The sequence below is a fragment of the Adiantum capillus-veneris genome, chromosome 12 (genome assembly GCF_014529385.1).
Source record: "Adiantum capillus-veneris isolate H3 chromosome 12, ASM1452938v2, whole genome shotgun sequence".
Taxonomy (NCBI): domain Eukaryota; kingdom Viridiplantae; phylum Streptophyta; class Polypodiopsida; order Polypodiales; family Pteridaceae; genus Adiantum; species Adiantum capillus-veneris.
In genome coordinates, this window is record NC_140942.1 from 27,766,237 (window position 1) to 27,910,415 (window position 144,179).

At 43.3% G+C, this 144,179-nt stretch overlaps 2 protein-coding genes and 1 long non-coding RNA gene across 4 annotated transcripts; 1 reads left to right on the plus strand and 2 right to left on the minus strand.

Annotated features, from left to right (window-relative positions):
- Positions 1-28,888: 28,888 nt before the first annotated feature.
- On the plus strand, positions 28,889-75,907 carry LOC147445494 (small ribosomal subunit protein eS7-like). The gene is made up of 5 exons (XM_086525005.1): positions 28,889-29,042; positions 74,987-75,060; positions 75,138-75,261; positions 75,375-75,557; positions 75,626-75,907. Exons 1-5 carry the CDS (start codon positions 28,968-28,970, stop codon positions 75,746-75,748), a joined length of 579 nt encoding a protein of 192 aa, XP_086381131.1. The 5' UTR covers positions 28,889-28,967; the 3' UTR covers positions 75,749-75,907.
- A 17,645-nt stretch (positions 75,908-93,552) lies between these two features.
- LOC147445495 (uncharacterized) lies at positions 93,553-96,495 on the minus strand. The gene is made up of 2 exons (XM_086526046.1): positions 94,950-96,495; positions 93,553-94,693 (listed from the first exon to the last, which is right to left on the minus strand). The coding sequence occupies exons 1-2, from the start codon at positions 96,376-96,378 to the stop codon at positions 94,083-94,085; spliced, it is 2,040 nt and encodes a 679-aa protein (XP_086382172.1). The 5' UTR covers positions 96,379-96,495; the 3' UTR covers positions 93,553-94,082.
- Positions 96,496-130,896: 34,401 nt separating this feature from the next.
- On the minus strand, positions 130,897-133,824 carry LOC147445496 (uncharacterized). Of its 2 annotated transcripts, none has more exons than XR_015189916.1 (3): positions 133,582-133,822; positions 133,393-133,486; positions 130,897-131,891 (listed from the first exon to the last, which is right to left on the minus strand). It is a non-coding gene; the product is annotated as an uncharacterized LOC147445496 (long non-coding RNA). The 2 variants fall into 2 exon arrangements; XR_015189917.1 differs by lacking the exon at positions 130,897-131,891 and adding an exon at positions 132,870-133,165 and having other exon boundaries at positions 133,582-133,824.
- Between the last annotated feature and the right edge of the window lie 10,355 nt (positions 133,825-144,179).

Here is a 144,179-nt window from a genome sequence, read left to right on the forward strand (position 1 = left end):
TGTGTAGATGCCCCCGTGTCATATGTGACACACCTCCAAGAACTGTGAGCCGTCCTTCGATGTGTAGACAGCCACAAATCAACACTCTGGGAGTGCCAATATCCTCAGCACCTACAATCGTAGGCCGAAACCCTAAATTTGCAGAGTCGGATCTGCACCCGCCAAGACCACGTAGTCGAAAATGGCCTCCGCAGAACTTTGTCGAAGCCGAACGGAGACCGAGATAACCTCAGAATGAAATTCTGAGAACACCTAGCCCTTTGGGCTTCCCCACAAGATTTGGGACTGTGTCTTCGCCTGTCGAATCTCACCCCAATCTGAGCGGGTGACTCTGGCTACCTGCAAATGCTGCCCCGAGCCTCGATCTGAGCTCTGATACCAGCTGAAGGAGGACGAGCGGAAGTGCAACGCGAGAGAGAGTGCGAGAAGAAGAGCACCAAGATATGGTGAACTCGCTCTACTGTAATGTGTAGAGCATAGTGAGTTCTTATCAGGTTTTTACAAAAGAATATGTGTACATACCTGGCGGCCCGCCCACGTATCTGGGCGACCACATTGGGCTTTATACCCCAACAATACTCCCCCCCTCGATTGGAACGGAGGGTGCCCATAGTATATTTTGAGACATTTTCGGCCATAGCCAGAAATTGTTTGAAGCACATAAAAATTTTGGACTTCGCTTTAAGCGGAAATACCCTTGCATGCTTGGAGTAATCATCAATGAAAGTCACGAAGTAAAGGTAATTGCCCAAGGACGGAGTTTACATGGGCCCACAAACATCACTATGCACAAGCTGCAACCTGCATGTGTCCCGAACTGAACCATCCTTTGGAAACTTAGAACGCTGCATCTTACCCGAAATACAGTCTTCACAAACATGTTTGACAGGTGCTTCAAGAGGCGGCAAAGAAGCAACCATATCAGATTTCTGCAAACACAGCAAACTGGCAAAATTCAGATGACCAAAACGTGCATGCCAAAGTTTTGCATCTGAAATAGCCCTTGAATTTGCAACAACAGTTGCAAAATTTTGTCCACACTTGTCATACAAAGTGAGCTTATACAGCCCACGACACAAAAGGCCAGATGCAACAATTTCATCACCAAAACTGAGATCATGAAATGTACATCTATCATCCACAAATTTGACTACAAGTCCAAGCCTAGCAAGTGCGGATACAGACAAAAGATTCTTCTCGATCCCATGTACATAAAGTGCATCAACAAGTGTGAAGGAACTGCCATTTGCAGCAGTAAGCACAATCTTTCCAACTTCATGAACCGGATAAGAGGCATTGTTGGCACAAGTGACTGAATTCCCATGAGGGACAGACTCGAGAGAGGTAAACAATTCACGATGTGAGGTAATGTGCTTTGTAGCACCACTGTCAAAATACCACACATGTGAATTTCCAGCAACTAACAAGCATGCATCATGGACAACAGGATTGTAAGTGCACTCTGCGCTAAAAGCCCATTCTACATCAACATCAGCAACACAGTCTCCTTTCACAAAAGACTCAACAATGGCTGCATTTGTAGTGGAACCAGCATTTGCAGTGGAACCACCCTCTTTCTTCTTAGCCTCTTTGGCCTTCACCTTAGGACACGACTTGATCAAGTGATCATTAGCTTTACAATAATGGCAACGCATCTTCTTTTTGCCCTTATCACCAGAATTGCCAAACAAAGTGCTGCCAGTAGAAGCATTGGGAACAGAAGTTTTTCCAGCATAGCAGAACCATAAGAAGTGGCTGCATTGCTGTTACCACCCTTTTTTGAGCAGCAATAAAAGCCTGTTCAACTGCACGCTGTCTAGTCCTTTTTTTTGTTGGAAAGTGACTCTTGCAACAACAATGTGCATAATGCATCAAACTTGACAACTTCTGGATTTCCTTGGGTCATAAGTCTCCAAGTACTAGCAAAAGTCTAGTAGGAATCTAGTAAGGCATCAAGAACAGTCTGCACAAGGGAATTGTCTGAAATGATTTCACCTACAGAAATAAGTTGCTCATTGATATCCTTGACACTAGTAAGAAAAGTGTCCATATCATCTTCCTCATGCATAATCTTCGACTCCAACTCTTTACGCAGCAAAGCAATTTTAGCCTCATTGCGACTTGCATAAAGACCAGCCAAAATATCCCAAGCCTGTTTTGCACATTTTGTTGAACGGATGTGAGGAACAATGGTGCGCTTCACAGACAACGCAATAAATGCATGAGCCTGTGCATCCTTTACATCCCAACGAGCTTGTTCTACCGTAGGCAAAACAACTCTAATAGCAGCAATCCTTGTAGCAAGACATGCAACATCCTCAACATCGCCTACATCCTCAGAACCAGGACGTACATCAATGCCCTGCACAATATTCCAGATGCCCTTTGACACAAGAACGTGTTGCATCATATAAGCCCACATAGGGTAATTGTCCCTATCCACAACCTGTCCTTAGCAGCAAACATTTTGAACACATCTGTGTTGTTGTTTGTCAGCCATGGTAAATGCTACACCTGATGTGAAAACTGTCCGAAAATAGGAGAAACGGAGCGGGAACAACACGTGCTATATAGCACAAACCGTAGAAGACTGTAAGGCACGTGTTATGCAGAAAACTCTGCACAAAATGACGAAATAGCCTGTGCAACACTGCCTGTAGTGGAAACGGAGGCCGAAATGAGCCCGAATAAAAAATCTGAGCAGACCATTCTCTACGAGCTTCCCCAAAATATTTGTCGACCTGCAAACGCTCGCCAAAGCTCACTGAAATCGGAGAAAGTGAGCAGGCGTGTGCTAGAGCAGCTGGTGACTAAGCCCGGGAGGACACAACCTGCTCTGATACCAATTGTTAGAATTAGGGTTGCAGAGAAACACACATAGCTTGGAGAAGACGAAGGAAGCTCAAGGCACACAATAGAGAGTGTGTTACTTAGTATGCAATGGAAAGATAGATAGCCCTAGAGTGATGGGCGTATATACAATGCTCGGGGAAAAAAACCTCCTAAAGAGGGAAAAAATGCCCCGGCGGTCCTAGTGTGTTCACACACATCACTACCACATGTATATGATGATATAGAAACAACCTTCCGTTAAGGTGGTTTCACAACACTTGTAATCGTAACAAGTCTATACTTAGTACCCGACAATTTTTGGCCACTGAAATTGTTCCTGATATCGTGTGATGTTAATGGTCCAATGAACGAATGAGACCAGCACGTAGGGACTTTGTCATGACACATCATTAGGAATTAGGCTCCAGTGTCAGTTCCAGAGACTCATATTCTCCACATGTGGAATATGTCTCAAATAAGGATGTCAGGAAAAATGACATCCATCAAGTATGAGATGTACCTGTGTGTGGAGGTAACTGCAAACACTCTGCGACGTGAGTGAGAGGAACCCTCATTATCATTGCTCCACACTGGCTAAACTGAACTCCTTGAGTTCCTAGACCATTTTGTATCCCATGTGACAACATGTTCCAAACAAAACAATACCATGCAGGTCTGTAATTGTTTCAACAAGAGTCAAACCCATCACGGTATCTTGATAAACAGGGAAGAGAGAAAATGACACTGTTTTCTCAAAATGCTATGCTCTTACATGACCTTGTCACGTGGCTAAAGAGCAAGCTAGATGAAAGCCTTCTAGCTCAAACATCCCTTTGATAGAACTTAACCAAACTTAATTGGACACGAAAATAAACCCAAAGAGCATATACTTACAATGAGGTGGAAAATACCTGATACTTACCCGGAGGTGAAGTACATCCCTCAACCTATAAGCATATTGTGTCAAAATACATTGAAATTTGTCCCACGGCTAGTCCTTGGCCTAGTGATGCTGGCTATATGATTTTTGAATCTTTTAAAGCTTTTAGGACATACAAAAGTCGATTTTAGGGTTTATTTCAATGGTTTTTTCCTTGATTTGATTTTTGCCCCCGTTTGCCCTCTTTTTGAATTTTTTTGATAAGGGAGCTGATCACACAAGGTATGGTGATGTTGTTCCCCAAGTCTTTTTGGATCTGATTAGTTTTTTCCAAGTGAAAAGAAAGATTTTGTGTCTGTTTTGCGGTTTTTTGCAAACAACTCCTTTTTTGGTATTTTGACCAATTTTTTTCACTTTTTGTCTATGGCAAAGTTGTTCAACTAGTAATCAAGAATACACTGATCAAATCATACTGTCAGATGTCTACCTGGAACATGGATCGCGATCCATGTTGAGAAGCATCTGGACATGAAATTTGGTTCTGTTGATTCCCTGCTTCTAGTTGATCCCAATTCTCATCCCTTTTTGAATTTGGACAAGTAAAAGTTCAGTTTTTCCTTGTTTTCCCCTTTTTTCAACGTTTTACTCTGCTCACCCCAATCTTTTGATTTTTATGATCTTCTAGCACTCTATTTCTGACCAAACTTAAGGTTCTGATGCCTGAGAGCCTGTTCTAAGAAAAGGAAATAGTTTTAGCACATTTTGCCAAAAAGGTACATGAATCGCAATCCATGTTGGACAGGCAATTTGATTTTTTTTTTGCACAGTCTTTTTCAATAAGTGTTTTTATCCCCTTCTTGAAGGTTTTGTTGGGTTTGGTCCAATTCTAAAGCTCTGACCATCACTTCTTCAATTTTCAAACTTATGGTCTTCAACACCAAAGTAAGGTTTTTGACAGTTTTTCCCTCGATCCTTTGGCCCCAAATGATGGTGTAATTTGTTTCCTAACCTACTCCTATAAACTGAAATGAATTTGCAAACATAAATGAACTTAACAGTATGAAAATAACAACAAAGTGTGTGGTGGAACAGCCCTTTCCAAGCATGTGAAAATCAAAGAACGAAATACTATCTTGTACTTCACTCACAACTTTCTTTGCTCTTAAGGAATAACACTGGCTAGTTTCGGACTCCAATCTCTACCAAGCACTAAACCTACGTCTAGCTGCTTCATTGTTTATGTGTAAGCGGGACGGGTATCAAAAGCTTGAAGGGAGATTTTTGCTTTTGTACACTGAGTCGCTCACCACCTAAGGATCGGTTTCCCCGGCAACGGCGCCAATGTTAGCGGGTCGCCAAGACAGACGTTTGCAACATAGCTCTTTTGTACTAACATAATGTCAATATGCAAGGAAGCAACTCGGGATGGGGCACGGAAACTTAATGAGAGTGTCAATCTCACCAAAGTGAACTCAGGGGACTACTCGTTCTACTACAAAAGCAAATCAACCACTTCCTAGTCAGACAATCAGTATGCGTCCAATCTCACCACTCTAGATCATCACGCCTTTTCGGCATCCAAACAATTCTGGAATGCAACGAAACTTAAGGAGAGGTATCACAACACTTAAGGGCTCAATCCTACCAAGTCATGTCACCATCTGGGAAGGTACATGAATCACGATCCATCACAAAAAATGTGCAAAAAACTGAAACAGAAGTACTCGGAAAGGTCCTCCTTAAGCATAGAAACACTTATCCATGGTCAAAAAATAAGGAACGATCATTTTAACCTCCAAATCAATGCATTTAGCTCACAAACAATGCGTCGCGAACCACAACAGAATTGAAAATGATCACACTTAGATTGTAGAGCAAGAGACAAGGAATGCAATGTGCTATTCGGAAATGAATTCTGATTACTAGTTCATGAGAAAAGAAGATTACAATTTGTAGCAGTAAGAGGCCTCCACAGTGCACATTTTTTATTCTTCAAGCTAATGATAATTCTCCTCTCAAAACTAAGGGTTTTGACTTTAAAAGTTAAGGGGGCTTTCTCACGGCCATCCGGCCTCTTATAAGGGTGTAGACTTAGAGAAGTAAAGAGGGTATTGTCTAATTACATCACAGTTACAACTCATCCTACGCTGAATTACATGGCTTTCTTCGAAAAATAGAGTGTTTAGAGGGTTTGGTGTGCATACGCCTGTATATGCCTGTATCCAGCAAACAAGAACCCAGGAGCTGCATACTGAGATTCTCCACCCAACCCCCCATTATATAGCCCTTGGCCACTATGAATAGAATCTCCCTGTCCACATTTAGCAGCCGGCCCTTCGCCTGAGTCCTACTCGCTTGGGTTTTCCCTTGGCATGCCAATATATCACAAAATGGTGCCATCAAACTTGCAGCATTAGCAGGAGAGGAAATGCCTAATTGGATAAGTGGATACATGTTAAAAAAACACCTTTTTTCTGTGACGCTAGAAGAGTTAGCAAGGATGAGAAAACGACAAATTATTGCTATTCAATCTCACAAGAAAAAACAGGAGGCCAAACCGTGAATATTAAACCGCAAAGAATAGGACAACTACAAAGCATCAAGGATGCATCCTCCTCCAATTGCATCCCTTCAAATGGACCCTACATGGTTAGGTGGCATAGATCTACAAATTTTTCTTCAACTTCATGATGGTTCCACCGAGTGCGCATTAGTGGAGAATGGAGCACAAGCAAATGTCGTCAACTAAAAATTTTTCAAAATGACAAGGGAACCTCTAACACCAAATACTATAGGGTTCAAGGTGGCCAATCAAGGAACAATGAACAGCCTGGGTTACATCAATTTATCAATAACTATTGATGGAAATGCTTATCCTCATCAATTTCATGTAGTCACGGATACCGACCTTAATGAGGCAGTGATTCTGGGAGTGCCGTGGATGCGCACATATAAAGCCACACCGAATTGGCAAGATGATACCTTACAACTCGTGTTAGATGACACATCCTTCGCCACCCCATTCGCACAAATAGGTCACCTATGGGAACCTCTTCTACCAACACCTGAACCTATACCACAATGTTCTACAAAGGCGATCAAGAAAATATGGGTTAACAAATCCATTATGCAAGCCTATCCAAAGAAAATATGGATACCCAAAATATGTTGTACTGAAATTCAACCCACGCCAATCCATACAACCCCAACAAACCCAAACCAAACTCGAACAAAAGAAGCTAAAACTTTTGTTAAGATTGCGAAGCCAATACAACCAAACCATCAACAACCCACAAAAGTCACTTGGAAATGGAGACCAAAACCAACTTGCCAGCCGAATAACTCACAGTCTTCAAAATCCACATCAAGGCATTTTCAGTGGCGTCCAAAAAAGCGCCTTTCATCGTCAAAAACATGGCATTGTCAGGAGTTTTTTGGATCAAGGGATTGCGCATATGTACATACACATGCATGGTGCATCAAATAAAGGATTGCCCATTTTCTAGAGCCAGGTGGTTACGTGGGGCCCACATGTGTACAAGTAGAACAAGGTGTACATAGTGTATCGATTTTCAATATTACCAGTACCAGTGTGTTTTTTCTACAATAAGGAGGAGTTGGTAGCGCGTAAAACTTCTCGAGGAAGCTATCCGCGGGCCGACGACATTAGGTAAGCAGGTGCGTCAGATGGCATCTAGTGGCGTCAGGAGGGCGAACGGGGTCAATATTTGCACGCGGATGAGGACGGACACAACGTGGGTATTTTCTTGTGAGAGTTATGCAGAAAGGTCATCATTAAGACCACTTTTTGGGGCCACTTCACGTGGTTGCGAGACGCATTATTGAAAAGAAATGAGTGCCAGGTGTGCGGATGATGCAAAAAGGTGACAACTATGCATTGCGAGGTCAGTTTTTGGCCTGTTCGGGGTCCGTTTGAGGTCATCTAAAAGGCCAAGGGTGCCCAATTAATAAAGCTAAGTGTGGGAACTGAAAAAACTGAGAGAAGACCAGAAAAAACGTGGAGAAGAGAGGAGGAACAGCCGCAAGTGTGTTTTTGCTGTTTTTGGAGCATTTTTTGGCCCTAAATTGCTCATCCGAGGTCAGATTTGAGCACTTTGACATTGTAGACTGGGGTTTTTGGGCGTTCCGGACGCAATGGAGCTGTCCATTTTTCCAAATTCCTCATAGATTTTCTACTGTTTTTCTGTGTAATCTTCTCCGGTGAGTGAAGCCTCTGCTTAACTTTGTGGTTGTATCTGGTATATTTCCTCAATACTGTGTAAACTATTTGCCCCATTGGTATTGGGTTGAGCTTCATTGAGTCTAAACAACAACAATTTGCCTCCTTTGAGCTGAATTGAGAGAGTGTGTGTGAGTGTGTATGTGTCTCTGTGTGGAGTGGGCAAGTGGATAGTCTCTCTCCTCTCACTCCATCGGTGTGTTCCATGTCTCGGCCAGGTGGGTTGTGTAAGCCGAGTGGTGCCCCATAGTGTGTGTGTGTGTGTGTGTGTGTATCTTCCCAAGAGTGTGTTTTGGGTTGTTATAGAGGCATTGTGTGTATTTCCATCCCGCTCACATTCTTTTGGCGCCCCCACGGAGGATCTTCTTCGAGTATCTTCTGCTTTGAGCTTCAAGCTTCGAGATTCGGGATTACAGGTTGCAGATTACAGGTTACAGGTTACAGGGACAGGTACAGGTACAGGTTATTCACACAAGTACAGGTAGCTGGAGTACAGTGATATACTAGCATTGGTGTCACTTGCAGTTGTTGTGGGTATGCATCACTTGGCGCCTGTTTGAGCGCATTGTCTGTTAGATTGTACGTTACTTATGGAAACTGCCATGGTACGCCTTTGTGGAGCCATATATGGTTTTATTTGGCAGTCCCAGCCATTTCTGAAACTTGGTCTGGAAGATAGTCATTTCTGAGACTTGACTATACGCAATTTGCATTAGCCTTCGTGTGAGGGTCGATAGCGTGAGGTTTTATTGAGCTGGGGGACTGATGAACCCATGCCAGCCATGATTATGATGTGGATAAAGTTATGTGTGATGATGAGTATGCTTATGATGATGAGAAGGGGTTTGGCATATATGAGTCCAATCTCAGCTATATGGATGCCTATGCTAGGAATATGTGTGTTGCGGGGATACTTTTGTGCTTTGGATATCAACAACTTTACCTTCACACAATGCTTTTAGCTACTTGGGTGCATGATTTGCAGGTTGTTGCTATGGCTGGTGAAGCCCCCGAGGGATTCACTATTAGTAATGGGGGGATGTCACCTGCGTGCATCAAAATTAGAAAACCCCCCCTATCTACGGTATCTTACTTGCTAACCTATCCCCCTACATACGGACAAGATACGGACGTTCTCGTAATGAGCCATCCCCCCTCATACGGATTTTATACGGAATGTAATGACCCACTATTTTATGTATACTAATAACATAACAATTTTAGAAGCAAATGCTTTTGCAAAAAATACATATTGAACTGCAAATGAACAAAAGTGTACATTGTAGTGTGTTTTCATTTGCAATAGATGTTAAAAGAACAAACCATGAAAAGCAACAAATATAATGAAAACTAAATTAAAATAAACCAATCGTTTCAATATAATTTGTCAAAAAACAAATAGCATTTACCTTGTAAACTGATTCAAATCTCAATTTCAAAACATATGATACTACCCACCACTTAGTAGGCTTCCCACATGGGATTTAAGACACACATATAAAATGGATTGTTCTCTAAATAACAAATAATGCATACTATGAAAAACTTCACTCATCAAATCAAAACACATTACAAAATAACCCATTGAAAGATTAATCTTTTTGAACAAAAACAATTATATGTGATATGAATGCACGTCTATGCTTAAGCAAATGCAACTTTTAAAAAAGAACCATCTGAATTTAATTTTGAGTTTGTACATAAAATAGAAATCTTAAAAATTTCGCCAGAGTCTCCTTTGTACGGAGACCTCTTTCTCAAAAAAAACCAGTATACCCTTTTCTTGGGCTCCCACATGGGATTTTCATCACATAATTTATTTTTTCCAAAAAAACTGTCCACCTCGTCTTGGGCTCCCACGTGGGATTTAAGGATTATCTTACATATTAAAATCAAACACATTTTCAATAGAGTCAAAGTAATCTAACTTCAAAGTGGTTATATGACCTGCATATCATAGTACATAGGAACCTCCAATCACAGTCTAATCACACGATTACCAAAAAGCCATGTCCACATCGATACGCGATCATGTACAAAACAAACACAAAATGAAAACATAAAAGTAGCTTACCAAATCTACTTAAGAACCCTCAAAACTAAAGTACATTCCAAGTGCTAGTATGTCATGCTTCTCATACTACACAATCAACAAAATGGCATGTCCATGTCATATGGTGGCCGTGTACATAAAATACATAAATCAAAACATCAAAATGAAATGTTTGAAGAGAGTTTCCTAAACCAAATGCGCACCCCTTAATCAACATTTCACTAGTCTACATGCCATGTTGGACAAACATCTTTCATACGGTACATCGTCTTTTTATGCAAATACTCCTATCTAAGTACTGAGCACAAATCTAAGTCAATATTTTCAAAGCGTAGTCATCCCTCATCTTTGCCACTTGCATCCAGCATAAGTATCAACCTGTAAGATTCAAAATAGTTACACTTAGAATTAGCAAATAAATATAGTTCTTTATTGTACAAACCAATTCTATGAACTTTTCTCTTGCACATACTTGAACCTAATTTACAAATGAAGTCAATTTACCTTTCACATACTCATTGAAGACCTTGTAGTCCTTAGCATCAAGCTGGTATTTCTTAGTCTCCAAATCATACGTCAAGTTTGCAAGTGAAATTATAGACTCCAAGGATACACATTGATTGTCCACAAGATCGTATGTATAGCTCCTTGCACCCTTAGCTTTTTGATACCATGCAAGATGTATCTCTACATTTGTAGGTCGGTCAAGAAGATCAAAAGGACCCCTGGTCTCTTTCATAGCAGCTCCCACTTTTCTTCTCATACACACAACTCTTCCAAGATACCATGTACCTTTATTTGCACCTTCGCTAGTGCTACAGATCTTTCCTTTTCTCTTGCACCTTGTGTCATCTTTGGAAGACAAACCCTCAAATAAAACAGCACAATCTGAGCCTACTACACGAGAAGTTCCTGTTTGAAACCTTATCTTTTTATCCATTGAAGAATAAATCCCACTTTTCACCCTTGTTAGTCTGTCCTTAGACAGAGTTGGATTTCCATTTAGCTGACTCACAAGAGTACTCTTACATATTTTCTTGCCATCTATCTCTACAAAAGAACAGAACTGGCTCTGAACTTTCTCCTCTTCATCAACTATCTCATCAAACACATGGCGTAACTCACATTCTGCGACTATCACGTCATCTTTGGCACATGTGCTCAACTCATTTGCACCTTCGTCTATCTCAAGAGGAAGGTCATCAACAACTCCATAATCCAAAATTTGGTCATCTGCATTGGCAACCATTATATCTTCAAGATCTCTCTCTTGCCATGTGTCATGGCACCAAGAGATATCGTGAATCCCTAGTATTTTGCACAGATCCTTCGCTTCACAAAAGCCCTCTCTTAAAGCTCGTACTATGTCCCCATCACAAGATACAGACATGTAGTCACCAAGATTGGCAAATGGAACGCCAGGTACATGATTCATTACAGTCCATATGCTTTCTTGCTTAGAGTGTGCTGCTGGAAAAACAAGCATGGAGCTTGATTGAATCTCGGCGATCCTGTTTAGCACACCAACATTGCTTAACAAATCAACTCCATCATAACTCCTCTCATTTCTAACCATACCGCCAACTTTGCTAAAGAAATTTTCACAAGTGTCTGACCCTGTTGCAGACAAAGGAACTTCTAGATGTGTATACTTTTCTCTGAATAGCTTGATTAGAAGAACTATAAAGTGGCAAGAGAGCTGAATATCAAGGAATGTTTCTTTGCTAATGAAATTCTCCTTGAGAGTGTATATCGCTTGTTTCATGATCCAAGTGCGCCACATCCTGAAAAAACAACGTTAGATATTTTTTACAAAATGAATAACTATTGTCTTATTTTAATGGCAAACATAAAGAATGACACTTTGTCTAAACACTGAGTACCTGAAAAAGAAGGAAACCTTACCGGAAGCTTTCACTCTCTCAAATAATGAGAGAGTTGGAGACAAAAAAATATCAATATATGAAGCTACTATTGAAAGGTACATTTCTGTTCCAAGTGTTCTTTGCTGAAATTGACTTCCAATGCGCAAATCCTTCAGACGCGCTTGCACCTTACGTCCTGCCAATCTTTGGGCTGATCTCCAGTTTTGCCTATCCTTTCTCTCCACATCACCCTCTTGCAATCCATGCTCATCAACCTTAAAATGTTGATATACAAGAGCAACATGATTCAATGTAGCGATATCCTTGCCAAGGACAAGTCTTCTAGAAGCATTATCTAAAGGGTTAACCAACTTTTTCCCATTATGAATGGAGTCCGAGTCATGCAATCCCAAGATACTTCCGTCATAATCTATGCTCGCTGTTAATGGCCACCCCTTCCAAGGAATAGAAAATCGAACACCCACTTGAGAAGTGTAGTCATCTCTCATGAGTTTCCTTCTTCGAGCATCCCCATCAGAAGCATGACCAATCAAAGGACCTACAATGTTTTTAAGATGACGATTCCAAAGCAATGCTACTGCATCCCACTGCGCTTTGATGAAATTCGAATTAAATCGATTACATGTCAGCTGGACCACCAAGACAAGCTTTGGTAGACAATGAATAAGTGGATTTGCAATAAGAACCCGTGCATAGTGAGCAATAATATTAGCGTGGAACGCCTCAACAACGTTGTTGTACCCAGCTTCACCCTAACCAACGACCACCACAAAATCTGGTACACAATTGTGTTCTTGTTTCCTTCCACAAAAGCCAACAAGTTCATGATCCCTTGCATTCCACCTGACCATCCTCTTTATAACAGTCTCATCTTCGGCAATAATAACATGAACGGTACCCATCGGGATGTTGTTTCTACCCATTTGATGCTTATAAACCTCAGCCACATGTTGAAATATATCCTCCCTGACCGCTGTTTTATAACATATGGACTTCCTTGTTGCCCTCATAGTGGTTGAAATATGAGGTCCCCCAAGGTTCAAAGAGAGAAAGTTGTGCATTCTTGTACCTCCCCACAATTTAACAGCTTCAAAGAGACTCTTTGTTGTGTCAGAGTATCTCTTGCCTCAAGGATCTCTTCCAATGTTTTGCGAGATATCCATGAGAAATATCCACAATGCTTGCTTTCCCTCAAACAAACCGAGGTTGCGCGCATTGATTATATCCATGCAAAACTTTTTCACATCTCCTCTTCCCAAAGCTTCAGAGACAGTATCATGAAGGTTCCTGACTCTTACACTTAATGCTGCTACTTTGGTTTTTGTGAACCAAAGTTTCTTCTTAAGTCTTCAAACTAGGATACACCTAGATCGTTCTATGCCAAGAATCTCTGAGTTAGTCATGTAATCGAGTCTTCTGCCGAAACCTGTATCTCTAAGCCCTCGACTATGTGTTGCCTGGGATTGGCGATAGACTCTCATCCGAAAATCTCGTTCCTTGGGAATGGAGGCACGGTTTGAACACATTAGCCCATCAAATGGCATTCCCAGTATGCTTACTCTGCTGCAATTTTTGTGACGAAAAGTTCCAGATATGTCAATGACGCATTGATCCTTATAAAACGTTGCTATGGTGTTTGGTTCACAAAACCAATTTTCCCCCCCTCTACTATCATCTAAAAATGGTTTTAGGTCAATTGTGTTTCCTCCAAATGTGAATGATTTTTGTCAAAATCCCCAACATAGTGTTGAATATATCTTTTCTTCTATTTGGAAAAAAAGGAAAACAAAGAACAACAAAAGTCTTTTTTATCAGAAACTGCTTCAAAAGTGGTACAAGAAAAAGACAGAGAGGTACTTAGAATGGCATACCTTCACCTTCATTTCTTTCTGGTGCACTCGATGACTTTCCGGAACATACTAGCAAGGACAACACACATTCATCAAGCTTGTCAACAAAAGATCTACGATACTAATAAAAATGTCAATAATGCAATTTACCTGAGATTGGTTTGAAAAATCCAGTCAACTTACTTGGACGACCAACCTTCTTTGTCCCTTCGTGCAAACTTGGAGCACTAGCCTGAATATGCACCTTTGACTTTGTGTGCTCTATCATGCATTGTTTGATAGACCCTGTCTTTGGAAATAGGGGGATCCATTTTCCATCAACATTGCACTTTATAAAGACTTTAGAGGTAGACTTATAGTCATAAATTGTCTCAAGCACCAATTCAAATTTTGATTTCCTCTCTTCTGCAAATGCATTGACCTCTTCCATTGCCTCAACCACCTTCTCTTTGTTTCTAGTAATAATCTGATCCTCTAGGCTTGCAATATGGGAGTCCGACCTTTTTGCTTCATGGAGACCCATGGATTGCATATGACTTATGGTCTTTAAGTGTGAATTCATAAAATTGTATATGGTATGTGGACCTCCCTGTCCATATGCGATCTCGCATTCTTTGCACCAGATTTGAAACAAAGCCCTCCCATCTTTATCCTTTGACATTAGAGTAAACCTATCAGAGTGCCCTTTGAATCGCAACTTCTCTTTGGCAGTCTTCACATATCGTTCCCACTTCTTGACTTGGGAGCGTGTAGCAAGAATGCTCTTCATACGAACTTCTCCTTCTCTCTCTTCCACAGAAGCATTGAGCGAGGAACTAAAGGGACATGTCTCACTTGTTGCTGCCTGATACATTGAGGATCTCCCATCCACCTCATTGGATGCACCACTAGAATCTACCCTAGGACGCTTTGCAGGGGATGCAGCACCAATTTTGTACTCTATTGTCACCTCATCACTGGTCACCTTCCATATCTCCTCTTGTTTTTCACTTATTGGTAACATACGTGAGCCTCCCAAAAATCTATAGTCATTTGAAGCTAAACCACGAGAGTCAATCTCTTCTCTAATCTCCCTATATGTAGCTCCCTCTCTCCCCATAACAAAACCAAGTGTGTTTGTTTGTCCTGTCCCTTCATTGAGGTTAATCACAATCTCTTTGATGGCCATACCCGAGTTTGCTTATCTGTAAAGACAAGTCCCATTCATAAACAAGAATACTTGCAAACAACTACATAATTTGTAACTACATCTGCACTCACAATGTCCATCTTTGCTACTTCAAAAAAACTTGAAAAGAAAGGAATCTTTGAGTCGTTGAAAGACAACTTACGGCTTAAGACTTAATGTAGATTCGTTATTGAGTTGATACAACACTACCACTCAAAATTTTGAATATAACCAAAAAAAAAGGATTGAAGCATATAAAACTCTTTGATACTCGAGCATATAAAACACTTTAAGCATATAAAACAAAGGGTTTACAAGCTCCAATAGAGGGCGTTTTCCAACTTTCTACAAAATCTTAGCTAGATTTCAAGCTTGCCTTGAAAAAGAATCAACAAAGATTAGTGTAATTACCGACAAAAGAAGTACATTTTTTATGACCAACCAAAAGAAAGTTACACTTTTGATGGCTAACATCTTGCTACAAGGCAAAAGAGTTTAACTCAATAAAAGGCTAGCATCATCTCTACCAATGGCCGTAGACATTTATTCCCATCCAAGTGCATGTGGGTTAAGTCTGCATACAATTCTTCAAATGATTTTCTATTCTTTTCTTGTAGAAGATACCCAGATTTTACAATCTCTTGAATATGATATGCGTCACTTGTTGAACGAGATGCTAGCCAATCGGTATTGTATTCCATAGACAACTCTCTACAAAACTTGACCATTTGATCAATAAGCCATGCTAATGCATAGACATCAACCTCTCTGGTATACACATGGTCATTATGTGTGTCCTTCAATAGCTCTGGAGCAATCCAAGGTTTATGCTTATGGGCTTTGCTTTGACAACAATTGAGTGATTGTCGTCTCTCTGATGCAGGCATGATTGCTGATCCCCAATCAATGATGCCAACTCGAGGATCTGAATCCCTAGTAAAATCCAGCATAACATTGAAAGGATGCAGGTCACAATGAACAACGCCCAATTGATGGGTATAGGCCATTGTGTGTGTCAAGGCAGCTATGATATTTGGTAGATTGTTCGCAAAGGCCATGACTCGAGTTAATTCTCCTTGATTCAGCTTCGTCATCTTACCTTTACTTGAACCTGTGCCAGCTTTCTCTTCCTTCTTCACAATTCGGCTAAAGGTACCTTTCTCAAAAGGTAAACTGTGCATCATTTTTCCAATGCTTCCTCCATTGAAGTAAGGAAAAATGGCTATCAAAGGCTCGTTGCATGTATGTGCAATACTACGCACAATCCCCCTGTGTCGAAGATCAAAGCTGACCTCATCCTTGAAAGACTTCAATTTCTGTCCAAGCATTCCTCGATACTGCTTCGCTACATACGTATTTTTGCTTGGAAGATACAAAATACCATCAATTCTTACTTGGAAGCATGTACCAAAGGAGCCGACACCCAAGTTCTGTAAGTAAGTGATAGTATCATGTGGTATGCCAAGTGTCAAAGTACACTCCGAGTTTCTCGCAGACCTTTGCAGAGAGTTTACAATTGGATGTCCATGGCATTCTATCTCTGACACCGTCTTCTCTTGGGCATGGTCGACTTGCTCCTTTCGTAGCTTTTTAGATAACACAAATTGTGTATCTATGTCTTTGGCACGCTTACTCTTCTCTCTTTCTGCACGCCAAGCCAAATCCCAAGCCTTGAGCTTTATCAACTAAACACCTTCGGGAAGAGCTTCATATAAATCATGAGCGCACTTTTCCATGTTACCAATGATACTATAAGCAGACTGGCGAGCTTTGTCTTTGCTTATAACAAAGGTTTCCTTGGAGACCGCACTTACGATTGCTTTTTCAAGCATTTTGTCTATGAGTGTCTCATTTTGCACAATACTTTGCACCTGCTTCTCCGGTAATTCACTAATCACCTTGCAGAGAGTTGACCTTAGAGACTGAAGAAATGCCTTCTTCTTACCCTCTGCCATAATGACTATAATGATATCCTATTAAAAAAAAGAAGCATTCAAGTCAACCTACATATATATAGATATTTTCGATTCTATTTCAAACTATTACATCAAGGCTCCTGCATTATCCGAATGTGACACATTGATATACCATATTTCACTTTCAAAGCTAGAAGAACTGAAGGTAAAAATCAATAGCTCAAGATGGCACACCCGGTCAAGCCATATAACCATGTGACAAATTGAGACTATATTTCTAACTATATACAAAATGAAGACATTGTGTATGTGTGACACATAGACCCAAGGTATGCTAAACATGTCTTGGCAAGAAACTATAGCTCAAGATAACACACCCGGTCAAGCCATATGACCATGTGGGAAATTGAGACTATAGAATTTGTAACTACATGTAAAAGGAAACTAACGATTTTAAAATCTTTAACGCTCTTTATAGTAAAAACAGGTACAACTACACATTTGGTAAGAATGGATAGCTCAAGATGGCACACCCGGTCAAGCCATATGACCATGTGACAAATTGAGACTATATTTCTAACTATATACAAAATGAAGACATTGTGTATGTGTGACACATAGACCCAAGGTATGCTAAACATGTCTTGGCAAGAAACTATAGCTCAAGATAACACACCCAGTCAAGCCATATGACCATGTGGGAAATTGAGACTATAGAATTTGTAACTACATGTAAAAGGAAACTAACTATCTTAAAATCTGTAACGCTCTTTATAGTTAAAACAGGCACAACTACACATTTGGTAAGCATGGATAGCTCAAGAGACCCGGTCAAGACATATGGATAGCTAGAAGAACTGAAGGTACAAATCGATAGCTCAAGATGGCACACCCGGTCAAGCCATATAACCATGTGACAAATTGAGACTATATTTCTAACTATATACAAAATGAAGACATTTTGTATGTGTGACACATAGATCCAAGTTATGCTAAACGTCTCTTGGCAAGAAACTATAGCTCAAGATAACACACCCGATCAAGCCATATGACCATGTGGGAAATTGAGACTATAGAATTTGTAACTACATGTAAAAGGAAACTAACGATTTTAAAATCTGTAACGCTCTTTATAGTAAAAACAGGTACAACTACACATTTGGTAAGAATGGATAGCTCAAGAGACCCGGCAAGACATATGGATAGCTAGAAGAACTGAAGGTAAAAATCGATAGCTCAAGATGGCACACCCGGTCAAGCCATATGACCATGTGACAAATTGAGACTATATTTCTAACTATATACAAAATGAAGACATTGTGTATGTGTGACACATAGACCCAAGGTATGCTAAACATGTCTTGGCAAGAAACTATAGCTCAAGATAACACACCCGGTCAAGCCATATGACCATGTGGGAAATTGAGACTATAGAATTTGTAACTACGTGTAAAAGGAAACTAACGATCTTAAAATCTGTAACGCTCTTTATAGTTAAAACAGGCACAACTACACATTTGGTAAGCATGGATAGCTCAAATAGACCCGGTCAAGACATATGGATAGCTAGAAGAATTGAAGGTAAAAATCAATAGCTCAAGATGGCACACCCGGTCAAGCCATATGACCATGTGACAAATTGAGACTATATTTCTAACTATATACAGAATGAAGACATTGTGTATGTGTGACACATAGATCCAAGTTATGCTAAACGTGTCTTGGCAAGAAACTATAGCTCAAGATAACACACCCGATCAAGCCATATGACCATGTGGGAAATTGAGACTATAGAATTTGTAACTACATGTAAAAGGAAACTAACAATTTTAAAATCTTTAACGCTCTTTATAGTAAAAAGTAAAAACAGGCACAACTACACATTTGGTAAGAATGGATAGCTCAAGAGACCCGGTCAAGACATATGGATAGCTAGAAGAACTGAAGGTACAAATCGATAGCTCAAGATGGCACACCCGGTCAAGCCATATGACCATGTGACAAATTGAGACTATAGAATTTGAGACTATAGAATTGTGTGCATGGCGTCCCTCCTTGCCAATTGTCTGAAGCCTGCGCCTCCTCGTGCCCCACCTCGCGTGAGGGTGCCTCGCCTTGCCTCCCCGTTTGTCACCTACTGCTTGCGAATAGTTAAAAAATACATTAATTAATATACAATTGATGCAGCAGAGTGGTGAACTCTAACATATCTGAAATGACCATAAACATAAGTATCAGAGGCTCAATTCTATGAGAAAACATCAACCATATGAGAGCATGAAGCTCCTACAACCAATCAACTGTGCATCATCAAATCAACCCCCAAGTGTGGCAAAGACTGGATGCAAAATCAGCCATAAAGTGGGCATTAATGCATATGCACAAAGCACATAACTTGAGTGTAGAAGGTCCGATAATTGAGCATAAAAGGCTGGCCATAAACAAGAGCAAAGCAGCCCACAATGAAGGCATAAACCGAGTGCAAATCAGCCCATAAGCAAGGGCACAATGGTCAGCTCAAAGTCCTCAAAGTTCATGCATGATCGCTCAAAGTCTTGAAAGCTCTAAATAAAGGCAAAACAGCCCCCAAATGTGCAGCTCGCGAGCATCAAAAGTCTGAATCATCGAAGTTTGAACAGTCATGTGCCACATGCGCGGATGGCTCCATTGCCACAAGTGTCTAGTAAAGGCATCCAATCATCCGGGCGGCAGTCAAGAGACACACAAAGCCCCCGTAGGTGATCTGAAATATTCTCTAAAGAAGCATACCTTGGCTGACTGGGAAAATGACCCTTAGGGCTTTGCTCAAGCCCGTGTTGCAATGTCAAAGTGGGCTCTACTAAGCCATCGTGTGATGCAATTGGGCCTAAAGTCCCAAGAAGGTGCATTCGACTGAACCATAAGTGTAGCATAAATATCATCAATGGCGACGGCTGATCCATCAACATGCCCGAAAGCTCATCATATGGGGACACAACTGGGCTCGGCAACAGTGTATATGGATGATCAATCAATGTTTGCAAAATCTCATTAGATAGGGCCATTATCTCGTCCAAAATCTCAATGTGATCACACAAAATATCGACATCGATATCACCATCCAAATTTCTCTCGGAGTCCAAGTCTAAGGAGTGTGCATCAGGATCAACATGTAGCGGCTTGTAAGGTGCAGCGGAAAGAATGTTGTATTTCTCAAGATTAGTGATCTTTACTGCTCAAGGTTCCTTTTAGTTCTTAGGGAAAGAGAGAGCTTTCCGTCTTATAGAGAGTGCTGTGATCACGAACAAAGTGAGTGGATCTTGTGCGTGCAAGTGAATGAGACTGAGAGAAGGAGAGAGAAGAGATACGACACTGAGAGGTTGTAAAACCCTCCTCCAAAGGCCCCACTCTCGTCGGCGAGAGTGGTCTACTTGATTGCACAAAGGTTGTACAATGCGTATACAATGGACTGATGCAATGGGACTATGCCGATGACGACGACGATGATGACGGCGACGACTTGGGCTGAAACTGTGGGTCTTCGATACGCTAAATTTCTTGGACTGTTTCGGGCTGAAATTGGATTGTTTTGGGGCTGGAAATGGGCTGTTTCTTGCGGGTGTAATGGCTGCAAATGACTGCTGAAGAAACGCTAGGTTCCGTGTATCCTTAGGCTGCGTTTTTGGGGGAGAATCTTGGCTTAGAAAACGCTGCCACAACAGAGCCCTTCTTGCTGAAATTGAACTGTTTTGCAAGTATCAATTTACCCTTACCGGCTGTGGATCGTCTGCTGCGACTGATGGTGAAAACGCTGCTACTACTGAGGGTTTTCCTTGCGTTTGTAATGCTGAATTGCTGCAGATCTGCCACTGATTGCTAGTGTTAGTAATTGTTGGGTACTGCTGCCAAGGGATAGCCAAAATGCCGAATCTTCAAGTTGTTGGCGATAGCTTCAAGGGGGGAAAGCGTCTCTCCAGATGCAATCACCTACGCATGCATCTTTTTTTATCGACGCCTTGCTTTTCACGCAGTGAGTTCAGAGCAGCGTGGACTCTTGGAATGCATTGATTGCAGCAGGGCAGAAAGCTGTACTTCAACTACAATCACCTATGCAGCATGGTGAAGGCATGTGGCTCTACACATGCATCTTGAAGGCATATGGTTCTACGCAAGGTGCTGATATTGGCACAGAAATTCATAATTATATTGTTACTCAGAGGCTGTTGAAAAAAGAAGCCGTGCTTGGCTTTGTCTTTGTTGATATGTGTACCACTCAGCAGATGCAAAGCGAGGGTCTCTCTCCAGATGCAATCACCTATGCAGGATGCTGAAGGCATGTGGCTCTACGCATGTCATGTGGCACATGATCGTTCGTTTGCTCATCTTTTTTATCGACGCCTCGCTTTCACGCAGTGATTTTAGAGCAGCGGCACATAGCGAAGCGAAGGGCTCTCTCCAGATGCAATCACCTACTGCCTTGGTCAATATGTATGTCAAATGTGATGCGCTTGAGAAAGCACAAACAGTGCTTGACGAGCTCCCTGTCCGGAATGCCACCACTTCCAATGAATGCAATGATTCCGGAATGTGCACAACAAGAGATGGGCGAGCGTCCATGTGACTGTCCTCTTTTTTAACGTTTGTCAGCTATGTGGGCACTCTCTTGGTCGATATGTATGCCAAATGTGGTGCGCTCGAGAGAGCACAAAAATTGCTTCAGGAGCTTCCTATCTGGAATGTCAGCATTGATTGCGGGATGTGCACAAGAAGAGCAGGGCCAGAAAGCTCTTGGCTGTCTTCACTAGATGCAAAGCGAGGGCCTCTCTCAAGATGGAATCACATAAGCGTGCATCTTTAATGCATGTGGCTACACGCAAGATGCTGATATGGGCTTACAAATTAACTCTGAAATTGTTAGTCAGGGGCTGTTGCAAAAAAATTTCGCAATGCCTTGGTCGATATGTATGACAAATGTGCTGCAGGATGTCGTCTTTTGGAACGCATTGATTGCACGATATGCCCGACAAGGGCCAGGCCAGGAAGCTTTGGGCTGTTTTCAACAGGTGCTTGAGGAGCTTACTATTCGAAACGACGTTAACTGGTTGTGGGATATGCACAATAGGAGCAGGGACAGAAACCTCTAGGCTATTTTCAGCGGATGCAAAGCGAGAGCCTCTGTCCAGATGCAATCACCTACACGTGCATCTTGAAGGCATGTGGCTCTATGCAAGATGTTAATATGGGCTTAAAAATTCACTTTGATATTGTTAGTCAGGGGCTGTTGCAAAAAATTGCATGTTTGGCAATGCTTAGGTCGATATGTATGCCAAATGTGGTGCGGGATGTCGTCTTTTGGAATGCACGAATTGTAGGATATGCCCAGCAAGGAAGCTCTGGGCTGTTTTCGACAGGTGCTCGAGGAGCTTACTACTTGGAACCGCGTGAAAACTGATTGCGGGCCACACACAACAAGAGCAGGGAAAGAAAGCTCTAGGCTGTTTTCAGCGGATGCAAAGCGAGGACCTCTGTCCAGATGCAATCACCTATGCGTGCATCTTGAAGGCATGTGGCTGCACGCAGACGCTGATATGGGCACAAAACTTCACAGTAAGTCAGAGACTGTTGAAAAAAGTGGTCGTGCTTGGCACTATCTTGCTCGATATGCATGCCAAATATGGTGCGCTTGGAAAAACACAAAAATTCACATCAGTTTTAGTGGTATCATGTGGCAAGGAAGCACTATCTTGCTCGATATGCATGGCAAATATGGTGCGCTTGAGAAAGCATAAAAAGTGCTTGAGGAGCTTGCTGTCCGGAATGTCGGCTCTTGTAAGGCACTGATTGTGGGAATATATTGTTAGTCGGAGGCTGTTGAAAAAAGATGTCGTGATTGGCACTGTCTTGGTTGATATGTATGCCAAATGTGGTGTGCTTGAGAAAGCACAAAAAGTGCAGGAGGAGCTTCCTATCCGGAATGTCACCTCCTCCAAGGACTGCACTAATTGCGGGATTGCGCAACAAGAGCAGGTCCAGAACTCTCAAAGTCCAATTACCTACACAAGCATCTTGAAGGCATGTCGCTCTACGCAAGATGCTGATATGGGCACAAAAATTACATTGTCAAAAAATATGCCGTGCTTGATACTGTCTTGGTCGATATGTATGCCTAATGTTGTGCGCTTGAGAAAGCAAAAAAATTGCTTCAGGAGCTTTGTGTTTGGAATGTTAGCACTGATCGTGGGAAGTGCGCAATGAAAGCTGGGCTTGAAAGCTCTAGGGTGTTTTCAGCAAATGCGAAGCGAGTGCCTCACACACAACAGGAGCAGGGTCAGAAAGCTCTCGGCTGTTTTCAGCGGACTCCAAGCGACGGCCTCTCTCCAACTACAATCACATATGCATGCATCTTGAAGGCCTGTGACTATACGCAAGATGCCAATATGGGCATCGAAGCACTCTAGTTTTCCCTTCGTATTCTGGTATGGGTGTTTTGATAATGCATAATGACAAATAACAACCTTTGCAATAGCACATAAATAACCTTTAAAAAAAGCGCAGATCTGCAAAGAGCGAAAAGACCACAGTGGATAATACCTGCTCTGAGGGGAGAGATGCCGCTTGCTACACTGCCGCTGAGATGGCGCTGCAGTTGGGAGCTCTTCTCGTGCAGATGTCGAAAGACCTGCCTCGCTGGAACTAATGTATCGAGTCTTCGAGTCTGCTTGAAATGGGAGTAAAGCTTTGAGAGGGGAATCAATGGTCGGCTTTGGAAGGAAAACACACACATAGGGAAGCGTGAACTTACGCGAGGTGCTGGAGATGCTTGAGCTGTTGACGTCGGAATTGCCCAAATGCAGACTGCTCGTAAAAAAAACCTAGCTTTCCAAATTTACCACTCAATCACTTCAAGTTAGCAAAAGTGGGTTTGAACCCTGGTGGCTGGGTGGGGGGAGGACATGCGTGCTCTAACCATCAAGTCAGGCCCTCTGGCAATGTGTAGAGGATCCTAGGCAGCTATGTGGCGATGGAACGAGAACTCTCTCTCTCTCTTTGGTACTAAGAAACCAATATGTGCACACATAGTGCATAGAAAAGACTAGAGACCAAGTCACCTTATTTCCCAATATGTTGGAGCTTTTACACCGCTAGGCATGTGTGCAACATAATAACCATTAAAAACGGGTTTCTCAAAATGTAGAGAAAATATTGGCCGCTAATGTTTTGCGAAAAGGAACTCGAATGTGGTCAAGTAGGTTCTCTTGAGGCCCCTTCTTTGTAACTGCTGCTTGCACATAGAAACCCAACCATGGTACCATGGCAAGAGCGCCCATTTTTTATCTTCTTCACCTTAAATTATTCAAGGGTAAGTGGATCCTCGATTAACCCCAAAGGATCAAACAGGAAACTCCCCGGATAGTTTATGCCACCCTGAAATAAGATTCCTAATGGCTCTAGGGTCTCGATACCACACTACCTTGTATATTCAGGTCCTACCATAAGAAGGAATTGGCACACAACAATCACCAAAATGCCTCGTCCTCCGGAAATGAACACCATATCAATACTAAAAAAAACAATGAGCAGGGCATGTCCGCAACAGAGGCATGTGCACTCCTCAACTGTCACGCCTCTCCTCTTGGCCTTGCACTCGCCACCTGCGCATGCCTGTGCACTCCTTTGCCGCCGCATCCTGGCTCTTGCAGCCACCTGCGTCCATCCTGCTATTCAACTGCATCTTTCGTGATTCGGCAAAATAACTCTTTTTTAAAATGTGTGCAACATACCTGCAAGCATTTCTCCCTCTCTCTCACACCATTTTCCTCTTGAATAAAAGGTCTTGAGTTCAACTCTCCTCGTCAAATAGATCTTTGAGATCTCTAGGGATAGTTTCCTACAACGTTAAAATACTCTTCTTCTTCTTCTCCTTCTCTTTCTCTCTCTCTCTCTCTCTCTCTCTCTCTCTCTCTCTCATCGAGACTTTGTCATTTCTACATTTCAACTAGCATAATAAATACCAACTTTAACATTATCCATACCTCTCTCTCTCTCTCTCTCTCTCTCTCTCTCTCTCTCTCTCTAGCCAATGTGTGGCATGACAGAGAGGAATTAGGATGTATTCTTGTTCTTCAATAATTGACATTTTGTTGATAACTACACTTATGTGTTATCTTTGTGGACATAATCGCTTGTTTTGTGAGGTAATATGTGAAAAATTACATGCTAACCACTCAAAATGCATCTCAATTGTCAAAAAGAAATAAAAATTAGAAAAGTTTGATCAATCCGATCAAAATAGATACATGGGTACTTTGGGAATTTTAAAAATTTGAAGGCTATTTTGGGAATTGTGACAAATTAGAGGGGTTTGAGCTTGGCTACGAGGAAATTTACATAAGTTTTAGTGTAATTACCGACAAAAGCTTCTAATTTTGACCAAGAAAACGAGAGAATTTCAAGTTTGCCCTTACTTTCACCACGACATGAAAGTATTCATCGATGTGTGTGTGTGTGTGTGAGAGAGAGAGAGAGAGAGAGAGAGAGAGAGAGAGATTAAATTTGTTATCCCCTCTTAGAGAACCATATATTGACACTTGATTAAATTATATCAAAGATAAAAGACAGTAGACAATAGCTGAGAGAGAGAGAGAGAGGCTTACTAATGTATTTAAGGTGGCTCAGGGTAGTTGAATGTAGCCCCAATGTGACCACCCTCCCCCCCCACATCCCCCCCCCCCCCCCCCTCCCTTATGTGTACGGTATGAGTATGAATTAATGAGGGGCTACCCCTATTGTATACGCTTATGTACAAAATCTAAAACCCCCCCTATTGTACACTCACGTGGTACCGTACAGAAAAACACAGTGAATCCCCCGGGGTGAAGCCAAGATGCCAGGTGATGAGTCACTTGAGTTGTCTCTATCGGTTGGGTTGAATGTGGCATGCAATATGTATGCTTTTGGAACTCCAGACAAGGTGGATGTGTTAGTTGGATATGCCTATGGTGCATTTTGGTTGATTGTTGACAAATGTAGGTGTGGTGTTATGATGCTTCTTGTGAATCATGCGATATGTATTTGGCCTTTTGATCCAGGTGGAATGAGCATCTACTAGTGCTGCTGCTGAGCATGAATGCTCTAGTAGGCTAGGGGGTGGGCAAATTATGTCAGGAGTTTTTTGGAGCAAGGGATTGCGCATATGTACGTACACATGCATGGTGCATCAAATAAAGGATTGCCCATTTTCTAGAGCCAGGTGGTTACGTGGGGCACACATGTGTACAGGCAGGACAAGGTGTACATAGTGCATCGATTTTCAATATTACCAGTACCAGTGTGTTTTTTCTACAATAAGGAGGAGTTGGTAGCGCGTAAAAATTCTTGAGGAAGCTATCCACGGGCCGACAACATGAGGTAAGCAGGTGCGTCAGATGGCATCTAGTGGCGTCAGGAGGGCGAACGGGGTCAATATTTGCATGCGGATGAGGACGGACACAACGTGGGTGTTTTCTTGTGAGAGTTATGCAAAAAGGTCATCATTAGGACCACTTTTTGGGGCCACTTCACGTGGTTGCGAGACACATTATTGAAAAGAAATGAGTGCCAGGTGTGCGGATGATGCAAAAAGGTGACAACTATGCATTGCGAGGTCAGTTTTTGGCCTGTTCGGGGTCCGTTTGAGGTCATCTAAAAGGCCAAGGGTGCCCAACTAATAAAGCTAAGTGTGGGAACTGAAAAAACTGAGAGAAGACCAGAAAAAACATGGAGAAGAGAGGAGGAACAGCCGCAAGTGTGTTTTTGCTGTTTTTAGAGCATTTTTTGGCCCTAAACTGCTCATCCGAGGTCGGATTTGAGCACTTTGACATTGAAGAGTGGGGTTTTTGGGCGTTCCGGACGCAATGGCGCTCTCCATTTTGCCAAATTCCTCACATATTTTCTGCTGTTTTTGTGTGTAATCTTCTTCGGTGAGTGAAGCCTCTGCTTAACTTTGTGGTTGTATCTGGTATATTTCCTCAATACTGTGTAAACTATTTGCCCCATTGGTGTTGGGTTGAGCTTCATTGAGTCTAAAAAACAACAATTTGCCTCCTTTGAGATGAATTGAGAGAGTGTGTGTGAGTGTGTATGTGTCTCTGTGTGGAGTGGGCAAGTGGATAGTCTCTCTCCTCTCACTCCATCGGTGTGTTCCCTATCTCGGCCAGGTGGGTTGTGTAAGCCGAGTGGTGCCCCATAGTGTGTGTGTGTGTATCTTCCCAAGAGTGTGTGTTGGGTTGTTATAGAGGCATTGTGTGTGTTTCCATCCCGCTCACAACGTATCTTCTTCAACTTCTTTTGTTTGGACTATGAAGCTTCAAACCAACCTCACCATCAACATCCCCTGAATATACAGTCCAAAAACCCACATCTTGCACCGCATTTTGTTACACCATGCCTATCTTCCTTGGCATCCTAGAGCCACAATATATGGCTATGCATAGACACTTACTTCGTACCCATGCACCTTGAAACATGTTCGTCCGGGACGACTCATGATGGGAAGGGGGGAGACGAGGAACAAGATGATCATCATTATGTATATAATATTTTCTTGTTTCTTTTAAACATACTTTTTTAGAGCTTTTTAGCTCTTAGAAGGCATAATAATGAGCCATGTTGACACCATTCATGAAAAATAAGATGCCAGGTTGAGAGTATGTATATATGAGGGATTATAATAATTTTGGCAAAAATTTTGGTCAATTAATAATAATTATGGATAATTTTCTTTTATTTTTAATAGATAAAAAACTAAAAAGGATAAATAAAAAAACTGATAGGTCGAGCCAGGAAAAACAAAATTGACTTTTGAAAGCAAACACTGAACCTTTGAAGCAAGGGCTTCAAACATGGCAAAATATGGCACCGGACGGATTTTGAGCCAACTTTTAAAAGGATCAAAATTGCAGATTAAAGGCCATTGGTCGATCAAACACCCAAATGAGAAACGGTTTGAAACGCAAGTGATATGAACATAAAGATATGAGCAATGTAGGTAAATATGAATGGGGCAAGTAAAGCTCATTTGCATTCACTGAGGGAGAGAGAGAGCTAGAGAAGTTTAGAGAGTTCTACAGTGTTTTTGCCTGCTACGATCACTATAGTAGCCCTTACTACACTAGATTTGACAGGTATGATCATTAACCCTACAAAAACATTTGTATATGCTCCACACTGCACCAAGAACACCAAAATAACAGATCAAAGGATGACTGGCCATGCAAGTTAGGCACAAAATGGATCATAAAATCATTAAAACCAAGTGATTTGGTACTTTAGTCTGCAAACGGTCATTTTTTATTTAACCAATGCTAAAATGATTCAACTTCCAAAAAACACTATGACATGGGGCTTGGGAAGGGAAAACGAAGCTAACCCACTAACTAGAGTAGCATTTGGAACTTCTAGTGGCTTCATCCAGAAGAAGTACAAGACAAAAGGGAATCAAATAGTGTGCAAAACCCAAGGATCAAGAGAAGTATCACTCAAGGTCTAGATAGTAGTAAACCTATAAGGTCATGAAAATTGCTTGCCTGAATGTCTCACTTCAGATGAATCCACAAAATGATGAAACTTGGTGGGAAGTTGGGAAACAAAGTAGTTCTCAGACACAAAACATTAGGAGTCAATGAACCAGCAAATATCAATCAAGGGCAATGCTAAAAAATGGATCCAAAAAATAGATATGGTCAAGACGGGACAAGCATATCCCCACCTCGTCATTTTTGCTATATGATTCTATGTTCACACCTCCATTTCAAGTCGCGCGCGATAGCTTAATCGGAGAGTCGCGGGGGCTCAACCGATCGATATGGGTTCGAGTCGGGGGGGCTCAACCGATCGGAATCTTTTATTCTTCAAAATAAACGGACGGTCCATATCGTTCGAAGATCGTGGACCGTTGATCCCACTTGACAAGAGGGGTGTCAAATAGTCGGGAGGCCGGACAGACTAGTAGTACTAGTTCTAGTAATTTTGTTGGAAAGATTTATACTATGTAAAGTCGTCGACTCGTCGATGCATACGAACGGTCAGGATTCTTCAAAAGAACCCTACACAAGGCCAAGTAGGATTGAATGATAACCTTGATCTGCTATTGCTACTGCGTTTAGACGGCAGCTTCATCGCCGCCATGTTCACCGCGCGGAGGAAAATCCACAAGGAGAAGGGCCTCGAGCCTGATGATTTCGAGGAGTCTGTAGCTCAGGTTAGATCTCTCTCTCTCTCTCTCTCTCTCTCTCTCTGTGTGTGTGTGTATGTGTGTGCGTGCGCGCGACGACTTCACAGGCATTGCATTACCGAGGTATTCGTGGCTCCCTTGATGGGGACTGCCATATGTTCTTTCTCTGATCGATGCATGAAAACTTATCAAGAGTTGTGGGAATCCTTATTATTGAAGACCACTAGTGGCCGCCTCAAGGATTGTAAAACGAATTGGATAACAACTAAATCTTAAGCTTTGTGTAGAGACGTCCACCTCACATCGTTGTGATAGGCTAGAAGGAAATTTGGTGAATGTTGCCTTATTGAACTGTACAAAAGGTGGAAAGGTGGTTGAAGATCGGACGTTTTTAGCTTTTATACCAGCTCCAAAAATTATTTCATAAGGCAAAATGATGAGGGACTTTACCAAAAATGAACATGGCTTGTTTTTCCAGATCATTCGCCTTGAAAGTAAGATGTCTTCCACATTGCAGCTGAATGTAACGTCGTGAAATTTGAGAGCTTGCAACCTTGAACCAGTGTGCATAAGTTGCTAGAGGGTGCCCTTTGTGGCTCGAGACTTGTATCTCATCATAGGTCGTATATGTATTAAACAAGGTGAGAAAATTAAATGTGCTTGATGTATTGCAGCTTCATAACAACTTGAGGAATGTTATCTATCCCCGCCAAGCACAATCCCCCTATACAGGAAACGTTCTAAATAGTCTAGAAAGGGCATACTAAAGCAAAATTAGTGATGTTAAGACTGAATAAAGATTGGAGGCACCAATTGGGCACCAAACATTCATATCCTAGTACTTAGGCATGCTATAGACAAGTTCATTAAGGATAATCAATCTCATAGGGTCGGGACTAAGTCATGAAGCATTCTCGGTCCCTTAGTTGATGAAATTGCAACACGTGCTCACAAGGAACCATCTTTGTTGTCAGTAGGTAATTGTGGAAGAAAGAGCTATTGCGATCTTCAAACAAAAGTAAATCAAGGCATAATGTGCCTTGAACCGTCCTTAGCTTCATGGTGGGAAGAACCTAAAGAGGTTTTAGGTCAAGAAAGATTGTTGACAAAGATGCTATTACTCGCGCTTTCTATAGAGAATCAAGGCATTGCGCACCTTCAACCACCCTCTATCGGCATTTCTGCTTCTTATTTATCTAGAGTTGTATTCGTCAGCTCATACATCTCTAGAATGTACTACTCCACTCTATCTAAATTTTGAAAAGTATCTGTGAACTCTTTTGCATATTCAACATCCACATACAACTTGTTGAAGAGCTAGCTTTTTTTGCTTCTTGTGGATATTGTTAAAGTAAAGCAAAGGGGGTGTGGATTGTCAAATTGAGTAGTGGAGGAGAAGACGCGTACATGCAAGAACGTAGAGGTGAAGTTGCATGGGTTCCCGTGGAGAATCTGATGAGATAACACCTCTCAGCGAGAAGGCAAAGAAAAGTTCAATCTTGGCGTGGGATTTGAAGAAAAGAATGAAGATTTTGGCAAATTTTTCGGCGGAGAAGTTTGCTAGAGCGAAGTACAAGTGTCAACTTCAGGTTGAGATGTGTGTGAAAAGATTGATCAAGTACTCGAGAGACCGCGAAATACTTGAAGAATTACTTAAGATTCACTCGAGATGGCGTGAGGCCATTGATTCTCCTCTCACGACGGGAGGAAAGTTAAAAGGACAGATGAGCGTAGAACAGCGGAAGCTTTACTCGCAGGAAGAGCCGGACAGAGCTCTTGACCAGAAGATGAACGATAGCGATACTGATGCGTTGACAATCTGGTTGTTTGTGTACAGATAATCGAAAATAGGAGCGAAGAACGTGCAACTGTATGCATTGGGAAGCATGGAGCTGGGCATCCACTCTTTTGCAACGAGGTGAGCCATCTCCTTAAAATTTTACCTATTTTGCAGGTGAAATTGAGGATGAGATGGTGAGGAATTTGCATATGAAGGCAATTGGGAGCGGCGACAGCTCAAGAATGAATCCGTCGATTCAAGATAAGAATGATGAATTTTGTTTTGAAATTGAATGATGATGATGGATGAGGAATGATGAATGATGAAATAAGATTCTAGTACATCAAAATTTCCATATGCATGAGATGACTGGATACTGCGGTGAGCGCATCAAGAGTTCCTGCGGAATGAGATGGCTATACAGTGATCTAGGTGTATCAAGACTTCTGGACGGATGAGATGACTATGGATTTTCATAAATTATGTTGGCAATTTTTGCAGCTTTGAGCGCTAGCTTTTGGAGAAAGTGCTTTTGAACTTGATTGCTTTTGGGGTTCTCTTTTTGGGCATCCCTTGTAAGTTCAAAAGAGCCCTCACTCTGCAGAGTATCTGAACGCAAAGTTTGAGAGCAAAGGACCCTCGGGAGTTGTACCTTGATGTGATCAATAATAAAGAAATACCGAAAGCGGCGCTAATCTTTAGGGCCAATGCTGCTGGGCGCGGAGCTTTCCCGTGCCGTGTCGACTCTATTAAAGTTCAGTGATTTTGAAGTTTCTGTTTGTGTGTTGCTATTGATTTCTCGCTTAGAGTGTCCAAGCTTATAGCAACCGATGATGTGGCAGTTTTCGGATTTTCCACTGACAGTTTTCGGATTTTTCGTTGACAGTGTTGATGTGGTAGATTTTTCCAAAACGCACTGACAGTGCGGACATGGCAGTTGTACGGAATTCCATGATTTACGCTCGCAGCTTTTTGGCATTGCTTTTGGACCAGAAGCTTTTGAGTTTGACGGCTTTTCATGTAAACTGCTTTTCATAAGCTAAGGGTCTATGTGCTAATGGCTCATTCTCTGGCATGCTTCCTGGAGAAGGTGCAGAGTATGGAGTATTGGCTTGTACTGTGTTGATGTAATATAAAGAAATATCGAAAGGGGCGCCAAGGTTTGGGGCCAATACTCTCTGGGATGGAATTCCGCCACTCCGTGTTGTTCAGGCTTAAAGTTATTTAGTCTGTTCTTTTTTATTGACACATGGTGTCCGTCTTGTGACAATGGTATCAGAGCATCAGTCGTGTGCTTTTCTGAAAGCATACCGGTCCTACCAAAGAGCAGACAAAGCAAACCAGAGACTAATGGAATTTTATTTGAAGTATCTTCGGGGCCCGCCGACCGCACTTATTAGCCTTAAAGCTATTCAGTCTGTTCTATTCTATTGGCATGTGGTGCCCGTCTTGTGACAATGGTATTAGAGCATCAGTCGTGTGCTTTTCTGAAAGCATACCGATCCTATTAAAGAGTAGACTGTCACAAAGTGATGACGTGGCGGACAGCAGAAACCCTAATTTCTGCCAGAAACCCTAAAATTCCTACAAACCCTAATTTTTGTCAAAAACCCTAGTTTCCAGAAATCGCGGAGGCTTTAAAATTTTTTTTTTAAAAAAAAGAGGAAAATGATGAGCGATGCGAATTTTGCTTTTTTTTTTTTATAAAAAAAAGAGAAAAAGACTCTCTAAGAGAGAGAGAGAACTGATGCTTTTTATTTTAAAAGCTTTTGGGGCTTTGCTTTTGGGCATCCCTTGTAACCTTTAAATTAGTGGTGAGGGCCTCACTTCTCAGAGCATCTGGACGCAGAGTCTGAGAGTGAAACCCTAACCGCTCTCTTGTACTTTGATTTGATTAATATAAAAAGAAATTCTGAAAGGGGCGCCAGTCTTTGGGGCCAATATCTCTAGGCACGGAACTCCGTCGGGCCAGCGTACATCTATTGTGATCTGTGATTTGTTTTGAAGTGGTTGTTTGGTGCTGTCGCGGTTGATTCTTGACTTGGAGTGTCCAAGTCTGTTACAGTTGTATCAGAGCACGGCCGATTTCTCTTCTACGGAAAATCCGATCCCCGAATTTTTTTCCGCGGCACCTATGGCTTCAGGCAATGATCAGTCGACTCCCTCTACATCTGGAGATGCGGGCTGGGATCACAACGAAGATTCTGGCAGAGAGTATGGCCCGTCTCGGCCTACTCAAGCGGAGCAAAGAGAGATGACGAGAGAGTTTGATACTTTTTCAGGATACTTGGATGCTTCGAAGGCTGTCTTTTTTCAGCAGTTTACATCACTTTCGCGGGAGGACGCTATTCAGAGCACTCCAAGATTCGGAGAGCTGCCTCTTACTATAAGGGGAATGCTCGTACTTGGTGGTCCACGCTTCTATTAAGCAAGACTGCACCAGTTACATGGCTGAAATTGAAGATGCTTTTTATTTCTTCTTGGCTGACGCAAGAGTATGAACGTGATATATGAGCTGCTTGGAACCATCTTCGGATGACCAAGAGGGATACAGTGGATGCTTATTGCGAGAGATTCTGGAGCTCTTTTCTACCCGCCTCTTCATTCAAGAAGATCTTGTTCAGAGAACAGATTGAGCGGTTTACCTTGGGTCTACCTACAGAGATCCGAGATCACTGCTTGGAACAGAAGTCAGCTTCTATTCAGGAGTTGATGAGTCATGCGAAGCGGGGCTTTGCCATTCACTCTGGCAGTTTGACCTACCCCACAGATAAGGCCATGACACAACGAGCCGAACAGACTTCTGGGAATGAAAGTAGAAAGAAAAAGAGCAACCCAGAGAAAAAAAGATGCACGACCCAAGCTTACTCCTGAGGAGAGAGCTCGCTTCATCAGAGAGGGGAAGTGCTTTGGATGCGGGGAACATGGATATATCTCCGCGAAGTGCCCTAAAAAGGCACAGAAAGAACAGAATGATAAAGATGACCACAGGTTTGAGAGTTAGAGAGCAGCTGAGGAATGTGGTAGAAAAGGCAGATAGAAAAGCAGAACTGGTACCACATGGCATGGGACTTGCAGCGAATCAAATGAATGAAAGTACAAACTTTGTCGCTTTTTGGGGCAAAGTGAAGGATCAGGAAGCTCTTTTGAAGGAGCCAAGGCCAACTTCTTTTCATTTGGAATTGGCGGCTCGATTTGGAATTACGCCCGACAGACTGACGCCACAGGCGGAGGTAGTTCGACTGGCACCCGGATGGGATGTTGCCACTACACCGAGCATTGGCAAACTTCGTTTGCAATGACAGGGGTGTTCAGGGCACGCGAGTGACGTTCTACTCAGGATCCCTTGGTACCACAAGAACTATGCTATGGTTGACTACCGGGCCGAGAAAGCGACTTTGATAAATGAAGGGCTTAGAGATTGTACTTGATGAACTTCAGTTTCTTACTCATTCTTTTGGAAGAGAACTGAACAATGGATAAAGGTTGAATATGTTTTGACCTGATCAAAAGAACGCCAAGATTTTTCTCCACACTCATGCCGATTGCTTTTCAGAGGGCCTGAAGATCAAACCATTGATCTGATACCTGGAAGCACGCCACCGAATCGGCCACCTTACCGTGTGAGCCGAGTACAGAATGAAAAGATTATGAACCCAGTGAAAGACCTCTTGGAAAAGGGTCTTGTCCAACCTAGTACTTCATAGTATTGCTCTCCAGTGTTGTTGGTTTTGAAGAAAGACAGATCTTGGAGAATGTGCATCGATTATAGCACTCTCAACGAAATCACTATCAAGAACAGATTTCCGTTTTCTAGGATCGATGATATACTCGACAAGTTACAGGGATCCTCGTGCTTTAGCAGGATTGACTTGAAGAGTGGATATCATCAGATCAGGATAGCGCCAGGAGATGTCTACAAGATTGCTTTTCGGACGACTTTTGGGTTATTTTAGTTTTTGGTGATGCCTTTTGGCTTAACCAATACTCCTGCGACATTTAATCGGATGATGGACATGATTTTTCGAGAGTACAGGCTATTTGTTGGCACTTTCTTTGACGACATCATTGTTTTCTCCAAGAATGAGGCAGAACACAGAGATCATCTGCTTCAAGTCTTTCAGGCATTCCGAGATCACACGTTAGTGATTAATGCAAAAAGAAAAGTGAATTTTTCCTACCAGAGATACACTTTTTTGGGACACTGTGTCAGCAGCAGTAGGAGTGCAAATGGACCCGGCCAAGATAGAGACTATCCGTGATTGGCCCGATTTGAGGAATGTCCATGAAGTTAGAAGCTTCTTGGGACTGTGTTCGTACTACAGGCGGTTCATACGAAAGTTTACAGAGGTTGCTTCCCCTATGTATACCTTGACACAGAAAGGAGTACCTTTTTCGTGGGGACCCACAGAGATGACTGTCTTTCGGACATTGAAAGAGAAATTGACTACGGGACCTATTTTGACTTTGCTGGACTTGCAGAAGTCATTTGAAGTATATTGTGATGCTTGTGGTCGTAGTCTGGGTGCGGTCTTGATGCAAGAAGGCCATGTCATAGCTTATGAGAGCCGTTTGTTTTCTAGGCCTGAGATGACAGCACAGATCTATGAGAAAGAGCTTTTGGCGGTTATCCATGCTCTTACTCAGTGGCGACAGTACCTACTCGGAGCGGATTTTACTGTCTTTACAGACAATCAGAGTTTGCGCTACTTCTTCTCACAGAAGCAGCTTTCCGAAAAGCAGATGAGGTGGGCGAACATCTTGTCACAGTTCCACTTCCAGATTGTCCATGTGCAGGGACAGAAGAATGTGGTGGCAGATGCTTTGTCTCGGAAACCGTTGGTTCTAGCTATTTCCGCGATACATCATAGGAGCTTCGAGGATATGGTCGATCAATATGCCACAGATACATATTTATATTTTCACACGGATACGGGATGGGGAGACAGTAGCTGGATACTCCCTTCGGGAAGGCTACTTGATGAAAAAGACTATGTTGTGCGTTACACAGCCGTTGAGGGAAAAGGTTATGACTGAATGCCACTGTCCACCTTTTACGGGTCACCGCGGCATTGCTACCACCATGAAGGGGTTAGAGAAATACTTCTTTGGGCTGAGACTCGAAAAGGATGTGGAAGAGTTTGTGCGTAGTTGCTTGGTATGCCAGAAGGTCAAGTTTGACAGGCATAAGGCACAGGGATTGTTACAGCCTTTACCCGTACCCACCCACCCCTGGGAAAGTATTACAATGGATTTCATTTTTGATCTCCCAAGAACACAGAATGATCATGATGATTTTCCGATTACATGGCACGTCTGAGACGATTGTCTCCGACAGAGACCCCAGATTTATGAGTTTGTTTTGGAAGGCAATTTGGGAGAACATTGGCACGCAGTTGCAGTTCTCGTCATCGTTCCACTTGCAGACTGACGGGCAATTTGAGATTGCCAATTCAGTGATTTTAAATTTATTGAAGTCTTGTATCTCGGATCAGAAGACTCAATGGGAAAAGAACCTATCTTTGGTGGAATTTGCCTACAGTAACACGATACACTCTTCGACGGGGAAGACGCCATGTGAGATTGTTGAAAGTGCTGCGAAGGTTCCATCCTTCTTGAGCACGAAAGATTAGATATTGGAAGCGGATGAATATTCGCGAGATTTGGATACGGCTTTTGCCAAGGTTCGCGAGACTTTGCAGAAGTCTCAAGAACGACAGAAAAAGGCAGCGGATCGCCATCGTTGCGACTTGAAACTGAAGGAGGATGATTGGGTGCTCTCACGCCTAAGAAAGAAAAAGGGAAAGGAGAGGCTTTTACCAAAGCTTAGTATGTGATACTACGGACCTTTCCAGATTACTGAAAAGATGAATGATGTCTCCTTCCGATTGAAACTGCCAGATACTTGGAGGATTCACAATGCATTGCATGTGAGTCTCTTGAACCGCGTTAAGGGTGATGTGCCTGATGAGTAACCCGCAGTGGAAGAAAACGAGGAGATCCTTGTTCCTGAACAGATTTTGGCACATAATGATACGAAGAAAGGTAAAGTCCGAAGGCGGTTCTTTGTTTAGTTCAAGAACTTTCCTGCATTTGATGCGAAGTGGATGGAGGAGCAGGACCTAGCGGATACTCCTCGGATTGTGAAACTTTACCTCGATGTTTTGGTTTAGCATAGTCAACTCCAAACGGAACCCAGAAACTCAGCTTGGCCGAAGATTTGCCGAAGATCTGGTGCAGTGGGATGCACAAGAGGGGAGTTACTCCGCTCCTTTGTCAACAGATGCCTCAATTTTGATACTAAAGTCACTGATGTCTCTTTGAGCTTCAGGGATACTGAGAGCTGACAGTATTTTGCTGGATGACTTTATGAAATGGAATTCCTGATTATGATACTGATTTGTTCTTGACTTCTTGTGAGTGCAGGAACTGATAGACGAAATGACTGCAGCATTTTGGTCTGATTGATCTCGAATAGACATGGTTGCAATAGGGGTTAGTCAATCGGACATCGATGAGGTCCCGATTGGACCTAGATGTGATTGCTAGCTACATTGCCGATAAATCATGGTCTAAGATGCGAATGAATATTGAATGTCATGTGATGTCCTGTGATGTCTGGTGATGTCTTGTGATGTCGTGTGATGTGACTGTCGATTGCGTGCATGTGCTAGATGTGTGTTCCTAGTACGTAGGTACTAACAGTCAGTGTCTGCTAAGACGATTTATGGCTTTTGTCGGTATTGCAGGCGTAATCGCGGTGGATTACAATGCTTTCAAGAGGGGGGTATGTCACAAAGTGATGACGTGGCGGACAACAGAAACCCTAATTTTTGCCAGAAACCCTAATTTTCGGAAATCGCGGAGGCTAAAAATAATTTTAAAAAAAATAAAAAAAATTGGGAAAATGATGAGCGACACGAATTTTGCTTTTTAAAAAAAAAAAAAGAGAAAAAGACTCTAAGAGAGAGAGAGAGAACTGATGCTTTTTATTTTAAAAGCTTTTGGGGCTCTGCTTTTGGGCATCCCTTGTAACCTTTAAATTAGTGGTGAGGGCCTCACTTCTCAGAGCATCTGGACGCAGAGTCTGAGAGTGAAACCCTAACCGCTCTCTTGTACTTTGATTTGATTAATATAAAAAGAAATACCGTAATGGGCGCCAGTCTTTGGGGCCAATATCTCTAGGCAAAAAGCGAAGCAAGAAACAAAGCTTCCGAAAGGGCAAGAAAAAGGCAAAGAAGGCTAAATCTCGCCCAGAGATTGACAGTTCTATTGAGGACTCGTCTACAAACAGCTCAGATTTCGATGACAGAAACTTTTATGCGAACAAGAAGAATTTTTACAAAGCCAACCAGTATGACTTTCTCGAAGATAAAAGCAAGAAAGTCCGAGAGTTTAAGGAAGGTGGCCACTCGATCAAGTTTGATACTTTTTCAGGATACATAGATGCTTCGAAGGCTTTGTCTTTTATACAGCAGTTTGACATTGTTTTCACGGGGAGACGCTACTTAGAGCACTCCAAGATTCGGAGAGCTGCCTCTTACTATAAGGGGAATGCTCGTACTTGGTGGTCCACGCTTCTATTAAGCAAGACTGCACCAGTTACATGGCTGAAATTGAAGATGCTTTTTATTTCTTCTTGGCTGACGCAAGAGTATGAACGTGATATATGAGCTGCTTGGAACCATCTTCGGATGACCAAGAGGGATACAGTGGATGCTTATTGCGAGAGATTCTGGAGCTCTTTTCTACCCGCCTCTTCATTCAAGAAGATCTTGTTCAGAGAACAGATTGAGCGGTTTACCTTGGGTCTACCTACAGAGATCCGAGATCACTGCTTGGAACAGAAGTCAGCTTCTATTCAGGAGTTGATGAGTCATGCGAAGCGGGGCTTTGCCATTCACTCTGGCAGTCTGACCTACCCCACAGATGAGGCCATGACACAACGAGCCGAACAGACTTCTGGGAATGAAAGTAGAAAGAAAAAGGGCAACCCAGAGAAAAAAGGATGCACGACCCAGGCTTACTCCTGAGGAGAGAGCTTGCTTCATCAGAGAGGGGAAGTGCTTTGGATGCGGGGAACATGGATATATCTCCGCGAAGTGCCCTAAAAAGGCACAGAACGAACAGGATGATAAAGACGACTACAGGCCAGAGAGTTCGAGAGCAGCTGAGGAACGTGGCAGAAAAGGCAGATAGAAAAGCATAACTGGTACCACATGGCATAGGACCTTCACCAAATCTAATGAATGAAAGTACAAACTTTGCCGCTTTTGGGGCAAAGTGAAGGATCAGGAAGCTCGTTTGAAGGAGCCAAGGCCAACTTCTTTTCACTTGGAATTGGCCGCTCGATTTGGAAATTACGCTCGACAGACTGACGCCACAAGCGGAGGTAGTTCAACCGGCACCCGGATGGGATGTTGCCATTACACAGAGCATTGGCAAACTTCGTTTCCAATGACAGGGGTGTTCAGGGCACGCGAGTGACGTTTTACTCGGAATCCCTTGGTACCACCAGAACTACGCCGTGGTTGACTACTGGGCTGAGAAAGCGACTTTGATAAATGAAGGACTCAGAGATTGTACTTGATGAACTTCAGTTTCTTTACTCATTCTTTTGGGAGAGAGTTGAACGATGGATAAAGGTTGAATATGTTTTGACGTGACCAAAAGAACACCAAGATTTTTCTCCACACTCATGCCGATTGCTTTTCAGAGGGCCTGAAGATCAGACGGTACCTAGAAGCACGTCACCGAACCGGCCACCTTACCGTGTGAGCCGAGTACAGACTGAGAAGATTATGAACCAAGTGAAAGACCTCTTGGAAAGGGTCTTCAAATCAAGAGTGGATCGGGTCTCTCTCAGACTTTGCGAGCCCTAAACCGTGTATATAAAGATTACAAAGGATGCCCAAGAGCAGAGCCTCAAAAGCTTGAAAGCAAAAGCAGATTCTCTCTCTCTCTCTCTCAATGAGAGCAACAAAAAGCAATTATGCCTTTCTCTCTCTCTCTCTATCTTCCAAAGCGTAGCTAAAAGCTGAGATTTGTGTCGCTTAAAAAAAAAACAATTTTTTTTTCATCTCCCGATTTTCGGAAATTAGGGTTTTTGGCAGAAATTAGGGTTTGCAGGAATTTTAGGGTTTCTGGCAGACATTAGGGTTTTTGCTGTCGGTAGCCACGTCATCACTTTGTGACATACCCCCCTCTTGAAAGCATTGTAATCGACCTCAATTACGCCTGCAAAACAGACGGAGGCCATAAACCGTCTTAGCAGACACTGATTGTTAGTACCTACGTACTAGGAACACACAACTAGCACATGTACCAATCGAAAGTCACATCACACGACATCACAGGACATCACTAGGCTGGAACAAGACCCTTTTCCAAGAGGTCTTTCACTAGGTTCATAATCTTTTCATTCTGTACTCGGCTCACACGATAAGGTGGCCGGTTTTGTGGTGTGCTTCCAGGTATCAGATCAATGGTATGATCTTCAGGCTCTCTAAAAAGCAATCGGCATGATTGTGGAGAAAAATCTTGGCGTTCTTTTGTTCAGGTCAAAACATATTCAACCTTTATCCATCGTTCATTTCTCTCCCAACAGAATGAGTAAAGAAACTGAAGTTCATCAAGTACAATTCTCTGAGCCCTTCATTTATCAAAGTCGCTTTCTCGGCCCGGTAGTCAACCACGGCGTAGTTCTTGTGGTACCAAGGGATCCTGAGTAGAACGTCACTCGTGTGCCCTGAACACCCCTATCATTGCAAACGAAGTTTGCCAATGCTCGGTGTAATGGCAACATCCCATCCGGGTGCAAATCGAACTACCTTCGCCTGTGGCGTCAGTCTGTCGTGCGTATTTCCAAATCGAGCCGCCGATTCCAAGTGAAAAGAAGTTGGCCTTGGCTCCTTCAAAAGAGAGCTTCCTGATCCTTCACTTTGCCTCAAAAGCGGCAAAGTTTGTACTTTCATTCATTAGATTCGGTGCAGGTCCCACGCCATGTGGTACCAGTTCTGCTTTTCTATGTATCTCTTCTGCCACGTTCCTCAGTTGCTCTCGGACTCTCAGGCCTGTCGTCGTCTTTATCTTTCTGTTCTTTCTGTGCCTTTTTAGTGCACTTCACGGAAATATGTCCATGTTCCCCGCATCCAAAGCACTTCCCCTCTCTGATGAAGCGAGCTCTTAACAAAATCACCACCAAGAACAGATTTCCGATTCCTAGGATCGATGATATACTCGACAGGTTACAGGGATCCTCGTGCTTTAGCAGGATTGATATGAAGAGTGGATATCATCAGATCCGAATCGCGATGAGAGACGTCTACAAGACAGCCTTCTACTACTTTTTGGATTATTTGAGTTTTTGGTGCTGCCTTTTGGCTTAACCAATGCCCCTGCGACATTTAATCGGATGATGGACGGGATTTTTCGAGAGTATAGGCTATTTGTTGGCACTTTCTTTGATTATATCATTGTTTCTCCAAGAATGAGGCAGAACACAGAGATTATCTGCTTTAGAGACTTTTTGGGACACTTTGTCTCAGCAGCAAGAGTGCAAGTGGATTCGGCCAAGGTAGAGACTATACGTGATTGGCCCGATTTGAAGAATGTGTTCGTACTTCAGGCGGTTCATACGAAAGTTTGCAGAGGTTGCTTCCCCTTTGCATATCTTGATACAGAAAGGAGTCCCTTTCTCGTGGGGATCCACAGAGGTGGCTGCCTTTCAGACATTGAACAAGAAATTGACTACAGGACCATATTTGACTTTGCCGGACTTACAGAAGTCTTTTGAAGTATATTGTGATGCTTGTGGTCGTAGTCTGGGTGCGGTCTTGATGCAAGAAGGCCATGTCATTGCTTACGAGAGCCGATTGTTCTCTGGGTCGGAGATGACAACACAGATATATGAGAAAGAGCTTTTGGCGGTTATCCATGCTCTTACTCAGTGGCGGCATTACCTACTTGGAGCGGATTTTACTGTCTTTACAAACCATCAGAGGTTGCGCTACTTATTGTCACAGAAGCAATTTTCGGAAAAGCAGATGCGGTGGGCAAACATCTTGTCACAATTTCACTTCCAGATTGTCCATGAGCAGTGACAAAAGAATGTGGTGGCAGATGCTTTGTCTCGAAAGCCGTTCGTTCTGGCTATTCGGCGATACATCGTAGGAGCTTCGAGGATATGGTCGATCAGTATGCCACAGATACAGATTTTATAGATATTTTCACACGGATATGGGATGGGGAGACATTAGCAGGATACTCCATTCAGGAAGGCTACTTGATGAGAAAAACGCACAACAGTTGAGGGAAAAGGTTATGACTGAATGCCACAGTCCACCTTTTACGGGTCACCGCGGCATTGCTACCACCATGAAAGGGGTAGAGAGACTTCTTATGGCCGAGACTCAAAAAGGACGTGGAAGAGTTGTGCGTAGTATGCCAGAAGGTCAAGTTTGACAGGCATAAGGCATAGGGATTGTTACAGCCTTTACCCATACCCACTTGACCCTGGAAAAGTATTGAAATGGATTTCATTTTTGATCTCCCGAGAACACAGAATGATCACGGTGATTTTTCGATTACATGGCATGCCTGAGACGATTGTCTCTGACAGAGACCCTAGATTTACTAGTTTGTTTTGGAAGGCAATTTGGGACAACATTGGCATGCAGTTGCAGTTCTCGTCATCGTTCCACTTGCAGACTGACGGGCAATCTGAGATTGCCAATTCAGTGGTTTTAGATTTATTGAAGTCTTGTATCTCGGATCAGAAGACTCAATGGGAAAAGAACTTACCTTTGGTGGAATTTGCCTACAATAACAAGATACATTCTTCCACGGGGAAGACGCCATGTGAGATTGTTGAAAGTGTTGTGAAGGTTCCATCCTTCCTGAGCACGAAAGATTAGATATTTGAAGTGGACGAATATTCGCAAGATTTGGATACGGCTTTTGCCAAGGTTCGCGAGACTTTGCAGAAGTCTCAAGAATGACAGAAAAAGGCAGCGGATTGCCATCGTCGCGACTTGAAATTGGAGGAGGATGATTGGGTGTTCTTACGCTTTGAGAAGGCACGCCTAAGTAAGAAAAAGGGAAAGGAGAGGCTTTTTCCAAAGCTTAGTATGCAATACTACGGACCTTTCCAGATCATTGATAAGATAAATGATGTCTCCTTCCGATTGAATCTACTTGGAGGATCACAATGCATTGTATGTGAGTCTCTTGAAACCTGTTAAGGGTGATGTGCCTGATGATAGGGAGCCTGATGAGCAAAGCGAAGTGGAAGAAAACGAGGAGATCCTTGTTCCTGAACAGATTTGGCACATAAGGATACGAAGACTAAAGGTAAAGTCCCTTTCTCGTGAGGATCCACATAGGTGATTGCCTTTCAGACATTGAAAGAGAAATTGACTACGGGACTAGTTTTGACTTTGCCGGACTTGCAGAAGTCATTTGAAGTACATTGTGATGCTTGTGGTCGTAGTCTGAGTGCGGCCTTGATGCAAGAAGGCCATGTCATTGCTTACGAGAGCCGATTGTTCTCTAGGCCGGAGATGACAGCACAGATATATGAGAAAGAGCTTTAGGCAGTTATCCATGCTCTTATTCAGTGACGGAATTACCTTCTCGGAGCGGATTTTACTGTCTTTACAGACCATCAGAATTTGCGCTACTTCTTGTCACAGAAGCAACTTTCGAAAAAGCAGATGCGGTGGGCCAACATCTTGTCTCAGTTTCACTTCCAGATTGTCCATGTGCAAGGACAGAAGAATGTGGTGGCAGATGCTTTGTCTCGGAAGCTGTTGGTTCTGGCTATTTCCGCGATACATAATAGGAGCTTCGAGAATATGGTCGATCAGTATGCCACAGATACAGATTTTGCAGATATTTTCACACGGATACGGGATGGGGAGACAATAGCAGGATACTCCATTCGGGGAGGCTACATGATGAGAAAAACCATGTTGTGCGTTACACAGCCATTGAGGGAAAAGGTTATGAGTGAATGCCACTGTCCACCTTTTTACGGGTTTTTGCGGCATTGCTACCACCATGAAAGGGGTAGAGAGGTACTTCTTTTGGCCGAGACTCAAGAAGGATGTGGAAGAATTTGTGCGCAGTTGCTTGGTATGCCAGAAGGTCAAGTTTGACAGGCATAAGGCACAGGGATTGTTACAGCCTTTACCCATACCCACCCACCCCTGGGGAAGTATTGCAATGGATTTCATTTTTGATCTCCCGAGAACACAAAATGATCACGATGATTTTTCGATTACATGGCACGTCTGAGACGATTGTCTCCGCAGAGACCCCAGATTTATGAGTTTGTTTTGGAAGGCAATTTGGGAGAACATTGGCACGCGGTTGCAGTTCTCGTCATCGTTCCACTTCAGACTAACGGGCAATGTGACATTGCCAATTCAGTGGTTTTAGATTTATTGAAGTCTTGTATCTCGGATCAGAAGACTCAATGGGAATAGAACTTACCTTTGGTGGAATTTGCCTACAATAACACGATACACTCTTCGATGGGGAAGACGCTATTTGAGATTATTGAAAGTGCTGCGAATGTTCCATCCTTCCTGAGCACGAAAGATTAGTTATTTGAAGCGGATGAATATTCGCGAGATTTGGATACGGCTTTTGCGAAGGCTCGCGAGACCTGGCAGAAGTCTCAAGAACGATAGAAAAAGGCAGCGGATCGCCATTGTCGCGACTCGAAACTGAAGGAGGATAATTGGGTGCTCTTACGTTTTGAGAAGGCACGTCTACGAAAGAAAAAGGGAAAGGAGAGGCTTTTTCCATGCTTAGTATGCGATACTATTGGACCTTTCCGGATCACTGAAAAGATAAATGATGTCTCCTTTCGATTGAAACTGCCAGATACTTGGAGGATTCACAATGTATTCCATGTGAGTCTCTTGAAACCTTTTAAGGGTGATGTGCCTGATGATGGGGAGCCTGATGAGCAACCCGAAGTGGAAGAAAACGAGGAGACCCTTGTTCCTGAACAAATTTTGGCACATAGGGATACGAAGAAAGGTAAAGTCCGAAGGCGATTCTTGGTTAAGTTCAAGAACTATCCTGCACTTGATGCGAAGTGGATGGAGGAGGAGGATCTAGCAGATACTCCTCGGATCGTGAAACTTTACCTCGATGCTTTGGTTTAGCATAGTCAATACCAAACGGAACCTAGAATTCAGCTTGGCCGGAGATCTGGTGCAGTGGGATGCACAAGAGGGGAGTTACTCCGCTCCTTTGTCAACAGATGCCTCAATTTTGATACTAAAGTCACTGATGTCTCTTTGAGCTTCAGGGATACTGAGAGCTGACAGTATTTTGCTGGATGACTTTATGAAATGGAATTCCTGATTATGATACTGATTTGTTCTTGACTTCTTGTGAGTGCAGGAACTGATAGACGAAATGACTGCAGCATTTTGGTCTGATTGATCTCGAATAGACATGGTTGCAATAGGGGTTAGTCAATCGGACATCGATGAGGTCCCGATTGGACCTAGATGTGATTGCTAGCTACATTGCCGATAAATCATGGTCTAAGATGCGAATGAATATTGAATGTCATGTGATGTCCTGTGATGTCTGGTGATGTCTTGTGATGTCGTGTGATGTGACTGTCGATTGCGTGCATGTGCTAGATGTGTGTTCCTAGTACGTAGGTACTAACAGTCAGTGTCTACTAAGACGGTTTATGGCTTTTGTCGGTTTTGCAGGCGTAATCGCGGTGGATTACAATGCTTTCAAGAGGGGGGTATGTCACAAAGTGATGACGTGGCTACCGACAGCAGAAACCCTAAAATTTCTACAAACCCTAATTTCTGCCAAAAACCCTAATTTCTAAAAATTGCGGAGGTGGAAATTTTTTTTTTGGTTTTTTTTTTTGAGCGACGCAAATCACATGCTTTTTCTCTACGCTTGGCGAGAGAGAGAGAGAGAGAGAGAGAGAGAGAGAGAGAGAGAGAGAGAGAGAGAGAGAGAGAGAGAGAGAGAGAGAGAGAGAGAGAGAAAAGGATTATTTCCTTTATTTTTGTTTGCTCTCTTGAGAGAGAGAGAGAGAGAGAGAGAGAGAGAGAGAGAGAGAGAGAGAGAGAGAGAGAGAGAGAGAGAGAGAGTGCTTTTGAACTGAAAGCTTTTGGGCTCTGCTTTTGGGCAACCCTTGTAAATCTTTTTATATGCGGTAAGGGACTCACTTCTTAAAGCATCTGGACGCAGAGTTTGAGAGTGAAACCCTAACCGCTCTTTGTACTTTGACAATTGATTTAATACATAAAGAAATACCGAAAGGGGCGCCAGTCTTTGGGGCCAATATCTCTAGGCACGGAACTCCGCCGGGCCAGTGCAAGTCTATTGTGATCTGTGAATTGTTTTGAAGTGGTTATTTGGTGCTGTCGCGATTGATTCTTGACTTGGAGTGTCCAAGTCTGATACAATAAGCCAAAAAGATCACTTGCAAGAGAAGGATCCAAGATTTGTTTCGAGTCACTGTTTTTCTCAAAAGCAGTGCCATGCAAATGTTGATGTCTATAGCTACCAAGCCGCACACTTCCAAGGACTTGGCAAGCGTTCAAGAAAATTTTTACCCAAAGGTATATGGTTTCTGACATCTTCTTTCGGAGTACAACTTGTGGCAGAGTGGGGTATCCTGAAATGCTTGCCATGGATACCCTAGCAGATTATAACTTGAAACTGCTCTGTCCCTTCACGAGCAGATGACCTTGGAGGTCCAATGTGATTGCTATCTTGGGACTACCATCGCCGTCAAAGGAACATTGTTCGTCCAAGAGTTGATGGAAAATGTTACGACCACATGGAAAGAACCTAATCCTAATTTTTGGTGCAGGTTTTAGGATGGAAAGTCAGTCGACTTTTCAAGCTTGACCAATGTCAAGATTGCTTTTTAAGTTTGAAATCTGTTTGTGAACTTGTTTGGTGATCCTGTTGGAATTTATTTGAATCGGATGGTATTTGTTTTGAAACTGTTTTGGTGCGGATTTGAAATGTTGACTCTGGTTTTAATACTGGTTTCGATTGGTGATTTTACTCCTAGGTGGAGAAGTGAGAAATACTGTTTCGGTATTGTTTGAACCTCGAAACAATGCAGACCGATGTTTGTGGAGCGTTCCGTTGTATGCTAGAAAACCTCTGAACGATGTTGGCCGATGCCTTGGGAGCGTTTGGTTGTATGCTTGTAAAATAATTGTTGTTGTGACTCTCGGCACGGACCTGGATGGTTATGCGGGAGGAGTATTAAGAAGTCTGGGTAGTGGTTGCTCTCAGCTAACTTTTGAGTTAACTTGAGTGGATGGAGGAGGAGGACGTAGCAGATACTCCTCAAATATTGGAAGTTTACCTTGAGGCTTTCAATTTAGCTTTGACTATTCCGAGAGATCCTGGAGATCAGCAGGGTTGAATTTGGTGCAGATGAGACTGCACAAGAGGGGAGTCACGCCGCTTCTTTGCTACTTAGATGGAATAAAGTCACTGATTTTCTTTTGGATTTTAGGGATACTGATTGTCACGATTGTGACTATGTTAACAGCAATACATCTACTCCTAGTTGCAGATACGTGAAGTGCCATGCCAAGGAGGACCCCTACTCTTGGATGGTCACACCCCTTCACCCAAAGGACGTCTCTTCGCCAAAAGCCACACTCCTTCGACGACTGGTCACACCCCTTCGCTTTACGGGTGCGACTCTTTGCCCAATGGTTGCAGCTCTTCGCCGAAAGAATGTGTCTTTACGTCTAAAGTCGTGTCTCTTCACCAAGAGACGTGTCTTTTCATTTATGTCTCTTCGTCTCCTATATAAGGAACCCTTGTATCACACATTCAATGAATCAAACACAGAGTCTTATAAGTCTTGTTCCGAGTACAGTTCAAGTTTCTTAATCTAATCATGAGTTTAAGTACTTAATTAAGGATTAGTACCTAGAATCCTCACAGTGGTATGAGAGCAAATTTTTTTCCAAGGCCTTTGGACTTGGCGTCTACCTAGCCTCGCCGTTGCTGACCCTACCCGCGACACTCACCTCGTGTGTTGTATGGCCTCAGAGAAAAGATGGTGTACTTCTGCTACGCGTATGAGGTAACCGATCTAATTCTACGCACATAAAAGCAGTATAAACAGAAATGGGACAGTAGCGTGTGTGAATGTGTGCTGTACCCAGAGTATGTGTGTCGCGTACCCGGACGCTGCACCCTTTGGTATATGCAACAGTGTACTCCTTGGAGCCAACTCTTCACATGCTCACCCCTTGCGTGTGCGTGGGCAGCCCTTCCCACTCGTGACCTTTCACGTTGGTTGCACCTCTTCAGTAATCAAATTCGGCAGTCAACACCCCCTTCGTGAATAGGTGCTGCTCTGTGTGTGCCCCTATGAAAGGTCACACCCCTTGCAGACTGAGTGTTCTGGTGTAGGCACCCCTTGGTGCTACCCCTTTACTGGCGCACCCATTGCGTAGCAACTCTTCATGTTTGTGCTACTCATTCACTGGCCCAACCCTTCACGTAGCGTACGGAATTACTTACGTAGCCATCGATTCTGGACTTTCACGCTACTGGCTATACTTTTACACATTATTAAATTGGCCGGACACCTTCAAGTTGACCAAGACCAATTTAATAAAAGGTGTGAAGTCACTTAACTTACCAAAAAAAACAACAACTTCATATTGCGTGAGTAAAAGACCAGCGATCTCAGTTTTGGCAAACTGCTCCTACCCCATCCTCCAGCGCTGGCATGGTGTGCTTCTCTTGCACGTGGTGCTCTCGTCCCTGCACCCGTCCTAAAAGCTGTAACCGTTTCAAAAACCTGCTTTAGCACCTGTTTGAGTTTCCTTTAAGGTGTAACCATGCCGAATTCTCAAGACGGAGGTGGTCAATGTGACGATGCCCTTACGCTTATCAAGGAGCAGATGGCCACACTTTCCATAAGCCTCGCATCACTTCACACTCGCTTGGATGAGATGCACAAAGAAAACACTTCTCTAAGTCGACCTGCTGTTTCTCGAACTACTAATGCAGCATCTTCAACACCTTCTTCCGAAGCTTCAGTGGACGAACCAAAAGAACCATATCCAACTGAAGAGGTAGACAATCACGAACTTCAATTACTTTATAAAATTTTTAATGCTGCACAGAAGAAGCTTGATGTTAAACTGCCGGAACCATACACTGGTCGCCGCGACAAGCGCGTGCTGGACCAATGGCTGTTCAAAATGGAGATTTACTTATTGAACACGGACTTGGTTGAGAGTAAAAAAGTTGCACTTGCTAGTTCTCTGCTCAAGGACACAGTATTTCTTTGGTGGCAACGACGGGTTGGTGATGGTAAACACACACCTTCTTGGGATAAATTCCGGCGTGCTATTCGCAAGGCGTTCGAACCTGCCAATGCGGATTTTCATGCCCGGTCCTCTCTTCGCCACCTGAGCCAGATAGGTTCCTTGGCCGCGTACATCACAGAGTTCCAAAGACTAACTCTGGAGATAGAGACTCTTAGTCCCTCTGATAAACTTCACAGCTTTATCGACGGACTCGAACCCAACTTGAAGGACGATGTGCACAAATACAACCCTACCACTTTGGATGTTGCAATTGCCTATGTGGAGCGTCTTGGCGATAATCGGCGCCCTACACGGAATTTTTTCCCTGGTAACAGATCTTCAAACAGCACTCGCTTTTCATAGCGCGATTGCAGAGACAACTATAGCCAAAGTCAGCAACATCAGTCTCAGTTCAGACAGCAAGCAACGCAAGTTTATTCAACCTCAAAGTTCTATTCTCAAGATCGACAATCTCAAAGCAGATCTTCTTCACATGCTCCTCCACTTGATCGTGGTAAAGAACGTGATTTTTCTCAAGATCGGCATTCCAATCCCCAGCAAGGCTCTTCGTAAAATGGATCTTCGACTTCAAAGAAGGAAGGATTATGTACAATTTGCAATGGTGACCATAGATGGTATCAATGTCCAAAGAGACCAAATCCGTCTAATTTGAAAAGAAATTCCAACGCGGAAACATCATCGAATTGTGAACAACCAGATTCTGCTAAGGATAAAGGAAAATCTGTGGTCAATACGATTCGTGTCTCAGAAGATACGAGTATTCTTATGAAGCATGTCACAAAACGAGAGCGTACACGAGTACTTGAAAATCTGAAAATTAAAATACTTTGCAAATGTGAGAGAAGGGAGAAGATCGACACAGTATTGGGGACTAGAAGATGGGCTGGTCCCCCCCCCGTTAAGAGTATTCTTTTATTCAGGGAGAATTCGTATACAAGCACGAGAACCCGAGGAAACCCCTCCGTTCTGTAATCTTAGACCCGAAGGTCGTGCTTTCCCGTAAAGGGCTTGGGCACAAGGCCGTTCCTTCTTGTAAAGGACTTAGGCGCGAAGCCGTACTTTCCCGTAAGGGACTTAGGCGTGAAGCCGTACTTCCCGTGAAGGGCCTTCTGGTAAGACAGGAGATTCCTGCAAAACAAACCACACAAACACGCGACAACAATTCGTATGGCGAATCCACAATAGATACTTGTCGTTCTTGCGCGGGGAAAGCGACTTCCGTGCTTCGTAGTCTCGCGATCTCTTGCGGCAGAGTCTTCTCTTGCTGATGTTGGTACCTCCCGTGAGTGAGGGCATGTGGTGCTTTTATAGCTCCCTGGCCACGGCACAAATAACTGCTCGCGTAGAGATCGCGGCCGTTTTTTATTTTTATTTTATTTTTGCGTTGTTCTACCCGAAATAGGGAGAGAGAATTCGCTGGCTGGTTTTGTTGCTTTATCTTCTAAGTGGCTGCCCACTTATTAAGTGGGCGGCCGGCATATTTTAAAATTGGTCTGAATCTGCCCAAAAACTCAATAAAACCTTATAAGCTAAAACCAATGCATTTAACAACACTTCCCAAGCATCCCTGGATGCAACCACATGCACGAATGCAATGCAAACATAGATTCCTCGCGAGAAAGCGTCTGCCTTCCCGCGATTGTTCTTGCTTTTCGTAAAAAGCTTCATTGAACCCATCTTTATTCTTGTGCTTGCGTTCTTACGCGTATTTTCTTACTCAGTTCGGATTTCCTCCTTAGCCTACGGGATGCCGCCTTACTGATGCACCCGTCACCCATCATGTGACGCATCAGGGACACTCGTAACCCGGCCCTTTCCACCGAACTTACGGAAACTCCTTCGCGATGTTTACCGTCACCCATCAAATGACACATTAGACTTGTCCGTCCTTGATGGCAGTTCCTGTAGGCTGTAGCTACAATCTTTTAATAGTTCTTAGTGCACACAATAAAATATCCTAAAAAAAAGATTAATCATTAAAAATAAGAAAATAGTCCAATTAGCAACATCCCTCTGGCTTCTAAACAGTTGACCTCAACTGTAGTGCTTGGATATATACCTCTAGTATCTGGGGATAAGCTGCTAAATCCTCCTGCGTCATCCACTGAGCATCTAGATTCGAATAGTTCTTAAACTTAACCAAATACTTCCGTGTTATCTTTTCGGATTTGAGAGACCGCTCTTGATGACTTACTATCTGCTGCGGTTGGAGTATTTCTTCCGTTTCCTCAACCTCGGGAGGTTCCTCAGCACTAGGCTGGCTTGGAGGCGGTCCCACATACGGCCGGAGTAAACTAACATAGAAAGCATTATGGATCTTCCAATTAGGCGGTAGCGCTAATAGGAACGTGACATCATTTACTCGCTCAGTGATCTTTAACGGCCCATAATAACGGGTAGAAAGTTTTACCACCTTCCCCTTATGAGACGCTTGTTTTTTAAGTCTTGCCTTCTCAAACTTGAGTAAGACTAACTGTCCGACTGTTAAGTCTAGATTCCTTCTGTGCTTGTCTGCAGCTTTCTTATGCTTTTCCTGAGAGCGTAGAATAGCTCTCCTAACTTGCCCGTAGGTTGTGTCCAAGTCCCGGACAAATTCATCTGTTGCAAAGATCTTATCCTTAGTTAAAAGGATGGGTGGAAGCAAAGGCTTACTATATAGAATCTCAAAAGGTGCTTTCCCTGTCGATGAGTGTATGGTATTGTTATACGCATACTTGACAAGAGGCAAATATTTCTCCCAGTCAGATTGCCGGTCTGACACATAAGCTTTTAACATATCCAATACTGTGGAATTGGCTATCTCACTTTGCCCGTCCGTTTGAGGATGGTAGGCAGATGAAAAATTCAGCTTCGTACCAAGATTATCCATCAAGGCTCGCCAAAAATTTCCTGTCATGCGAGGATCTCGATCACTCACAATAGACTTAGGCATTCCATGATGCTTAAAGATCTGTGCCAGAAAGACCCTAGCCATATGATCTGCTTTTATCGTTTTCTTGACTGGTATAAAGTGTGCTTGCTTGCTAAACCTGTCCACAATGGTACAGATCGCGTCATTTCCAGTCTGAGTTCTAGGGAGGTCCATGATGAAGTCCATGGCAATACTTTCCCAAGGTTCATTAGGCACAGGCAAAGGTTGTAGCAACCCAGGCGTCTTATGCCGATCATACTTCACTTTTTGGCAAACCAAACATTCCCTGACATACTTATCAATGTCTGCTTTAAGGCTAGGCCAAAAGAAATATCTTTCCATTCTTAAGGTCGTAGGCAGAATACCCCGATGACCCGCATAAGGCGAAGCGTGTGCTTCATCCATGATCTTCTTTCTTAATGGTTCCACCACACATATGGCATGATGGTGGTAGAGATAACCGTCCCGAATGGAATAGGGAAACTCATTCTCTCCACGATGTAGCTTTCCCCAAACGGTGGAGAAGTCTGGATCATTCGGATACAAATCTGGTAGTGCTTCTAATTCTTGATGATACACCGAAGTGATAGCGTTCACCCTTGACCGCCTAGACAATGCGTCCGCGACCACATTCTTACTCCCAGCCGTGTGAAGGATCTTGAAGTGAAACACAGAGAAAATGTTTGCCCATCTCATCTGCTTCTCAGATAGTTTCCTTTGCGTAAGAAAATACCACAAACTCTTGTGATCAGTCTTGATCACAAAATTCGCTCCTAGAAGATAGTGCTTCCTGTTGGATAAGGCGTGAATCACAGCCGTGAGTTCCTTTTCGTAGATTGATGCATGCAACTCTGCATCCTTAAGTCGTCTGCTTTCGTAGGCCACTGCATGGCCTTCTTGGTTTAACACTGCTCCGATGCAATCACATGAAGCATTGCAGTGAACCTCAAATGGTTTTCTTAAGTCAGACACTATCAAAATGGTTGTCTCGATCCCCATCTGAAAGGAATCTTCTTCTTTGTCAAATCATGAAGTGGTCCTGCTACATGAGCAAATCCTCGGACAAACCTTCGATAATATGAACATAATCCCAGAAAGCTACGTACATAATGTACCGTAGTGGGAATAGGTCAATCTTCTACCACTCGGATCTTGGCAGGATCCATACTCACTTTATTGTGGGAGACTATATGGCCGAGATAGTGTATCTCAGAGAGAAAGAACTCGCTCTTCTTTGCATTCACATGCAACTCATGCTTTCGCAATTCTTGAAACACTAAGTCCAAGTGCTTCCCTTTCTCTGATTCTGTGTTTCCTTGAACATCTCGAATGGAGTTCGAGCTTGGTGGTGCGGGTTCCTTCCTTGCTTTCTCTTGCCTCGTAGAGGCTTGCTCTTGCCGTTGCTGCTTTAGCGGGCAGTTCGGTTTCATATGTCCTTTCTCGCCACAGTAGAAGCATCTTCCTTCTTCTCTGAAAGTTTGAAGTTGAGTAGGAGAAAGGTACTTAGTTCGCTTGCCAGTGCCCTCTGGCTTCTTAGAATGATCATCGTCTCTAGATGGAGGACGTTTTCTTCCTTGGCCCCCTTGGTCATCGTAGACCCCTCTTTGTCTTGCACGGTAAGTGCTATGCTCCATCTTTCTGGGCGTCCCAGTTGAGTGCAAATCCTCAGCAATGATTGCTGACTCCATCATCCTCTGAAGAGTATCATGCGGATACACCTTCATACTCTTTCGAAGTTGCGGTTGGAGACCCACTTCGAACTTTCGTTTCTTTTCCTCGGCGGCAATCTTCATGAAGGGAGTGACCTTCAAAAGAACCGACCAATACTTGTCCACATAAGTCGTTACTCTTTCATGTTCCTTCTGGGCAAGCCAGTCCCATTCCTTCCATATGTCCTGCTCGAAGTCAGGCGGAAGAAATTGTTCATTAAATTCAGATTTAAAGCTCTCCCAAGTTCTGGCCTGAGAACCTTCCAAAATCTTGGCTAGCCACCAATTGCTTGCCGTTTCCTTGAGGTGCATCCCCACTTGGCGTAATTTGAATTTTTTTGTGAAGTGCCCGTTGGTACAGGCAACTTCAAACTGCCTGATAAAAGACAGCGCTTTGGAGATGTCTCTCCGTCCATTGTAGCTTTCAAATTTGATGTCTTTGTCGCCCAATTTGAAGACTCATGCGATGATGAGATTTGCGACCATGCTTCTTAAATCGGGGCTTTTCTTTAGATTTAAGTAGGGGAATAGTAGTAGTGGCTCCCTTCTTCTTGCGAGAAGGTTTAGTTACTGTATGAGAAGTAGAAGTATAATCAGGAGAGTAAGATGGAAATGAGATAGAGATTTCCTTGCTCTCGTCTAGCAAAGAGAGCGCCTTTTCTTGGTGTAGGCCGTTAATTCCGATCCGAAGATCCTTTGTGCACATTGGCACGTTCCCGATCCGAAGATCCCCTTCAGCGCTTCTCCCTTGGCTCGACATACTTCTTCCCGTTCTTCCCGGTATCGTCTCTCTTTGCAGAGAAAGAGAGGAGTCCGGGCTCTGATCCACTGTCACAAAACGGGAGCGTACACGAGCACTTGAAAATCTGAAAATTAAAATACTTTGCAAATGTGAGAGAAGGGAGAAGATCGACACAATATTGGGGACCACAAGATGGGCTGGTCCCCCCTCCCCCCCCCCGTTAAGAGTATTCTTTTATTCAGGGAGAATTCGTATACAAGCACGAGAACCCGAGGAAACCCCTCCGTTCTGTAATCTTAGACCCGAAGGTCGTGCTTTCCCGTAAAGGGCTTGGGCACAAGGCCGTTCCTTCCCGTAAGGGACTTAGGCGCGAAGCCGTACTTTCCCATAAGGGACTTAGGTGTGAAGCCGTACTTTCCCGTAAGGGACTTAGGCGTGAAGCCGTACTTCCCGTGAAGGGCCTTCCCGTAAGACGGGAGATTCTTGCAAAACAAACCACACAAACACGCGACAACAATTCGTATGGCGAATCCACAATAGATACCTGTCGTTCTTGCACGGGAAAAGCGACTTCCGTGCTTTGTAGTCTCGCGATCTCTTGCGGCAGAGTCTTCTCTTGCTGATGTTGGTACCTCCCGTGAGTGAGGGCATGTGGTGCTTTTATAGCTCCTTGGCCACGGCACAAATAACTGCTCGCGTAGAGATCGCGGCCGTTTTTTTTTTTTTTCTTTGCGCTGTTCTACCCGAAATAGGGAGAGAGAATTCGCTGGCTTGTTTTGTTGCTTTATCTTCTAAGTGGCTGCCCACTTATTAAGTGGGCGGTCGGTATAATTTAAAATTGGTCTGAACCTGCCCAAAAACTCAATAAAACCTTATAAGCTAAAACCAATGCATTTAACAACACTTCCCAGGCGTCCCTGGATGCAACCACATGCACGAATGCAATGCAAACATAGATTCCTCGCGGGAAAGCGTCTTCCTTCCCGCGATTGTTCTTGCTTTTCGTAAAAAGCTTCATTGAACCCATCTTTATTCTTGTGCTTGCGTTCTTACGCGTATTTTCTTACTCAGTTCGGATTTCCTCCTTAGCCTACGAGATGCCCCCTTACTGATGCACCCGTCACCCATCATGTGACGCATCAGGGGCACTCGTAACCCGGCCCTTTCCACCGAACTTACGGAAACTCCTTCGCGATGTTTACTGTCACCTATCAAATGACACATTAGACTTGTCCGTTCTTGATGGCAGTTCCTGTAGCTACAATCTTTTAATAGTTCTTAGTGCACACAATAAAATATCCTAAAAAAAGATTAATCATTAAAAATAAGAAAATAGTCCAATTAGCAACAAAGCATGCTCAGTGCAATTCTTCAGTTTTGGAGCCTCTCTCAAAGCAAGTTTTGAGCCTTCTTGGAACACTCAATGGTCGCTCCATCAATGTTTTGGTGGACAGCGGATGTTCTAATAATTTCGTCAGCACTCAGATAGTTCAACAACTTGGCTTACCAACTCAGAAGACATTTCATTTATATGATGTGGAATTAGCAGATGGATCAATTTTGACTTGTGATCAGACAGTTCGACAATTGCAGTTCGAGATTCAAACTTATGCAGATCAATTGGATTTTGAAGTCATGCCTTTATCTTATTACGACATGATTCTTGGTCAGCATTGGTTATTCCAATATGATCCAGCAATTAGCTTTCGAGGACATATTATCAATTTGTTTAAAGATGGATGTGAATTGACTTTACACAGGCTTTCTCATGCGGAAAGAGTGATTCAAACCTCATGTGTACTAGTCAAACAACATGATACAGTGGATTATGAAGAGAATATGATTTGAGATGCGAATGCAGATATTATTATTGATTAATTTTTGAATTCATTAACTTCTCCCGAATCAATTGATGAAGACAAAGATAAAGAGATAGTTGCAGATTCCGAGTCTGAAGACGACTATGCTTTCTTTGATTTTTTACTGGATGATGATATGCCAATTACAAGTCATGAAGTTACAGTTCCAGAAGATGATTCTGAAGAATTTTGGGATTCATTATTGGAAGATGATTACAGTTTCAAGCCAAAATTCTCTCCAGAGATTACTAAAGTTGAAGTTAACCCATCGAAGAGTACCTTGAGAAGATTTCCTCTTCCCCAAATATTTCACAATTATTTTTGCAAGATTTTGAACCAAAAGGCTTACATCACTCGCAGGATTTTGAAGATCAACCTCTTGTTGCAGTCAACCTGATTAAACCAGATTCCTCTAAAAAGTTTTTGAATAATGCAATGACATGGGATTTAGCAATCAAAGCAAAAAGGTTTTGCAAGAAGCAAAGGTTCAAGACAAAGACTTCAGATAACTCAAAGACTGAAGATTTTCAAAGATTCAATGCTTTTCTAGAGTTCTATCAACATCAGAAGTCATTTCATTGACACGGGCTCTCATTTTAAATGGGAGGGAATGTCACGATTGTGACTATGTTAACAGCAATACATCTACTCCTAGTTGCCGATATGTGAAGTGCCATGCCAAGGAGGACCCCTGCGCTTGGATGGTCACACCCCTTCACCCAAAGGACGTGTCTCTTCGCCAAAAGCCACACTCCTTCGACCGACTGGTCACACCTCTTCGCTCTACGGGTGCGACTCTTCGCCCAATGGTTGCAGCTCTTCGCCGAAAGAATGTGTCTTTACGTCTAAAGTCGTGTCTCTTCACCAAGAGACGTGTCTTTTCATTTATGTCTCTTCGTCTCCTATATAAAGAACCCTTGTATCACACATTCAATCAATCAAACACAGAGTCTTATAAGTCTTGTTCCGAGTACAGTTCAAGTTTCTTAATCTAATCATGAGTTTAAGTACTTAATTAAGGATTAGTACTTAGAATCCTCACACTGATGAGCTGACAATATTCTGTTGTATGACTTTATGAAAGAAGTATCTCGAGATGGGAATTCGAATTCCCGAAAATGATTCTGATTTATGTGTGCTCACTCATGTGATTGTGTTGAGTGTAGGTTTGAAAGACAAAATGAATGCAACATTTTGGTCTTAAGATTCTATGGACATGATCGCAATTAGAATTAGTTGATCTGACACTAGTGAGGTCCGGTGTGGATCTAGATGCGATTGCTAAACGCGTTGCCAAGAATCATGATCCTAGATCTCGATGGATTCTATGTGATTTGATATGAGTGTGATTTGATGTTCAGTGATTGTCGTATTTGTACAAGTGCTGGATCGTCCTCCTCCTCCATCCACTTGTGGTTAAAGAGCAGTGGTTATTCTGAGCAAGAAATTTTTGAGCTAACTTGAGTTGTTTTGCAGATATCGCGAACGATTACTCCCTTTCAAGAAGGGGAGATGTCACAAATTGCTGACGTGTCAAAGCCCTGAAGAATGGAGCCAAGTTGCATATGCCGGCCGAGGGGCTTAAACCCTAAGAAGAACAAGTAACAGAAGAAGAAGTCCTACCAACTTATGGAGACCCCGTCCAATGGGGCCCCAAGTGACATAAAGGATTAAAATAAAGTAGGACCCGTACACATGCGTAGCAACTGATGACGTGGCAGTTTTCGGATTTTCCGTTGACAATGCTGACGCGGTAGTTGTACGGAATTCCGTGATTTACGCTGGCAGCTTTTTGCCATTGCTTCTGGACCCGAAGCTTTAGAGTTTGAAGGCTTTTCATGTAAACTGCTTTTCATAGGCCAAGGGCCTTCAAATATGTGCTAAGGGCTCATTCTTTGGCATGCTTCCTGGAGAAGGTGTAGAGTTTGGAGTACTTGCTTGTACTCTGTTGATGTAATATAAAGAAATACCTAAAGGGACGCCAAGGTTTGGGGCCAATACTCTTTGGGGTGGAATTTCGCCACTCCGTGTCGCATGTCGTCTGTCTCTCTCTCTCTCTCTCTCTCTCTCTCTCTCAGTTCAGTTATTGTCTGAGGTGCTTAAAGTTGTTCAGTCTGTTCTTTTCTATTGGCACGTGGTGCTCGTCTTGTGACACAAGAGCTCCGATTTGGAATGACGAAACTGATTGTCCCTCCGAACGACCCTCGGAAATTTTTGAGCTAACTTGAGTTGTTTTGCAGATATGCTGTAATCGTGGACGATTACTTTCTTTCAAGGAGGGATGTCACAAATTGTTGACGTGTCAAGCCACTGAAGAAGGGAGCCGACTTGCAAATCTAGGCCAAGGGGCCTAAACCCTAGGTGAAGAAGCAGAAGGAGCAAAAGAAGTTTTACCAACTTGCAAAGTATCACCGAGTGGCCTATTTTAAAGAAGAAGTCTTACCAACTTTTGGGACCCTGTCCGATAAGGCCGAGGGAACCTAAAGAGATTAAAATAAAGTAGGTTTGTTCAGTCTGTTCTTTTCCATTGGCACGTGGTGCCTGTCTCTTGTGACATTCATCCTGTCAATGGTTTTCTTCACCATCTCGGCGGTAAAGAAAGCACGTGTGTGTAGGCATGGCTCTGGCGGATCTGGAAGGGGTGGCTGCCCCAAGATTGTGTAGAGAGATGATGCATACTGACCCCATACCTTTGTGGAAGTGTTGACCGGTGGGGGTGAGTGCTCATGGAAGAGTCACCATGCCTTGCCTGAATCTTGGCTCATGAACAACTGATATAAATCCTGCTCTAACCATGCTAGAAACGCCCTCTTCTTCCGTCGCACCAAATGCCGAGAAGCAATCTGTGACTGCCTGTGAGTAATGACTCCTAGAAGTACCTCCCTCCGAAGTCGGGCTTTGGTCTCTTTGCACTCCTCATCATACCAGCTATTTGGGGTGTGCTCCTAGAACGTTGTCACTGCCCAGGCTCAGTGTGTGGGTAAGTCTCTGCTGCTGCATCCTGTAGTGTCTCTGTCAATATATAAGTGAGCTCCCCTAAAGGTCTCCCCGGATCCTCTGTTCATAAGCGTCTGTAGATACCATCTATGTAGATAGAATCAGTGTTAGGTGCAGCGGAATGAATGTTGTTTTTTCTCAAGATTAGTGATCTTTATTGCTCAATATTCCTTTTAGTTCTTAGGGAAAGAGAGAGCTTTTCGTCTTATGGAGAGTGCTATGATCACGAACAAAGTGAATGGATATTGTGCGTGCAAGTGAATGAGACTGAGAGAAGGAGAGAGAAGAGATACGACACCGAGAGGTTGTAAAACCCTCCTCCGAAGGCCCCACTCTCATCGGCGAGAGTGGTCTACTTGGATTGCACAAAGGTGTACAATGCGTATGCAATGGACTGATGCAATGGGACTATGCCGATGACGACGACGACGACTTAGGCTGAAAACTGTGCATCTTCTATATGCTGAATTTCTTGGACTGTTTTCGGGGCTGAAACTGGCTGTTTTATTGCTGTCTTGATGGCTGAAAATGATCGTCTATGTCGAGGGTCATGTTGAGGATGAAATCGCTGAAGTCTTGCACCTGTTGAAAACGCTGAAGTTCTATTGCGTTTTTGATACTGAAAACAAAACGCTGAATCTGCAAGTGGGCTGGCGTTTTTGTGAAGAAAACGCCGGGCTGGTCATGCAGCGTTTTTGCAAGCAAAAACGCTAGGATCTCTACTGCTATCACGGGGAGAAAACTGCAATGTTGGGGGATCCAGGCGATGAAGGCGATATTTGCAATGAGGAAGCGCCAATGGTTGAAGGGAGGTCGATCTACTGCTTGGAAACGCTAGGGGATGCTGAGGGGGGGTACTGCTGAGAAGTTACCTATTGAGCGGGAAGCTCTTGCTGCCTCTTCTGTCTGAAAGTGCTAACTTGGGTTTGCTTATATATTAACTTAGCAAAATTGCCCTGCCTACTTTTGTTGGAAAGTCACTTAAAAATAATAAGTGAAAGTACCAATAAATAGGAAAATAGGTTAAATGCACTGGAAGATTCCCCTAACTGATGCTAATGGATTCTGATGGGAATTCCGATGATCATGCTGTGTGCAACCGGAGGGTATGCATCTATGCTAAGTGACTGGGCATGCACGGTCTACGAATAGACTCACAAAAGTGCCAGATCAGTGCTAATCTAGACTTGACTGAACCGATTGAACCCTGTTGTGGTGTAGCTTGTCCACGGACACATAGGGTTGGGATGTGTCACGTGACATCCCCTCCTTTTCAAAGTGAGGTACTGGTACTGAACTGTATGGCGTCGAGGGAGATCGCCAACAGCATCCGGAATCCTGGAAGGGACTCTTCGCCGGTCCACTCTGATGTGTGGGTTGTGCGGTACTTGAACTTCATAAAGGTCTACAACGCTTGGTTCTTTGGGCCGCGCCGAAAGGGACACAAAGTCTTTTGTGGCTCCTTCGATGCTTCAACTTCGTCTAGCGACCTGCTTCTTTCGTCTTCAAGAATCTCCATGGTTGAAAATTCTTGAAACCATCTCCAACACAAAACCATGAACATACCCATTCCATGTAAAGTGAAGGAAAAAAATCTTGTCTTCTCTAAAGACCGTGTATGCAATGTAGATGAACATAAAGACGGAGTGACAACCCGTTCATCAAACACATGCAAACAATGAGATCGAATCTTTTCTGTTTGATCAAAATCAATCAACTGTGGCAAATTACAATGGAAATGCCCATGCTTGGTGCTCATACTATCATGTGCTCTGTCGGAAACTGTGTCATGCCAAGGAAGAGACATGGAATGTGACTTCCTTACATACAAACTTTTCAGCTTTTCATGAACAATCCGCATACATTCGTGCGCATCCATGATAGAAACGTGCTCAACATACAATATGTCATGCCTAGGAACATGGATCACATAACGATGCTGACTAAAATACAGGAAACTTTCACGAATGAAACACTCGAACAATGCGTGCATATCAATCAGGCGAACATATAATACTTCCAGTGAGGGTTCTTTGGACCAAGGCTCGAGAGCCAAGATCGGTTCGTCCTGAATGATCAAATCGTCGTGTGGCGGTTCTTTGGACCTCGACTCGAAAGCCAAGATCAGATCTTCGTGACTGCTCGAATCTACAACGAGGTAGCTTCGCTAGAAAAAGCATCCACTATCACATCATCCTTGTGAACAATCACATCTTCTTCATGCAACTCATCATGCTTGTGAGAAATCACACCTTGATCATGCAAATCATCATGCTTGTCAGTGGCATCCAAATCATCATGCTTAGCAATATGATCCAAATCATCATGCTTATCTTTGTCATCCAAATCATCATGCTTGTCATTCAAATCATCATGCTTATCATCATGTAAGTCATCGTCAATCAAATCATCATCATGCTTCACACAATCATGCAAATCGTGTGTGTCATGCTTGGGAGAAGAAGAGACTGAGAGAGTCTCCTTTTCTTGATTCTCTTCAATCGGCGCCTGCACATTAGAGAATAGTAGAACAAACCCTTGCATGCGTTGATCTATCTGCGCTTCACTCTCTAACCGTCTTTCTTGGCGTTCGCGAGCCAATTCGTTTATTCTTTCTGTGGACTCGCGATCCCAATTCTGCATTTCTTTCTGTGGCCGCCAAGCGTGCTTGCTCGCACTCACGCTCTATGGATGCCATTCTTTGTTCGTGCCACACTTCTCGTTGTCTACCTTGTCGTACCATCATGTCCATCATTGTCTTGCACCAAGCTTCCATAGGATCTGGTGCAATCTTTGGCGTAGACGGGTAAGGGTCGGAAAAACCTCCTGGTGGGGAAAATTCTTCGTCGCCTCTCTCATGCTCATCACCTCCAAGCGAAGTATCCATTCCGCTTCGAGTGATGACCATTCTGAAGTCGTGGGTTCTTGTGGGTTCTTGGGGTCTTGGGTTCTTAAGTTTACAAGGAACTTGGGTTCTTGAGGGTCTTGGTTTCTTAAGTTCACAAGGAACTTGGGTTCTTGGGGGTCTTGAGGTTCTTGAGGGTCTTGAGGTTTTCTTTTGCTTGCAAACCGCGTTTGAGAAGGATCTTCTCTTCACCCGAGTTCTACTCTTTTCTGCGGGCGTACCCCTTGGCGGCCTTGTGCTCACACCAAGGTTGCTTTTCCCCACCTCACGTCGATTGGCCGACCGCTAAGTGCACGGTCCGCTCTCAATGAGTGAAAAGAGACACAAGGGGAGGTTGGACAAGCCCTTCTTTCTTGGGATTCCTGTCACTCTTCAACAAAACACGATTAGGAATCGCCACGCCCAAGTAAACTTGGGTTTGTGCGATCGCAACAAGCAAAAAAAATTCTTGTGGTTCTTTCCTTGAGTAATGCAGAACACTTCCAAAGCTCTGATACCAATGTAGGTGCAGCGGAATGAATGTTGTTTTTCCTCAAGATTAGTGATCTTTACTTCGTTAGCGTAGGAGCCAAAATCTCAATGCTGCGCTCTTATTAACCCACGTGGCTGAAAATCTCTAAAAAAAACTACGCTGTCCAAAGCTATTGCTCTCAGCAGCAATTCGATCTTCTCCACAAGCAGTTTGCAGGTTCCCTGAAGCGTAGGAGCCAAAATCTCAATGCTGCGCTCTTATTAACCCACGTGGCTGAAAATCTCTAAAAAAAACTATGCCGTCCAAAGCTATTGCTCTCAGCAGCAATTCGATCTTCTCCACAAGCAGTTTGCAGGTTCCCTGAAGCGCAGGCAGCTCTCTCGCCAGCCCGAAGTCCGCCAGCTTAGCCATCTCCAGCCTCCCTCTCCTCTGCAGCAGAATGTTATCTGGCTTCACATCCAGATGCAACACTCCGTTCTCCTCGTGGCAGAACCTTACAGCGGTGACCATGGCCTTCACCACCAACGCCCCCTCATGGCACGTCATGTAGAGCCCTTGCCTCCTCCTCCCATTCATCATGTCAAGTCGCGTTCCACCTTCGCACAAATCCATCGCTATGCAGGGCCTCCCATCGCCATCTGTCAGATGCACCCTACGCAGCCTCACTAGCGGCATTGAGCCAAAATCTCAATGCTGCGCTCTTATTAACCCACGTGGCTGAAAATCTCTAAAAAAAACTACGCCGTCCAAAGCTATTGCTCTCACCATCTTTTGCTCTCAGCAGCAATTCGATCTTCTCCACAAGCAGTTTGCAGGTTCCCTGAAGCGCAGGCGGCTCTCTCGCCAGCCCAAAGTCCGCCAGCTTAGCGGTCTCCAGCCTCCCTCTCCTCTACAGTAGAATGTTATGTGGCTTCACATCCAGATGCAACACTCCGTTCTCCTCGTGGCAGAACCTTAGAGCGGTGACCATGGCCTTCACCACCAGCGCCCCCTCATGGCACATCTTGTAGAGCCCCTGCCTCCTCCTCCCATTCATCATGTCAAGTGGCGTTCCACCTTCGCACAAATCCATCGCTACACAGGGCCTCCCATCGCCATCTGTCAGATGCACCCTACGCAGCCTCACTATCGGCATTATTGCTGCGACCGCGTGAGTGGATAGGCGCCGCATGATGCGGATCTCTACCCCAGCCAGCCGAAGCTGGTGCTTGCGGTGCGTTTCATGAGCAGAAAGCTCTTTGACCAAGATCTTGCAGGCCATGATATGCTTTGCCCCGCAAGGTCGCAGCTCTAACTCACCGCCCGCCCATAGCCTCCCTCGCCAAGAGATCTTATTATCTCTAGATTGGATATGGTGACCATGGACAACCTTGTACTGTCAATACTGCTGCATGCTGTCTCCAAGGGCGGCCGCCATTCCTGCGCTTCTTTGGCTACAACCAAGGGAGTCTTGATCTGCATGGCCGCCAGCTCGTACTGTTGCTGAGCATTATAACCCATCATGCTCTCTCTCTCGGATTTAGGTTTAGGCGCAGCAATAAGATCGTCGCGATGAATTCGAGCTACTTTAGCTGGAGGAGGCCCAACAGATGCTCTTGCTACTGCTGCTTGACGCACTATATGCAGCAGGAGAGGATGGCGTGCCAACCTGTAATATCAGAGTAGTACGTTGAGCATCCGGTAGACGCACTACCTTTGTGGTATTATAAATGCTGCCTTTTTCATTGTTGTGCTTCACAATATGCTCCTTCGACGACGTGCAGATACCGATGCCTCCCCTGTTGTTGGGCTTTGCATGCCTCTGCCGTGCATGCGCGGCCGCTGCTTGTTGTGATGTTGTAGTACTGTTTTGCAGAGCTGAGCGCGGGTCATGCTTGACCACCCAATATTGGAATACTCCACGTGCAGGAGCTGCTGCAGCTATCCGACCAACTGTCTTGGCTTTGATTTGGTCGTGGACACGCGAACTACGGTTGTTGACTGCAACTGGTATTATATTGGCAACGGTCGGAGCAGTATTGGACGGCTGCTTGTTAGAGCGGTGCTTATTCACTTTCCAATTCCGGCTGGTCATTATAGCTGGGCCTTGATCAGTAGTGATCAAATTACTTACTGGAGCTGATAGTGCAAAGACGTATCTGATGATGATGGCAAGCTTATATGATGTATCTGATACAGGTGCTACTCGCTGCTAGCGACATTGACAATGATGCACGCTAATTAGCAACAGCCACATGATCATCTCGCCCAGCGCAGTACGAAGCTGGTCGACAGGCTACCTGGGAAAGGAGGTTGTCGAGATCAGGACGCTCGGGCTATATGACCAGTTAAATAACTAGAGGGCCTGACCGGAGATACCTCAACTGCATCTAGTAGTCCCTCGATCCATCATCCCTTTAGTTTTCATACCTTTGCCTACAACTTGCCGATGTGCTAATTGCTGCTACGACTAGCTATGATTTTGTAATGTCCTATTAACCTTGCCGATATTGCTAAGAGCATCATTGACAGTACTCACGACCAAGTTATTGCAACATTATGTCCTCATGAAATAACATAAGATGCCACAAATGTTAAATCAAAATTTTCAAAGGTTAACATTAAATCAAACAGAGCACCCAAACAACCTGATATTGTGAGACCTCTTAGGAAATCACCAAAGCATGAGACTTCTTAAGTATATAGCAGGTGGTTGAGCTTTTTTCATGCTTTTTCTTTTTCCGTTCAGAATGGGTCGGCTAATTCCAACTCACCTAATTGAGCAGCAGATAGAATTTGGAGACTGCAATGTATAAGTTGCAATTCTGCCTTTACCCAAATTTTCAAGAGCAGGTGCTCAGACAGTACATGCATAAATGGAGTGAGTTCATTCCATGGACAATTCAACCACCTACCCCATGGCATCCGCATTACATCACTTGGAATACACTCGGTCGACAAATCACCACATCGACATCGCCGTACTGGCTAGTTGCTCCACAAAACACCATTGTATGTTGTTCATACGAATTGCGGACGTGCTCGCCCACTCGAGACTATAGAAATAAATTACTCTAATGTGTTTCCCAACCACCTTTAGTCAGCTAAACAATTCGTTTCACGCTACTTTCTTGACAACCAATTAACCACACGTGCAACTTTGAAGAGCATCTTACCGATATAGCCCTCTGATCCTACATCAAAAACTCCCATTGATATGTGTAGTTACCTTGTCCTCCTCCTCTTCTCCACAAAAGTTTTGTCCATTGCATAGTAAAGCAATCATTGCCTGCTACATTTCAAGGTCTTCCCAACTCTCTTGCTTAGTTCCATTCTTAATTCATCAACATTTTTTTTTGCATACTCTCTATATCAAATCGTTTCAGTGACTTATACTCACTTAGAATAACAAGATTTGTGCAAAACAAATAATAAGCGCTCGCTCTCTGTCACAAAGTGATGACGTGGCGGACAGCAGAAACCCTAAAATTCCTGCAAACCCTAATTTTTGCCAAAAACCCTAAATTCTGGAAATCGCGGAGGCGGATTATTATTATTATTATTATTATTTTTTTTTTTTGGAAAATGATGAGCGACGCGAATTTTGCTTTTGTTTTTTTTTATTAAAAAAAAAAGAGAAAAGACTCTCTAAGAGAGAGAGAGAACTGATGCTTTTGATTTTAAAAGCTTTTGGGGCTCTGCTTTTGGGCATCCCTTGTAACCTTTAAATTAGTGGTGAGGGCCTCACTTCTCAGAGCATCTGGACGCAGAGTCTGAGAGTGAAACCCTAACCGCTCTCTTGTACTTTGATGATTGATTAATACAAAAAGAAATACCGAAAGGGGCGCCAGTCTTTGGGGCCAATATCTCTAGGCACGGAACTCCGCCGGGCCAGTGTAAATCTATTGTGATCTGTGAATTGTTTTGAAGTGGTTATTTGGTGCTGTCGCGGTTGATTCTTGACTTGGAGTGTCCAAGTTTGTTACAGTGGTATCAGAGCACGGCCGATTTCTCTTCTACGGGAAATCCGATCCCCGAATTTTTTTTTCCGCGGCACCTATGGCTTCAGGCAATGATCAGTCGACTCCCTCTGCATCTGGAGATGCGGGCTGGGATCACAACGAAGATTCAGGCAGAGAGTATGGCCCGCCTCGGCCTACTCAGGCGGAGCAAAGAGAGATGGAGCGTCGTCAATTGATTGGTGATGCAACAAAGATGATGCTCAATTTTGCCAAGGACCCGAAGATGGCAAAATATATGAATCAGACCTCTTTGGAAGAGGTACAGACAGAGTGGCAGAGAACCACAACACCACTCCCGAAACCCGCTCTCAAGAAACCTTCTGCCTCCAAGAAATATACGGAGAAGGAACTGGAGAACGTGGTTGATGCACGGATTGCTCAGCTTTTTGACGCGCAAACGAAAGCCAAAAAGCACGGCAAAAAGCAGAAGAAAGGCACTGACTTCCGGGATATTTGGGTCGTCAGTCGACATTCGATAAAGCAAAGAAACTGAAGAAGCGCGTCAAGTTTGCAGGCCTACCCAGTTCTTCTTCTTCTTCTGACAGTTCTTCTAGCTCCTCGGATTCAAGCGAAGAAGACAGACAAGGTAAAAAGCGAAGCAAGAAGCAACGCTTTGGAAAGGGCAAGCAAAAGGCAAAGAAGGCTAAATCTCGCCCAGTGAGTGACACTTCTACAGAGGACTCGTCTACGGACAGTTCAGACTCTGACAACGGAAACTTTTATGCGAACAAGAGGAATTTTTACAAAGCCAACCAATATGACTTTCTCGAAGATAAAAGCAAGAAAGTTCGAGAGTTTAAGGAAGGTGGCCAAGCACTTAAGTTTGATACTTTTTCGGGATACTCCGATGCTTCGAAGGCTTTGTCTTTTATACAGCAGTTTGACATCGCTTTCGCGAGAGGACGCTATTCAGAGCACTCCAAGATTCGAAGAGCTGCCTCTTATTTTAAGAGGAATGCTCGCACTTGGTGGTCCACGCTTCTATTAAGCAAGACTGTGCCGGTTACATGGCTGAAATTCAAGAGGCTTTTTATTTCTTCTTGGTTGACTCAAGAGTTTGAGCGAGATATACGAGCTGCTTGGAACCATCTCCGGATGACCAAGAGCGATACAGTGAATTCTTACTGTGAAAGATTCTGGAACTCTTTTCTACCTGCCTCTTCATTCAAGAAGATCTCGTTCAGAGAACAAATTGAGCGGTTTACATTGGGTCTACCTACAGAGATCCGAGACCACTGCTTGGAAGAGAAGTCAGCTTCTATTCAGGAGTTGATGAGTCATGCGAAGCGGGGCTTTGCAATTCACTCTGGCAGTCTGACCTACCCCACAGATGAGGTCATGACACAACGAACCGGACAGACTTCTGGGAATGAAAGTAGAAAACGAAAGAGCAACCCAGAGAAAAAGGATGCACGACCCAAGCTTACTCCTGGGGAGAGAGCTCGCTTCATCAGAGAGGGGAAGTGCTTTGGATGCGGGAAACATGGACATATTTCCGCAAAGTGCCCTGATAAGGCACAGAAAGAACAGAATGATAAAGACGACGACAGGTCTGAGAGTTCGAGAGCAGCTGAGGAATGTGGCAGAAAAGGCAGATAGAAAAGCAGAACTTTGCCGAGCTTGGGGCAAAGTGAAAGATCAAGAGGCCTTGATTTTCTTTGATGGAGGAGCCAAGGCCAACTTCATTTCACCGGAATTGGCGGCGCGGCTCGAGATTACTCCCGATCGGATGGGACCATTTGCAGAGGCAGTTCTAGCGGCACCCGGCAGGGACATAGCCATTACACCTGTCATTGGCAAACTTCGGTTGCATTGTCAGGGGTATTTGGGGCATGAGGACTTCTTCATAATGCCTTTGGAGGGTTGTGATGTTCTCTTAGGGATTCCCTGGTACCACAAGAACAATGCCGTGGTCGATTATCGGGCGAGAAAAGCGACTTTGACTACAGAAAAGGGCAGAACAATTCTACTTGATATTAAACTAAAGGGCGAGTCTGTCCCTATTGTATCGGCTTCGGCTATTTCAAAATTAATGAAATCCAGTCTGTTTGTTTACTCGATCTTTATGAAAGAGTTGAGTGGTGATGATAGGACAAATATGTGTAAACTTGATAAAGAACGCCAAGATTTTCTACACTCTCACGCCGATTGCTTCTCAGAAGGCCTGCCAAGAGAGTTACCACCTGCTCGTCCTGAAGATCATACCATTGATCTGATACCTGGTAGTACACCACCGAACCGGCCACCCTACCGTGTGAGCCGAGCACAGAATGAAGAGATTATGAACCAAGTGAAAGACCTCTTGGAAAAGGGTCTTGTCCAGCCTAGTACTTCACCGTATTGCTCTCCAGTATTGTTGGTTTTGAAGAAAGACGGATCTTGGAGAATGTGCATCGATTATAGAGCTCTCAACAAAATCACCATCAAGAACAGATTTCCAATTCCTAGGATCGATGATATACTCGACAGGTTACAGGGATCCTCATGCTTTAGCAGGATTGACTTGAAGAGTGGATATCATCAGATCAGAATAGCACCGGGAGACGTCTACAAGACAGCTTTTCGGACGACTTTTGGGTTATTTGAGTTTTTGGTGATGCCTTTTGGCTTAACCAATGCTCCTGCGACATTGAACCGGATGATGGATAGGATTTTTCGAGAGTACAGGCTATTTTTGGCACTTTCTTTGACGACATCATTGTTTTCTCCAAGAATGAGGCAGAACACAGAGATCATCTGCTTCAAGTCTTTCAGGCATTACGAGATCACAAGTTAGTGATCAATGCAAAGAAAAGTGAATTTTTCCTACCAGAGATACACTTTTTGGGGCACATTGTGTCAGCAGCAGGAGTGCAAATGGATCCGGCCAAGATAGAGACTATCCGTGATTGGCCCGACTTGAAGAATGTCCATGAAGTTAGAAGCTTCTTGGGACTATGTTCGTACTACAGGCGGTTCATACGAAAGTTTGCAGAGGTTGCTTCCCCTTTGCATATCTTGACACAGAAAGGAGTACCTTTTTCGTGGGGACCCACAGAGGTGACTGCCTTTCAGACATTGAAAGAGAAATTGACTACGGGACCTATTTTGACTTTGCCGGACTTGCAGAAGTCATTCGAAGTATATTGTGATGCTTGTGGTCGTAGTCTGGGTGCGGTCTTGATGCAAGAAGGCCATGTCATAGCTTACGAGAGCCGTTTGTTCTCTAGGCCGGAGATGACAGCACAGATCTATGAGAAAGAGCTTTTGGCGGTTATCCATGCTCTTACTCAGTGGCGGCATTACCTACTCGGAGCGGATTTTACTGTCTTTATAGACCATCAGAGTTTGCGCTACTTCTTGTCACAGAAGCAGCTTTCGGAAAAGCAGATGCGGTGGGCGAACATCTTGTCACAGTTTCACTTCCAGATTGTCCATGTGCAGGGACAGAAGAATGTGGTGGCAGATGCTTTGTCTCGGAAACCGTTGGTTCTGGCTATTTCCGTGATACATCATAGGAGCTTCGAGGATATGGTCGATCAGTATGGCACAGATACAGATTTTGCAGATATTTTCACACGGATACGGGAGGGGGAGATAGTAGCTGGATACTCCCTTCGGGAAGGCTACTTGATGAAAAAGACTATGTTGTGCGTTACACAGCCGTTGAGGGAAAAGGTTATGACTGATTGCCACTGTCCACCTTTTACGGGTCACCGCGGCATTGCTACCACCATGAAAGAGGTAGAGAGAGATTTCTTTTGGCGGAGACTGAAGAAGGATGTGGAAGAGTTTGTGCGCAGTTGCTTGGTATGCTAGAAGGTCAAGTTTGACAAGCATAAGGCACAGAGATTGTTACAGCCTTTACCCATACCCACCCACCCGCCCCTGGGAAAATATTAAAATGGATTTCATTTTTTTTTGATCTCCCGAGAATACAGAATGATCACGATGATTTTCCGATTACATGGCACGTCTGAGACGATTCTCTCCGACATAGACCCCAGATTTATGAGTTGGTTTTGGAAGGCAATTTGGGAGAACATTGGCACGTAGTTGCAGTTCTCGTCATCGTTCCACTTGCAGACTGACGGGCAATTTGAGATTGCTAATTCAGTGATTTTAGATTTATTGAAGTCTTGTATCTCGCATCAGAAGACTCAATGGGAAAAGAACTTACCTTTGGTGGAATTTGCCTACAATAACACGATACACTCTTCGACGGGGAAGATGCCATGTGAGATTGTTGAAACTGCTACGAAGGTTCCATCCTTCCTGAGCACGAAAGATTAGAAATTTGAAGCGGATGTATATTCGCGAGATTTGGATACGGCTTTTGCCAAGGTTCGCGAGACTTTGCAGGAGTCTCAAGAACGACAGAAAAAGGCAGCGGATCGCCATCGTCGCGACTGGAAACTGAAGGAGGATGATTGGGTGCTCTTACTTTTGAGAAGGCACGCCTAAGAAAGAAACAGGGAAAGGAGAGGCTTTTTCCAAAGCTTAGTATGCGATACTACGGCCCTTTCCAGATTACTGAAAAGATAAATGAAGTCTCCTTCCGATTGAAACTGCCAGATACTTGGAGGATTCACAATGCATTTCATGTGAATCTCTTGAAACCTTTTAAAGGTGATGTGCCTTATGATGGGGAGCCTGATGAGCAACCCAAAGTGGAAGAAAACGAGGAGATCCTTGTTCCTGAACAGATTTTGGCACATAATGATACGAAGAAAGGTAAAGTCCGAAGGCGGTTCTTGGTTAAGTTCAAGAACTTTCCTGCATTTGATGCGAAGTGGATGGAGGAGGAGGACCTAGCAGATACTCCTCGGATTGTGAAACTTTACCTCGATGTTTTGGTTTAGCATAGTCTACTCCAAACGGAACCCAGAAACTCAGCTTGGCCGAAGATCTGGTGCAGTGGGATGCACAAGAGGGGAGTTACTCCACTCCTTTGTCAACAGATGCCTCGATTTTGATACTAAAGTCACTGATGTCTCTTTGAGCTTCAGGGATACTGAGAGCTGACAGTATTTTGCTGGATGACTTTATGAAATGGAATTCCTGATTATGATACTGATTTGTTCTTGACTTCTTGTGAGTACAGGAACTGATAGACGAAATGACTGCAGCATTTTGGTCTGATTGATCTCGAATAGACATGGTTGCAATAGGGGTTAGTCAATCGGACATCGATGAGGTCCCGATTGGACCTAGATGTGATTGCTAGCTACATTGCCGATAAATCATGGTCTAAGATCCGAATGAATGTTGAATGTCATGTGATGTCCTGTGATGTCTGGTGATGTCCTGTGATGTCATGTGATGTGACTGTCGATTTTGTACATGTGCTAGATGTGTGTTCCTAGTACGTAGGTACTAACAATCAGTGTCTGCTAAGACGGTTTATGGCTTTTGTCGGTTTTGTAGGCGTAATCGCGGTCGATTACAATGCTTTCAAGAGGGGGGTATGTCACAAAGTGATGACGTGGCGGACAGCAGAAACCCTAATTTCTGCCAGAAACCCTAAAATTCCTGCAAACCCTAATTTTTGCCAAAAACCCTAAATTCCGGAAATCGCGGAGGCGGATTATTATTATTATTTTTTTTTGGAAAATGATGAGCGACGCGAATTTTGCTTTTGTTTTTTTTTATTAAAAAAAAAAGAGAAAAGACTCTCTAAGAGAGAGAGAGAACTGATGCTTTTGATTTTAAAAGCTTTTGGGGCTCTGCTTTTGGGCATCCCTTGTAACCTTTAAATTAGTGGTGAGGGCCTCACTTCTCAGAGCATCTGGACGCAGAGTCTGAGAGTGAAACCCTAACCGCTCTCTTGTACTTTGATGATTGATTAATACAAAAAGAAATACCGAAAGGGGCGCCAGTCTTTGGGGCCAATATCTCTAGGCACGGAACTCCGCCGGGCCAGGGCAAATCTATTGTGATCTGTGAATTGTTTTGAAGTGGTTATTTGGTGCTGTCGCGATTGATTCTTGACTTGGAGTGTCCAAGTTTGTTACACTCTCTCTCTCTCTCTCTCTCTCTCTCTCGCTCAACTTTCATTTCTACGTCCTTCTTTACGGATGTATACTCTTGTTCAGTGCTTCCATGAGAACAAAATAGTAAATACAATCTTGTATGTATCAGTGACTTCTACTCACTTAGGGTAACAACATTTATGGAAAACAAATAATAAGTGCACGCACGTGCTCTCTCTCTCTCTCTCTCTCTTTGCTCTTTCACTTCTTTGTTCTTGTTTATTGATGTATACTCTTGTTCAATGCTTGGATGAGAAGAAAATAGTAATTACAATAGTGCCCTTGCAGTCATGCAGGCTAACGAAGCACTCTAGTTATTGCTCAAGGTTCCTTTTAGTTCTTAGGAAAAGAGAGAGCTTTCTGTCTTATGGAGAGTGCTATGATCACGAACAAAGTGAATGGATATTGTGCGTGCAAGTGAATGAGACTGAGAGAAGGAGAGAGAAGAGATACGACACCGAGAGGTTGTAAAACCCTCCTCCGAAGGCCCCACTCTCGTCGGCGAGTGGTCTACTTGGATTGCACAAAGGTGTACAATGCGTATGCAATGGACTGATGCAATGGGACTATGCCGATGATGACGACGACTTAGGCTGAAAACTGTGGATCTTCTATATGCTGAATTTCTTGGACTGTTTTCGAGGCTGAAACTGGCTGTTTTACTGCTGTCTTGATGGCTGAAAATGATCGTCTATGTCGAGGGTCATGCTGAGGATGAAATCGCTGAAGTCTTGCACCTGTTGAAAACGCTGAATGGGCTGAAGTTCTACTGCGTTATTGAGGCTGAAAACAAAACGCTGAATCTGCAAGCGGGCTCGCGTTTTTGTGAAGAAAACGCTGGGCTGGTCATGCAACGTTTTTGCAAGCAAAAACGCTAGGATCTCTACTGCTATCACGGGGAGGAAACTGCAATGCTAGGGGATCCAGGTGATGAGGGCGATATTTGCAATGAGGAAGCGCCAATGGCTGAAGGGAGGTCGATCTACTGCTTGGAAACGCTAGGGGATGCTGAGGGGTGGTACTGCTGAGAAGTTGCCTGTTGAGCGGGAAGCTCTTGCTGCCTCTTCTGTCTGAAAGTGCTAACTTGGGTTTGCTTATATATTAAAGCAAAATTGCCCTACCTATTTTTGTTGGAAAGTCACTTAAAAATAATAAGTGAAAATACCAATAAATAGGAAAATAGACTAAATGCACTGGAAAATTCCCCTAACTGATGCTAATGGATTATGATGGGAATTCCGATGATCATGCTGTGTGCAACCGGAGGATATGCATCTATGCTAAGTGACTCGGCATGCACGGTCTACGAATAGACTCACAAAAGTGCCAGATCATAGACTTGACTGAACTGACTGAACCCTGCTGTGGTGCAGCTTGTCCACGGACACATAGGGTTGGGATGTGTCACGTGACAATCAGTCTCTGAAGTAGAAGTGTATCGGGTATGCGTAGGTGTCTGTGCCAGTCGAGCTGTGTTGAACTGGAATGAGACGGTAAACATGAGAAGCGCATGATCTAATGCTACCCCAATAGGCCTGGGCCTGACTGTAAAGTCCTGAATAGAGGGTATGAAATTGGGCTGAGCCAAAACATAATCCACTGTGCTGGCTCCATGTCTATGAGGAATTCAAGTGAACTTACTCAACGCTGGAAATCTCTGGAGGCCATCCAAGATGGCCAGTCCATGTGCAGTCCCCAAATCTGTCAGATATCCCCCAGATATAAGAGAGAGAGAGAGAGAGAGAGAGAGAGAGAGAGAGAGAGAGAGAGAGAGAGAGAGTTCTGAATCAACCAACCTTGGCAATGAATTGATAAAATACAATGGGGTCTTGGGGTGCTTATATACTAGAACTTAAGGTCTTGGGGTGCTTAGATACTAGAACTTAAGGTCTTTGTGCCAAAGGGTGTTGACTATTTTTACTGCAATTTTCATTAGCTTGCATGCGCATACTCATTTACTGGCAACCTGTCATTTGAAGAGATGAAGTAGGTGTTGCTCTGTTCATGTGAGTCTTTGAGAATATGAATTGGGCTTGTCAGGAGTCAATACAGGTTAGGTGTGCTTAAATTCTTGTTGATCTCAGGTCTCTCCTGGTTTGTTTGTGAAGTGGAGCTACTTGTACTATTTTTTCTTTGCTGAGATGTCTCGGTATGGACTATTTGCAATGCACATGTGACAGCTAGATGATGTCTTGTGTGGGTTTCTACAGGCTTTCTTTGATCTGGAGAACAGTAATCAAGAGCTCAGAAGTGATTTGAAGGATTTGTTCATAAACTCTGCCAAGTTAGTATCAAATTGTGTCATGAGCGCTATTCTTGTATTGTGATTCGATGTTGATTCATTTTTGTCTGTTCAATCAGGCAGGTAGATATTTCTGGTAGCAGAAAGGCTGTTATCATTCATGTACCATACAGACTTCGAAAAGCTTTCCGGAAAATTCATGTGCGGCTTGTACGGGAATTGGAAAAGAAGTTTAGTGGCAAGGTGAGTAGTTTGTCCTGAAGGTATCATTTTGATACATGTATTTACTTGATTTGCCTGCGTATGCGTGTTTTAATAAGAAGGTTATGGTTGTCTCATTGATTGTAAATATCTAGGAAGTGATCATGATTGCAACAAGGCGCATCATGAGACCCCCCAAAAAGGGAACTGCTACAGCTCGCCCTAGAAGCCGTACCTTGACTGCTGTTCATGAAGCCATTTTGGAAGATCTAGTGTATCCAGCTGAGATTGTGGGGAAGCGAGTGCGCTTCCGCTTGGATGGGTCCCGAGTTATGAGAGTAGGTTTATCCCATTGTTGGTGCTGCATTACTTCTTATCATGGAGCTCTAAAATGTCTCTTTTGCAGGTCTATCTGGACCCTAAGGAGCGTAATAGTACCGAATACAAGTTGGAGACTTTTAGCGGTGTGTACAAAAAGCTTACTGGAAAGGAAGTTGTATTCGATTATCCAGTGCCAGAAGCAGCCTAACTCAGAATTTTATTATGGTTTACAATTATTTTGGCCCATTTACCTGAGTTTTGAAGCTCGGTGGAGGAGTGGTTTTGTAGTAATTCTATATGTTGAGAAGAACAAATCATTCATTTGAAGCTGAAATATCAATCGAAGGCTCTATATTGTGCTTTCAAATGGTTTTTCCTTCCTGCTGCCGAGATGCATCTTGTGCCAAGAGAGGTCTCTTGCGAATGTCAAATCCTCTCTCTCTCTCTCTCTCTCTCTCTCTCTCTCTCTCTCTTTGTGTGGATACTGACGCCTTACATGCTCCTCTTCGAGCCAATCATTTACCGAAAGATTTTGGAGTTTGGTTTACATGTAAAGATTTATGAAGGCTCACCACATGGGCTTCCTAGAGTTAAGCAGGAGGCAACTTACAAAGTTGAAAGACATTAAGAAATGGCTTGAATAGTCGAATGAACACATGTTGAGATTGATGCAAGACATTAAGAAATGGTTGGAACAATGGAATGCAATTCACAATCCTCAAGCATTGAGCCTCAACGAAGAGCATATGATGTTTCATTTGGACCCACAGGTTACATTTTATTTTTGAGGATGACAAAACTCTCCCGGGACAGTTTCCTACGATGTTAAAACTCTCTTCTTCTCGGGCGTGTGTGCGCGCTAATAAAAAGTGGAAAATGGTATAACCTTTCTATCACCCAAGTGTAGATTGGTTATGCCATTTCGGTCTTGATTAAGAGGTTTTGAGTTCAACTCTCCTTGTCGGCTAGATCTTAAAGGGTAGTTTCCTACGACGTTAAAACTTCTTCTTCTTCTCTCTGTCTCTGTCTCATCGTTGTATTTTAACTGAGGTTAGGTTCCGAGTCCGGGGGAGTAAGGAATGAGGTTGAAGTCCAAGTGTATTATCCATAAACAATGCATTGTGATGCAGATGTGAGCTTTCTAGCGGTTTACAAAAACCAATGCTTGAGAAGATGTAGATTAAGGAAGCCTATACATTTATCTTTCAATAAATGCATGCAAAACAAATAGAGGGATTGGGTGGTTATTTGCAATCTCTTGCATAAACTGTGCTAGCTGGTTTGCATGAGTTGCAAAGTATTCGAGCATGACAAATTTAACAATCTTGGTGGTCATGATCAATGAGCGCCATCTTGCTCTCTGAAAAGCTCAATGGTTACTCTTGGTTGCATGTTTCTTGCTAGGAATCTTGGGGAAGCACTGCTAGATGGTTGACTTGTAATAAAATAGGACATTGGATGCCTGTCACCGCATGCAGACTAGTCATGTAGTGCCACCGCATCAGCTTTTGGCCCCCTTCACTTGAACCTTTGACAGCCAGGAAAGGCTTCCGGCATGGGTTGCACCCTGCTAAACAAGACATACTGCTCGAAAGTTAAAAAAATCAATACTTTTTGAGATTCCCCCATTCCCTCCCTCCCTCCCTCCCTCCCTCCCCACGCCCCACCTGCACCGCCCAAAAAAAAAAAAAAAAAACGCGCGTGCGCGCGCACACACACAACACAAAAAAAACGCGCGTGCGCGCGCGTGCGCGCGCACACACACAACACAAAACTTGCATGTGCGCTTTCATCTCCTTTCTGCAACAGCCCTCGACTCCCCCTACCTCCTTCCCCACGGAGACCTATCTGCACTGTCCTCTATGATCCTCCCTCAAAGAGCTATCTCCAACAACCATCTCTCTCTCTCTCTCTCTCTTTGCCGTGGCGACCCTTTCTGATTTTACCTCTACCGACTTGCTTCTCAACAAAGAGGACTGCCCTGTAGTTGTGCGCATGGACGGGTGAGAGAGAGAGAGAGAGGCCTCCAGATGAATGTATGAGAGAGAGAGAGAGAGAGAGAGAGAGAGAGTGACGGATAAAGACTGGATAGAGAGGGAGAGAATCTTTCTAAGATTCTTCTTAAAACAGAATTAAAAATGAATCGTAGGGACATATAATATATTTGTTCTTTCTTGTGTAATGTTGCAAGCAACACTTTTATCTTGTGGCGTGGAAAACTGTTGCTTGACAAAGCACCCTTCAAACGGGCTGCAAGCAGTTTTTCTCTTGTCTGCGTCAAAACCCACCGGCTGCTGCCTTTGCGCAAGGAAAAGGGCCCTGCATCCCAGCCCTTTTAGAGGGCTCCCCCATAAACCCTCTAAATCAAACTTTAAGAAAAGGGCCCTTTTAAATGTAAAGGGCCCTATAAAAATCTCTTTGTGTGCCCATAAACCCTTCAACAACAAGTTTCCAACCGTTTGCACCAAAGAATTAAGAGTGCTCTTTCTCTTTTTGACTTGTTGACCTCCTATACCAAGTTATAAAAGCGTTTCTCAAGTGTAGGGGGTGGTTGAAGGACCCCCTACATTTTCAGTGAGACATTTTAGGTGAAGGGCCCTTCACTTTTGTGGAGGCATGAAGCACATATTAGTTTTTTCAAGGGCCTCCTAATAGCACCTTTAGAGGGTCTATGGGGGAGCCCTCTTAGCTTTAAAGACATTTCCTTTTTGATCAAATTAGAGTAAGAGTAACACATGTGAAGAAAGCTAAGAGGTGTGACCGCTTTCCATACAGGTATCTTCTCTTGCATAAGAGGTTTTGAGTTCAACTCTCCTTGTTGGATAGATCTTTAAAGGTCTCTTGGGATAGTTTGCTACGACATTAAAGTTCTCTTCTTTTCTCTCTCTCTCTCTCTCTCTCTCTCACACACACACACACACACACACACACACACACACACACACACACACACACACACACATCAAATGTATGCATGACATAATTTTTTTAATTTAAATGTAGGCACACATGTGGTTGCTTTGTGATTGATGGTAATTTGCATGTTACAGACTATTAAAAAGGTGTGGGTTACTTTTGCACATGTGTGTGTGTGTGTGTGTGTGTGTGTGTGTGTGTGTGATCATGTTTTGAGTAATGGTTTATGTAACTCATATTTTTGGACTACATAAGTAGTCCTTAGTAAAGGGTTAGACTTTGGGCGCATCTTTGAACCATTGGATAAAGCTTGCGGATTGGTGTCACATGGCAAGCTAATGATAATAATTTTTTTAATTATTTCTTTTAGGCCTTTGTGAGAGAGTGTTGACATTTGTGCACCTCTCTCTTTAAAGAGAAGGTACACAAATTTAAAGAAGGGGATTGAGTATTGTGTCAAACACAATCTTTCTCATTCTCTTTCACTCTTTTTGGCCTCCTGAAGGCCATAGGGGAAGGTTGAGAAAACATGCAATGTTTGAGCCATTGATCAACAATGCTCAGATTGCAGACATGTGACCTGGTTGCTTGAAGGCTGAAGTTCTCTAAAAGCTAAACGTCCGTTTCTCATTAATGGCGACACTTAGACGAGGGGGATTGAAGGTAGGCATCGTAACTACGCACAAGAACCTGTGAAGGGGGAGGTTTCACGTCTGTACATGCATCTTCAAATGCAGTGGGAAGGTCATGTAAGCGAGGCTGTAGATGGTTTAAGGATGTTGATGTCTACATGAAGATTGAGTTGCTTATTGTCCTTTCTTCATCTTACAGTGGGCTTGATTTGGTGGTCAAAATGAATCGAATAGATCTTGAAAGGGATCCTAGAACTTGATCTACTTCTTTTTGCGAACGTCAGAAAGCAAGGGTGTTTGCCACACGAGGACAACAATCTGGATGTTCCTTCACGCCAAGAGGCTCCCAGATGTGGTATGACAAGGGTTGGTCTTGCAAGAAAGGGACTCGGGTTTTAGCAAGGAGAGGGTTTGAGTTGGACAGGCACTGGGATAAGTATGTTGCCAATGAACATGCATGGGAGGATCAGGTGATGTAGTGGCCATGGCGAAGCTTAGCTAATATGCAATAAGCCTGGAGGTTTAGGGCTTACACTACCGAAGATGTACTAAGGAAAGGGTTGGCCTTGCAAGAAAGGGAAGGTGTTGCCGAGGAGAGGGGTGAGGTGGACACACCAGGATAAGTATGTTGCCGATGAATATGCGTGGGAGGATTGGGCCACGTGGTGTCCACGACAAAGGTGATGCACTAAGCTTGGAGGTGGCAGGCGTTTCCATTGGTTGCAACTTGCAAGGATGTATTGGGAGCCAATAATGGGCATAAAGCCATCCAATTTGTTCATGTTGATTGTGGGTGGTAGGGTTACGACTGAGAAGGGCAAGTCAAACTTCAAGGCTAAAGGTAGTGGTTGGGGGTTACTGACAAAGGGGTTGGGGTTGCCAATCTGACTGATGCAATTGGGTTTGCCAACGAAGGGGCCGTGGTTTCCGGCATGGTTGGGATTTTCCAACAAAGCGCTGGAATGCTCGGCATCGATGTTGTTTCTTGTCCTTGATTTGGAGGAGCTTAGAGATGGCACTGTGAAAGCATTGCAGGTTGATCTCTTATACATTAACTTCAGCACCTTGCGTGCTGCAAATGAAGAGGATTGACACAAAGGCTGCATGCCAAGACGGCACCTTGAAAGTGTTGCAGGTTGATCTCTTTATTCCCTTCAACAACTGTGTGCCACTAGTGAAGGAGATTGAGATAGAGGCTGCATTTAATTCCCGAGTTTGACTCGCTTGCCTGTCAAGCAAGGGGTCAGAAGCGATTTGTGAGGCAGATGGGAAGGTCACGCAAGCGTAGTAGTGCAAAGCCACAATGGTGGAGCTTGGAGGAAAAACATGCAGATCGTATTGCGGCATGAGAATCAAGAAATAATGCCAAGCAAGGTGGAGCAAAATAGAGTTGATCAACCCTTATACTTCATGGGAGGAGAAGGTAGGAAGGGATTTGAAGGTTCTAGTGAAAGGGCTACCTAGCATGCAGAGATGTAGTGACAAGTCAGAAGATTCTCAGTCAAGTCTCGTCTATCACTACATTAAGATACACATCTACCTCCTCCTCCTCTTGCCTTTCTGGCACCACACCCAAGACTAAGCTCTGATCCTCTTTCAAACATTCTAGAAAAACTGCATATACTGGCATGGCACACCAATGTCACAACCCTCTCCAAGCTTGCGTGCCCTCACCATGTCCACCACCCTTTCTTCAACATGACTCTGGCCTGCATCGCCCCCAAGTCGCGCCTCTACATCACCATCTTTCAAGCTTGCTCCACCTATTCACATGTCCATCTCTTGGAAACTCAAATTGTAGAGAATGTTGTGGAACTTCTTCAACTCCATGTTTGTAGCTCGCTCATCCATATATATGCACATAATGGTTTCCTTGAGTTAGCTCACCATGTTTTTGGCCCGGTTGGTAACTCGTAGTCACCTCGGATTTGAGAACATGGAACCCAACTACAATACCATTATTTCTATTTTGAAAGCCGGTAGAACCCTGTATCAATGCAAACTTTTACATTTTCTTGTATAATGTTTGAAATCAAAAGACTTTATTGTCGATTTCTCGTAGGCATGTAAGCGACGTGTGGCATCTCTGATGTATAATGTTCAAAATCAAATGACTTCATTGTCAATTCCCTCTTAGGCATGTAAGTGAAGTCTGGCATCTCTGATGTTGCTGCAAGAAAGTCATGTAGTGCGGATATCATATCTACATCAATTTCAACACATGCAATAGGTTGGTGCATTCCCGAACAATATATCTTTCATGCATAAAGTGTGATCCTTTGTTGCTGTTTGTGTGAGTGGACAGCTTTGTGTGCAACTTGTGATGGTTTATTCTCATCATTTATAATTCTCCTCGACTATGCACATTGCCATGAATTTATGTTCATCTAATGTAGTATTTAATTGTAGGAAATGAATACTACATTCCCTTGGTAGTTGATCAAGAATCAAGATAGAGTGTATGGAGTTTCGGCTATGGAGGGTGGCAGTGACAAGTACCCATGCGAGATGAGATGGCTTGTTTGAGCGTGCAGAGGAAGAAGCGAGAGAGAAAGAGAGAGAGAATAATAGATCGACACCTTATAAAATAACGCTCTGATTGGATTTGTAAAAAAGCCTTTTACATATATATATATATATATATATGTGTGTGTGTGTGTGTATACATATATGTGTATGTATATACATATATATAACACACCCATATATATGTGTGTATACACACACACACACACACACATATACATACATACATACATATATATAACACACACACATATATATGCGTGTATACACACACACACACATACATACATATATATATATATATATATATATATATATATATATATATATATATATATATATATATATATATATATATATATATATATATATATATATATATACACACACACACACACACACACATGCACACACACATATCTATATATGTGTGTATATGTGAGACACACACACACACACACACACACACACACACACACATATATCACTACAACATGTTATGCGTTTTTCGATGCACCATATTTCGACGCACCGTACCTTTCCATGCGCATTTCGACGGGCATACCCCTCGTCGATATAGACGTGGTAATACACGTGACAATGCATGTCAAAAGGCGCGTATTTTCACGTGTATATCGACGCGTATATCAACGAAAAAAATTTGGAGAAAAAAACCAAATCCGTGCGCAGGCGATCATTTTCGCCTGCGAGCGCGCGCACAGATCTAACCTTTGGAAACCTGTAGTGCAGGTATTGTTCTCCCCCCCCCCCCCCCCCTCTCTTTCTCTCTCTCTCAAGCTACATTGTGTGTGTGTGTGTAGAGAGAGAGAGAGAGAGAGAGAGAGAGAGAGAGAGAGAGAGAGAGAGAGAGAGTGATATATATAGAGAGAAAAAGAGATAGAAATATATATATATATATATATATATATATATATATAGAGAGAGAGAGAGAGAGAGAGAGAGAGAGAGATAATAGTAGATAGAGAAAGTAGTGGTGAAAGAGTTAGCTTGGCTGACCAATTGTGTGAAAAGGACAGAAACTCTCTTTATCTCTCTCTCTCTCTCCCTCTAGAAGAAACTATGAAACTAAAAGAGGCAAAAGGGTTTTGCCCGCTACATGCATTGCCATGTACACCCGGGAGAGCACGTATGTGTCTACCCATATAGGACTTGACCAATAAAGACGAGATTTTGACCCGGTGGTCCTGATCTCCGTAAACCTCTGGACCGAGGTGTGCGGAGATCGGGCAAGGTTAGAGAATGCAAGGTAGTTTACATTGTGAGGAGTACATATATTGACACTCATAATCATTGTAGATGGCAACGTCATCAACTAACATGGAGAAAAAGATTGCATGCTCGTGCACGCTCTGCAAGTATTAAATCCTGCGCAAACGTAAGATATGTAATGAGCATGTGCACAAGTACAGAGAGTTTGCTAGAGAAACCGTAAAGAATCTACGATACGACTCCTACGGAACGGGCATTGATTTTCACGACATAACACCTACATCTGAGAGAGAGAGAGAGAAAAAAGATTATACGTAAAGGTCCGATCAATCTAGAGCCAAGGATGGAAGCAGAGGAGGGCTTACAAACAGAAGACGACGGCATGGAGGAGATGTTGGATGCTTTCTTCCAGACAAGCGAGGAGAACGCTAACGAAGCATCACCAGAAGACGTGCGCCTATCTCCTAAAGACATGTTGAGAAAGTTGGCACGTCAACAAATCTATGAAGGCGCCAAAATATATGTGCTTCGTACTTGTCTGTCGTTTTTGAATCTGCAGTCAGTGTACGGGTGGTCATATGCAAGCGTCACTGCTTTGTTTAGGTACGTAACTTACAAAAGAGATTTTCCAATTGCAACGGTGACGTGCTTGGGGAGCTTTTAATTTAATGTGGCTTAAACAGGTTGTTGCGAGAGCAACTACTCCCGGCAGGCAATGAAATGCTCCCCTCCAGGCCAGACGCAAAGCGACTATTGACCTCAGTTGGCTTGGACTACAACAAGATTCATGCATGTCCAAATGATTGCATTCTTTTTCACAATGAATTCGTAGATTGTCTGTCGTGTCCTAAGTGCGGAGCAATGCGTTACAAACAAGATGCGGTTGGCGAGTCAATGCTAGCTAAAGTGTTGCGGCATTTTCCTATTATTCCGAGGATAAAAAGCATGTTTCGTTGTGGTTCCATTGCAAAGTTGATGCGGTGGCATTCTATGAATAGATCCACTGACGCAACATTTAAGGTGCCCGCTGATTCAAAGGCTTGGAAGCACATTGAAGATACTTGGCCACATTTTAAGAGTGAACCACGCAATTTGCGTTTGGGCATGGCAATGGATGGAGTCAATCCATTTGGCTTGAGAAGCTCGTCATGGAGCACTTGGCCTGTGTGCCTTGTTAATTACAACCTCCCGCCGTGGCTTGCCATCAAGAAAGGTCATTTGATATTAGGCTTGATTGTGCCTTGTAAGTTAAAGGCAAAAACCATGGATGTTTATCTAGCACCCCTAGTTGACGAGCTCCAGGAGTTATGGCATGGGATCGACATAGCAGATGCGGTTGAACCAACAGGACAACAGCATGCAAGGATCCATGGACTTCTTATGTGGACTATGCATGATTGGCCAGGATACGGTGAAGCTTCTGGTAATGGTGGATGATTTACAAAATTCTCGCTATTCGCAAGCACTTTGTGTAGTACTGAATCATGCTTTAATATATGCAGGGCTTACAACTTCGGGATACAATGCATGTCCAATTTGCGGGCCGTCTTTGGATGTGCGCTATTTTGCCTCGCTTCGAAAGACAATTTATCAAGGCCACCATCGTTATCTTCCATATGGCCATCGGTTGCGCGAAGGTCAGCTTGGTCGCGTCGAATATCGTCCTATGCATATACAAGAGTGGCGTCGCAGATGGGAGAAACATGAGGGGCAACCTGTTCTAGGAATGAAACGTTTGTCCATTCTCCATGCGTTGCCGTACTGGGGTGATCTACTAATTAACCATTTGATGGATCCAATGCATATATTCAAGAATGTGGGAGAGCTCCTCTGGAAGACAATCATAAAAATGAAAAATAATCGAGCTTCACGAGATGATTTGCAGTCAGTTGGAAAGATGCCAGAGCTGTGGCCTTTCACCAATTTAGCGGGCCAAACAAAGCTTCCAAGAGTGCCATGGGTATTGCTAAAAAGCGAGGAACGACAAGTCAAAAGGGTGATTTCAGAGTTCAAAACGCCAACAGGATGCATGCGATATCTCAAGACAGCATTCACCCGTGATGATCAACTGTCAGGACTGAAATCGCACGACCGACATAAGTTCTTGCAATTTATTCTTCCAATTGCGATCAAGGGGTGTTTAACGAAGGAAGTGCGGTCCTGCATATACAAGATTTCAAAGCTAGTGCGGTGGATCTCTTCCAAGGAGATACGAGAGGAATCCATTGCAGTCACAAGGGCTAACTCCATTGAGGCAGTTTGCATGATTGAGAAGTATCTACCCATGAGCTGCCTAACTATCCAAATGCACTTGCTTGTCCATGTAGTAGATGAGGTTGCAGTGGCAGGTACAGTCCAAAGCCGTTGGATGTCCTTTCTAGAGTTGTTCATGAAAACACTTAAGGGTTTTGTTCGCCAAAAAGCGCGTCCAGAGGGGAGCATGACAGAAGGATGGCTAGTGCAAGAGTCTCCTGTCTTGACGATCGAATTTGTATCCGTTTTTGACCCAGAAATGCCTCGACTATGGAGCGATGAGGAGGATGCAAGATTGGTGGGAGAGGAGCCGCAGGGGCAAGGGGTGCCGAAGAAAATGGACGACGCCATGCGAGAAAAGATCATGAAGTTCTGTATACTAAATTCAGAGCCGATGCAAAAATGGCTTGAAAGGTACGAAGAAGAGAAAGAGAGATGCAATAAGGAGCGACACGTCGTTTCAGACGAAGCCGAACGACTAGAGGCTTATCCTTGCCAGACTGTCTCGCTCCTCTATCTGAATTCCCTACAATGGCATGGTTGGACAAGACAGTGAGAGCAGCTCGACAGATCAGAGAACCCATATCTCCAGAAGAGGAAGAGCTGGCTATTGGATGTGACTGGAGGTATCATACATACATGGCACTGTGGTCGCATGGAAAGAATTTCAGAACATAACAAATTGACAGCAGAAGAAACACGTTTGACAGTGGGGTAATGGTTAGTTTCATGCAAAAGAGCAGGGCCAGTGTCAGAGACACGAATGAGAGCACTAGCAACCTGGATTATTGTGGTCTGGTGTCAGATATCTTGAAAGTCAGCTTCAGATGGTTTGAGATGTTTTTGTTGGATGTGAAGTGGTTCAAGGTGATTACTTCTGGTCGCAATGCAACGGTACGCAGAGATGGAAACAAGCTTGTGCAGATAGATTCTACAAAGGTTTGGACAGATGCGAGTGACACGTTTGCTCTCTTCGAACATTGCGAGCAAGTGGTCTTTGTACCGGACCCTCGAGAGCGACAATGGTGGTTTGTGGCTCTGGTTGCTCCAAGAAATAAACAAGTATTTGAAGGGCAAGAGCTCCTGGAGTAAAGTCAGCCAGACGACGCATATACTACTGTGACATTAGATGAGATGGACGAAGGTATGGCAGAGGAAGCTGACAGATATACGAAGGATGACGCAGACGAGGCAGATATGACACTTGTAGATGAAGATGCAATGGATGAAGACAATCCATCAGAACGAGTTGGAGCAGAGTTATGTCTGCAGTTAGAGATAGACGATGATACGATGCAAGATCTTATCGATGATGCCTCACTAGTCGAGGCCTGTAAGTGTTTGTGTGAAGACGTTGATTTAAAATTAAGCTCTTTGTTAATTTAAACCATTAGGAGAAACTTGGACTCAATTTTGGGCCCTGTAAGAAACGCCAACTCAGCATAGAGAGAGGTAATTATGAAAAATACAAAAGTTTTTTTTTGGAATTCTATTTCTCATAGTACATACGTAAAAGTTTGCTCAATCACTTAAATGCTTGCTCGTACAAAATGCTTTTCGAGGGCCCAACTTAAGTGTACACAAAATTTCATGTCTGTGAATCTTAATGAGTGATGTGATGTGCGATGAGAGAAAACACATAAGAGTTGTTTTCAAAATACAAAAATAATACCACGGAATACAGACACAAGTATCATTCGCCTTTTTATGAAGTACTCGCACGAACAGACTGTACTTGATAGTGATTGATAGGTACTATTTAAGACTATGAAGGAATCAGAACCACGCGAATAGGGGCTTTTGAGGGGTCTCTGATCCCTCAAGGGCCTCTATTCGCTTGGTACTGACCTCATGAGGTCATAGGCTTAAAAATGCTATATCTTGAGCTAGAGACGTCAGATTTCAGTGTTTTAAAGAGCTATCCTATGGTTTTTGGACGTTCCGGATGCATCCGTGGGCTTAAAAAGTGCTATATCTTAATCCTAGGGCCTCATAAGATCATAACCAAGCGAATAGAGGTCCCAGAGATCCCTCAAGCACCCCTATTCGCTTGGTTCTGACTCCTTCATAGTCTTAAATAGTACTTATCAATCACTATCAAGTACAGTCTGTTCGAATTTAAATTGCGAGTATTTCATAAAAAGGTGATTGATACTTGTGCAAGATACACAAGTACAAGTACTTCACTTTATAGGATAGCAACAACGGGTCATAAAAAGGCGTTCGACGCTTGTGCCAGATGTCATTATCAAGCGTCTTACTTTTCTGATGATAGTGACAATTTCACCAAAATGGTTTTCATGGACATTTTCAAAATGAGAAAAAATATTTTTTCAATGTAACGTTAGCCTTCTTCCTATTGGCTAAGGAGCATTCTCTCACTAGAGTTGAAAGGTCCGAAAATGAGTCCATTTCTTTCCTAATGAAAGGTGTTTTGACGCTTTCTTTTACTTTCTTTGTGCATGACTTTAGTATGGCAGATCAGTTTCGTCAGATCCCGCTTCTATGAGTGCGGATGCATTTATGGGCTTCATCACATGGATGACGCCCACTCAGATGGCATATGCGTCTCAATATTGGATAGCCAGAGGTACAGGTACCACGCCTTCGAGCTTCACATCCGAGGGTCCGACGCCTATGGGGGGGGCGCTTATGGGTACGACGCCTGCGAGGTCTCCCTCTCCGCAGCACAGGTGCATTCGCCGATCTCGGTGATCGTCAGGTGGAGGTGGCGGTTGCTGTGGAGGAGGGTCCACAGATGCTTCGATCCCTCCTCACTCACAACCCCCGTCCTACCCAGGCACACCTGTCGACACACCTCTTAGCACACCTCGGATACCTTGTGGGACACACGATCCTAGTGCCTCCAAGGTCTATACTATATGGGCAGATGGACATGTTGACATGGATCGTTTCGGGACTGAGATGAGACAGCGGGTTCGTCAGCTCGTGGATTTGCAGTTTTCTACCACCATCATGACGTCTTGGTCTCATCAGGATCGCAACAAAATCAATTATATAGTGGAGACCATCATGAGAGAGTATCAGCCTGCTCCGGGTTCAGAGGAGCTTCTGAAGAGGTGGATCACGAATGTTACATGGGACACCGTGAAACATCGTCGAGATGCAGCTCGTCGGGCTTTCAGGTAGGGCTCGTCGAAGCCTTCCAAAATCTCACACGAGTCGTGGCAGCAGATGAGGGAGGATGAGCAGACATCGGATACGTGGTTCAGACAGCAGCGTCTCGTCGCGGAGGTATGTAGGACGATCAGGGGCAATCTCTTTTTGGCAGCGGAGGCTTCGACACCTTTCGTTATGAGTTTGTGAGTTTCCAATCCAATCTTAGCTGTGGCGTTTTTTTTTTCAGGAGCGATGAATCATGTATTCTTAATTACTTTGGTTTTTGTATAAACGCAGAATCTTGCAATGCATCGAGCCCCGACACGCCAGGAGGAGACAGATGGATATCGGAGAGGCATTTATGAAGTATTGAATGATCTTGCTGCATAGGAGAGCCTGTAGACTGGGAGGCCTTAGAGTTTCGCTCATTGATTGAGGTGAGATGTTTGATTGAGACAAATAATATGTGTGAGTTGACTTAACTAATTAAGTATATGTGAAATAATATCATACTAATTTTGTGACTTGTCCCTTTATGTGCAGGTTGTGACGTGCGAGTCATCAGTGGATTTCTATATATGTTTTGTGAGACACAGACACATCTCTGTGTTTCTTTCTTGTATAGACATGGTTATGGTTATTGTTTTGTTTATGGTTATGTTTAACTTTATGGTTATGATTATGGTTATTGTTTTGTTTATGGTTATGGTTATTGTTATGGTTTTGATCAATATGGTTATGGTTATGATTTTAATTTGGTTATGGTTTTGCACAAAGTTCGTTTCATTTCTTCCATAAAGTTGTGCCTTAAATCTTATGTGAGATCCTACATGGATATCATGTAGGAGGCGTATACATATGGTTTTTTTTGAAAAGTTTATGTTAAAACGAAGGGAACTCTGCCGAAATTTTTACGGGAGCACGGTTTATTTTGGTGCTGCTCGCTTTCTTGGGCGGAGGACAGCCAGTATGGCTGTGGCTGTGTCCATCTTTTCATTGGGCACAAGCTAGGCTGCCTGTCCTCTGTCCAAGAGTTTTTTTTTTCCTGATATGATTGTCGAAATACGCGTCGATACAGGCGTCGAAATACGCGTCGAAAACAGGTTCGTTCGACGTAGATATCGACGCGTATTTCGACGGTTTCATAGGGACGAAGATTTCGACGCAGTTTCGACGGCTCGCATCGAAATTTGCGTCGAAGGCACCTGTTTTTGTTGTAGTGTATGCACACACACACACACACACATATATCTATATATGTGTGTATATGTGTGTGTGTATATACACACACCATATATATATGTATGTGTATATATATGTGTGTGTGTGTATATATATATATATATATATATATATATATATATATATATATATATATATATAATCCATGCACTTTGCCATGCAAGACTCCACTAAATTGGAGGTATCTTTGCATGCTATAAAGCCTGTTCCCATAGGTAGAGGGCTTGAAAACCCAACATAGAGCACCTTTTGTAGTGTAACTCACACATCATTGATGCCTTTAACTACCCATGAACCTTGCACATCAAGCTTCTCCTACTTGTGTGGAGGGTGTGGTAAACTTTGCTTCAATCTAGAGATGAAGCAATTTTCCTAGCGATACCAAGCAAGGGTATTCATGAATGTTTCTAGGGAGAGGGATACTTCTAAAACTGTGAGGACAAAGCTAGCATGGATAGTGGAGCTGGTCACCATGCAAAGATTGTGAGAACGGAATTTGGCCTCCGCATATAGATACCTTGCTAGTCGCTTGCTAAAAATGCAACTTACTAGCAGAGTAGAATGCTTCCCATGCCATGGGCTATCAAAATGTCAACAAATAGTTGGCCAACCTCGAGTTGTGCTTCTCAAAATACTACTCTAGCCCTCTTGCCTAAATAAGTTTTTCTTTGTCCTCTTGCTCTCAAGCGATAGTTTGAGATTTCAAAGTGGCACAATTGTAGGCTAAGACACTTTTCTCCATCATTGGGTCAAACTGATGAGAAGTCCAAAATTTAGATCAAAACCTAAGATATTTACGAGCATTGCACAAATTTTGACCGAAAAAATAAAGTTCAAATTAATCCCAATTGAATTTTGTGTTCAATTAGGAAATTTAGATTAAAAATTGGGATATGTGAGCACTAGTTTGACATGGTGTTTAACCCAGAGGTTTATTAACTATAAGACCAAAAGACTATGTGATGTAGCTCATAAAAGTCAAAATCTAGGCTTGTATCAATCTCAATTATATAGGTATTTGTGTTAGGTACATTTGAAGATTGAAACGTACGGTAAGCACGAACCCAATTATCTTTGTGGCCTTGGTTACTCCATTTCTTATGTGGTATAAGAGGCTTCCAGTTTGTTATGCAATCATCAGCTTTAATTTGCTGCAAGCAACTCCCACCAGTTTTGTAAATTCACAATAACTTTGTTTTGATAAGTGTTTACTTGGGAAGTTATCCAAGGTAATCCTATATGAGGTGGGTATTTCATTCTAATTATCATGGCATTCAACTATTGTAGTAGATGGACTTTGTTAATGTAGATCATGTCAAAACACTTGCTTGGCAGACCATCATGATCTTTCACCTTGTTTTTTCAATTTCTTATAATGCTTCTAAGCGTTTTTCAGTCATGGAATATATTATATTCTAAATAGTTTATTCTTACATTTTTTCCAAAAAACATAACATTTTATTGTGATACCACATGTTAAAATACTAGTGTCACTTTTATTTTTCTATGTCACAAAGGAAAGAAGCCTCTTATTGTGATATTCTTCTCAATAGCCTTATGTAGGCCATAGTGAATTTTCACCTTGTTTCCATAGATCAAAGTAAGATATTTTGTCTTGATGTTATCTTGTATGCATAAGTTGAGTTAACATTAAAATGTGTTGTCAAAGTTGGATTTTGTCAAGCAGCCCTCATGTTTAATGTCTTACTACTTGTGAATTCTGCTTGTCTAGTTCAAGGAATTGGAACACACTTTTCTCGTCTTTAGTGTCATCTTTAAGGTAAAAACCATCTGTTTCATAAACATTGTCATGGCAAAAAGATTGCGAGGGTCCAACATCACCCAAATCGTATTTGATCAAAATTCAACATACACTTTTTGTCATGGCCCTACAAAACTTATTTGGATTAAAATTGAAATGTCCTGGTTTTCAAATCACTTAGTTTAGTTTAGAAATTTGCTTTCTTGATCAAATAGGCAGTGCCTACCTATGGTTTAGGACAGGCTTGTTGAATTTGATGTAGCACGAAAGTGGAAACACTCTAATTTGTGGAGCACTCTTATGGTGTCGAGTAAAAAGAGTTGCTATTTCTTGTAGCAAGTAAAGCTACAGCTTTGAGACCTCACACCAATAAGTGTTTATATCATACCTTGCAATGATGGTTTCCACTCTACAAGGCCTCAAACCAATCTATGACCACTTCTATACGAACCGAGCAGTCTATCTCTCTCCATAGATATACTCAAAGAGGGGCAAACTATCTGCAAGATACCTATTGCCATTAGCCATAGTATAGTCGATTGTCAAAAATCATATCATGGACATCCTCTTCTGGTCTAGAAGCATAATGAAAGATGGATGACTTCTACACATCAATCAGATACAAGTTCAACATAGCGGTACATGTTCACACCATTAGGTATACTCACAATCTCTGGTTTGTTGACATCCTTAAAATTCCAACTTATTGGTTGTATAGGGTACGCTAAGAAGAAGCCCATCTTTGAAGTACACATGCAGATGGTGGAAAGATCCTCCCTTTCAAAGTCACCACCCACTAAGATGTAGTGAGCTAACATGTACGCGTCCACAAGGCTCACAACCATCTCGATGAGGTCTTGCCTCATCTCATTCCAAGTAGGAACAAGAGGACAATCCAAGACACTACAAACCCTACATACCCAAACCAATTGACCTAAATCGATTGAGCTCCATGCAAAGAGCATGCAAAGTCCTGTCCATATCCACATCGCTCAACTTGTTTTGAACATTGAATTGCAATTGCAAAAGCGAAATTCAGTAGTTGGGTTTACATGTGCGGTCCTCTGTCGAGAAAGGTGAAGGGCATCTTCAGTTCATAGAGCTCAATCGATTTTTTTCTTCCTTCACGGGATAGCTTGTTGTTTGTGCAAGTGTATTGTAATTATAACTTGAGCAACCCAAGCCCATTGAGCTTGAGAAAGATAGTTGAAGCTTTCGTTCCTCCAGACAATCCAGAAGCGGAGGAGAAGGTAGAGCAATTAGTGAAGAAGATGGATCAGAATAGAGATAGAAAAGCAAAAGAAAACTTGATTTTTTTTTCCAGTTTTCTTCAAGGCAAGCTCGGTATCGACCAATTAAAGATACACTCGATCCCGGTCGCTTGTTGGGGAGTGAGGAGTGTCACTTGTTGATCACTCTTTGAATTTGAAAGCCAAAACCATACACAGAATTTTGTGTAGGCCAGAAACCAGGACCTCTTTTCTAAATATCCAAAGCTGGTCATGGATTCACTTAAGCTATTACAAAGGCTTTTCATGGGACAAGATTGTCCCATTTCTAGCTCTTACTACAGATTTGCGTAGGTATATATTCTATTGCAACTTTTATTACTCATATACACAAGAAGTTTTGGACAAATTCTCACAATAATTCCCACATTGTGACTTACATCAACATCATGAGCTTCTGTGAGAGAGGCACAGCATACCTTGCTAGGTACGATTGGGGGCAGGGGACCACCGGCCCCCCCACCGGGCCGGCGGTATGCGGTGCCTCTCTCTCACAGAAGCTCATGAGGTTATTCATTGTATGAAAAATACTGGAAAAGAGTCCGTTTTCCTACATGAGAAAATTTCTAAATCTTCTTGTGATAGGTTGAGAGGAAGGAGTCAAGCAGTTCTTTTAACCGGTTCATTGTTGCTTTGTAGCACACATTTTACTTGAGGTGCTGAGGCAAAGGTTTGTGAGTCACAATTATGAAGGAGATATGCATTGTGGTATTGTTGTGGTCTATTTATCTCCTCTGAGGTGTGGGTGTGTGGGCGCAATCCCATAAAACTATCTGGCGCAAGCCAGACGACCAAAAAATTAAAAAAGAAATGCAGTATGTTTAGCTGTTAAGAAATGCAATACGGGTCTGTTTAACAGGCTTGACCTTAATTGCTTTTCATTGAAGTTAAAGGAAACAAAATTGGGCCAGTTATTCCTTGCTGTAGAGCTCTCATGATCTGGTTATTGATTCATCCAACTCAGGACTTCACTCAAGGAAAACCTTTCTGAAGTAAAATGAGTGAGCCCCTTGCAGTAATTGCATAAATAAGCGTGAAAACCAAAAAATGTGTTTTGATTGCCTCTCCAAAGTGTAATATTGTACAACGATGTGCAGTTGCAAATACATGGATATGTATAAAGTTTTTCCCTACTACCTTTCCCGCGCTGATGATTGAAAGGAAAAATAAGTGTTTTGAAAGTAAATTAAGGAATGTCGAAACCCTGGCGAAGGAACATAAAGTATTATTGAATGAAGTGTCAAAACACAAAGAATAACCTCATACAGGAGTTCTATAGAATTTCAAGGAGGCCCACTACCAAGGACATAGTATACCCTATAGTATATCATCAATTCGTAGTCACAATGTGGCCATTTTCAGGGTTCCCATCCAGCATACCCTTATATATCGTTCCAGTCCACGTTCCATGCGTCATGAAAGTTGTGGGTAAGTCATCATGTGCAGGGATTTTCAATTCTTGCCAATTCCGATTCCGCATTCCTTGTTCCCATTTTGCATCAGATGGTTTACCATAATGTAATAAGGCATGTAAATAGGGCCCGACTAGTGGAGCCATTTGGCAAACTATACCTATAGTACACCATCAAATGGGTTACCATAATCTGATTGGGGATGTGAATTGGACAGGACAGTCGAAGTACTTAGTGAAAAACTGGGAGTAGCCATTTGTTGTGAAGGGCTTGAATTTGTAGTGGGCTGATGATATTGGGCATTGGCAATGTAGTGGTGTGTGATGGGAGCACTACTACTTGTTAATACTCCCACATGCTTGTTGCCACCATAGCTGATATTTGGGTGGGATGCAAGACTGCTGTTATAATAGCTGGAGACCTCCCCCTTCTTGTTGTTTGTGTCAGCATCCAATTCATGCATTTCTATGAAGTTATGGTTTTGATAGTATTTGACATCATCTCCAGCATGTGAGGGTTGTGGGGATCCATAGCTGCCTCCAGATCTGCAAGAGGTGAAGAAATGCACTTTGAGAGCACTGAGCTCACAAGAGCAGGACACATGGCCCAAGTTGGTCGGTCGTTTGGCCTTTAATGTGCCGCCCTGCCATCTCGGCTTCAACTTCGCTGTGGCTGACCCTATTGTCATCTTTGCTGGAACTCGAGTGATTGCCTTTGTGGGCACTGGTACAATGGGCCCTGCTTCTGATTGTAAGGACGTATTCTGGGCATCTGCTTTTTTACAAGCATTACATTGTTTTTCAATTGCAGAGTACAGAAGGAAGCATCGAAAAAGCTAAGACATAATCTGACTCTCCTTCTAAACCATGTACATCACTGTCTTTCTAAGAAGTTTGATTGCAGTAATTTGTTGTGATTCAAGCGTGCGGGCATGGTGTGCAGACACACACACAAAATTGAGTATGTTTTGGTTATTTTCCTCTTGTGTGTTTATGCTTTCTAAAGAAAAATCATGCTAACTCTTTACCTGCAATTGATGTAGTAGGGACCAAAGCCACACTACTCAGGTACTGCTGGTCTGTGCCGCTATATTGGTCAAGCACCATGGCACCCATCTCTTCTCGAATCTTGTTCGCATCTGAGAGAGTCTCGACAATAGGCTCGGAGCCTTGGTCTCTAAGGCCATCCGCATAATTTGTATGCATATGCTGATTTGAAACCTCTTCATTATGATAAGCCTCCTCATCACCCAAAGAGCTAATTTTGGGTTGCACTCTGTTTAGTAATACCTCTTCATCAAGAATGAAAGGCTCATTTGTAAGCTTTTGTAGCCTCTTCATCTCAGCTGCATATTCAGTAGCTAATATACTACTCGTATGGATCTGTTCTGCGCCTACTTCGATTGCAATCGCTTTCCCCATTTGCTCTGCACTGGCATGAGTGAGCTTGCCTACCTCATCCAGGTATGCACAAGCTGAGCTCTTTAAGGCTTTGAGCTCATCACTTGCATTGCTGGTAGCTGAGTAGAGAGACTCAAAATATTCTTGTGCCTTCATTACATTCTCATGAAGTGGCTGCATAATCAATGCCTTCTGCTTCTTAAGCTCCTCCTCGGCAAATTCACTCGCTTGCGTAGTGAGCAACGATTGCGCAGACATCGCCGGTAATTGGTCACCATGAGCCTTTATGACGTCTTGGAGTGGTGATGAATTCTCAAGAGTCTGCATAATCATTGCCTTTTGCTTCTCAAGCCGCTCGGTGAATTCGCTTACTTGTGTAGAGAGAAAAGATTGCACGGACATCCTCTCTTCGTCACTATTTTGAGCTGTGGTTTTTGCCCGCTGGGCAACGGCCTCGGGGCTGTACTGCCCACCCAGGACGTCGATGAAGAGCTTCACATCTGAATCGCCTTCTGTCGGATCATTGCTGGGCTTATCATGAGATCCATCTTTCTTACGATTCTGCCACTGGAGATTACTGCAAAAGGAGATGAGCTTTGCGCATGGGCCGCCTGACGTCTTATCAGAGCCATTTTTTTTGCAATTCCGACCCAGGAGATTACAGAAAAGGGTATAGAGCTTTGCACAAGGGCCACTGCAGACGGCACCACTGAAGGGCGACGTCAAGATCTTAAGAAGAGGAGCGAGGACGCAGCTGAGCCCAACTTTGCCGGCTACAGTAGAAATGACGGTGGCGGTGACGGCAAGGGCGACGACAGCGCCAGCAACGCTACCGCCAATAATGGCTGCCTTTGGCACGGAGCTGTGACTGGCTGCGGGGGAGGGTAGAGGGGCTGGGGAAGGGGAGGGGGTTAGGAAGATAGGGGGATAGTAAGGGGTGGCAGGAGATGGGGCAAGAGCATTGATTACTGCAGCAATTGAGTGTGGGAGGTCATCCTGTACTCTGATGAGTCCATGGAAATGGAATGGAGGATGATGCTGCTTCGTCATTGCCATTACCGAGAACCGCTGGCAAAGAGTGATCAGAGACAATCTCCAGTACGTACTTGCACATGAGATTATAAACAATGCCTATTTTATAAAGGAAAAGCCCTTTTATTCGGCTTTCTAAGGCAGAAAACACACTGCCGAAGCCCCTGCGAAACCCCTCCAGCTGGGATGGGCGGAAGGGCATTACCCACATGCATCACAAGAAGATTTAGAAATTTTCTCATGTCGGAAAAAGGAGCCTTTTTCAATGTTATGTATAACATCACGAGCTTCTGCTTGGGAGGCACCTCATACCTAGCTAGGTATACCGGGCAGAGTATACCGGCCCCCTGTCATAATGTGGAATTATTGTTAGAATTTATCCGTCAAAGTCCAGGGTCGCGGAACAACGTGTGTGAATCGTACATCTATTGCAGAATTTGACTTTGTAACCCCTGGATGCGTGACACATCAACATGGAAAACCATTTTCGCTTTGTCCAATCACAGTATGGCAGGTCAGCAACAAGAATTTCATCCATTGTGCTACACATAAGCATGCAGAATTTGCAGAGGTAGCATGCAATGAGTACGCGACAAATCAACAGCCGGAATGTGCTCAGTCTGGTCACCCACACAATTAGTCACCTAGGTCTTGCAGTATTAGTCTCACCAGTGCCTGCACTGTCACCTGCCATGTGCCGAATGTCTATTGGCCCCACTCCCCTGGACTTTGACGGCCGGGAATGGTCGCCTACTGACCATTCCCGTAATCAGGGCTCCCGGCCTCCACCGGTCGCCCATGATTAGCGGGAATGGTCAATAGGCGACCATTGCCTACACCAAAACTTCTTGTGACAGCTCCACCTAGGCTAAGGGGGTTATAGTTAATTGTGCAGGAGCCATGGCCACAGCTCAAAGCGCTGACTCTGTGTGGTTAACCATTCAAAAAAGGGTCTTAGTTTGATGTTTTAGAGAGTTGAGTAAGGCTTTACATTTGAAATTTTATTATTTCCTACACTACTTTGGCCTATAATTTTATGTATACAACTAAAATCAAATTTATTCATATTAAAAGAAATCAAATTTTGTTTTTAGTTTGTCAATGGGTCCCTTCATTTCACTACCTTGCATGGCAATGACGTCTCTTTCATTTTATTTTCTTAGATTGTCAATGTGCATTGTGAACCCTCACCTTGTAACTGGTAGGCAAAGAGCTATCGGCGAGAAAAAGTAGTGTGCCCAAAGTACTATACCGGCCACTACAATAGAGGAACTAGTAAGGAGACATGCTCTACTAGTAAACTATGTCACCCCCCAATTTTGAAACTACAAAACATGAGTTGTTGGAGTAAAACAGTTGACATGCAACATTTTCATTGGTTGAAATCTTGGTTTGAACGTGATCATGGGCAGCTCATGATTGGTGCGTTAATGTCTCAAATTGCTCAAACAGTTGCATTTTCTTCAAGAGTTGTGCCAATCGGCCAGAAAAGCTATGTGCAACAATGTTCGGACAACTACCAATTGCAACAAGGAGCTCTTCTTGTTGTACTTATGTTGCATCTCTCACAGCTTGACTTCATCCACCATAGCTCAAGCTTGGCCCCACTCGATTTCATCGTCTCTATATTGGATCTTCTGCCCTATATTAATTTTGTCTAGATCATGCTTGTGCACGTGCGTGAGACTTATACATAGATAACAACCCTTGCTTCTAGTACATAATTTGATATTATTTTAAAAAAGATACATTTTGCAAAGTAGTCTTATTGCCCACAAATTTTGTAACACCAAATCATGCACATGTGCATATATAAGCTTAGATAGCAAGCCTCAAGTCCCTTTCTCTCCAACTCCCTAATGATATAATAAGGCCAAGAAAAAGACCTTGTTTCCTTTGAGAAAGGAATAATGCCAGTGGCCCTTGTTAGAGAGCATCCATAATGTGCCCAATGCTGACAAATCATGGTATGTATTGTAAATCTCCCATTTGAAAATAATGATTTGGGTTATAATATATTTGAAACTTTGAGAGAGAGAGAGAGAGAGAGAGAGAGAAAAGAGGAGATGGTTGTACCTATAGCATTAAAACTTCTATTATTATCCTTCTTTTCCTTCTTTCTTTCAACTTTTGACTTCATTGCTAATTAGGTGAGAAAAGCTCAACTACTAAAGTATGGTATGGTGTCTAGATCCTTGAACTTGCCAAGGGCATAATATGCATACACGAAAGGGCTCTTCATCGGTGCTCCAATGTCCCATCTTGCATTGAAGGACTGTGGTCTAAAGCTTGGATTGTTACTATGGTGTAGATTGTACATGAGGGAATACACTTTGCTTTCTATGTACAACTATGGTCTACCTTATTACGGTATACTGTCTTTTGTGAGTTGTAGCACAATGTGAAAAGTGAAATGCATAAAGAAATTTCCAAAGTCTTCTTATGTCATGATACATTGGCTAGAGAAAAACAACTTTGTGTGTGTGTGTGTGTGTGTGAGAGAGAGAGAGAGAGAGAGAGAGAGAGAGGCGGTTGCATATTGAATCCAATGTAATGTCATGTCTTGCATAAAACTTGGGGTTGTAAGCTAAATCCTCAGTTGGTCTTTTACTATGGTGTAGATTGTACATGAGAGAATACACTCTGCTATATATCTGTGTGCATGGTCTCCTTTATTAGGGCATATGGTTTTCCATGATTTTTTAAAAAATTTATTTTTACCATAAGCGCGAGGAATTTAATTAGATGAGCAAAAAGTACACATAATGATCACAAAGCCCTGCTCTACCATATACCACGACCTTGTACATAGACGCCCGACCCAATTCAAAATATACAATTGACACAATGACATTATACATAGGCCCCTAGCCCATATCAAAACATACAGAAACAATCATAAGACCCCATTTCACAAAACCCTCATTTACATTCCTGAACGGTTTTCCATGATTGCTAGTACAATGTGGGAAGTGCAATTTAAGCGCAAGTTTCAAAAGTCTTCTTATGTCATGTAACATTGGAGAGAGAAAAACAAAAAGAAAGAGGGAGAGAGAGAGAGAGAGAGAGAGAGAGGGGCACTCACTCACTCACTCACTCACTCAAGAGAGAGAGAGCGCAAATGAGAGAATTTTGAAAAACGTCTTTTCACAAGATTCCATCATGGATTTCGTATGTCTTTATTTTATTTCAAATAAGGTGAGTGTCATGTTTGCATGCTAAAAGAATAAAACGAAAAGTAAGTAATCTCAGACTGTGAAATGAAAAAACCCATCCATTGACAAACTAAACAAAAAGAAAAATTTCAACTATTCACAAGAAAAGATAAGCCAAATCAGGCAATGAAAATAATAAAATTTTAAATGTCCTCTTAACTCTCTTCTTCTCTAAGGCTTCTTTTAGAAAGCCACAAACAAAGCCCTCACTATTGTCTTCAAGGGCAAGGGCAGAGACAACATTTAATGCAAGTGTGTGTGTTTGTTGTTTTGGGTGGGGTGGGGTGTTTTTTTGTTTTTTTTTGGGGGGGGGAGGGGGGGAGGGAGGGAGAGAGAGAGAGAGAGAGAGAGATATATTTCCAAGGAAAAGAGTGTTGAGAACCTTACCTCCTAAAAGGAAAGAGAGCTATTGATCATCAAAGGGAAGGGAAAAATTTAAGGGAGAGGGATTCTCAACACCCAAAAGGAGAAAAAGATAGACAAGCTTACGCTAGGTTCAAACGAGGCGAAAGAAAAGAGCTTAGCAAGGGTTTGCATATTTCATGGCTTTTGTTGATTGCTTGAAAAACTAGAGCGCTCCTCTAGGCCCATCAAAAGCATGGCAAACACTCCCACTCGAACGTGAAGACCTTTTGCTTACTTTTGAGTGCAAACTAAGGAGTCCATTGGTGTAAACAAGTCACTTGCATAATATATTGGTTTTTTTTTTGGGGGGGGGGGGGGGGGGGGGGGGGGGGTGGTTTTGTTGCCAACACCCTATGCAAAGCGGGTGGAGGAAGCAGTCTACATGGCTTTAACAATGCCAAATTCCAAACTTCATCTAGGAGATTATCTACAATGGCAATAGTGATTATTGATATGATGAAGAGGCTACCTAGTTGCAAGGTCGGTCACTCTGCTGAAGATGGCACAAAAGCCGTGCACCAATGTTCGACAATATCCACTTGACACTACATTGAGTGATCTCTTTGCTCGAAACCTCAAGCTGTGTACAATAAAGCTGAGATCAATAAACCTTCGCTCACGACTCTCCTAGCCATATTACATAGGCCATTGATTACACGCCATTGATATAGGTCACACAACTGCCTAGAGAATGTCTCACATAGAGTTGGCTATGTGGAGAATGGCCTAATATGATGAGGAAGTAAGGATAAGAGCTATCTCGTAGCAGCAAAGGCTACAAGATGCCATCAAGAGAACCCTAATCACGATGCATGCACAATAGAGGAGCTACTCTCAAGACTTGGGACTCTAGAGGTACATGCCTTAGTGCATGCTTGCTGCTACTAGCAAGAAGATAACGTCATGAGGTTGAGGGTTCCCACCACTCGATCGGGGCCACATTAAGGCAAGTTAGTGGAGATAGAGATGAGCATTGTGTGATTTTGTGAGGCTCCTCCACTCCTTTGATTCGAATATAAAATCTGATATTCAACAGTTGAACTTTCAAGTGTGCATTGTGCACACTGCATAGTGATCGGAATGGAAGTTCAAAGTACCCGGAGAGGGGGAGGGAAAGTGACATTTTGCCATGTGGCTTGGCCTTTCTTCAAAAATATAAGAAAGAGACTATATACGGTCCTAGTTTTCTCGGAACTCTTTTGGGAGCAATTGTGGAGAGAGAGAGAGAGAGAGAGAGAGAGAGAGAGAGAGAGAGAGAGAGTTCTTTTGGGTTTTTATAGATGATTTTGAAGTGGGTGGAGGAGCACAATAGGGGAGAAGAAACTCCACCATGCAGCTATTCCTCCCTCACATCACAAGTGGTCTAGGGATGTCAATGCCCTTGATGCCCGAGCTTACACTTTGATTTTTTGGGAGGACAAGGTGAATGAGGGATGTCAATGCCCTTGGTGCTCAGGTTTACATTGATTTTTTTTATGCTTGGTGCCCCGGTTTACACTGATTTTTTAAATGGTTGGTGCCACGGTTTATACTTTGTTTTTAATAGAGAACATGATGCATTGGGGTTAAGGACTGAGATCAAGACTACCCAAGACTCCCTCCCTCACCATGGCTATGTGGGCTCCATTATCTCCCAAGCTGCTCCCTCTTCTCCATGGCCGCTCCCTCCTCTCTCAAACTCCTTCCTCCTCAGTGCGATTCGATCCCTCCCTCCTCCCTCTTCTCCCAAGTCCTCTCTCCTCTCCATGCTTGGAACCTCTCTTCACTGGACTTGAATCCACCTTTTGCCTCCTCTCTTTAGCTTTCTCACATATCCTATTGGTAATCCCACATGTGTGTGTGTGTGTGTGTGTGAGAGAGAGAGAGAGAGAGAGGGAGGGAGGGAGGGAGTTCTTTTTGGTTTTTGGAGATGATTTTGAAGCGGGTGGAGAAGCACACTCCCACATCACAAGTGGTGTAGGGATGTGAATTCCCTTGGTGCTTGGGTTTACACTCTGACTTTTCTTTAAGAAGAGAAGGTGAATGAGGGTTTAGGGTGTCAGTGTTTGATGTCTATTTTTTTGAAATGGACATGGGTGATGACGATTCACATCCATGAGCTAGAACTTAGGAAGGTCAATGCTCTTGGTGCCCGAATTTACACTATGCTTTTTTGCAGGACAGGGTGAATGAGGGTTTAGAGTGTCAGTGCTTAATCTCTTTTTTTTGCAAAGGGCATGGGTGATGTGGATTCACCCATGAAGTGGGACCTAGGGAGGCCAATGCCCTTGGTGCCTAGGTTTATACTCTTTTTTCAATAGAGAATAGGTTGCATCAGGGTTTAGGGTTCGTATTGTTTGATCTCTAATTTTTTTGCAAAGGGCCTGGATGAAGAGGATTCACAACCATGAATTAGGACCTAATTAGGTCAATGACCTTGGTGCCCACCGGGTTTACACTTTGCTTTTTGTAAAGGTCACAAGGAGCAAAGTTTTGGGGTGGCTGGGTGTCTTGCCTCTTTTTTTTTTGAAGAGGGCATGAGAGGATGGTAGTTCTTTCCCTTGTTTCATTATGAGATGGTTGTGGCAACCATTGTGATATGAGAGAGAGAGAGGCATGCATGCACGTACACACACACACACACACACACACACTCACACACACACACACACACACACATGCACATAGATGAGAGGGCATGGGAGAATGAGAGTTCTCTCCCTTTTTCATTGTGAGATGGTTGTGGCATCCGATATGTGAGAGAGAGAGAGAGAGAGAGAGAGAGAGAGATTGATTTTGTTACACTATGTGACTTTTTTTAATTTGGTGAAATTGACTAAAATAGGCACAAGCCCTTAAATTTTACCAATCAACTTATTGATTCCAACAGGTGTCACAATTTTGGCAATTGTCATTGCATGATGGGATACAGCCATAGCATTGTAATTACTTAGCACAATTTGAATAATTTTCTATTAACTTATTGGTTCCAATAGATAGAAGAATTCTAGAAATTGCCCTCACATGATCAAGAGATGGTAGGCCAAAACAAGTAGAACTTACAATGACAAACCTCCTTTCATCCATGATATCTCTCTCTCTCTCTCTCTCTCTCTCTCTCTCTCACTCACTCACTCTCTCACACACACACACACACACACACACACACACACACACACTCACATAGTCTCTTTACAAGCTTCAAGGGCCACCAATAGCCCTCAAATTTAGAAGGTTGCAACACCTTTCTAAGGGGGTTATATCGTTCTAAAGAAGCGTAGGAAAATGCTATCCTTCAAAGGAATTGTAAGAAATTTGAAAAAATAATCATATACCCTTCCAATATGTGTGAAAAGAAAAGGGGGGTTTCTTTTAAGGCCTTCAATATAATTAGTATAGTAACTTTTTTAATTTGATTGATGGGCATGTGGTTTTTGGCTTGTCCAAAGGGCAAAGGCTATAGAGATACCTTCTTTTTTTCTGACTAAAAAAAAAAAAGAGTTATATTTTCGAGCATTATTTGATAGACAAAAATGCTCAATTGTTGAAATAAGATAGTGGGCACTCATTTAAATAAAGAGTGTGTAAATGTAATGAGGGACATGTCTTTAGTTTTGAAATATGGAGTGAAATATGGCTGCCTTTGAAAGCATGAAACTTTGAAAGCCTTAGAGGTTAAACGATAAAACCTTAGCATAATGGGTGGCTCCACAATTACCAAGAGTCACCTTTTCATTTTAAAAAGTTCTTTCACCCCTTTAAACTTGAGGTGATAGACTAAAGTTGTCATTTATAAAATGGTTATTTTTGTTAGTTCAAACTTTAAGAAAGATCTATCCTTTAAAGCTTCAATCTCTAGAGATTTTTTTGGTTGCCCAAAGGGCTAAGGCCATAGTGAGGTGTTCTTTTTTTCCTAATAAAAAGGAGAGATTGTTTAAAAAAAAAGTACCTTTTTTTGATTGGTTAGTTACTAGAGCATACATTTATTAAATAGATTTATAAAGATAGGGCTTTACAAACTCTCATTACAAGGGATTTTTTGAAATCATGATGTGATGGAAGCACGAAATCTCAAAGGAAAAGAAAGATCGGCTCTTGCCATCATCCCTTTCTACCATTGCTTTGTTTGCTACCCTACCTCCCCATGCGTTAGTTATTAAATAAACAAAAACTACTTAGTCAATGTGGCATTTTCTAATGACTCTCATCGCCCTCATATAGAGAGAGAGAGAGAGAGAGAGAGAGAGAGAGAGAGAGAGAGAGAGAGAGAGAGCTGACCACGTTCTGCTCCATCGCCATGCCTCAAGCCCACGCTCAAGATCCCTACAAACCCAGTACGATCCCACTCTTAACAACCTCACATGCCAACCCTAGTCCTGAGACACACACACACACACACACACACACACACACACAGAGAGAGAGAGAGAGAGAGAGAGAGAGAGAGAGAGAGAGAGAGAGAGAGAGAGAGTAGTGAAGGTCGTCATCGCCAAGGGCTTGCGGGAGAGCTTGTGTGTAGCGCCTCTGTATTAGGCATGGGCGTGCTTCTAGACTCTGAGGGCCCTTATCTTCACGGATCCACTGTGGCCCTTGTGGCTTCTGCTTCTCCCACACTTCCTCATTACCTGCCTGCTTGGTGTTGAGGAGAACTGCGCCTCCTGGACAGGCCGTCTAAGTCCCCCAAGCATGCTTCTCGTAAGATCATTTGTGAACGGCTGCAGGAAACCCTTAGCTACTGCCGGTGCTGTGCAACGGACCGTGCTGTATGATTGCCGGCCGTTTGGTGAATGATCTTGCTGAGAAGTACAAAGGAAGAGTTAGGTGCTTGAAGCTCAACACAAATGAAAGCCCCTTGACAACAACTAATTATGGGATCCAAAGTATTCCAATGGTGATGATCTTCAAGGGAGGGGAAAAGCAAGACACTATTATCGGTGTTGTGCGAATGGCAGGTTGTAGTCTCAATATGGTTTGGTGATGCTCATACTTGAAAATGGCCATGGGATAGTAGCTATGTTTCAATTGTATCGTACTGTTTCTTTTCACGTGCTGCACTAATCATTTTGCACTTCATGATGATACGGACCTACCTTTGTGCAGAGAGAGAGAGAGAGAGAGAGAGAGAGAGAGAGAGAGAGAGAGAGAGAGAGAGAGAGAGAGAGAGAGAGAGAGAGAAATCTTGTTCCCTCCTCCTAATCATTTTGCAATTCATGGTGATACGAGCAGGCTACCTTTGTGCAGAGAGAGAGAGAGAGAGAGAGAGAGAGAGAGAGAGAGAGAGAGAGAGAGAGAGAGAACTCTTGTGCCCTCGTCCTGCTTCATCATGCCACGCTTCCTTGAAATAAGCTCCTCTAGGAGAACTGAGCCGTGTCTTCTCCTCCTGCAAGCCCTCTCTTTGAAGCACTCTTAGAAGAGCTCATGGATGAAGGATGTCAAAACTTTGTGACCTCCTCCCTCAGCATTGGACCTATTGCATCCTCTCTCCTCTTTGAAAGTGACTTCTTACGAGTGTCTCTGTTTCTCTCTCAACTCTCTACTCTCTACCTCGTAGGCTTCGTGATTTTATCACTTTTTTTTTCATTTCAAAATCATCAAAGCAATCCAATTGGCATTTACTTTACCTTTCATTACTACTCTCAAGTGCAAGCCTCGTGATTTTATCACTTGTTATCTGTATTTTTAGAGATTTTAAAGCAAAGTCTGAAACTTAAAAAAAAAAAACAATACGTACAATTGTGAGTGTAATATATATTAACCAAAAATAATTACAACACTAGCCATGCTCTAAACAAGCCATGGCATCCCAATAAGAAAACATACTAGAACTTTTAAAGTTAAAGTGGGATTTACAACTTAGAGATCGATAGTTTTAAATTTGTAAAGGGAGCTCTAAAGCTTAAGGATGTAGAATTTTTAAACTAGGGTATGGAGCATAGGGCTCTAAATCTTAGGGTTGCTTTCCTAATTCAATTCTCTGTGCTTATGTTTTATTTTTAAAAAGAGCTTAGAGATATAGTGCTTTTAAAGTGGATTTAAACTCAGATCAAGACCTAAAATTGACACCTATTTCTTTTGTCAAGGGCTATTTTTTCTATCAAAACAAGTGCTTAAAAAATTGCTCATGTCATTTGACATGCTAGAATCTAAAAATTGCCATTCATTTTTTTGTGTTTATACCCTTGAGTTAATGATAAATATGGCAAATTATATAAGTTGATCGCATTACACAAAGCATATGAAACGGAGCTTGTAAAATTACATGTCAAAAAGAAATTTCTACTATATGCTTGGTAGGCCTGGTGATTTGATCACTTGTTAAAGCACACAAAGCACATAGAGTTGTGAATGAGATCCCTATTTACATGAGGTGTACCTTGTGGAGTGCATTAGTTGGAGGATATTTCTTATAAGGAAAAAGGGAAAGAAACGCTAGTTTGTTATCCTTTTTTTTTGTTGCAAAACTCACAATGGTGAGTGGATTATATTACCATATCCAAAAATTATAGATTCTTGTCATGCTCATGACGAGCCATGACCACTTCACTAGATTTTAGATACATGACAATGGATGATCTCACACATTCACAACATCCTTGAGGGTCCTACTCCACTCTTTTGAGTTCTTTTGCTTCCCAATGGCGATGATCGTTACTCTGCTTTCTTGGACTATCTCTACAAACTTAGCTACCTCCAGAGAGTTCTAAAAAATTCGACTATTCCTTGCCTTCCAAATATGTTTAAAGTAACAATACCTCACTATTTGTGTAGCAATGAGTAGAGTATGACTCTTGAACATCTTTCCTCCCAAGAAGAGATCGTTCTTGAAGAATCCTACTTTCCAAGTTTTTTGGATCCATTTGTAGATCTTGCCTGCAAGTCCACAGATTGACGGACACTCCCTGAACAAGTGGGAAAGATCTTCAGAAGTCGTTTTACATTACGAGCATCTATTTGGACCAATTCCCCCCGGTAGTTTGTTATCCTATGTTGCAAAGTAGGGCCTTCTTCCAAATGCAATCATCCATGTTTACAAAGTGAGGACTTTTCTCTCAATGTAATCACCTATGCTTGCATCTTGAAGGCATGTGACATATGCAAGCAGTGGATGGAGGCTAACAACTCAAGGTGTTCAGGTTTTTTTCACTAGATCAAAGTTCAAGGCTTCTCTATGATTGCGATCACCTAACCTAGCATTTTGAAGTCACATCATATTATGAAGACATACATTGAAATGTTAATGTAAGTTATTGTTAGTTACTAAAGAAAGATGCTTGACTAATAATGTCTTCAGCTGTTTAGAGATGGAAATCTAGCATTTCCATGTGCGTATTTATGTACCTTAGGCACAACACAACCAGTGAGAGTGTAATCTATTTTTTTTAACACTGGCTTGAAACTATTCCCTTCCATTTGCCTAAGTATCAACACATAGTTGAGACTTTCGGATACTTTCAAAACTTTTGAAGGAAGGTTCTCTTTCCAATTGCATTCACCTATGCTTGCAATATCTAGCATAATGACACATGCTTTGTAGATGCAATCATATGTGACTGGATATGGAAGTAGAGAATCAATAGAGAGAACCCACGATAGCTTTCTCACTATTCCCTTCAACACACGTGACTAGCAATCTCATCATGACTAAGCTTGCATTCACCTATGCAAGCTTAAAACCTCATCATGGGCCAAAAACCTCATAATGGGGTTATTAGTCACTAATGTCTATTGAAAAATGGCACGTGCTTTTTAAAGGTAATTCATGGTGGGATATTTTTATTCATTGATGCTTTCTCAACCTATAATTTTTACTTATAGTTTGATTAGCTAAAGACAAGAAGGACAGACATCTAGATCCTCAAAGCTAAAGTTAGACACCTCAAGGAAGAAATTCATGGTGGGCTATTTCCATTTGTTGATTTTTCTAAAGAATCGTAGGCTGTGTTGCAAGAACTTTTACTTATGAGTTGATTGGCTAAATCTAACAAAGTGAAAATTCACTATGGCCTGCATAAGGCTATTGAGAAGAGTTTCATAATAAAAGATTCTTTGTGACAGGAAAGGGTAGCTGTTGCCTTTCCTGCGCCAAGTCCAAGACTAGCAAACGGACAACCTTTAATCTCTTCATCTTCACCAACACCGATGCCATTCTTTACGACTACATGTCCGGAAGCATTGCGAGGAGAAAGAGCTTGTGAGTATCTGCCTTGAATCTTGTATAAGTGGACCTTACCATGCAAGGAGCTTGTGCATTAGTTTCTTGCCATGGTGGTAGTGCTAGTGAGAAGTGGTTGTAGCAAGATTTCACAGATATGTGTGTGTTGGCAAGTGATGAATGGGGAGAATAGCTGCCCTCTTGTTTGCGCACGTAGGCAGTAGGTGGCGAGGAAGGATACGAGTAAGAGACAGAGATGGTATGTCCCACTATGAGTCCTATGTTGTCGTCCGAGGAGGAGATGGCGCATGTGAAACTGAGACGTTGTGTGTATCAAGAAAAGGTAGGGTGGCACCATGTTGGAACGGGTTTATTAGATAGAATCTTGAGAAATTCTTTGGAAGGAAAACTGTGGGTGTGATACTTTGAGGAAAATTGGTGGGAGGATTTGGACACTTCTCCTTGTCTCTTTCACAATGAGACATGAGTCCTTCTCTATTTCTTTCTCATGGCAAGGCACACCTTGGCGCAGAGCCTCTTGCCCTTCAAGCTGCAAGTAAGGTTTTTTGGGGCGAGGGAACAATCGCATCTGGAAGAGGCCGTATCAGAGCTTAGAGCAGAGGATGAAGCATGGGCTTGGCGCAAAGCAAAGATCTGCAAGGTCGGAGGTAGGTGCATGCGGGTGCCGATGGCCGTCGCTCAACACAGCTACAAACTCAAGCAAGAAGAGGGGGCGGGAATTTAGTTTAACAATGAGTGCACAAGCGAAGAGTTCTAGGCAGCGTCACAATGACGGGAAGATGCGGTGTAGACGAAGGCAATAGCAAGAGGGAGGGAGTGTTTAATCACCAAGGGCCAGGGGACAAAATCTTGATACATTCTTACTAATAAAATAGGGATAGGCTTCTTTGTAAGAGGAAAGAATAGAAAGTAACACTAGTATTTGAAAACATGTGGTATCTATACTAATAGATAAAGGGGGAGGGAATTTCGGCTGCCCCCCCACCGTGTCAACAAGAAAATGATCCGGCAAGTGTGGGTTGAGAAAAACGGGCACGGGAGATAGCGTCCGCCAGAGAGAGAGAGAGAGAGAGAGAGAGAGAGAGAGAGAGAGGCCTACGCGTCCGGGCACACAGCGAACAGAGAAATAAAGAGCACGCAAGAGAGGCGGCCTTCCAATTTTTTTGAATTTGGAGTGGGGTTGCCAAAAATTGTCGAGGTGGATGCCTGACCGTTGCAAATGGAGCGAGGCATCATGGAGCTGCGGATAATCGTCGAGGTGGAAACCCTACGAGCAGTAGTATCTCTCTTTCTCTCTCTCTCTCTCTCTCACTCACACACACACACACACACACACACACACACACACACACACACACACAATGTGCAGCAGGCGAGTAAGCTGCTGCAGGTGCATTGGAGCCAAATGTTGACGGACAGATAGCAATAGGAGTTGACGGACGACAGATAGGTGTTGTAGGGGATGACGACGGACAGCAGTAACAGGTTGACCAGTGCTGCAGGAAATGACGACGGACAAGAGTAGCAGAATGACGATGCAGCAAGATTGCAACGGAGGACGAAAAGGACGCACAGTCTCTCTCTCTCTCTCTCTCTCAACCTTAGTAGCGGTAGCAACAACTCATGGGAAAGCGACTGGTTGCCGTTCTACTCCTTGCTGGCTGATGCTGATAGCTGGCAGCGGCCTCTAGAAGGTCCATGGCAGCAGCTGGAGCAACGGCTGGTTGCCGTTCTGCTTCTCGCTAGCATAGGGAACCCTTTGACATGCATGCATGCAAGCCCTGGCGGCGCTCTCACTAGGCGCACACAAGCCAGGCGCTGCCTCGAGCACAACCCCTTTTTGCTACCCCTTGTGCAGCCTGCACATAAGCCAAGGCTAAGCCAAGGCTTTGCCAGCCCGCGCGTAAGCCATGTCTGGCTTTTGGCACTCAAAGGCTAGCCCTAGGCAATGCTTTAGGCCTACGAGCAGCCAGTCCAAGACAGGGGGCGTGCTCTCAGACAACAGCAAGAAGGTGAAAGGAGCAACTGAGGTGATGGTGGATATGAGGATTGTTGTGATGCAACAAGGCTGTGCAACCACCTTTTTAAGCATGGCCCTTGGCCAGAGCCCTCTATTGCCTCCAGTACCATGCATGGCCGCCACAGCACCCTACACTACCCGTCTCAGCCTACTCAGGCGCTGGCTGCCTCATGCGTGCCTCCTCTATCGCCTCCAGCACCATGGCCGCCACATGAGCTGCTGCGCCCTGGCAAAGGCTCCCCTGCGCAGCCCATGGCAGCCTTTGGCGGCCTTGACTGCCCCAGCCAATGCCCTGGTGCAATATACAAGGGCTGATGGATGCCCCTGGCTGCCCCTTAGCCTTTGCAGGCCATGCAAAGCCCCTCGCCGATCAAAGGGTGGGGCTAACAAACTGAGGCAAGTGCAAGGAAGCACTCACGGCAGTAAGGGGAAACGCAAACACAGGGCTAGGCAGGCACGCGAAGGGTAAACACGGCTCGGTAGGGCACGTGAAAGCAGTCGCGCACAAACAGATTGGCATAAGCTGCTCAAGCAGAAAGGCTAAGGTGCAGGCCCGTGAGTTGGTGCAGTTGGATTCGAGCCATGAGAGCTAAGGTTGACTAGGATCAGAGGAAGTGGAATTAGAGGATCCGCCAGATCAGCTCCCTTAGTCAAGCAGTTTCTAACCCTAGCTCCAGCTTCGAATAGTTTTAAGGCAACCAACGTCGCCTACGGAGGTGGCTTGCGTAGGGTCTCTTCTCTCTCTCTCTCTCTCTCTCTCTCTCTCTCTCACACACACACACACACACACACACACACACACACACACACACACACACACACACACACACACACACACACAACCAGGTGGTTGCACGAAACTCGCCATGATGAGAACGGGGGAGGGTTGATCCCTTTGGAAAAAGGTAAGGCAAGGAAATCCGAAGAGTTTTGAGGTAGCGGAGGTGACCTGCAGAGGGTCTCTTCTCTCTCTCTCTCTCTCTCTCTCTCTCTCTCTCTCTCAACTAGGTGGTTGCAGGCGTGGAGCTGAGGGGGAGGGTTCATCTCTTTGGGGAAAGGGTTAAGGCAACGGAATCTGAATGGCTCTCATTTTTGAGCCACGGAGGGACAATGGGGATTGCACTGTCTGCAGAAGAGTAGGCCTTCACGTCCCTAGCAGGGCGAGATGGAGCCGAAGGAAGAGGCATGGACTGTGTAGACCCTCTCTCTTTCTCTCTCTCTCAACCCAAAGCAAGAAGAGGGCGCGGGGGATGTAGTTTAACAATGAGTGCACAAGCGAAGAGTTCTAGGCAGCGTCACAATGACGGGAAGATGCGGTGTAGACGAAGGCAATAGTAAGGGGGAGGGAGTGTTTAATCACCAAGGGCCAGGGGACAAAATCTTTATACATTCTTACTAATAAAATAGGGATAGGCTTCTTTGTAAGAGGAAAGAATAGAAAGTAACACTAGTATTTGAAAACAAGTGGTATCTATACTAATAGATAAAGGGGGAGGGAATTTTGGCTCCCCCCCCCAACGTGTCAACACGAAAATGATCCGGCAAGTGTGCGTTGAGCAAAACAGGCACGGGAGATAGCGTCCCCCATAGAGAGAGAGAGAGAGAGAGAGAGAGAGAGAGAGAGAGAGAGAGAGAGAGAGAGAGAGAGAGAGAGAGAGAGAGAGAGAGACAGGCCTACGCGTCCGGGCACACAACGAACAGAGAAATAAAGAGCGCGCGAGAGAGGCGGCCTTCCAAGTTTTTTGAATTTGGAGTGGGGTTGCCAAAAATTGTCAGGGTGGACGCCTGACCGTTGCAAATGGAGCGAGGCATCATGGAGCTGCGGATAATCGTCGAGGTGGAAACCCTACGAGCAGTAGTATCTCTCTCTCTCTCTCTCTCTCTCTCTCACACACACACACACACACACACACACACACACGCACACGCACACGCACACACACACACACACACACACACACACACACACACACACACACACACAATGTGGAGCAGGCGAGTAAGCTGCTACAGGTGCATTGGAGCCAAATGTTGACGGACAGATAGCAATAGGAGTTGACGGACGACAGATAGGTGTTGTAGGGGATGACGACGGACAGCAGTAGCAGGTTGACCAGTGCTGCAGGAAATGACGACGGACAAGAGTAGCAGAATGACGATGCAGCAAGATTGCAACGGAGGACGAAAAGGACGCACAATCTCTCTCTCTCTCTGTCTCTCTCTCTCTCAGCCTTAGCAGCGGTAGCAGCAACTCATGGGGAAGCGGCTGGTTGTCGTTCTACTTCTTGCTGGCTGATGCTGACGGCCGGCAACGACCACTAGAAGATCCATGGCAGCGGCTGCAGCAACCGCTGGTTGCCGTTGTGCTACTCACTAGCATAGGGAACCCTTTGACATGCATGCATGCAAGCCCTGGTGGCGCTCTCACTTAGGCGCTGCCTCGAGCACAACCCCTTTTTGCTACCCCTTGAGCAGCCTGCACATAAGCCAAGGCTTTGCCAGCCCGCGCGTAAGCCATGTCTGGCTTTTGGCACTCAAAGGCTAGCCCTAGGCAATGCTTTAGGCCTACGAGCAGCCAGTCCAAGACAGGGGGCGTGCTCTCAGACAACAGCAAGAAGGTGAAAGGAGCAACTGAGGTGATGGTGGATATGAGGATTGTTGTGATGCAACAAGGCTGTGCAACCACCTTTTCAAGCATGGCCCTTGGCCAGAGCCCTCTATTGCCTCCAGTACCATGCATGGCCGCCACATCACCCTACACTACCCGTCTCAGCCTCCTCAGGCGCTGGCTACCTCATGCGTGCCTCCTCTATCGCCTCCAGCACCATGGCGGCCACATGAGCTGCTGCGCCCTGGCGAAGGCTCCCCTGCGCAGCCCATGGCAGCCTTTGGCGGCCTTGGCTGCCCCATCCAATGCCCTGGTGCAATATACAAGGGCTGATGGATGCCCCTGGCTGCCCCTTAGCCTTTGTAGGCCATGCAAAGCCCCTCGCCGATCAAAGGGTGGGGCTAACAAACTGAGGCAAGTGTAAGGAAGCACTCACGACAGCAAGGGGAAACGCAAACACAGGGCTAGGCAGGCACGCGAAGGGTAAACACGGCTCGGTAGGGCACGTGAAAGCAGTCCCGCACAAACGGATTGGCATAAGATGCTCACGCAGAAAGTCTAAGGTGCAGGCTCGTGAGTTGGTGCAGGTGGATTCGAGCCATGAGAGCTAAGGTGGACTAGGATCAGAGGAAGTGGAAGTAGAGGATCCGCCAGATCAGCTCGCTCAGTCAAGCAGTTTCTAACCCTAGCTCCAGATTCAAATAGTTTTAAGGCAACCAACGTCGCCTACGGAGGTGGCTTGCGCAGGGTCTCTTCTCTCTCTCTCTCTCTCTCTCTCTCACACACACACACACACACACACACACACACACACACACACACACACACACAACCAGGTGGTTGCACAAAACTCGCCATGATGAGAACGGGGGAGGGTTGATCCCTTTGAAAAAGGTAAGGCAAGAAAATCCGAAGAGTTTTTAGGTAGCGGAGGTGACCTGCAGAGGGTCTTTTTCTCCATCTCTCTTTGTCTCTCTCTCTCTCTCTCTCTCTCTCTCTCAACCAGGTGGTTGCAGGCGTGGAGCTGAGGGGGAGGGTTCATCTCTTTGGAAAAGGGTTAAGGCAAGGGAATCCGAATGGCTCTCATTTTTGAGCCTCGGAGGGACAATGGGGACTGCATTGTCTGCAGAAGAGTAGACCTTCACGTCCCTAGCAGGGCGAGATGGAGCCGAGGGAAAAGGCATGGGCTGCGTAGACTCTCTCTCTCTCTCTCTCTCTCTCTCTCTCTCAACCCAAATCGGCAAGCTCCTTTCTCTCTCACAAAACTGCAAGCGCCTTTTCTCTCTCTCTCTCTCTCTCTCTCTCTCTCTCTCTGCGCGCGGACCAGCAATGTCTGGGAACAATCTTTTTTTTTTTCATTTCATCAGGTGTATTTTTGAGGGCTTGACACTATTTTTCTCTATTTTGGGGAGGAATTTCTCCCTTTCTCCTTTATTCAAATGAACAAAACGAAGCGGAGAGAGAGAGAGAGAGAGAGAGAGAGAGAGAGAGAGCTCTCTATGCGCGCGGACCAACAATGTCTGGGAACAATCTTTTTTTTTTCATTTCATTAGGTTTATTTTTGAGGGCTTGACACTATTTTTCTCTATTTTGGGGAGGATTTTCTCCCTTTCTCTTTTATTCAAATGAACAAAACGAAGGGGAGAGAGAGAGAGAGAGAGAGAGAGAGAGAGAGAGAGAGAGAGAGAGAGAGAGAGAGAGAAATATTTTGCATTGTTGTCGTTTGCGTACTGCATGGTACCATTTGCGTGCTGCAGGGTCTTTTGAGAGAGAGATAGAGAGCGAGAGGGAGAGGGAGACCTCAAATGGTGTTTTGGGAAATTGCTCGAGTTGTCTTCGGTGCTAGGGGCCATCTTCTCCCTGGCGACTGCGTTCTTTACCGACGGTGCAACTATAGGTGTAGCGGTGTACCTAGTAGCCAATATGATGAAAGCGGTATCAGTTGTTGTAATTGGGTTGCAGAGGGTGGTGGCCACGCTGGAGAAGTTGGTTGCAGCAATCGACTTCCAATGGCGATGAGGGAGCTACTGGAAGCTGTGAATGACATTCACCAGTTGACGCACGAGGTAGCACCCCGCATGCAAGATCTGCCATCAGAGGTAGAATGAGCAAGTTTTGAGAACGATGTGGAGATGGTGGCGGTGGAGATGCCGGAGTAGGTGTCAGAGATGGAAGACTGGCGAAGTTGGTTGCCAACCCCTCTACTCGGACACGTGTTTTCCATACATTGCTAGTATGCGCGGGGAGAGAGAGAGAGAGAGAGAGAGAGAGAGAGAGAGAGAGAGAGAGAGAGAGAGAGAGAGAGAGAGAGAGAGAGAGAGAGAGAAAAGGCGCTTGCAGTTTTGTGAGAGAGAAAGGAGCTTGCCGATTTGGGTTGAGAGAGAGAGAGAGAGAGAGTCTACGCAGCCCATGCCTTTTCCCTCGGCTCCATCTCGCCCTGCTAGGGACGTGAAGGTCTACTCTTCTGCAGACAATGCAGTCCCCATTGTCCCTCTGAGGCTCAAAAATGAGAGCCATTCGGATTCCCTTGCCTTAACCCTTTTCCAAAGAGATGAACCCTCCCCCTCAGCTCCACGCCTGCAACCACCTGGTTGAGAGAGAGAGAGAGAGAGAGAGAGAGAGAGAGAAAGAGAGATGGAGAAAAAGACCCTCTGCAGGTCACCTCCGCTACCTAAAAAATCTTCGGATTTCCTTGCGGTGACGGTTGAGGCGACATGTTGAGGGCTGAAGCAGCGGGGTCTATCACACGCAGAGCTTGGCATTGTTAGTGCTAGGTGTAGAGGTGGAGGGATTCGAAGGGCGAGGAGTGGAGGATGTTGGCAGGCTCTGTGCATGGGGGGTAGGTTGGGGGCTATGGAGCGGAGGTAGTAGCAATGACCTAATGGGCAGCCAGTGAGCAAGTGAATGTAGATCAACAACGAGCCTTAAGGCGTTTGGACGCTGCCTTCAAATGGTGCTGCAACTTGGATTACAGGAGTCGAGTGGTGGCATCATGTAAAGTAGCTCTGGTAGGGAAGAAGGATCCTGTGGATTGCACCAACACAAAGTACAATTACAAGTTTGGAACTCGCGATGGAGAGAGAGAGAGAGAGAGAGAGAGAGAGAGAGAGAGAGAGAGAGAGAGAGAGCTAAGGAAGAAAGATCGAAAGAGGGGAAGGACGACATGGAAGGCGTGGAGCTGAGGAAGAAGGGAGACAATTGCTAGCTTTGGTTTTTGCGCCTGTAATGTAGAGGCGTCAACAACTACTCTCTAATGGTGGCCATCATGTTCATCACATGTAGAGGCTGCAGGCCCAACGACCACCAACCTCATGATCTGTTGCTGCTGCTACTGCGTGCATGATCCCTCCCTTTCACCCTCTGCCTTCTCCTTAGCCCCTAATCCTCTCTCTATCACATCCTCCCCATTTGAATTGCGTCAAATAGAGTCTTAGCAGTGCTCGAAACAAACCTAGGTTTAGTGTAATTCCACCTACAAATTTTAGAATCACGTCACTTGCACCTTGAAGGCATGTGGCATTACAAAAGATGATGATATGGGCAAAATAATTCACAATGGTATTATTCATCAAGGGTTGTTGAAATAAAACTTTATGCTTGGCACTTCTTTGGTCAACATGTATGCCAAATGTAGTGCAACACTTTATAAAGCACAAAAAGTTATACCTATCCGGCACGTCATCTCTTGGAATGCACTGGTTGCAGGATATACCCAACTTGGATAGGCCCAAGAATCTATGTGTTCTTTTTGACTGATGCAAAGCGAGAGTGTTTCTCCAGATGCAATCATATACGCTTGCATGTTGAAGGCAAGGGTCAGGGTCGGGAGGCTCTGGATTGTTTTCAGCGGATGCAGAGAGGGGGAATGAATTCCGGCTCCCCCCCGCCACGTGTCAACAGGAAAATGATCAGGCAAGTGTGGGCTGAGCAAAACGGGCACAGGAGATAGCGTCCGCCATAGAGAGAGAGAGAGAGAGAGAGAGAGAGAGAGAGAGAGAGAGAGAGAGAGAGAGAGAGAGAGAGAGAGAGAGGCCTACACACACACACACACAATGTGCAGCAGGCGAGTAAGCTGCTGCAGGTGCATTGGAGCCAAATGTTGACGGACAGATAGCAATAGGAGTTGACGGACGACAGATAGGTGTTGTAGGGGATGACGACGGACAGCAGTAACAGGTTGACCAGTGCTGCAGGAAATGACGATGGACAAGAGTAGCAGAATGACGATGCAGCAAGATTGCAACGGAGGACGAAAAGGACGCACAGTCTCTCTCTCTCTCTCTCTCTCAACCTTAGTAGCGGTAGCAACAACTCATGGGAAAGCGACTGGTTGCCGTTCTACTCCTTGCTGGCTGATGCTGATAGCTGGCAGCGGCCTCTAGAAGGTCCATGGCAGCAGCTGGAGCAACGGCTGGTTGCCGTTCTGCTTCTCGCTAGCATAGGGAACCCTTTGACATGCATGCATGCAAGCCCTGGCGGCGCTCTCACTAGGCGCACACAAGCCAGGCGCTGCCTCGAGCACAACCCCTTTTTGCTACCCCTTGTGCAGCCTGCACATAAGCCAAGGCTAAGCCAAGGCTTTGCCAGCCCGCGCGTAAAGCCATGTCTGGCTTTTGGCACTCAAAGGATAGCCCTAGGCAACTCCTTAGGCCTACGAGCAGCCAGTCCAAGACAGGGAGCGTTCTCTCAGATAGAAGCAAGAAGGTGAAAGGAGCAACTGAGGTGATGGTGGATATGAGGATTGTTGTGATGCAACAAGGCTATGCAACCACCTTTGCCAGCATGGTCCTTGGCCAGAGCCCTCTGTTGCCTCCAGTACCATGCATGGCCACCACAACACACTACACTACCCGTCTCAGCCTCCTCAGGCGCTGGCTGCCTCATGCCTACCTCCTCTATCGCCTCCAGCACCATGGCCGCCACATGAGCTGTTGTCGCCCTGGCGAAGTCTCCCCTGTGCAGCCCATGGAAGCCTTTGGCGGCCTTGGTTGCCCCTGCCAATGCCCTGGTGCAATATGCAAGGGCTGATGGATGCCCTTGGCTGCCCCTTAGCCTTTGTAGGCCATGCAAAGCCCCTCGCCGATCAAAGGGTGAGGCTAGCAAACTGAGGCAAGTGCAAGGAAGGACTCACGACAGCAAGGGGAAACGCAAACACAGGGCTAGGCAGGCACGCGAAGGGTAAACACGGCTCAGTAGGGCACGTGAAAGCAGTCCCGTACAAACAGATTGGCATAAGCTGCTCAAGCAGAAAGGCTAAGGTGCAGGCCCGTGAGTTGGTGCATGTGGATTCGAGCCATGAGAGCTAAGGTGGACTAGGATCAGAGGAAGTGGAAGTAGAGGATCCGTCAGATCAGCTCCCTCAGTCAAGCAGTTTCTAACCCTAGCTCCAGCTTCGAATAGTTTTAAGGCAACTAACGTCGCCTATGAAGGTGGTCAGCGTAGGGTCTCTTCTGTCTCTCTCTCTCTCTCTCTCTCTCTCACACACACACACACACACACACACACACACACACACACACACACACACACACCCAGGTGGTTGCACGAAACTCGCCATGATGAGAACGGGGGAGGGTTGATCACTTTGGAAAAAGGTAAGGTAAGGAAATCCGAAGAGTTTTGAGGCAGCGGAGGTGACCTATGGAGGGTCTCTTTTCTCTCTCTCTCTCTCTCTCTCTCTCTCTCAACCAGGTGGTTGCAGGCGCGGACTGAGGGGGAGGGTTCATCTCTTTGGAAAAGGGTTAAGGCAAGGGAATCTGAATGGCTCTCATTTGTGAGCCACGGAGGGACAATGGGGACTGCACTGTCTGCAAAAGAGTAGGCCTTCACGTCCCTAGCAGGGCGAGATGGAGCCGAGGGAAGAGGCATGGGCTGCGTAGACTCTCTCTCTCTCTCTCTCAACCCAAAGCGGCAAGCTCCTTTCTCTCTCACAAAACTGCAAGCTCTCTCTCTCTCTTTCTTTCTCTCTCTCTCTCTCTCTCTCTCTCTCTCTCTCTCTCTCTCTCTCTCCCCCCCCTGCGCATACTAGCAATGTATGGAAAACATGCACTCTGCCGAGAGGTCTCTCTCTCTCTCTGTCTATGCGCGCGGACCAACAATGTCTGGGAACAATCTTTTTTTTTTCAATTCATTAGGTTTATTTTTGAGGGCTTGACACTATTTTTCTCTATTTTGGGGAGGAATTTCTCCCTTTCTCCTTTATGCAAATGAACAAAATGAAGGAGGAGAGAGAGAGAGAGAGAGAGAGAGAGAGAGAGAGAGAGAGAGAGAGAGAGAGAGAGAGAGAGAGAAATATTTTGCATTGTTGTCGTTTGCGTACTGCATGGTACCTTTTGCGTGCTGCAGGGTCTTTTGAGAGAGAGATAGAGAGCGAGAGGAAGAGGGAGACCTCAAATGGTGTTTTGGGAATTTGTTCAAGTTGTCTTCAGTGCTAGGGGCCATCTTCTCCCTGGCGACTGTGTTCTTTACCGACAGTGCAAATGTAGGAGTAGCGGTGTACCTAGCAGCCAATATGATGCAAGCGGTATCATATGTTGTAACTGGGTTGCAGAGGGTGGTGGCCACGCTGGAGAAGTTGGTTGCAGCAATCGACTTCCAGTGGCGATGAGGGAGCTATTGGAAGCTGTGAATGACATTCACCAGTTGACGCACGAGGTAGCGCCCCGCATGGAAGATCTACCATCAAAGGTAGAATGAGCAAGTTTTGAGAACGATGTGGAGATGGTGGCGGTGGAGATGCCGGAGATTGAAGACTGGCGAAGTTGGTTGCCAACCCCTCTACTCGGACACGTGTCCAAATTTCCAATGTTTTGCCGACTTCAGGCATAGTTCAGCGAGTGTGCTCTGCAACCTAGCCACACACACACACACACACATAGACTCAAAGAAGAGGAGGCACCACATGCCCACAATAACTATGGCAAGCACACCTACCGAGATCGCGGTGACGGTTGAGGCGACATGTTGAGGGCTGAAGCAGCGGGGTCTATCACACGCAGAGCTTGGCATTGTCAGTGCTAGGTGTAGAGGTGGAGGGATTCCAAGGGCGAGGAGTGGAGGATGTTGGCAGGCTTTGTGCATGCGGGGTAGGTTGGGGGCTATGGAGCGGAGGTAGTAGCAATGACCTAATGGGAAGCCAGCGAGCAAGTGAATGTAGATCAACAACAAGCCTTAAGGCCTTTGGACGCTGCCTTCAAATGGTGCTGCAACTTGGATTACAGGAGTCGAGTGGTGGCATCATGTAAAGTAGCTCTGGCAGGGAAGAAGGATCCTGTGGATTGCACCAACACAAAGTACAATTACAAGTTTGGAACTCGCGATGGAGAGAGAGAGAGAGAGAGAGAGAGAGAGAGAGCTAAGGAAGAAAGATCGAAAGAGGGGAAGGACGACATGGAAGGCGTGGAGCTGAGGAAGAAGGGAGACAATTGCTAGCTTTGGTTATTGCGCCTGTAATGTAGAGGCGTCAACAACTACTCTCTAATGGTGTCCATCATGTTCATCACATGTAGAGGATGCAGTCCCAACGACCACCAACCTCATGATCTGTTGCTGCTGCTACTGCGTGCATGATCCCTCCCTTTCACCCTCTGCCTTCTCCTTAGCCCCTAATCCTCTCTCTATCACATCCTCCCCATTTGCATTGCGTCAAATAGAGTCTTAGCAGTGCTCGAAACAAACCTAGGTTTAGTGTAATTCCACCAACAAATTTTAGAATCGCGTCACTTGCAAGGCATGTGGCATTACAAAAGATGATGATATGGGCAAAATAATTCACAATGGTATTATTCATCAAGGGTTGTTGAAAGAAAACTTTATGCTTGGCACTACCTTGGTCAACATGTATGCCAAATGTAGTGCAACACTTCATAAAGCACAAAAAGTTATACCTATCCGGCACGTCATCTCTTGGAATGCATTGGTTGCAGGATGTACCCAACTTGGATAGGCCCAAGAATCTATGTGTTATTTTTGACTGATGCAAAGCGAGAGTGTTTCTCTAGATGCAATCATATACGCTTGCATCTTGAAGGCAAGGGTTAGGGTCGGGAGGCTCTGGATTGTTTTCAGCGGATGCAAAGAGGGGGCATCTCTCCAAATGTGATGCACTTCATAAAGTACAAAAAGTGCTTGAGGAGCTTCTTGCTCGATATGTTGGCTCTTGAAATACACTGATTACGAGGTATGCCCAGCTTGGATAGGGCCAAGACGCTCTGTGTTGTTTTCGACGAATGCAAAGCGAGGGTCTCTCTCTAGAATCTTGAAGGCGTGTGGCATTATGTGTCTGTGAGACAGATAAATAGATAGGCACAGAGAAAATGACAAATGTCATACTAGGCTGCCGCCCAAGGCAATTGCACTATTGTCTCTTGGAATTCACTAAAATGGGCACACACACACATACACACACACAATACTTTTCTTGATTTGCTTTATAAAATTTGTGAGGAGCAAGTGGTTTGAGGGTAAGAAAAGCCATGCCGCAGCCGAAGGCGGCGCTGTTTTACTAGTCACAATAAAAGATTACGTGTTGTTTTTTGAGAAAAGGTGTGATAACAATCAACTATTTAGTTTACAATATATTACAAAGGCATAGAAAGTTTTGATTGACACAATACTCAATGCCCCTCTTAATATATTACAAAAGCATAGAAAATTTTGATTGACAGAATACTCAATGCCCCTCTTTAAAGAGAGGCACACAAATGTTAACACCCTTTGACAAATGTTCAAAAGAAATAATTTAAAATAAAGTTTATTATCATTAACTTGCCACATGGCATTAATCGGCAAGCTTTTTCCAATGGTCCACATTTGTACGAAAAAATCCACCTTTTACTAAGGACTACTTATGTAGTTCAAAAAGGATAAGTATCTTCAAGTTAGACACCTCAAGCAAACAATATGTCCATCGAAAGGAATAAGCTTGCAAAGGTAACAAAATCAAGGTTGTAACATCATTTATTTCAAATGCAAAATTCAATTTTCATATACTTTTGTGTAAATGATATAACAATATAAAGAGTGCTTTCATCTTGCCATGCCCTCTTAAAAAACAAGTGAAAGGGTCACAACGGCTTTCAAAAACAATAAGAAAGTGATAAAGTTGTTACGTTGAATTAAATTGGTATCAATGTTTGGAAAAGGATTGCCTTAGCTTAGTCTTGAGCTGATCGAAAATCGAGACTAGCTAGCTGCAAACCATGGTAAATAGAAGAAAATCTGATGAAATATGTGAGAAAGTTGTCCAAAAATTCTGCAAATCTCAAAATTTATACTAGTATTTCCAGTTTTCTTCTTTGTGAGGAGGAAACTCGATCAGCAGCTGCGTAATAAAAGAGACTTTCTTGAACGACCACTTTCCACCTGGGACTGTTGGCATAGTGGATGATGTATTATCTGATGAAGTCACCCATAGGTCATCTATTGTATGCGTGTATAAGAGGCATTGTACACACTCATTGTAAAGTTCAAGTTCAACCATAGTCTAGTTATCATTTTGAGTTCTCATCAAGTCTCTCTCTCTCTCTCTCTCTTTAAGCGCGTGTGCGCGCGCACACACACACACACACACATACCATGAATGCCACTCTTGACTTTGTTGCCTGTGTGTGTGTGTGTGTGTGTGTGTGTGTGTGTGTGTGTGAGAGAGAGAGAGAGAGAGAGAGAGAGAGAGAGAGAGAGAGTCATGTGGAAGAGGAAAGAAAAAAGACCGGTTCGATTTTGAGGGGAATATTGTAAAAGGTTAAAATTTTCTCAAGTTTTCAATATCTTGTCTTCAGTAATATTTAAAGGGAAACGAGACCACAAGTGAAAGCGAGCTGATGACGCATGTATGATATTGACATGCATCCAAGCAAAATTTTGTAGACTTGCTGAGAGTGTGGGTTGTTGGATTACAAAAAGTTTTACATAGACTTAGAAATGTTATGGAAGTGGCTCCCAATTGAGCATGCAAGGTACCTCAACATACATTCTAGAGGTAAGGATATCAGCAACGACAATACGTCTAGCAGATGTCATGTAAATAGAAATTTCATCATATCTCCTCAAAGAGATGTTCATTATTAAATGAAAGTGGGTACAAGTGATTCCTCTACTGCTTGTTCTTTTCTTTGAAGGATTATTTGTGACCTGATGTGTTATTTTTCATGTGGTACTTGGTATTGGTGTCAAAAGATACATGTTGTCATTGAGGGTATGTCATTTCACATGATGTTGTTGTCTCATGATTATACACTTACAAAGCGTGGTGAAGTAGATTCTTGCATAGTAAAAGATCCTGAGATATCTATCAACATGATTCAATAAGGTGTTTTTTGAATGGGAATTGTTTCAGCTTTGCAAGATCTATTAATTAAGCAAGGCCAACAATTGGGAGAAGTAGGGATAATCAATCTCAATGGTGGAGGTGGGATAGGTCGCAAGGCAGATCCCTCTCTGCTGAAAGGGGATGGTACATGTGAATGAGAATTGGAACCTCCTTTGCTTTGGAACTCAGTATATTCTGTGTTATTTCAAAACTCGTCAAAACAGTCCACGACATCGAGGACTGTTTTCAAGAGTTCTTTGACCTCTTTAAGACGAGAGAGAGAGAGAGAGAGAGAGAGAGAGAGAGAGAGAGAGAGAGAGTCCCTGCTTGACAAGTTAAATACGCCTCATGTGGATTGCACATGACACTCTAGATGGGGCTAGTGACTAATTAAGAGCCCCTTTTGTTATTGCTGGAGGTGATGATCTATGTGTGTGTGTGTGTGTGTGTGTGAGAGAGAGAGAGAGAGAGAGAGAGAGAGAGAGAGAGAGGCAGAGGGAACCATGAACCTAATCCTAAACACTTCAAAAATCTGTGTAAGATTCGATTAATACGGATTGATAACCATTTTTACTTCAAAAGGCTGTGTCTCATCAGACAATATGGATTAAAAACCCAAACACTTAAGAAAACAACATTAGATCGAACAATATGGGTTAAAAACTTGAAACACTTACGCAAACAATATTAGATTGTACAATACAGACAAAACACGGGTAAAAAATCCTAAACATTTCAAAAAACTATGCTAGACCATAAGACAAGAGTTGACAATTTGTACGTTAACACTTCAAAAAACAAAGTTACAATAGAAGACATGTACATCATATTTTCAATTACAAGGTAAAGAACACAACTTATTTGATGTAGTGAATCTCTAAACAAATTACTATTATGAAGATGGAAAAATCATGAAAATTTGATGCAATTTTAAGAAAGAATTCGTAAATTGAATGTAACTTCTCACATCCAAAAAAAGATTTTGGAATGATATCAAGGCAACACTTCAGATTTGTAATGTATCTATTTTCAACCTCAAGGTTTTAAACTCACAAACATCTCATAATTTTGGCTCATTTAATAATATTAAGTGTTTGATTTCTTACAAAAAACATTGCTATGAAAAATGTAGAAAGTATGTCTATAAATTTTCTAGTTGTGTCTATATAAGCTATTTGTGAACAAGTAGGTAGATACTAGAGTACGATTTTTTTGTGAAACATTGACTATTGTTTTGCGAAGGTGCTATTCATTGGGAGTAATCACTATTGAGGTTACACAAAAGTGATATGTTATAATTTTTATGAGTACTTTGGATAATATTACTTATAATATTTTATAAGTAATAAGTATCAAAGCATTTCTTCATTTCACGTATCTTTTGATAAAAGCAATGATGATTGATAAATAATTCAATAAATAGTTTCTACATGATTAAAATTATCTTTTGAATTTTTTAAAACAAAATGCGTTATGATTAGGTATGATATATTTTGACAAGAATGCTTAAGAATAACAATACAGACATTACAACTTTTTTAATATAACATACTCTTTAGGGTCACGTTTCCGGCCAAGTATTTCCTATATTAATACTTAAACATATTATACATGCACATACAAATTATATGTCATTTATAAAGTTGTGTTAATGACATGAACACCACATTTATTAAAAAACAAATGCTTCCATCAAACGACACTCTATGGCCGCATTATTGACTAAGTGCCATTTGAATCTAAATGATAATAATAGTTTGCATACAAACACGATATGGCCACGTTACCGATTGATGTTCGTATGTTTCTTTTGCAAGGGGAAGGGAAGTTGACCCACCATAAGGATGCTAATATCATTGCATTACCGATGTAGTACCCAAACAATGAGCCAATACTTACCGACAGCATATTCCTCATGTAATAGAGGTGATGTCCTCGTGGTAAGCACTATTCTGGAAAACAGCTTACGCACACATCCACATTGTGTGGTAAGGTACCTTATTATTACCGTACACTATGACAAAAGGCATGCTACCATATAATGCACACACAACACAAACACTCAAGTTGTGTGGTAAGGTACTCTGGTCCTGCTGCACACTGCGACGTAGAGCATGCTCCCATAGGACCCCTCACTCCCTCTCTCCTCTCAATGACTTGCAGAGAAGGTCGATCTCTCTCTCTCTCTCTCTCTCTCTCTCTCTCTCAAATGCTCAACCCGCGGACCTGAGCGAGTCCGCATATATACTAAGTTACAAACAAGCCGAGCTTATTTGTTTTTTCGGTGGGTCTGCGGGATATTGTTGTTTCCTGGCGGGCTTGCAGGGAAAAAAATAAGCCCAGTGGGGTTTTTGTGAGTTACCTGGTCGCCCTAAAGCAGCTTGTTTGTGATGATGGTATTTGTGATTATGTGAATATGCCAATAACTCTTTGTGATCACAAGAAATTTTACGTAATTACGTAAATATTGAATACCTCTTAGAAGTCTTGTCCTCTTTCTGCTGCCCCACCTCACAGCTCTCTACTTCCAGCAACGGAATCACTTTGGTATCCATCACACATTTCAAGCAAGAGTTCTCTTTCTTCTTTATAGAGCAAGGTCGGGTGTGCTAGATTCCTTCTTGTAGAGTGCTCATTGTGGCCTCAAAGGAAATGCACGCCTCACCATAACAAGACTTGTCTCGAGTAGCACAAGCCTTACGACAAGAACCGCAAGCCGGTGGTGTACTCTCCATTCCCTTATCCTCCCCTTCTTGTAGTTGTCCTTGGCTGGGATGACCAAGATGATAATGCTAGCTACTGCTACCTCCACTCCTGCACTGGCGTCTGCAGCAGTTGAGCCTACGATAGTGGGTGATCAAAGAAGCATGATCAATTATGTTTGGGGCAGTTATTCACATAGGGAGGAGACATGTAGTTTGATGATGAGCGTGTGCTTGTTAACCACTTACGGACACCCTATCACCTTTGACGGACGCCTTGTCACTTTATTTGAGTCATGGACCGGGCTTGTCAATCCTATAGGTGCGTAGGTGATCATCGATGAGAGGTGCACCACTTATCTCATTTTTACATTATTTTTGCTATGACCGGCCACTATGGGCGCCCATGTGTGAATGGGTCATATTCATATAAAAGGTCCATTTTGACCTAAAGTCCTCATTCTGGAGGTGCATGCTAAAGAAATACTCTTGCTCTACCTCTACCTTCTTCTCCATTGTTGCTCACGAATGTGTGTGTGTGTGTGTGCGCTTGAGAGAGAGAGAGAGAGAGAGAGAGAGAGAGAGAGAGAAAGAGAGAGAGCATTCCGACGGCATCGACGGTGGTGAGGCAGTTGAGTGCGACGACGGCTCCCTCTTCTTCTCCGCACGGAATCTTTCACGGCGACAAGCATAGAGTGGTGAGTGACACACCATTGGTCCCTTTGAGCTTACAAGGATAGTCTGGTTGTGTGCTTGCTGTCATTCATGGCTCGTACATAGTGTTCGGCAAGTCCCCAGCCTCCGACAAGTGATGTAGAAGCATACACATTTTTAGCACCGCTGGCGGGGATTGCCCTGCACCAAGCTCGAGGAGCACTCTGTGCTGCCTCGTGAAGCCATTCATTTCTGTGCTTTTCGATATCTTTTGAGTTTTGATTAGATCTGCTAGTGCTACAACATGCAACTTTGTGTAGGTTTTGTTAGATCTATCTAAGCTCTGTAATGTGCATCTTTGAGCATGTCTGTTAGTGTTAGTAGCTCTATAATGTGCAGGTTTTTTGCAGTGGCCAGTGTTAAGCAGGTTGTTAGTTCTGTTAGTGTCGCAATGTGTAGTGTTAATTAGTTCTGATAGAGCTGCAAGGTGGAGCTGTGCGCATTAGGTAGGTTCTGTGCGTATGAGCTCGACGCGCAACACAATCTTATCCACAATTTTTTTAAAAAATAAAGAAATAAATAAACTTATTAAATTTCTTATTAAAAAAAACGTTCGAAAAATTTGAAATAAAAAAGAAAAGGAAAAAAAAGCTTATATTGAGGGATCAGGATTGGGATCATAACCCTAGTCCAAGCCCAAGTCCAAGCCTCAATCCTGAGTCTTATGATATAGTATAGACACTACTATACATACACACACACACACACACACACACACACACACACACACATATATATATATATATATAAACAAACTATCCCCTCAAGAGGAAGGGAGGGCATGTGGGACAAGTCCTTGAAGTCCTTTACCCTTCCCTTCACACCTACACCCTCGGACTTACTAGTTTTAGTCTTCTTTCCGATTAGAAAAAGATTGTTTTTAGGATTTTGAGGGTTTTAAGTAACCAAATCGGAGTTGTAAAGCATGGCATGTCCCTCTAACCAAGACGCTTGTTTTGAGCTATCACATGTCATATTCCACGGCTTGGTCAGAAAAAAGGACCAAAAGAACAAAAAAATTGAGAGTAAATTTTGAGTTACACAACACTTAAAAAAACTAGGTGAGCAGCCTTCAGGGGCACTCACCAACACTTCTAAGGTCTTGAGGTCACATGCACCTAGGCTCTAGTCATGTGCTAGAGGATGATCATATAGAGAGTGTCTTCGTTTACGCGGACACCCATTATTCCTCCACATTAGGCTCTAGGCCCTGAGCAAAAACCCAAGTAGTACCACTTATGACCCACATATTGCATCTAGTGACTCTTTCTCTGACTATGACGTCATGGAAGGTTACCTTACACCCAATCTTGATAGTTCAAGCCAAAACATGCATGCCATAGGCCCATGATCCGGGCCGAGCATGTTTAGCCGCTTGAAAGAGACTTTTGTAAAGCCACTCACTTCGAACATGGAGCTAGCGATGTAAATGAAGGGGGTGGGGAAGTAAATTCACCATTCAGGACCAACGTAGACCCCATGCTCCTGGAGAGTGTGTATGTGAATATTTCATTCACTGCACTCCGTGACACTTTAGAGCTATTCCCCTCTGAGGTTATATTACTTGATGGTAGAAGCCTTGCCGAAGTGCAAGAAGTTGAGCGATATATCCTTGTAGCTAGGAAAAAGGAAATCAAAAGCTTACGCAAGGCAGAGCAATGAAGAGAGCTAAAGGTGAAGGCCTCTATGTCAACATCTATACTAGTCGAAGAATTGAGTGCTCCTGAATTAGTAACCACTAAGGGTCAAACCATAGAGAGCCACATTGCATCTAGTTCAATTGACATCCCTAGTACCTCAATGCTAGATGGAGCGTTTCTAAATGAAAATTGGGAGTATGAACTACGAGCGGAGACTTTAACCAACCTATACATAGCTCACACCTATCACGTGGGTTTGTTAGATGTCCTACAATCCACATCGGGTGCTACTACCATAGAGGAGCAACAACAAAGAGTTTGTGATGTCATTCATAGGGTTATTGAGTTGGAGAGGAAAAACAGAGGGATCTAAGAGCCTTCAACGGGTCTCATGAGATTCTTGGATACAAGGAAGGCTAAGAAACCAACTTTATCACAAATGGGGACTTCCTCGGTAAGCCCGATGGATCCTCCATATGTTGTTTTGCTAGGGGTCTCAATACAATCTGAGCCCACAAACAATAGCCTACCTTTCCAAGTTTAGCTCATCTTTCTCTTGATGACACCACGGCTACCATGCCTACCCCAGTGATGGGCATGACAAAAAACACGCCATGGACCTCATTTATTAGTAAAGCACTGCTACATGGTGGCCCAATGCCTACAACAATACCTACTACAAGTGTGTATCAATCATATGCACCTATGGGCCCTCATGCTCATGTAGCTCCTACCCCTCCCATTGTTTCAACAACTTATGCTCCACGACCACAACATCTAAGCCTTATTTCAATGAGACCATACCAGCTAGCATTAGCATGTCACATCCCACGTTTTCTATGCTGAGGGCTACACATATGAACCTCGCGCCATTGCAAGGTGCAACACCGTACCAAACTTGGAACCCACGGGCTGCCTATATGCCAAACTCAATGCCAATCCCTACTCCACATGTAGTCTTTCGAGCGTCTCTACCCACTATGCCTGTTCACTTAGGTGACTTGGCAACATTTTCCCAAGCTATTGATCGATCTATTGCTAAAAATCTGTGTAACATGCCTACTAGAGAGCCTAGAAGTAAGGCAGTACAAGTGGCCAAGCTTACACAAAATTACACTGGGGACGGGGTTGCTAGAAAGCATATCGAAGTATTTGAACAAATATACGATTCCGTAGGAGAACACAACGAGCTACATAAGAGCAATTCTTTAAGTTTGACTATGAGTGGGAAGGCTGGGGATTGGTATAGGACCTTACGGATGGAAGATAAAATGATTTACCCTACTCTTAGGAGACTGTTCTTGAAAAAGTACATATGAGAGGGAGTGCTTTGGGGTGTACCATCTCAGCTCCAGAAAGCCCAATGAGAGGAACTGGAGTCCATGAAAGACTTTATTAGACGCTTGAAGCATTTGAATTCTCATTGTTATCCAAATGAGTATTTCAAGAATAACCAATTGCTCAATAGATTCATTAGGGGACTATGAAATGAGGATATCTACAATGGCCTAGTCATTAGAGGTATCACCACTTGGGAAGCAGTCACCACCAATGCTATCCAATTGGAGGACAATTTAATGATTCAAGGAGAAAGAGTGTTTGTTGACCTTAAATCTACTAGCTCGCAAGCATGGGACATGAGCAAATGACCATAAAGCCTATTGTTAAAGAGCCAAAGATATTTGAGATGACTTTAGCAGATCTCACCAAGACCATTCAAGAAAGTCTTGAGATAATCGTGCCTCGCAAAACAATCATATGCATCCAAAAAGGGAACAAAAATGGTGCTTAGTTTGCTTTGGTCCACATAGCACTAGTGAATGCCCTTCATTTAGAGTAAAATTCAATGGGAATTGCAATGCATGTGGTAGGTACGGTCACCAAGCTAATGATTGTATAATGTTCAAACGTGTGATGGAAAATAGACCAACCTTGACCTGAATGGATTCACCTCGGGTTCCTGCATTGATGCCTGTCCCACCTATTGAACAACTATCATAACACATGGTTCCTAGAGCCCAAAATATTGCTCAAGCTACACCTCTACCACCTTTAGTGCTAGGATCGCAATCTCCACATCCAAGAGTCACCCCTGTGAATCATGGGTTGTGAGCCATGTGGTGATTTTTTGGAAGGCTGTGAGGAAGATATAGACCCTAATATTTCCTATGGTATGGATGCATTTGAAGAGTGTCCACAATACTTCGTGGAGGACTGTTAGGGATAAGTGAAACCTGTCTATCAAGTAGCTGCTGTTGCGGCAAGAGTACAAAATATCAGTTTCACTATCAAGAGTCCACCTCTTCAATGCTACGAGTGTGGGGGTCCACATCGTGTAGCTGAGTGTCCCATTAGGCTACAAAAGAATGCCACACCAATGTAAACCAATCAAGCGAGTACAACTACAATGCTGATAGTCGTGTGCACTCGATGTGACTAAGATCATTTGATTGCCCAATGTCCTAATTATCCAAATACACCAAAGATCATGCATTGAACTTAATTGAGGTTATCGAGGAGCCATCACAAAGTACACCTCTGGTACCAGTAAATGTAATCACACGATCGATGCTCCAAAACCAAAATTATATTCTTGAGGAAAGAGACACATCATTAATTTCCCAGTCTCAAAAGAAGAAGAAAACACGAAGGAAGAGATCGCAAAAAGCAACTAAGTCAGACCCCAGTTCAAAGACCAATATAGGGACCGGGGACAATCTTGTGTATATGAACGACGCTGAAGAGGATTTTGATTCAAATGAGACCATGGAGACTAAAACGGTCACTAGGAAGGTAACAAACTAGTAATGCATGGGAAGGGGGAAAGGCAAGGGGTTGGGATATGCGTCAAGCATTGAGAAAAAAATTAGCCTTGCCTCATCCACATATGAGACACTTTTGAGGAATAGTACACTTTGAAATGGTAGCTTAATATATTGAATTAATGTGAATGTCAAGTACTCTCGAAAACACTCTTACACTAAATATCGTCAATTTATATGCTGAGGAGGAGTTAGAAGCACAGTGTATTCTCGACTTAGTGAAGTGACTAGACCTCGTGTATAGCATTGAGCAGCATGCCTGAGCACTACAACAATTTGATTGGCCTTTCTACACAAACAAGTAGTGAGCGTCAAATCCCCTTAATTCTAAGCCTAGACCCTTCTATTCATGGCTAATTTTGCCCACAACAACAATAAGCAGACAAGTCAAAACTCCTAAGATCCTTTTTCAGTGCTAGATGTGCTTGATTCCATTAAATAAGCATCCATACCTTTTCCATCGTCTCTAGAACTGACTCAAAGTTAGAAGATACATACTCTTCTATCATGCTTGAGAGTACTAATGATGCTTGCTGCAAACTTTCAACTGCATCTATGAAACATGGCTACATAAATAATCAGAATATAATCAACCCACAATTCTACCAAATACCAAGCTTGCTTCAGAGAGATCCCAAAAGGCCACTTCCACGGGTTAGAGGATAAAACAAAGGGCTCTACCCAAAAGAGCAAAATCCGAAACCCTACCTAGTGCTACTAGACTCCTAACATCAAAGGTCTCAGTGTGTTCAAAAGTCTATTTCTAGGATTGGCTATATTCTGCCTCACAGCATCCAACTCTATCTGAATATGTGAACCCTGTAGTGATTCCATGATTTTGCCAATGCATAAATTGTAGAATTGTGTGATTCCATGTATGTAAGGATCATAATAATTTCCTTGGATTAAAAAGGAGAATCCTGCTTTGCCAACATAGGTAGGCTCTGGACCTGTGAAGCAAAAAAGCGCGCACACAAACTCATGAATACGCTACATAAATTGGGGTGGGGTGTTTGGGGGGGGGGAGTTGCTGAAAGCTTGTCAAGATGAATGAAACTATTGAATATTGTTATTTTCTCTTAATGCTTTTTTTTTGTTGAGAGAACATTCCCACCGGGCATGAAAAAAAATGGTAGTTGATTCATACAAGAGGGATTCACCATGGGTGTGGAACATCAAGCCATAACAACCAATATTCCGCTAGAAATTTCTTTTAAAGTGGCATAGACAAGCCTTTCTAACTGTTGCCACACTAAGGCTTGTCGTAGGTGCTCAACGTTGCTGCTAATATTTTGATACCTAAGATGAGTTGATCTTGACAAACACCGTCAAGAAAAAATGAAACTCACGTATGCACGACAATAACTTCTCCTCCTTAAAGTCATCTCCTGAAAGTGATCGGAGACTGGAGTAAAATTCAGCACCTCTATGGCTGGGCTGAAACTGACGATGGTAATTTCCCAATTCCTACTTGAGAAAATGCATTTCAACAAAACCCAGCAACGTTTCCCTTTCTTGATTGAGATTTCACAAACAACCCACAAATAGTGACAGCAATCTTGAAGAACAAGAGAGAAGTCCAGTCATCTTGAAGAACAAGAGAGAAGCCATAACCCTCTTGAATCGATAAAGCTAATGCCTGCTCACTGGAGCCAGCGAGTGCACCTCCGATCCCTTGGAAGCAGGTTAAAAATTCTGAGATTATTTATGAAAACTAAAAGCCTAATCCTGATATTATTTCAGAGAACAGAAAGCTAAGTGAGATAAGTCGTTTAATCCTGGGTGGAGAAAGACTCTCCTGTCAATGTTTGCCAAACCTGAGCGGATATATCAAAGGCTTAACACTATTGTTAAGAATTGAAGAAGATAATGGCTAAATACTTTATGTTAAAAGACATATGGATTAATCTAAATCCATTGCTCTCTAGTGTTGGGAATAGGTATCACATTCAGCTGTTAGAATCGTTCAAAATGTACAATCCAAACCAGTGAGATGTACCGGCAACCCAATCTGTACATTAGTACATACATTCATACCCAAAACAGAATGGCACATTGTCCTTGCTATACCCACTGATTGAAGATCAGAGAGAATGATTCTATATACTTTAATCACCAAGCCCCATCACATGGCTAAAACGGGTCCAATCACAAGAACTTATCAGCTAAGGCCATATCTCAACCAGGAAATTCAAAATTCTGCTTACTTCAAAGACAATCTCATCTGAAAATGACGATTCAAAATACCAAGTGTTGGCAGCTATTCCTTTGACACTTTGTGAGAAATTACAACAAGTGATACCTTGATGCATCATAACAAAAAACAAAAGACTCGTGAAGCTGACATATCAAGCACATTTTCAAACAGAATAGCTACCTTCTTGCATATGAGATGTTTACAACATGGAAATCTAGCAGGAAAAAGTTATAGGAGAGAAAATGCAAACTTACCTGCCAAAGAGTGGCTTCTACACCTTCAACAGAGTCCGCCCCCTTCTCGATCTCCTGGGCAAGCTTCTCCACATGGCCGTACGTGGAATAGTAGCTGTTGAATGTACATCAGAATTAAAGAAAGAAACTCGACAAAGAGGTGGCAAAACAGAAAGGAAGAAAAGGCGGAAAGAGGAAGATGATACTTACACAATGTAGAGCTTGGTGGCCATATTTGATCGCCGCGCACACACAGAGAGAGAGAGAGAGAGAGAGAGAGAGAGAGAGAAGCTGTGAATGGCGGGTGGAAAAAGGTCTGCATGGCATGGAGCTCGGCAAAAGCCTTGCATGGCGCTGAGGAAGACCTTATGAGAGGGAGAGAGAGAGAACTGCCTCGTAATACACTCACGGCTGGGAAAAAACGAGAGTGAGAGCTACCTTGTAATACACTCGCGGCTGGGAAAAAGCGAGAGCAGCTGGGAAAACGAAAGCGGCTCGGAAAAAAACGAGAAGGCCACGCTTGCATTAGGCAAAGGCTAAGAGGCTTTTGTCCACGTGGATAGCTTTAGCATGCAGATAGCTCAATAAGCCTCCTATGCTTCCCATGTAACAAGGAAGATCATCATGAGCCACAATGGCCACGACCCAAGGAACCCAAGAAGATAGGAACTTACCAAAACCATATAGAAGAGATCGAGCGAGTCAAGTAATTAATAAGTTTGATAGAAAAGACGTAAAAAGATCTAGAGCCAACATCTAGGGAGATCCAAATTACAAGCACAATGTTCCCTACATAAAATCAACCTCACAAAGACCATAGATCTCTAGCCATACCTAGTGTCATCCAAGAAGAAAGTGACTAAGTCATTGAGAAGTGGACGTACTCCTTTCTTGTGGGAGAGAACATTTACAAAGGGATTACTTGACCCTATCAATTCGATCTTCCCCATGTCAAGGGACTGAAGCCCAAAAAGTGCTGTTAAATATTGCCAAATTGATGAATTTCATGGCTTCAAAAATTAGAACCACCATCATGTCTAAGCTATATGGAGACCCCGAGCTATTCTTAGCTCTTTGAGCTTTCCTCAATGGAGAACTGAAAGTCGGGCTACCACAATTTGCACAGATGGATGGAGCTAGAGAGGTGCCAATAGAGGAGAAACACCTAGATCCACAACCCAACCTAGATGAGAACTTTTTTGTTGAAATACATGTTAACAAGTTGGGACAATACTTTAATGGTGATAAATCCAATGTGACCATACCAATCACTACCAAGGGATTAACTATGAAGGGACTCCTTGATGGTGGCCCTGGGGTTAGCATTGTAGCTAAAAATTGCTAGGAATATATGGGAAGACCTCACCTTGGGACTACAAACATAGTGGTAAAGATGGCCAATGGGACTATTGTTAAACCTATTAGGATGCTAGAAGATCTCAAGATCAAGGTCCTTGGACACAAAATAAGGCATACCTTCATTGTTATGGATTTTTCCAAGCATATTATTTCATCTGAGATGATCTTAGGACGTCCTTTTATGAGGCAAAAATGGTACATGATTGGTCTAAAAACCATGTGTACTTGCAATTCCAAGACTCTATCATTTGAGTTGATCTTGTAACTCGTCACACATATCCTCTAGGAAACAAAATTATAATTGATCATAGATCTAACACCACAATTCACTCGGCCCCATTGCAATATTTTTACACATGTAAAAAGGACACTGATGTTGGGAAAGATTCCCCTTATATGGATGTTCTACCTGGGATGACTAAGACTGACAACGTGGATTGGGTCCACCTAGCAACAACCATAGACACTTGGGGAAATAGGGGGACGACATGGGTAACACCTGAGGGAGATGAAATGCCACAACTTGTACCTTTAAATATGATAGGAGCAATGCATATAGCTCGCAGGGACGTACAAGGTGAAGGCTTGATTGACATTGAAACCAATAGCGTCTCAAAAGACTATAGCTCACATGATTAGGATTCTGGATCATCAGCTGAAACCAACTCTAAGGACAAAGAATTTGGATTGAATATTGGTGCAAACATGGAAATGAAACATACGGATCCCAATAGAGCCCTAATTAACAATCTGTCTGGGAGAGGAGAAGACACAAATAGCAATTCATCTAGTGACTCTTCACCAGAGGAAGGTTGTAATAAAAAATTAAACAAGAGAAGTAAGAGATATAAGAGGTGATGATATCAAGAAAATGTGTGTGCTAGGATAAATGAAGAGAAATCTACCACAGAATGGCTTAATTATGTAGGGGCATGTGATGATCATCAAAACTTGGTAAATAATTGGGGTGAATACCTTCAAAATGTCATGTGGTGCAGTCCACAACCCATTGACATCACACAGCTAGAAGCTACAGAGAATCCAAAGTTGAGCCTTATTGTAAGGAGATGACAAAATCAAGAGGTAGCTCAACAACAAAAGGAAGTGGAAGAGAAATCACAATCTACAGGACAACAAGACCACATGATTTACATCCTGCACCTGAGCCATTTCAAATCCTACACCACGGAGGAGCATAAGGTTGTGTATACAAAGGCCCAAAGAACAGCTATCGATGGAAGTAATGGAGTCTATGATGGTCCAGTGATAGTTAAGGAAATAGAGTTAGCAGACTCAAATGAGGAGTCCAAACCTGTTTTCGTTGCCCAAGATCTGACAGAGACTGAGGAATATGTACTTAAGGAGCTTCTCATGGAATTCAAGGATATATTTGCTTGGACATATCATGATATGAAAGGTGTTCCATCTTCCGTGGTGCAACACGCAATTCCCATGAATAGCATGGCTAAACCAGTCCAACAACGATCCTACCCAATGAATCCTAAGTATGCAATGATTTTTCAAGAAGATATTGAAAAGCTTGTCAAATGCAGATTCATAAACCCTATTGAGCACTCTGAATGGGTCTCTCTAATAGTTATTGTGCCAAAAAAGAATGGGAAACTCAAAGTGTGCGTGGATTTCAAGAAGGTGAATGCCGCCACTAGGAGAGACCATTACCCCTTTCCATATTCGGAACATGTGCTTGAAATAGTTGTAGGGAAGGAAGCTTATAGGTTTTTAGATGGGTACTCTGGCTACAATCAAATCACAATTGCACTAGAGGACCAAACTAAAGCTGCTTTTATAACTAAATTTGGAGTGTTCGCATTTCATGTAATGGCTTTTGGCTTAACCAATGCCCTTGCTACCTTCCTAAGATTAATAAACACTTTTTTTGGGAATATTTGAGGGAGTTTTGTGAAGCTTTCTTAGATGACCTTTCTGTTTATTCTTCTTGGAAATAACATCTATCATGTTTACGAAAAGTGTTTGAAAAGTGAAAATTGTATTGCGTCTCAATAAGCCCTCTTAAATACCAATTTTGGGTTAAACATGGAGTCATTTGGAATGGTAACCCTTTTGTTGAGCATTTATGTATTCTTGAGAGGTTAGATGAAGAAAGACAATTGGATGTGCAAAGTGCACTTGTGGAGAGGAGAAAGAAATGGTTTGGCCATCATTTAAAGAACAAAGATATCAAGGTGGGGGATAAAGTCTTTATGTATGGAGTGCGTAACAAGAAGAAAAATTTGAAATACGTGGGAAAAGGACTATATAGAGTATACGAAATTTCCCCACAAGGTACCATTCGTGTGGAAACTCTTGATGAAGTTGAAACCATTGGATTCCTCAATGGGAGTAAATTTAAAAGATACTATGATCCTTTAAGCCAAGAGGAGCTACGTGTCATCCATCAAAAAGGGCAGCCAAGGCACAAGAAGAATTGAAAAAGATACAAGCTCAAGATGAGGCTAAGGAGAAACAACAACGTATTAGACGCCAATGAGAGGCCAACCTTAGAGTTACACATGCATTTCAAGTTGAAATAGAGGATGATTGGTTGGACTCTGACACACCTCTACGATACCCTATTGAGTTAAATAGCACCTATGGAAAGGTGCTATATAACGCCTTATTGGAAAAAGGTGCTAAATATAATCTACTATCATATGGAGTGTGGTGTCAGTTAGGAAAGCCATCTCTATCTGAGAGTACCATCCAAGTCAAGGGTGTCAACAAGAAAAAAACTACTGTTTTTGGAACCTGACACACTTCTGTCAGTTATGACAACATGGTCGTAAGCTCAAGACTTTTCGGTCATGTGTGCTAGAACTATGAAAGGCAATATAAAAGTAGGACGCAAGTTGATGTTAGCGACCAAATGTACTATTGATTGGGGTACTGGGAGTGTCACAACACATAAACCAACTCTTAGCCCTGCCACTCAAGTGATAGTCCCTGAGATATCACCTCCTGAGGAAATACAACCCAAAACATTGCATGCCCAAGAGGTTGAACCCTCTTTACCTATAGCCCAACCCTCTAGAGCTTCAACTTTTGTAGCTGAAACAAAGCATGAGACACACACGAATCATCGTAATATAACAAAGAAAACATACAAATGGGTCCCTAAAGCTTCTTTAGCGACCATGTTTGACGCTAAAAAATAGAAGCCTTGTAAGAGATATCCTACTCGCTCCAAGAAATGTAACAAAATGTTACATTGGATTCCTAAATGACTATTGGAAGCCCAAGGCTACTATGAAGGGAATGATTAAATCTGGGTGCTGAAACGTAAATTGTGTTCTTACCTTTCACCTACAAATCCATGTGAGTCAAATCTTGTAATGATAAAGATGGTTGAAGATAGTGGGAATGGAAAGATCATAGAATACTATACACCTGATCCAGAGCTACTTTGGGTACCCAAGCGAGAAAAACTTGTATTGCTCGCCTCAAACATAGAAAAAACAAATGAAGCTTCTTGCTCTTCATGTAGTTCTTCTACAAAAACTCAAACTTCTTCACAACTTCCACCTATGACCAAAAATGTACAAAAAAACAAGGAAAGAATAGCACCTCCCATTGTAAATGCATCACCTAAAACACTGTTTCAAGTAAAATCATGGGAGAGTACCTTACCACCCTTGCAACTAGATGAATAGGGTGGTGAAAAACTATTGGTCAAAGTCTTCACCCATCACAACTTGGAACAATTGGTTTCAGAAGGCGAAGACATCGTTCTAAAAGGTATGATCTACCCAAGGAAGGGTGGAGTGTTTGCTTACATACATCATTCACTTGCTTCCCTCTTAACCCTTCTCCTTGACCTCTCAAGCTCCCAATCTTAGGGAATGTATATATATAGCCCTATACTCAAGAAAAAAAAAATAAAGAAGTAAAAGATCAAGAGCCACCAAACAAAAATCTTGAAACCTACATATTCTAGTACATGACTCAAAAATCATAATAACACATTATGCACAAGGACACGACCTTTTGACATGACCCTTTAATACTTGCACACTAACCAAAATCTATACATGTGTACAAATATGGATAGTATACTAGAGTCATCCACTCTTACCTTGGGTGAGAGGTACCCTCTTTACTTTTTGCAAGTGTTTTACATAGTCTACCCAGTGCTTGCTTTTGAAAGGGATTTGGTAGAAACATTAGCGTGTGAGAAAAACTTTGAGAAATTAGAATGGCTAATATGTCTCTTGACCACGACTGATCCCCACTTAGTAGAGAACGTCTCTCCGATTGCACAAGCTTACCCTTTTGAGCAAGATGACTATACACGCCTAGTGACATTCTTAGTGAAGATATGTGCATCTAATGATAAAGAAGATTTACATGATTACAAGGATTGCACGTATGGTCTCACTAATGATGACTTCCTTTTTCTTGACAATGATGAGGATAGGGGTTTAGACTTAGGGCTACCCACCCATCTATACAATATCTTGCTCCCTTGACACTCTAGGGGGGGTGCAAATACTTAGGTTAGGGTTCTTTATGTTGTTTTGATTGTGTTCAATAAAGGTTGGCGCCTCTTTCCACTAATGTGCCTCCTAGTGGTATTTCTTGTGTTTTCTAGTGTGTATAGGAACGCATTGTAGTAGTTGGGATTTTGACCTTCATGCAATCTTTGTCTATTTCACTCTTTGAATCGAGCGTGATCATCAACACAAACATGTGTCTCACTACAAGAGGTTCTTCATATTAGCAACGCTAGTAGTGCGACTCTTAAATGTGAAAATCCATGGCATCACTATGAGCGTCGCTACGTACGTTGCTATATTATTTGTTGCATAGCGACGCCGACAATGTAAAAAAATAAATTGAGAGCGCCAAAACCCTAGATCTTAGATCTAAGTTTCGGCGCTCTAGCGAAACATGTATACTCCCCCCCCCCCCCCCCCCCCCCCCCCCCCCCCCCCCCCCCCCACACACACACACACACACACACACACACACGAGGAGAGGAAGGAGAGCTAGGTATGCTCCTTGTCTCTCCTCCCTCTCATGTTCCCTTTCCCTCTTTCTCTCTCTCTCTCTCTCTCTCTTTTTATCTCTCTCTCTCTCTCTCTCTCTCTCTCCCCCCCCTCCCCCCCCCCACACACACACATGAGGAGAGGAAGGAGAGTCAGATATGCTCCTTCTCTCTCCTCCCTCTCATGTTCCCTCTCTCTCTCTCTCTCTCTCTCCCCCCACACACACACACATGAGGAGAGGAAGGAGAGTCAGGTATGCTCCTTCCCTCTCCTCCCTCTCATGTTCCCTTCCCCTCTTTCTCTCTCTCCCTCTGTCCCTCTCTCTCTCTCTCTCACACACACACATACATTGTGTATGTGTGTGTGTGTGTGTGTGTGAGAGAGAGAGAGAGAGAGAGAGAGAGAGAGAGAGAGAGAATGTACACACATGCATAAGCAAAAAACACATATACACACATTGAATGTACAAAGAATGTACACACATATGCATAAACAAAGAACACATACACATACACTTTGAGAGAGAGAGAGAGAGCAGAGAGAGATAAGAGGAGAAAACAGAGAGAAAGAGAGAGAGAGAGAGAGAAAGAAAACAAAGAGAGAGAGAGAGGGAGAGAAAGAGAAAGAAAACAAAAAGAGAGAGAGGTGGAGAAAGCAAAGAGAGAGCGAGAGAGAGATAAGGGGAGAAAACAAAGAGCAAGAGAGAGAGGGGATAGATAAAAAAATAGAGAAAAGGAGAGAAAATATTAAATAAAATGTTTATTAAATGTCTTCAAAATTTCAAAATGATTTATGAGACCAATCCGAGAAACTCCTTGTTGTGGATCGAATATAATGTCTGTGTTGTCCAAGAAAATAGTGCATTGGTCAGTGAAGAGCTTCGTCAATGTCTATCTTTGTAAATAGACGTACTATAACATATATAGATAAGAGAGAGGGAAAGAAAGATAGAGAGAGAGAGAGAGAGTCGATATAGGTTTAAGATTTAGCTTTTATATTTAAGTTAGTTTTAAGATTAAGTTAGATTTAAAATTAGATTAGAATTAGATTTATGTTAGAATTAAGATTAGGTTAGATTTATCCTAGATTTAAAACTATGTTAATTTTAAGATTATGTTAGATTTAAGATTATAGTTTGGATTTAGTTTTTATATTAAAGTTTACCTTCAAGATTACGATTTAAATTTAGAGTTACGTTTATGGTGATCCCTCTCTTCCTCTCCACATATGCGACATTAAGTTGGAAAGCTTTCAACGGCATGATACTCATAATGGAGGCAGACATGTAATGTGCATAGTAATCCCTCGAATAAGGAGCTATTGTGAAGAGATATTAAGCTGCTGTGAATTGCTACAACTGAACAAGAGGCAAAGTGGTTTTGTCCACTACATGCATTGTTATGTAGACGTGGGTGTGTAGATTTCTCATATCCACAAATATAGACATTGACCAATAAAGACAAGAATATAACCCGGTGGTTTTGATCTCCGTGCACCTCTAGACCAAGGTGTGCCGGGATCGGACATGGCTAGAGAATTTGAGGTAGTTTACAGTGTGATCTATGGTTTCTTGACTGTGAGGGAGATTAAGAGAGAGAGAGAGATAAGAGATGGAGGATGCCAATAGAAGATAAAATCTATGTTCATATTATAAGGTTTTTACATTCATTATGAGTAGTGACGACGATGTGGGGCCGTCCAATCAAAACGCCTATCTCTCTCAACAAATGTCCTTGTAATCAATGCAAACATGCTATGCGACGGACAAGACGCGTTTCTTTGCAGCACATTCGCAAATTTGGCAAGTTTGATCCATAATTTATATATCGAGTTGTTGCGAATTGCAACTCGTCGAACTCTGACATTGGCCAACATACAACGATCTTGTAACCCAATAGACGTGTTCGCAGGCCCTTCTGTCAAGCAGCATACGTGAGGTCACAATATGTAGCCTCTGACAACTTGGAAGGTGATCATGTAGATCACATTTCCAATGAGGCTATGTTTGAGCCCAAGATTGATGAAATGATTGAGATGATCATAGATTCAAAAAGGCTTATCTATGATGACATGAAAGGTGAAGCCGATACACCATTGTATGGTGAAGCACGTATGTCTAAATTGAAGGCGCTCCTAGTTCTTCTCAACATGCAGGCAAAGTTTGGATGGAGTGACACTAGTGTCACATCACTTTTCATGTGATCTATTTCAATGTGTTTACTTCAGTAAAAAACTCTAAATGTATAATGATATGATAGATTACTTGCACAAGTGTACCACATTTTTTTTGCCATGTACATTGCTCAAAGAGCACATGCTGTCAGCTGATAATGTGATGCCAGATTCCAGAGAGGAAGCAAAAAAGATCTTGCAAAACTTGGGGATGGATTACAATTCCATTCACGCTTGTCCTAATGACTGCATTCTTTTTAGAGGGGAATACATAGGCATGGAGAATTCTGTACAACATGATTCCAAGAGATATCGAGTAGATCTCTACATTCAAAAAATTCTGCAGAAGGTTTTGCGACACTTTCCTTTGCTGCCTCGCATCAAACATTTCTTCGAATGACAGTCCATGGCCGTCCTAGGATCATAGCATAAGGATAATAGATCTGTGGATGGTGTGGTGCGGATTCTTGCAGATTGCATGGCTTGGAAGCATATAGACAACACATGGGCGGATTTTGCCAGGGAAGCTCGATATTTGCGCCTTGGCCTGGCTATGGATGGTGTAAATCCATTTGGTCACAGGTCAATATCTTACAGTGTATGTCCAATTGTCATCGTCAACTACAACATTTTCCCGTGGTTGACTACAAAGAAGGGGCACCTGTTTCTAAGCTTGATTGTGTCGGGGCGGTATAAAGTGAAGAATATGGATGTGTATCTTTGTCCACTATTGAAAGAGCTACAACAATTGTGGATTAGCATAGAGTGGTGGAAATGAGCCGACACACAGGTTGACACAATGCTTTGATCAGAGGCATTCTAATGTGGACCATGCATGACTATCCCGGACTAACAGAATGCTCAGGTGATATATACTCAAACTCAAACACTATAAACCTTGGTTTTTCTCAAGCTTATCTATTGTCATGTGTATACATGCAGGGCTTCAAACAAGCGGATACAGAGAATGTGTCACATGGGGACATAGACTTAATGTACGTCAGGCGCCTTCACTGAGAAGAAAATCTACGAAGGTCATCAAGCGCATCTTCAAGAGCAAAAGGAGATGTGTGATGATGGTTTGCCTCCAGGGATGAAGAGACTCTCTCTATGGTACGAGTTACTATATTGGCCTAAACGAAGAGCTCTATATAGACATAGAGAGTGTAAAAAGCAATAAAGCATGGGTGGAACAGGTCATTTTGGCTGGCCAAAGAAGATTGGATGAATCCAAAGTGAGCAGCGTGCAAGAATCTTAACAAGTGGAAGCAACAAAAGGAGGGAGTCAAAGCGCGAGTAGAGGCAGGGAGCTCGCACCCCTTGGGGAGCGGCGGGTGGGCATCATTTGAGGGTGATTTTGTAAGTGTTTTTGCATTGCCCTTTAGGTTTGGTAGTTATGGATAATTGTACTTTTAAATTTTAACATATCGTACTCTTTCTATGTTTTGAATAGTGGTCGATGACAGGACGTGACCCACACCATACGAGCGCGAGTATGCAAGCAGAAAGGGCTTAAACGCCCTTATGGACATTCTCAGTTCTCGCTCCGACATGGTTAGTATTTCACTTTACTCTCTTATATTTGTTGTATTTTAATGAAAAAATAGATTGTTTTGTAATTATATATTTATACTTACAATTTTTTTTTCTACAGAATCCAACAGATACGCCGCTCGGACGTGATGAGACTTCTGATTAGATGACGTCAATCTAGCCGTAGCCAGATAGCACTAGTTTTTTTTTGTCATAGCATGTATAATGAGATGACGTGTGTACGTCGTTTTTGTAACTATTGGTCAACAATGTATTTTCTCAATAATGACAATTGTGTTGTAACCTATTACATTTTGGTCAAAGCTTTACAATCAAGTGATTTTGCCTATGATGTGTATAATTTTGTCATTGTATTACTTTCGTCAATTCTCCTTTGGTCGAAATACTTTTGTCAGTTTTGCATCTTTATCCTGGAAACAGTGTTCAATATGGTTGATGGGTGATAGGGTATTCATTGTCCTGCCACCCAATTTCTTTTATTCTCGGACGTTGCTATAGACGTCTTTATATAAGGTTATGCAACGTCGCTAAATTAAGAACTGTATGCATCGCTATAAGCGTCGCTATTTAGAGACGCATATAGGACGCTAATAGAGACGTTTTTATTGCGACACTTTTAGCGACATTAGGGGGTTAAAAAACCACTGTATTTTCATCACTACAGCCGTCACACGTGCTCATAACCTCTTGTAGTGTTTCTTGTCCATTATCATTGCCTCT

Coding starts and splice junctions, on each gene's coding strand:
- LOC147445494 (XM_086525005.1), top strand. CDS start 28,968: ATGTTCACCGCGCGGAGGAAAATCCACAAGGAGAAGGGCCTCGAGCCT. Junction 29,043..74,986: donor TCGAGGAGTCTGTAGCTCAG/GTTAGATCTCTC, acceptor GGGTTTCTACAG/GCTTTCTTTGATCTGGAGAA. Junction 75,061..75,137: donor TTGTTCATAAACTCTGCCAA/GTTAGTATCAAA, acceptor CTGTTCAATCAG/GCAGGTAGATATTTCTGGTA.
- LOC147445495 (XM_086526046.1), bottom strand. CDS start 96,378: ATGGCAATGACGAAGCAGCATCATCCTCCATTCCATTTCCATGGACTC. Junction 94,694..94,949: donor CCCTACTACATCAATTGCAG/GTAAAGAGTTAG, acceptor GTAAAAAAGCAG/ATGCCCAGAATACGTCCTTA.